Here is a 144,179-nt window from a genome sequence, read left to right on the forward strand (position 1 = left end):
AAAATAAACAATGAGTAAAATAAGTATTTTCCTATTTTTAACCTTTTTCTGGTAAAATAGAAAAATACAATTGTAATTTCACTCATTTTCTTATTTTGCTATATTTTAACCTAACCTTAAAAGTACATTGTGTAATAGTTGACCACTAGATGGCACTGTATTGTCTAATCTGAAACCAAAAACAGTGGCAAATGAGCGTAGCAGCAAATTGCCAGACAAACATGGTGGCAACAACTAGGTATGGATTCCGCTATCTCAAAGCAGTATTCAATACTCGACTTATGACTATTTCTAAACGTTGGTATGATCATTCAAGTAGTTTTGACTCTTGTTCAAATCAATGTTTTTAAATAAATAAATGTTTTTTTTTTGTACCACTAGGAGGCACTTGATATTACACACTGTACCTTTACATACTACTATAAAAAAATTATGAAAATAAAGAATTCATAATATATTTATTTTACTTATTTTTTTAGCTCATTCAACTAGTACAAATTAATATAGTTATATATAGTAATAAATATATTTAGAAAATATATTTTTCTCCATTTTGTTATATTTTTTTTTTATTCGTCTGGAAAAATAAGAAAAACAATAATGAGTATAATTAACATGGGTACCTTATTTTAAGAACATTAAAACATTTGATTTGAAACCATCAAATGAAAAATAATAAATCATATAATATTCTTTGATTCTCATATAAATTATTTCATTGTGCGATCTTCCAAACCCAGAAGCATCGAGCAGTCATAAACAAAACCGTGCCTTTTTTTTTTTTTGCTTCTTGCCCATGTCCCACCCATAATGAGTCTATGACACGTTTTTAAATCCATTTGGGAATCCTTGTTTAGTGACATAGAAACATAAATAGGTGGAGGGAGCGTGAAAAATTCCCATGGAAAGAAATAGGAGGCAGTCAAGCTACGTAAATGTCCGTCAGTGACAAGATTTTCACGAGTGAAAGAGAAAACAGCTGTGAGGCTCGCTACGATAAAATCGAGTATTTTATGAGTACTTCTGAAGCTTTATGGCGGCGGGACTAAAAGTTTGGCACAACCTCGTTAAGATTTAGCACCTCTCCACATTTTGCTTTTTGAGGTCACCTGGTGGGTCAAGAACCAAAAGTGTGTCGCAGACACATTTTCAGTGGGTCGCGGGCCTTTAACTCAGCAAAGTTAGGCTAAAAAAAGGAAACTGAGGATGGTCAATTTCACACCTTAACAGTAGATGGCGATAATGCCCTGCTCAATCAGCGCATTACAGAGGGAGCACATCTCATTTTGTTGTGATTTTGTTGGTTTTATTACCCTTTTCTGACCATAATAATGGGTCCCAAGAAAGTTAGTGATCATGGGAAGAAAAAGTGGAAAACACGAGGAAGAACACGATTGCGAAATATGAAAAGGGTGTACGAGTGTCAGTTATGGAAGCGCTGCTGGAAGGTACAGTAAATGGTTTCAAAATGTGATAGTTTTAGCTTTTTACCAGGATATTTTTAGTTATAACTGGTTGGTTGGTTGCTTCGAAAGGGCAACATTTTCTATGGTGTGTCTTTGGCAAGTACAGCCTGGTGGCGCCCATTCCTCACCGGGCCAGCATATGTTTCCTACATAATTAAATGGTTATTGATGTTTAGGTACACACTTTATTAATATATGTATTAGTTTATTATTATTATTTTACATTTCTTTTAATATGGGGCTATTTTGAGGCAGTTTTAGGGGGTTGCTTCTATGCAATGTAGGCTTGAATGCGAGTCTATACGGTACTTGAAGTTGTTTTGGTTTTGCTGGTCATCTGTTTTTTGTAAAAAAAAAAGAAAAAAAAGAAGTTAATATTTTCTTCAATCTCTGCTTTCAATTGCACAATCCTTTCATTGGATAAATTTGAGAAGTGGAAATGTTTTTCTTGATTTAGTTTACAGCTTGTCTTTAGGGTGGAATGGTAGGTAACCAGTAATCCATATAACTGGTGGTCTAGTGGTTAGGATTTGGTACACTCACCACTGCAACCCAGGTTCAAATCCTGTCGCATCCAATGTTTTGGGTTTGGGGTCAGCGATATTTTCAACTGATTGATCATTGCACAAATACGGTAGTATTTTACCATAAAACCCCATATATAACGTGCACCCAAACTATGAGTTTTTTTTAGGTAAAATATGTAAGGTAATTTTTGGACTATTTCTTCAAAAGCTATGTGTAGCCTCTTAGTTTACCTAGTTGGTTATGAATTCCACGACTTGTTTTATTCCCAAACGGACAAAAACACATCATCACATGCAGTCTGGCACTCTGTTGGAAATCTGATGTAATGGTTTGTTGCACCTTGGTACTGCAGATCATCTCAGAGTGACACACAAGCGCAAATGTTTGGCGAAAGCAAGTACAGATGAGAGGGACGGCAAATCCCCAGGATATGGCATTAATTTGTTATGTGTTAGAATTTCCAAGGTAAAATCCTTGTATAGGGGAGGAAAGAGACTTATGGCGATTAGCTAATTAGTTCCAAAACCCCGGTACTCCAGGCCAAAACATTACTATTGTATATACATATTAAACAATCGAAATGAAAAGATATATAGTAAGTAATATTTATAGGTAATAATATAATTGAATAACATTATCAATGAATGTATTGTACATGTCAAAGAAGAATACAATTTTGTTTACATTTGGTGTGACGTGATTTGAGCAGTGGGGGGAGGAGACGGCAGATTTAAACGAAAAATGATTTTCTTCCACTTGCAATGCACTTTGAATATTTTGTTGCTTTAACTGTCTTCTTTTAAAAATAGTCCAGATGTTCTATTGGTTGTGTCCGTGCAATAGCATGGGTATCAATTTGTATGCCCACTTTATATTTCATAGTAACAGCAAGATTCATTTTTATGGTTATCATATTTTTGCCTCTCCCTTCAGCATCACTGCAAGTCTTGGGACCCATACCTAATAGATAAAGTACAAAGAATACAGTATTGTATCGTACTTGAGAAGTGTCCTCAGATTCTGAACTGAGCAATGAGGGAGACATTGTGGGAGGGATTTCAACCAATAACACATGTGCACTTTCAAGATGCTTTGACCCAAAATAGGGTATCCAATATACTTTATTTCATTACCCGTAAATGATTATTTTAAATTATGGTATTTTATCTTGTAAATGTTTTTGCACCATCAGGATGGCACTTTTTAATTTTGTTGTGCATTATGTTTCAAGGACATTTGATGCTATTCATTATTATTCCATTCTGTTCTAACAGACCTGCATTTCATATGACGTCGACCAATTGCAAACAGGCACCTTGGAATTTTATACGTTTTGGCGCACGCAATTCTTTTTGTTTTTGTTAATGTCGTACCGTGAGAAAAATGCCAATCATGAAGGGCCCAAAAAACTCCTTAATTCATATCGGAAGACTAAAATCATCTTAAGATTCAAATCATACGCTCTAAACTGACCAAGAGAACTTTACGTTTGTGTTGGTGAAGGACACCAATGCATTTCCGACTCGATTTCCGACTAGAACTCTAATTCCAAATCATGTATTTTCCCGTTCTCAGGTACGCTTGTGCTCTTTGAAGCTTCAACCTGCTCCAGACTCGTTAGTGCTAACCCGGGAGATGATTGGCCGGTCGCTGAAACGCAACACTAAACTGGCAAACGAAAACTCGCAGCTATTGGAGGAGAACCTAAAACTAAAAAAGGTTCATGAACGACTACTTCAAGAGTAAGTTCAAGGAGTCTGAATATTGGCTTGAAAATTGTCAACAGAGAAATGCAATTCAGTATCCCCTAGCCCTAGATATTTCCCCTTAAAAAGTATACCGTCACTTTTATTCTGTGGCATTAGTAGTAATTTAAAACAAATGTTCACTTTGATACATGAGTATGTACGCTTGCTAGCTCGAGAGCTAACGGCAATCTGTGGTTTCTCTTGTCCAGCAAATGGGGCTCAGTGAGTAAAACCCATAGATCAAAGCCAAGGTAACCTTGTTTTCAACCTACTAAGTGTCCCCTCCTTTTGACTGACGAACAGAACAATATACCAAAAGTTAAGGTTGAATACCCTAACGACAGTACTCCCTTGATTTCTGTGATTAATCAACCTGTATTAAGTGAATTTCCACCAACCAGGAACTACTGTAAATTCCGGACGACAAAATCCATCAGATTATACGCTGCATTCTTAAGTTTAAGAAACTCAATTTTGTCTTTGGAAAAGCCGCACCAGATTTTAAACTGCAGTCTTAAGCAACCATAAAAACGGTATACCTCACGTCGATTTCTTACAATTTAAGCCAAGTGCACACCTGGCAACCAACCACACAGGATATTTCTCGTTGCCCCATCTTTGGAGCACACCTGACGCCCTTTTAAGCTACGTCGTTTTTAGTTCTCCTTTGAGTTGTTTACGTCACATGTTTTCTGATCATAGGGCCGTTCAAGATGCCGATGAAAAAAACTATCCAATATTAACTACTGTGCAGGAAGAAAATGCAAATGAGGCCTGTGTGGTGGAAAATGTGAGCCCTGTTTTTCTGGCCGATAGCACCAGGGCAACCATACCGGGGAGAATAGTGCCAGATTGCAAAACAAAAGTGTCTTTTTGTGTTTTTGTCTTTGGTGTTTCTGCGATAAAGGACCAAATTGCATTTGCTTGTTATTGTCCCTCGAGGATTAAAGGAAACAAATGGACATTGACGCCGATGATACAAACAGAGAAGTGTAGTACTCTTGAAAGGTAACTTCCACTGCTGTTCAATTCAGATGTATAAATGTAAGACCTGATTTGTGGGTGAAAAAGTTAAAATATCAAGAGTACGTTGTAAATATTCAATTAAGTATTGTCAAACCTCCCGTTTTACTTGGGTTATGCATTATATGAATAACATTGGCAAAAATATGGACTAATTTCTCTGGAAGGGCTTCCTATATGTTTTCACATGTCCGTGCTCTGTTTTGGTTTTGCATGAGTTGTGTAAGAGACCATCTCATTGTTTTTCTTGGCGCTGCTACAAAAAAAAAGCCGTAGTTTTTAAAATGTTGCAAAAAAGAAACAGCTAGTAGTTCAGAATTGTTGGTGTGTGTATGTACACACACACACACATATATATATATATATATATATATAAACTTTTTGCTTGTGCGCATGACTGCGCCTGTGCAGCTTCCTTCAATTGGGATATTTCTATGCCACAAAGCACTATGGGACTTGTAGATCAGATTCAAATGATCCACGCTTACTTTCTTAAAAAACTCGATGTGTATTTGTTGATTTCTCTGGGACATTTCCGTTTTATTTTCTGCCCCAAATTTAAAATGCCACGGTTGTATCCACTCATGTAAAGTGTAAGTCCGTGCTTTTGGCAAGTCATGTTCAAGCACAACTTTAAAACGATTTTTTACCTATAGAGATGATCAGGCAACCCGACAATTTAACCATTTAATGGCGCGGGAATACTGTAAATGACCGTCAGAGTAGTTTGCTTGAGAATTTGTGTACGTTTCTGGTACTCGGTGCCAGCTCTTTTTATGCACAGCCGTCAAAAGTTGTGACATCATCACCGGTCGCCCCTATGAGTAGAGAAGGTTACACCCAGAGCTCCAAACCAGGCTTTTTAAGGATTTCATTCCAGTTTTTTTAAAATATAGTTTATAAAAAAATTTGCATTTGGTCCTTTTTTTCTAGGCTTCAACACCAAGTTGAAGATAAGGAAGCCATGACAGAGGACCTTTACAGTCGTTTTGTTCTACTGCTCAATGAAAAGAAGGCCAAGATCAGAACTCTGCAGGATACTCTAGGTCAGCTCCACCCGACTGCCAGTGCTCAGGGGAAGCCAAGGTTATTGAAAAAATTTTTTATGCTGCCCCAGTGTTTTCCATTCATAGGAAGATTCTAGCAGGACTGGCAGGACTTGTGTTAAATAATAATAATAATAATTTTAAATATATACACCTATAAGTAGCTCTGGATTATAAGTTGCACCACCCCAGAAATGCATAATTAAGAAGGAAAAAAAAAAGTCAAACCTTGTGTATAAGTCACCTTTTTGGGGGACATTTATTTGATAAAATCCACCCGCAAAACATACATGTCATCTTGAAAGGCATTTTGAACTAAAAAATAAAGAAGAGAACAACACGTTGAATAAGTGCATGGTATACTGATGTTACATGTAGGTGCATATCATGCTTAAACACGTCAGTAATGACTTAACATATTAACATTATTCAGATAAGGCGAGCATAAAGCACATGTTTACCGAACAGCTTCACTCCAAATCACTAAATCCAATGAAATATTCATCTTCTGTGTCACTTTTACCGGTAAACAACTCCTACTCAGGACGATAAGCCATTTCTTCCTTCTGCTTAAAAAAATATAATCTTTTTTCGCATTAAACTGCAGTCTTTTTGTTTTTAACCATACTTTGTGAATATGACTTGTTGACTGTGTCATTGCCTTTCTAGTGTATTTACCATTCAATAGTTTAAAAGAGAACCTACAAGAAAGAGTAAGAATCTTTTCCTCAATTATACTGTATCTGAACCGGGGATGTGATTGGTTGTTAACTGAGCCCCAAGCAACTAGCGCTTGTGGCAAATGGCCGCTGCCCCCGAAGGCCGGTAATGACCAAAGTTTACTGCTACTTAATTTAGATTGCACTAACAAAATATAAATTTACTTTTCTGAGCATGGAAACAACCAAGATGAATTGGGGGTCAGTTGTAAATTGTGTTCCCATAAAGCAAAGATCAAAGAAGTTGTATGTCGTGCGAATTTAAGTACAGTACTTTGATCAGATCTAACGGTGTCATAAATTTTCGGATGTATAACTAACTGAACGTTTCATTTAAGTAAACGATAGATATTTTTTAAAACTCGTGTATGGAGACTTGAATGTAAGTTTCATGGTTGACGAGAAGCACTCAGGCCTGTTCTTTGTAACAGTTAAATAATTGAAGGACTTTACTATTAGTCTGTTTATACATATTTTTTCACATTTGTTTTTTATATTTTTAGGCATGTTGGAATAAACAACATTTACAAATTACCCAAAAATTTAAAAAGGATGACGGGTTGAAGCCAAATGCTTATTAGGAGACCTTTGGGCAATTTTTCTATTAATCATTTTGACCCATTGATCATTATAAGAATTTTATGTTAGTCAATTTAGAAATTATCATATTGTTAAAATCTCAATATACATTTACAGGTTTTTTTACATTTCAAACCTTGATTTGGCTTCTCTTTCTGTTCTCCTTTTTCTTTTCCCTTTTCAGTCATTTCTTTTTCTTTTTACTCTTTTTTTTTTTACCTTTCCTTTACCCCTTTTTTCTCTTTGTTTCCTTTTTTTTACACAACCTTTCTTGTTTTTTCCCCGTTTTTTGTTCTGATTTCGTTTTTACTCTTTTGCCCTCTTCTTATTTTGTCTCCTTTTTGCTCTTTTTCCCTTGTTTTCATTTGTTTTTCTCTGATTTTGTATATTTCCTTCTTTTCTCATTTTACTTTTATACCATTTTCACGTTTTCCTTCTTTTTTCGCTTTTTCCTTTTCCCTTTCTCCTCTTTTTCTTTTTCTCTTTACTTTTTTTTCCAATTTTCTTTTTTTCTCAACTAAATTTTTTTCCCCGTCTTTTCTTCCTTACTCTCTTGCAACAATAAAGTCCAAAACACCTCAGACATGTAAATATATGAAATATATGAGATTAGATACCATCGTGGCTCGCTGATTTGATAGCATCAAATCAGCGAGCCACGAGGGCTTAACAAAACCCAGCCAGAGCCTGTGCCCAGCCCACCCCCACTTCCGTCACTTGCTTTTTAGCCATTACGTCAACTCTCAGGACATGTAATCCGAAATGTTCACCTTTTTTAATTGATAAAACGTCAACATAATTGCTATAGTCTTTCGTCAGCATATATAGTATTTAATCTACTTTTACACATTCAGGTATTAGTCCCACACATTTTTTTTCTCACATAATCCAAAGGATTACTTTTCCTTTTTGTTTCATCAACAGCTCTTCAGTCAAAGACGACATCCCAGACAAAAGAGTCGAGACAATTCAAGGCAGCTGGCCGTCACTGGAACCAACCATCCTGATCACAGGTTTGTTTTCTTAATATGTCCTAGCAGAGCTTCAGTCACAGCTGCCAACGAAACCCGCAAGGAAAACGTCCCGTGATTTCATTTAACCGGCCAATAAAGTTCACAGTCGAAAGTAACTTGCACCAAAATATTAACTTAAAAGCACATGCAGGAACAGAGCGTACCCTCTGGTGTTTAAATTCTGACAAACGCTTCACGTCAACTGCAAAGTTGGTTGTGATCAGTGTTGGGAACGTATTGGGAGTATCCGGCGTCACTGACGTTTCCTCATACAAACCTCGATCCACCAGCAACTCTTTCAGAAGGGTGTGCATGTTTAAAGTTTATCTACAAAGTACAACTAAATACAATTATGTTCGTGGTGTCTAGACGACAGAGTATGGGAAGGCTGAATTTGTCCTCATGGTGATATTCTCTCTACCGTATTTCTCGCATCCATGCCAAATTTTCAACTATATAATAGAATACTGAAATCAGGGGTCTGTTTATATGCGCAAATTTGGTTGTGTGTCACTAGTAACGAGTGGTATACAGCACGTGGGGGAGGGAGGTGTGGCATATACAGGAACAACTAACCAACTTTAAATCAATAAGCAAACTTAAACACAATCTGGGTATTTTTTATTTGTAAAATTATTTTTGCAACAGACCATGTCTGGAGAAAAAAAGAAAACCTTTTGGATGGTATCCAGTAATGGAAGAAGGAGTGATTAAAAGGCCAGAGACAAAATGGATATGGAGTGTCTTGGCTAAGTGTGTTTGCAGGCTCTCAACATTGTACAAGCCAAAAAGGCTTCCATGCTTCCACGGTTTGGTGTACATGGACCATCACAAGATGATGGTTTATGGCCCCTGCCCTAAAATGAAATTCATATTGTTACTGACGCCACAAGTTTGATATGGATGCTACACCTTTGCTAATTAGTAGAGCAAGGCTCAAAATTTACACGCTAATGTTTAGAGACCAATGTACGTCTGCTTCGTAATATTATTGGCTACTTCCTGGTTTAATTCAAGGTGATGAAAATTTTTCTACAAATTATCTGATTTAATCAATCATATTTTGCAATCGCGAAATTCTTCACTTGGATTGAAACCAGGGGCTTCCGGGATGTGGGAGGAGATTATCATTGCAGTTGAACTGAAGATTAAAAGACAGTGGATGCACCTTGCACGTAAGTTTGGGTGAATGTCTATCTTTGGGGCAAGTTTGACTTTTCAACTCACATATTTAGTTTCTGAAGTCATTATTATTTTCTTACAGATATAATTGAATCTTTAAAAACAATCTAATCCGTCTATTGGACCTTTTCTTGTGGAAAGACATTATGGCCCAACCTCACCCAGACTTTAACTCCAGCGTCTTCTCCGTAAATTGAGTTTGAGACCCCTGGTGCACATGTTACCTTCTCTTTTACTATGAGACTATTTTAAAGCAGTTTAGGGGGTTGGCTTTGATGCTAGTATGTACAGACGCTCCCCTATTTACGAACATTCGACTTACACAAAACGGTAATACGAACATTTGTTTTGGGATGTCAAAAAATATCCATACATTGCTGTAGATTTTGTATTGCGTGCACCTTGTGTGCACAGAGTACAGGATAGTACTGTAGGGCTTATTTCCGCCGCGTAGCCCTGTGAGAGGTCACCCAGCATTCACACCGAAGAAGAAATCAGGCTTCCTCTTCTTAGGTCGTGTGTAAACATTCTATACTGTACCTCCAGCGTGCTAAGAACCGTGACATTTGTATTGTTTAATATCTCATGCATCCATTCAATATGGTTGGTGTAAAGTGTAAAGAAGAGGCGAGCCGTTTCTTTTGAAATGAAAGTGGAATAAGAAAGATTGATGCGGTTGAGAAAATGGTCTGAACGCTTTTTTTAAATTCCTTTGAGTTTGATTCGTTTTACCAGGGAGGAGGAGGTCGCCTAACTCTTGAAGCGCATCTTCCAAAAGTATGTTAAACTTACGTTTATTTATCTTTATAGAGCATATTATTTTGTGAAATGTTAATTTTAGTGTATAAAACAATACAGGTTCCTTATACAGACCTCAAACATACAAAATATAGCACTGAAGCAATTTCCGAACAAATTCAACTTACTAACAATCGTCCGTAACTCGTTCGAAACTCGGGCAGCGTCTGCACATACTTTCAGAGTAACGTGCTAGTTTTTCTGTCAGTAATCTGTGGCGTAGTTGAGTTCTTTTTTCAGTAGAGTAACTAGTAACTAACAATTTTTCACTCACTGGTTACTTAACAAGCACCCCCCAAGACCCCCCCATGACACACTCATGGATCCCATTGTGAGGGATTACCCACCCTATTCCAAAGCCTATAAATCTAGGCTTCATGTCATTGAATATGACTCACCACTCATGTATCAATGAAATTTTCCTACTACCCACGTCATAGCACAGATGTTGTCAACATTTTGCGTATATGGGTGTGTATTTTTTATTTATGAATCTTTTTACGAGCATATACCATAGCTTCGCCAAGTTCCTGGATGTTTTTGTCATTTTGTTTATTTTAAGAATAGCCATACGCTTTGTAGTGGGACTGAGTCCTGCATCCTTTCCAGTAATCTTCCAGTTTCTTTTTGGGCGTTAATTTGCCCGTGTTTATACAATAAAAAGACTGAATGAGAGATTTTAGTACTGCGGCATTGGACATTAATAAACTGTGTGCGACAGTAGACATAAATATCTCTTATTAGGGATGCACGATAACTGTTTTTTCCTACCAATACCGGTAAGATGCTTCTAGAGTAGAGGTCAGGGAAAAAAACATATTTTCTTTTACTTTGATTTATTTATTCATTCATTTATTGTTTACAAAATAAAACTGCCTCTCTATGTCTATAAATGCAGGAAATAAGGAAGCCAGCCAGGGTTTCTCCTTAGACCACACCATGACTTTTAATGTGAAGGCACAAACAGAACCAGGAACTTCTGAAATGGAGTGAAATCACAGGTAAAAAAATCAAATAAAATTAATCATCGTATTTTCCGACCGTTCGTATGTTGCAATGAGACTATTGCTATACAGTAGACCTCTGTGATACGACATTGATCCACTCTGATGTGGGAATTGTAAAGTGAAATTGTTGTACGGAGAGGGATAGAAACCTATGGTAATCGGCTCAAAATCCCCAGTACCATCGATATAAACAATAAAAGAAGAAAATGGTAAGTACTTATGTGTAATATATACATGCATATGATTTAATAATATTCAAGTGAATTTATATTCTTGATGAGTTACGGCCACGCAATTTAGCGAGGGTAACATTTCGGGAGCCTTTTTTGTGTTTCTTGCTTATCGAGAGCTTCTTTTCCATGGTCATCATGTTTTTGCTTCTCCTTTTAGGATCACTGCAAGCCTTGGACCCATAGCGTATAAATACAGTACAAAAACACATAATTGTATTGCAGACTCACAAAGTATGTAAGTTCATAAATGAAAAGACAGAAAGGCATGGTGGGAGGTAGTTCAGCCAATAGCATATCGGTGTGACACAACCCAATAGCGGACCATCATTTTTAAGACAGGCATCTTAGAGACATAAGTTGTCATATGCATGCACACTGCAAATTTTCAATTTCACATTTTTGGCCACCCAAAATAAATTGTCGATGTTGTACCGTGGGGATAATGCTATTAAAATGCCAAAAGAGCTGGGTCGGCATGATCTGGGTCTGGGTCAGTCTTAAATAAAACGGCTTGCCAAATTTTTACAATAGGTACATGCAAATTCTCTTGCAAAATGTAGGTTTCTTTTGAGAGACATTAAATAAATATGTTGTACATTTTATGTTGACATTGTGTTCAGTTTGTATTGTCAATAAATGATTTAAATAAGGGCTGCACGTATTCATCAACGTTTGTCACTTGCAATGCTTTTGAGGTGAGATGAAGTCAGACAACATTTTATCCAGATTTTAATCAAAAGCTAGGGGGTGCGCATTTTACACAAGTGCGCTTTATACATGAATTAATTCTGTATTTCCTCCACACTCTTCTCACCTTTTTAACCTCTGACCCATTTTCATGCCCCTATAAAACACAGTGCAATATTGTGTTGAAATTAATTTCCAAAATCATCAGCGAGATGACATCAAGAAATCAAAACTGGATGTGAAGCAAGACTGTGAATAACTTCCTGTGGTGCAACGCAGTGAGCTTCGATTTGCTCTCTCTGCTTTCACACTTGAGATCCTTGAGCAAGTTTTCCAATATTAACCAAGATTGCTTTTCTCCTCATAACCAAAAACAATAAAAAAAAACAATCTAACATCTGGTTTGCGTTATCGTAATGACGTCTTAGATGTGTCACGGATCGTGCGATAAAGAGGAACTGAGCGCTGGCCTGACCTCTCCTGAGGATGGATGGCGTTGCTGCTAATTTCTCAGAAAAGACGTTCAAGACTGGACCAGGAGCGTTAGTTATTTTACAACAATTTCTTGGTTCTGGGTGAGACCAACATCTTGCTTGGGCTACACCCAGGAAATTTTTCTGAAGGATGTCAGAGCATGGATACGATCTTACGCCTGAGCCCGACCAGACTCGATATTTCGACCCGGGTCGGGCCTAAAATGTCAATCATTGCAATCGGGTTAGGCCAGGTTTCGCTCTCACTATAATATACATATATATATATATATATATATATATATATATATATATATATATATGTTTATAAAAATGTATAGTAGTCCAAAACCCCACATTTATCAAAAAAGGAAAAACAAAAAAAAACTAAAATTGTCTCTATGGTATAGATCTTGCCCCACCATACAGGGGTCTCAAACACTTAAACCCCATTTACCGAGGGGCCGCTGGAACTAGTCTAAGTGAATTCGGGCCGCATTAGGTTTTTCACAAGAAAAGCTCTGATAGAAGCATTCCAATTTTCTAAAATAATTTAATTTTCACGCAAAAAGTAAGATAAAAAAAATAATAACCTTAAAAAAAAAATCATCCAAGAAACGACTCCTAGAAACGACCCCAAAAACACCTGGACAATGACCCAAAAACAAAAAGTACCTCCCAAAAATTTGAAAAATGTACTGTACAAAAAACTATGAAAAAAAGTACAAAAGCTAGTAAAAGATGTGGAAAAAGTACTGAAACAGAACTAAAATTGTATTAAAAAAAAACTACTAAAATGCATGTGCTGAATAGTATGGAGAACAACTGAAAAGTCGTAAAAAAGTGCATATTACTCAAAAGTCACATTTCAAATCAAGTCACATTTATTTGTATAGCCCTTAATCACAAAAATGTCTCAAAGGACTGCACAGGATTACAACTACACCATCGCCTGATCTTAAACCAACATGAAAACAACATCAAAAGTATGAGAATTAACCAAAAATAGCTAAAAATCACCAAAAAATGACCCAAAGCAACTTGAAAATGCAAAAAAAAAAAAAAGACGGGGGCATAAACAACTTTGTGTTTGAGACCACTGCGTTAGATGCTTAGACTCCCCTCTTGGACGGGTCTTCCTTGTAACTAGAAATTGATCACATGGTCAATTCCCAAGACTATTCCATTTCGGCCATGTCTACCCATTTACTGTGTCTTGGTTCTTTTCTATTTACATTTGATTTCTTCTTAGTCTCTCTGCCTCTCTCGTGGTTAAAGTGGCGCACTAGATTCTTAAGGACATACTGCTGCTGTAGTTTAAAGAACAATTGCCACCCCGTCAAAGTGTTGACCAACCTTTAAATGTTCTTCTCAAGTCTTGTAAGAAATCTGTCAATGATGGAAAATTTTCCTTTAATGCAACTTCTCCAGACATATAAATATACAATATGTAAGATTTTGTTACAAAAGACAGGCTTTGAAATCACCCTCCTCCTCCAGAGTACTCACAAATAGAATATAACATTTGTGGTTTGCTTCGGGCTCAGTCCTGTATATTCAATTATTGATCTGGCTTGAGTTGAGTCAGGCATTAATACCCGCGGACCTGGTTCTAGATTTTTTTCATGCCCGATCTTGCCTCTGTCTTAAAGTTGTTCATGCATCCTACGATTTTCTGTTTGCTACCCTCAGATTAAAAGTTTTGTACGACGCCGCTCGAATTTTTTTGGTATAATGAAATGAAATGATCTGCATTTATATTGCGCTTTTCAAGTTAATGACTTCCCAAATCGTTTTACAGTGTGTTTCACATTTCTCAATAGCGGCCGTGCAGCCATGTAAGGCGTTAACCTGCTTATTGGGGGTATTAGGGGTTCAGTGTCTTTCCCAAGGACACTTCGACATGTAACACGGACAAGCTGGGATTCGAACTGGGATCCCTTGATCCCTAGAACTTACTTGTCCTGTGATTTCATCAAGCTGAGGTTTGTCAAGACGAGGTTAATGGAACTCCATTAATTCTCTACACTTAACGTCTTTCCTAACCCTCAACTCGGTGACCAACTTCAGGTCCTGAGGTCAAATTGATGCGACAATATTAAAATAAAGACTGTTTATTATGTTCCATGTTCCGATCATGCAACGGTCGATGCCTTCTTGTCTCCATTGAGTTTTACATTTCTAATTTTGATAATAATTATAGTCATTATGTTCCTTAAATGGCGGTCTAAAACTCGATGAACTTAGTGGCTATCGGATCTTTTTTCTCCACACAAAAAATTTTTCTAAAAATAAACAAAAAATGAGTAAGAAAAGAAATTAGTCAGTAGTAAATGGTGTGCATTTATATACCGCTTTTCAAGTCAATGAAGACTTCCCAAAGCACTTTACAATGTGCTTCACACTTTTCCCTTTTACACACTGACCAATAGCAGTGTCAGCCATGCAAGGCAACTACCTGCTATTGGGGGCAGTCGGCATTCAATATCTTGTCCAAGGACACTTTGACATACAACACGGAAAAGCTGGGAATCAAACCTGCGACCTCTTGATCCCAAGACGAGCGCTTTACCTCCTGAGCCAATGCAAATAGTTAAATAGAAGTCCATTTTTGACACAAATAAGGTGTAAAAAAAGAATCAATATGAAAATAAATCAATCAGGTAAAATAGCCTGCACCTAACTTAACTTCCATTTTAAGGAGTCCGCCTCAAACAAACATCCAGGGGCCGCAAGTTTGAAACCCCTGTCCTAAAATAATAAGTTCAAATATACACTTTTACTGTTCTCTATTTCTATTTTTGGGAGAGGGGGTTCATGTAAGTGTATAATACATCCCCTGGATAGGGCATTGGTCTGTATTGACGTGGTAATTGTAAGGTGAAATTGTTGTATAGCTGGGAATAGAAACCTATGAGAATTAGCTAATGCGTAAAACCATTTATACTATAACAACATTGTATTTAATAAGTACTTTTTATATGTGTATATGATTGAATAAGATTATGAATACATATGCATGTAAAGAAAAAAAGAAATTTTATTGATCTTTGTTTTGACGTGACTTGACTTGGTACAGTGGAGATAGTGGGTGGATGACGAGGATTTAGGGGACAGCAGATAAAATAAAAATTGATCTTAAAACTTGCCCTTAGAAGACTTTATTGCTTTCATCTCCTCCTTATTTTCTATAAATGTCCCGATCATCGTACAGTATATCACATGCTCCCTTTCAATGGTTATTATCTTCTTGCTTCTCTTTTAACATCACTGCTTGTGTCTTGGGACACACAGTTTGTTACATTTGATATTGGAATTAACCTAGAGAGAGGAATGAAGAATTGTGGGTGGTAGTTGAATTTGATACTTATTCGAGCATGCAAAAAATACTTGTTGTTGATATGGAGGGCCAGAAAACCTACAGTTTTCCACATCATAACGTGCAGATATTTTAAGCTCCGGACACCGTCTACTGTAATTCTGTGTTTTTTCCCATACCAGTGCCAGTTCTTGATTTTGCCAATCATTTACTCACCTGTCGTATACTCATCATCTTGGGAAATGTCAACCTTCTTCCTGCTTTCCAGCCACAGAAGACAGAGTGAGCTTTGTGTGCTTCTGGATCCAAGCTGCTGTCATTCTCATGTCTGAAACCCTTAAGCCATTGCTAAGAAACTAAGAAAAGTCCAACACTGAACATACATTTGACTCATGTGCAATGTAATTAAAGGCTTATCCTTCAGATATTTTGGTAGTATGACCTCCTGATATTGTGGATGACACTACCTTAGCTATTTAGCTAGCAAGACAGATACTTAACCTTTCTTGCTCACAAGCTAGCCGGCAAACTTGCTCACCAGCTAGCCGGATAGCCGGTGAGCATGCTCGCTCACTAGCTAGCGGGCTATCCTGCTAGCATGCTTGCTCACTAGCTAGCTGGCTAGCATGCTAGCTCACAAGCTAGCCGGCGAGCTTGCTCTTGTAACCACCGTTAAAAAGCGAGTTCAAAATAAAAAAGGAAAAAGATAACTCATTGTTTGAATGAAATGTTTACATTTCATAAGAGACACATATGAATAAATGAGCAAATAAAAGAAATTATCATAATTAGTGTACAAATAGTTTTTATTCTCTGTTTCAACAAAGTTTTGTAAAGACATAGACATGAAGACGGGTGCCCATAGCCAGTATTTCTACATTTCTCACTATTGGCAGAATATGCGGGCATGAGTAGACGACAGACACAACCTGCAATTATGATAGTAGTCGATAGCACAGCATTGCTTGAAATTAGAAAACCAAAGTTATTTTTAAGGGGTAGGTAATATAAGCATTTGCTTCTTACTACCCCTTTTCGAACATATGTAACGTTCAGTGTTCATTTTACCTCTGAAAAGTGATGGGTCCCGGGGACTCGCATGCTCAAAAATCTATGGGTCCCAACAGAGATCTATGGGTCCCCAAAATTTAGTGTGCTCCATGCCCTTACAAACTGTCGTATTTTTCCTTACAAAATACATGTTATATTGTACATGTGTTTCCTTATATCATATATATTGTTACTGAACATTTTGTTGTGAGACTGAGTTGCTCGACATGAATGAAGTTTATTATAAAAAAAAAAGTTCAAAAATAACGTCGCTTGGATGTTCACTGTAGAAGGAAAAATACATGCAAATATAATTAGGTAGAATAATACATTTTCATATTAAAATTATTAATTCATTTTCTGCATTAAATTATTGTTGGTAATATACTGATTAAAAGGGATCACCACAAACCTGTCTTTTTCATGTTCTCCTTCTTTATACAACATAATCATTCGTAATATAATGCATCAAAGCAAATGAGCCATTTGAGAGCAGGCTCTCTTTAACGAGTTGAGCCAAAAAAGCCGGTTCTCTAAAAAGAAACGGACTTTCACTACACAACTCGAACTGGAGATCAGCGTGCAGATGAAAACTCGAACCGCGAGACCAAAACAACAATGGCGGATCTGCCTCACGAAAAGCGGTAAATCTTTGTTAAAAAATAATGACAATTTCGTGTCAAAAAAGTAGCGTCCCGGGGACGCACGTTGATTTGGCACGATGCGTCCCCAGCAAAAATAATGCGTCTATGACGCAGGGACGCGGGCAAACGAGAACAGTGAACGTTATTTTGTTGTTGAGTTATTGTTTTTGTTCTGTTTTTATTTTGATGTTCGAATAAAGTTTTCATTCATTCATTCATTCTTTTTTTCTTCATTCACTCCACCAATGATGTGAGTCCCAATGGATGGAAAGCCCGAACTAGACAAATTTTTATCCCTACCGAGAAAATCCTTTGATTCCTTAGAGGATTGGAAGTCTCTGTGGTCCGAGTGGCGAGCATCCCCAGCCGAAGAATCCAGCCAGGATCTGTTTCATCATAGAGCTCTACATCAAGGTCGCGGTAGGAATTGGATTATTCCTTTGATCTGGACTGTGGATTCATGAACTTTGAGAAACCAGGAATACCCATGGATTTGGGATCTCCTGAATTGAAAAACATCGAAATTGTTTTTTTTTTTTTGCTTATTTGATGAACATTCTTGTAATTCATTCGAGTTTTCATTGAAATATGAAGTGTCATATTATGTGACTTTAAATTCTGTCAGAATAGAGATTTAGGTTGATTCAGTGTGCATAAATGTCAAGTCAAGTCATGTGTATTTGTCTAGCCCTTAATCACAAAGAGTATTAAAGGGCTGCACACACCACAGATTATTGAAAACCACAGACTATTATTACACTGTCCCCTGATCTAAAACCTACATGAGGGCAAGGAAAACTCAAAAACCTCAACATGAGGAAAATGAAAACACCTTGTAAATGTAAATTTTGCCACTGGTTGATTCTCTGTTTGGAGCAACATTTCATGTCTGCATCCTTCTCTCACCCCGATTTTTCCCTAAGAACTGCAAAATATTCATAAAAAGTACTTTAATTATTCACTTTAAGTATTAGAAATCATCAAACCCTAAATAAATTGCATTTCAAATATTTTTTTGTATTTTAGATAACTTTGGTGACACATGCTCAATTTTATTGACAGGTTTTGGCCATAAAATTATAAAATGATTTTTTTTTAAACAAAATAAGAGTTGTAATTTTTCATTAAATGTTGTCAATATGAACTCGATAGCCATGGTGACTGAGATTTTGTGACAGTTCTTGAAAAAGTTCATTGATCAGTTTGCCAATAAAATAAAATTTTGCAAGCAAAGTACATATCATGGTTACTGATGTGACTCACCTGTGCCTGCTTATTTAGCGCCAACTGCTGCGGGATCCGATTGGCTTCCTGTCACTATTGGAGCCCAGTCCTGTCTGTCCCCTGTTGTCAGTCCATCTGCGAACCTCAGTGTATACTAGGCAAGACTTTTTCGACCCTGACTCACACTTTTTCTGTTTATACACCCGTCTGTACCCGGCTACAACCCTTTTTGCTCCTGACCATGTCTGTTCTACCGTCCTGGCTTACGACCTCTTTTTGTCTCCAACTATGTCTACTATTCCGTTCTGGCCTACGACTCATTTCTGATCCCGACCACGGCTTGCTCTCCCTACCAGTCTTTCCTTTCCTGACACCGCCATCGCTCTTTACAGAAGATCCACTTCGTGTTCGGACCCCAGTCCGAATCCGAGAGCGACTTGCTTCCCACGTCCAGTGAACTCCGGATCGTGGGTGCAGACCTTCCTCTTTCTTTTACTAAAGCCTTTGGTAAACCTCACGCAATTGTTTTTGGGTGTTTCTTGTCATTTTCCGGTCATTTATTGTTTATTTCGTCTTTTGCCCCGTAGTTTTTTGTCGGTTATGGGGTTACTTTTTTCGTAGGGTTTTTTTTTGGGGGGGGGTATTATTCTTCTTAATATCCGCTCTGGTCCTGACAGTTCACTTGTGTTTATGGAAAGCATTGCTTAGATATTGGAGGTATCACAAATACAAAAAAGCACCGAATTGAAAGTTACGCTTGAAATTCATCCTTTCACATGAAGCCGTTTTTTTCAGTTTTCTTGGAAAAGAGTATTTTCTAGAAACATAGCAATGTTCAGCTGTTGTTTACTATACAATGGTAAAAGACAGAAACATATATATTTTTTCTCACGAAAGAAGTGGGTTCAGCTTTACCTTTGATGACAAAAATTGCATGGCATCAGCCCACCCAATTTTAAAATATGTCTGGCATTGAATGAGATAAACGTTTTTCAGTATGGAATAACCAGCAATAAGCAAAGTTTTGTCGCAGAATATAAATCAAACAATATTTTACCATTGGGCTGCCTAATACCAGCTTGAAGTTGGTCAATTTTTTTTTCAACGGGACTGCCCCATGACGTGGGATGCGATCTGGTTCTCGTTACGCACCCATTTCCTCGTCTTCTACTAATTTGCTTCCTCTCTGTTTGTTCTTTTGCCATTCTTTCAGTCGCAGTGATTCAGCGAGCTGGCCTTTTTCAAATGATCACCAGAAGAGCTTAAGCCTGGGCCGGGGCCTTTTGGTTAGCTGCTTGAGTCACTGGGAGACCTCATTGGGTGCAATAAGTTTGTGGTGTCCCAACTCGTTATTCATTCCCAGCAACAATCACTTTCGCAAGACATGGATTGGTAAAGGTAACTTTTTTTTTCATGGCAATTTCGGTGTCTTGATTCTATGCTACAGTATTCCCTCAATCTAGAGGTTAATCCGTTCCATACCCACCCGCATTGTGAAATATATATATATGTTGAAAAGTTTTAGGACACTCCGAATAAAGAGTGTGTATATCAATGGATTTTGAACTTGCATGGAGGACCGGAAGAGAAGCTTTCAGATAAGTAAGTCCAACCTGTTCTAAAAGCCATTCCCTGATCCCTCTCTTTGTATCAACGTACATTCGAGGTAAGATCGGGTCTAAAAAAATCCAACCCGACCCAACCCCAGCCTGCGGCCATAAAACCAGCCCGAGCCCAACCGATTAACTTGATTTGAAGGACCGAGCCCGTAGTAAACCAAGATTTTCACATTTTATTTGTGAGGGGGAAGGGTGATTTTTGGGTGTCTCGACAGAAATCTCCAAAATTCGGACTGGAATACAATATATTACTACCGAAGTATTACAACAGAAAAACTACAAAAATACCACTACAGAAATATTAAAACAGAAAAAAACTACAAAAATACAACTACAGTTTTACTACAGAAATACTACAGACAAACTACAATACCTCTATGAAATCCTGCTAAAATACTACTATGAAAATACTAAAGAAATGTGACTACAGTAATACGATTATACAAAATACCAATACAGAAATATTACGACAAAAATATTACAACAAAAATACTACAGAAATACAACTACAGTAATACTACAAAAATACTACAGGTATACTACAAAGAGTATACTATGAAATACTTCAAAACAGACTGCAAAAATACTCGAAACAATCCTGACAAATCAGAGTATAGTAATACTACAAAACTAAAATACATTTGTTTTAATTGTGAGTGTTTCAAAACCTCCATCCATCCATTATCTGCATTATCACTTATCCTCAGTAGGGTCGCGGGGGTGCTGGAGCCCATCCCAGCTATCTTCGGGCAGTGGGCAGGGGACAACCTCAACTGGTTTCCAGTCAGTCACAGGGCACTCAGAGACAAACAACTTATTTTCTCATTCACACCTAGGGCCAATTTGGACTGGCCAATTAACCTGACATGCATATTTTTGGAAAGTGGGAGGAGACCGGAGTGCCTGTAGGAAACCCATGCAAGCACGGGGAGTACATGCAAACTCTACACAGGGAGGTTCGATCTCATGACCTCAGAACTGTGCTGCACACGCGCTAACAACTGTGATGCTGTGTTGCAAATTAATCTACGTATTTAGAAAGAAATATAATGGAATATAACACGTATACGTCTGCATGTATATTTATCCATAAATTAAAAAATCAGTTTCCAAATCCGGCCCATCGGCCATCTTTTCTTTCTAACCCAATGCGACTCCAAATAGTTGCCCACCCATGATATAAAGTGTAAACCCATGTTTTCGGCTCGCTACGTAAGAACACAACAGAAAGCAGTCTGCGATCGGTTTGAGTACACTAGCGCTCTTAAATGGACACTGAAATTCTGCGATACACCCCAAAAAATCCGTAGTAGTAAAATATAGAAAAAAAAAATCTGCCATGCATCAAGGACATGGAAGTCGAACTGTCATTTAGCGAGAGAAACCTGTATTATCCTTTTTTGCCGCTGTATTCGCGTGAATTCAAGAATCTTTCTTTTTTGGATAACAAATAAAAAATTTATAGTCACATCCATGATTATTGATAATCTTCGAGAAATTGAATATAGAAAAGGCTTCACTTTTCTTCACTTATTGGCACATGTTTTGAGTTACCAACCGCTGTGGCACTGGAGCTAGACCCAGAACCTCAAAGAGTGAGAAGAACACATAATTAGCCACTTAGAAAAAATAATTATGTTCTTGCACAACAGTGACTGTCCTTTTTATTGCAGTTTTTGGGGAATGGTTTTATTTTCCTTTTTATTGCTGGATTTTACAATACTCAAATGTCACAATAAAATATAGTCTTATCACGAATCTACAAATGTAAAAAAACAAATATGGTTTTTTTTTTAGTATTATAGTGGTGAATAGAGCAAGTCATAGGTGGCTAAAACATGCCTGACTAAAAAGAAACCACTAAAAATACATACATACAATGACTGCAGGGTGCTGAAACTGCTCAAACTGTCATAACACAGTATTCAAGGGTTTAAAAAAAAAAATCTTAATTTTTAAACTAAACATCGTAATAGTTTTATCCCCAGTGGCGATGAAAGTAATGACTTTCATAAGGCTGATAGGAATCAGACCAAAAAAATCGATAATTTAGGCTTGTCCAATTGCAATAGGTAAATTGTTGTATCCAAACTTTGGTGTCATTTTGACACTGAGCTCATGGATCTTTTAACCGCAAGGGTCGTAGTGGCACTACATCCTGTGGTGTGTCTTGGGCAATTACAATGTGGTGGCGCCACTTCTCCAGGCAGTTTTCTTTTGCGAAAGGGTTTGCTCCCCTTCATGAAAGAGATAACTCATTTACATGGATTGCAGTAACAGGAGAAGCCTCCTGACTCAGAACCTTCATCATCTGTTCACCATTGTTTTTGGGGTACAGCGCCAACATTGGATTCGTTTTTTCAGCCTTGAAAATTCAATTCATTGCTATTATGTCGTGTACACCATGACAGGAAGCGGCGAGAGTTTGGCAAAATTTTGCTTTTCACGGGGATATTTCAACCTTAAACACAAACAAACCAGATCTAAATTAGTCTTGGAGTACACCATCAACAAAATTTACATTTGGCGTTCTCATATTTCATACGAAACAAAGGAGAAATTTTTCTCCAATGACAATTGGTGACCTAGAAGGATACGTATGCATCGGATGCCCCGATTGGCTGATGTTGGGAACAGGAGGCCGTTGCTCACTCACTTTCGAGTCCAGTGGAAAATTCGGTGAGATTTTTGTTTTAGGTGTTTTTAAATATTCGCTTCTCGGCTGATGTCGAGGAAATATGAATTAAGTATCATTTTTCTTCAAGGGAGCCATGCTTCGAGTTTGAAAAACATTTGTTGGTGTCCTTCCGCTCAATCCTCGGCTGTAACTAACCCGAGCTCCACCATCACAACGACAAGATGTCTTGGGGTGAGCTCGTTACCATGGCAACAATACGCAAAACTTGTTATATCTCTATGAAAGCCATGCCCACCTTAAAACCAATCAAAACCGACAAAGTATCAGTTCATTTGGCTTGTCCAGTTGACATAACTGTCTAATTTTTTTTCTCTTATCTGTTACATACATTTCACGCAGAGCACAGTACAGTTAGCCCTCTACGAAAACATTTTTGCATATGTGGGTATGGGCTTGTCTTCATGGCAACAATGCACATTTTTTATATCTCCAGTAACTATAAAAAGCCATGACCATCATAAAGACGATTGAAATCAGACAAAAAAAGTTACTTTTGGTTGTCCAGTTGCAATAATCGGCTGATTTGTCTTTTCCAAACTGTTACCCCATTTTCACACAGAGCACAGCACAGTTAGCTGTCGACCAAAACGTTTTTTTGCGTATGCGGGCATGGGTTTGTTTCCATGGCAACAATAAACAAACATTCAGTTGTCAGGTCATGCAGAGTTCACCTCTTAGAGTACAAATGTTAACTTTTGGATGCAATGTTTTTCGAAAAAAAATAGAGTTCTGCATTTGGAAATGAATATTATGTAGCAATCTAAGAAACGTGGCAAAATGTCTGTGATGTGGTTTGTTTTTATGAAAGATACTTTTTATATCAGTCTACACTCTAATTACCTTAAGATTTCTCCGGTACATAATATAAAAATAAAAACTATATTTACCTGATTTTGTGAGAGCAGTATCAAAATTAGTAGTTGTGCGCTTTCTTGGCTTTCAAAATAAAGCTCATGGGATCATTTTCTGTGGCCTGGGCTTCTATGCTTGGATCCCAAGGATCAACGTTTATCATCTCTCTGCAGGCAACTTATTGTTCCCACAGGAAAATACTTGTTTCCGTTCTAACTGGAAGTTAGAATCTGATATTTAATATTCTTATATTAAGAAGAATAATACCCCGAAAAAAAACCTCTACGAAAAAAGTAACCCCATAACCGACAAAAAACTACGGGAAAAAAGACGAAATAAACAATAAATGACCGGAAAATGACAAGAAACACCCAAAAACAAACATGAATTGACCCAAGAAATGCTTGTAAAACCCTTGAAAATCAACCGAAAAACCAACCGAAAACGACCTAAAAACAACCCTAAACCACTCTTCTACGTGGAAGTCAGAAACTGCTACTCATGCATTCTAATATTGAGATAATGGGAAGCCTGAAAAACAACTAATCCCCCTAAAAGGGGTGCCTTTACAAAAAAGCAGTGTCTGTTGTTGACTGTACAAACTCAAAACTATTTTGTATTTCCAAAAAAGGTAGGATTTAGCGATCCTAATATTTAGTTGCATGACCACAGTTTTTAAAACTGCTTCACATCTGTGTGGCATAGAGTCAACCAACTTGTGGCACCTTTCAGATGTTATGTCACTCCATGATTGCTTATAAACATTCCACAATTAATTTACATTCCTTGGTTTTGCTTCACAAGCAGCATTTTTTATATCATCCCACTGATTCTTAAATGGATTGAGATCTTGGGATTGGGCTGACCACTCCATAACATTAATTTTATTGGTTTGGAACCAAGGCTTTGCTCGTCTACTGGTGTGATTGGGGTCGTCGTCTTGTTGAAACAACAAGTTCAGGGGCATGTCCTTTTCAGCATAAAGGCAACCTCTTCAACTATCTTGACATTCACAAACTGATCTGTGATCGCTGGTATGCGATAAATGGGCCCAACACCAGAGTAGGAGAAACATGCCCAGACCACGGAACTTGCACCACCATGCTTCACTGTCTTCAATGTCTACTGAGGTTTGAATTCAAAGTTTGGGGGTCGTCTCACTCACGGTCTGCGGCCACTGGACCCAAAAAGGACAATTTTACTTTCATCAGTCCACAAAATGTTCCTTCATTTTCTTTAAGCCAGTTGATGTGTTCTTTGGAAGATCGTAACCTCTTCTGCACATTTCTTTTAACAGAGGGACTTTGCGTGGGATACTTGAAAATAAATTTGTTTACACAGAGGTTTTCTAACTGTCACAGCACTTACAGGTAACTGCTTACTGTGTTTGATCGTCCTGGAGCGGATCATTGGCTGAGCCTTTGCCATTCTGGTAATTCTCCGGTCCAATTCAACTGTTGTCTTCCGTTTTCTTCCAAGTGTCTCTGGTTTTTATACCCATTTTACAGCATTGGATATCATTTTAGCTGAATTTTAACGTTTCTTCCCTCTCCAATCAAAAACGCCGTCCTTCGGAGCAGTGTTTTGAATGACCCATTTTCCTCAAACTCGTATTCGACCTGTGCTGGCGTCATCATCCTTTAAATAAGCTCCACACAGTTTTAGTTTCACTTTTCCCCAAAATTTATGAACTCAGAGATTGGTTGCAACACTGCTATTTCTTTAACACACCCCTTTAAATTATTTGCCCAATTGCACAGCTTTCGAAGCGTCCCGATTATGAATGCTGGGTCTTGTTTGTTTTCTGAGATTCTACTGCACTACTGCTAACTTTCACACTTTTCCCTTTTACACACTAACTAACCGATAGCAGTGTTAGCCATGCAAGGAAACTAACTACCTGCTATCTGGGGCATTAAGGATTCAGTGTCTTGCCCATGGACACTTTGACATGTAACACGGAGAAACTGGGAATCAAACCTGCGTCTTCTTGATCCCAAGACGAGCGCTTTATCTCCTGAGCCAATGCAAATCGTTAAAGAAAGAAGTCAATTTTTGATTTGTCTGGCATGTAACAATAAAAAAAATTTACTAAAATCCAGGGGTATTATGGTTAGTCACATTGCACTGCTATTACTGTATTTTGAACAGCATTGTATATCATATAATTTCGATTTCTCTCATCTCTGAATTTCTTTTGAATGAGTTTTATCCATTCTGTAAAGGGAAAACACGCTGAAAAAGTCCAAGGTCGGCTTAAGTTTGAGACATTGATTTAGATGATTCCCCGGGGAAAACCTCAAAAGTTTATTCTTACTTGGGCTATGTTTTTCACAGAAATCCTTCTTATAAAAGTGTGTATGTGTGTGGAGGAGGGGAGAGCTTTCACCATTTCAAGGAGATGAATCCCTGGGGGTAAAAAAAAATGTAATTCCCCTTTAATTCTGTCTGTAGCGCCTGAGATGGAGGTCATCACGGGGCCCCGATGCCGTTCTGGCTCATTTAGGAATTGCTTGTTACAAATGTGATAAAATGCCTCTTAGATGTGTGATCGTTAATTATATTAATTATTATACATTATAATTATATATATAACCAGGATCCGGGTCAAGCTCTGTACTTAAAAGTCATCATGTCCACTTTTTTCCAACTACTATTAAGGTCTACGGTAAGGGATTTCCAGAATGACACAGCAAAAAGAATGATACCGATTTATTCCACGCATTTCTAATCAAAGTTCAAATTAAGTTGCGAAAAACATAATTACAATAGACCCTGGGAATACGACGTTAATGCATTTGTATGTTGTCTTTGAACGTTTTTATCCTTCTGCACAATTAAACCTTTTTAATTTGTTGTGCTTACACTGCAAGGAGCACCCCTCCATTTTTGTTACTAATACTTGTATAATGACAAAAAAGGCCATTCTGTTTCCTGCTTTCTGCGGTTTGGTTTTTGTTTTATGGTTCAGTTTTATTGTTGACCATCTATTTGTACCTTTGTGGATGAGTTTATGATTAGAACCCATCGTTTTTGAACATCTTGCCATGCTTCCTTTTTCTGCGTTTGGGTCCACCGCAAGATCATAACACATTCATTCATTCTGAGTTGGGGATTGCAAAGTGAAATTGCCATATAGCTGGGGATGGAAACCAATTGCGCTTATTTTCGAAACAACGGTATCCTCGGTAAAAAAAAACCATAAATAAATATACATATTGATTACATTTATTTAAATAAAAGTAAGAAACACACATTTTGCACATTTAAGACAGAAAAACTCAATTTCCCAGAATGCACGTCAAGTAGAAGTTAAAACTTGGCTTCTCTGAAATTGCTGTCTTGCAAACTTGGCCCCACTTTTTCCTGGTGTCATCGTGACAGCAGCACTCCATTAAAGAAGATGTTATGAGTATGACATAAATATAACCAAATGTCTTCATTCTGTGTACTGGCAATAGTCTGATTATGTTATCATAGGCAATGTAGTAGACAAATCAATCAGATTCACAATTATGGTCAATTTTGATACCTGTGTCCAAGTCATGGCCCGTGGGCCAAACGTGGCCCACCACATCATTTTACGTGGCCCATGAGACAATGCTGAAAGAAGCACAAGAGAAAATTAAGCTGCATTTGTCAAATATGACTTGCAGTTTTAAATATGTCCACCGGATGTCGGCAAAGCCAGGCGCCACTCGCAAAGCTCCTGCTGTTACTGTACGTGAAGACTATTAATCAACCAGAGAGCATTGAGGTAACCCATTCCAATGTTTTACACTTTAACTAAAGTCCCAGATGCGCTGTTTAAAACTGTCTGAAAAATACAAGAAGAAAAAGCACTTGCAGAAGTTTCTTTCTATTATAGAAATGGAATTCAACAGCAAACTGTCCATATTCAAGTAAACATTTTCATAACAAATGCAGATAATAAAACTACAAGAGATTACCACTTGTGAGGCCCCTTTTTCAAGGTTTCTCATTTCCCTCGTGCTGAGGTTTTGGGGTTTTCCTGTCCTGCATGCTGGTTTTAGATCAGGGGATGATGTAGTTGTAACCAGTGCAGTCCTTTGAGACATTTTGTGATTAAGGCCTATACAAATAAATGTGACTTGGGTGAAGGAAAAAAACCTTGAGGAACAAAAAAAAACCCAATCCTTTTAGAGTCAGATCTTACATCCCAATTCAATCACAATTTATGAGCTGCCGAAAAGACACTCAGCCCTCCGGCTTAGGCACTTTTTATGCCAATTAATTGACTAGTGAGAACGTTTTTTTTCTACCATGTGGCCCCTGAACTAACATGAGTTTGACATCTCTTCTTTAAGGAAATATGATGAACGTTTTCTGATGCAAAGCTGGTATATTTGCCAATCTGAGAAAGAACTTCCCCTCTGCCTCCCCGGCCGGCCCCGACGGAATGGTGTTGCTGGCAACAACACGGACTTGTGACTCAATTGGAAGCAGAGACGTGACCACCCTATTTCCATTGCGCACCGCGTAAGGCCTGACCGTCATCCCTACGCTCTTTTCTGACATTTTTGTTTGTCTTGTCACGGGTCCTGAATAACACTGCTATTGATAATCAACCATAACAGAAATTATGACTTTGTTAACAGTTCTAACTTATTATATTTTTATAACTCCCCTCCAAAGTAATAACAGACTATATATTTAAGAGTCACGCTTTATTAAAGTGGCCCTGTGTGAAATTTCATCACCAGGGGTGGTTGTCACTTAGAATGGAGCTGAATTGTGTGCAATTGAAGAAGACACACTACACACGTTCTCAGGATACAGACGCTGCCCTACTTACAAACAAGATCGTTCGTAAATTGAAAATGTTCGTAAGTTGTTTCAGTGGTATATTTTGTATGTTTAAGGTTTATATAAGTATGTTTAAGGCTTGCATAAATAACCTGTATTGTTTTGTACTAAAAAAAAAACATTTCATAAAATGATATCCTCTAATGATAAATTAAGTTAAGTTTAACTTACTTTTAGAAGATGCGCTTCAAGAGGTAGGGAGTGGATGAAAAAAAAAGCGATCCAACCATTTTCTCAACGGCATCAAGCTTTCTTATTCCACTTGAATTTCAAAACAAATGGCTTGCCTTTTCTTTACACTTTACATCAACCATATTAAATGGATGCACGAGATATTAAACAATAAAAATGTCAAAGTTGTTAGCGCGCTAGAGATACAGTACACGTAGTATGTTTACACACGAACTAGGAAGTAGAAGCCGGATTTCTTCTTTGGGGTGGCTGCTGGGTGACTTCTCACAGTGCTACCTGGCGGAAAGAAGCACTACAGTAATGTCCTGTACTCGGAAAAAGGTTCACACAATACAAAACCTAACTTACAGCAAAGACACGATATTTTGTGACATTACCGTTTTTCGTATGTCGAATGATTGTAAGTAGGGGGGCATCTGTCTAGCAAAATTCGTAAAACTCCCATATAATAGCCAAAGCTGGTGTCAATCCTCATGAGCAACAACAAAAGAATGAGCACGCTGGATACACCCAGAGCGGCTGGAAAGACTGAATTGCTGGAGTTGGTCAGAGCTGATGACATTGGCTAGTAAGAGAATCTACAAAAATCTACAAAAAACATGTTTTATTTTATTTTTTATTTTTTGACATCACAGCAACGACACAGTTTACTAAAAAGGACAGTGTGTATTATTACACCACTGGATGTCACTGTATTATGCCATTCAACTGAACACGATTTCTAAAAAGCATGAGGAAGAATACTCAAAATGCACAATTTTTCTTCTTATTTTTAACCTGTAGCAGCAGTATGGCAGTCTATCATGTCAGCTTCCTTTAGGTAAGCCGTAGCTTATGTAAAATAACATTTCCCCTACATGAGTGTTTAAAAACATTAAAATGGATGTTCATATTATAGATTGTTTATTTGGTCTTATTTTTCAAATCAATGTTATTTTCTGAAAATAAATATAATTTTTGTGACCTTGTCATGATTATCGATATGCTTCACCTGTGCCCGCTCCTTTGGCGCCAACTGCCTCGGACTCTGATTGTCTCTCTGTCCCTGTTCAAACCCATTCCTATCTTTCCCCTGTTGTCAGTATGTCTGCAAACCTCAGTTTACTCTAGGCAAGCTTTTTTCGACCCTGACTCCCACCTGTTTTTGCGCCCGTCTGTTCCCCGGCTTAGATCCGTTTGTTTTTTATCCTGACCACGTCTACTCTCCTCTCCTGGCTTTCGACTCGTTTATGATCCCGACCACGTTTTTTGCTCTCCTGTCCAGGCTACTGACCCGTTTTTTCCGTTACCAAGACTGCCTTTGCTCGCCACGGAAGTCCCACTTCCCACAACCAGCAATCACCGGATCGTGGGTGCAATCCTTTCCTCCAATAAAACTGAGGGAAACATAACGCAAGTGGGTCTTGTCTCCGTTCTGGTCTTGACATACCTCTGCGAGGTCCAAAATATGATGCAATGTCCCTTTGATATTGAGAGATGTAAAAACAATTTGAGAAGATTAGATGATGAGGGAAAAAAATTGGGATACACGTTTATTTCAAATGACCGTGATGATGTAATTTATTCTAATTGGTAGAAATAAGTTTAAAAAATTAAATATTTGTCAGGTGGAATAATCAATTTATGACTTATTTGGTGCGGAATTCACTCCACTTATTGCTTTAAATTAAAAGAGAAAGATTATGTTTTTTTCCAACTTTTATTCCTAAATTGCTACTTTTACGTAGAGAGGGAGTGACAGAAAATATCCCCTTAATTCCCCCCTCCCTTCCCTCGAAAGTGTCTCCCTCAATTTCAGACTGGGCACTTTTGTGGCCCTGCCCCCAAGCAAAGCACCAAGGAAATAGCCTGCTTTAAACGCAAATCAAGCGCCTCACTGCCGGCATTTCAAGCCTCTCGTGGCCGAGTCCATAACCCAAAATCTCGGACCGGCTCCACATCTGCCGCGCGCTTTTACGCACGCGCTTTGCGCATCGGATTTGACCGGATTTACGCATTTTATGGGATAAAAACGCTTCAGAGTAAGTAGTTTGAGTTTGTTTCTTTAAGCATTTCAGGTTACTTCATATGTAATCGTTTCTTCCCCCCTGAAACGATATATTTCGTGATTATATTTCGTCCTTGCTAAAGACAAGAAAGGATGCTGAGTTGTCCTCAAACAACCTCCAAACAGCTGTCTTGCATGTACAGTAGTGCGCACAAGGGTTCCATGTGCTATTTGGTGATTACGATTTTGCTTTAATCTCATTCATATCACTCTAAGATTACATTTAGAGGGGGTGTTCTATCTAAGTGGATTATAAACATGGTTTAACCCACAAAATACAAATGTTACCATTTGTTTTTAAAGAGAAAACCTTCCACGAATTATATAAAAGGCTCCAAATCCAACATAAACACTTTATATCAGGGGTCATCAACCTTTTTGAATTTGAGACCTACTTTTTTTGTATTTCTTTTATTTTTTTTACAGTTTTATATGAGTTTTTTTTAGTATTCCTGTAGTATTTTACACTTTTCAAAATAAAACCCAAATATATATTTTAGGTCCCTGTTTTAAGTACATTTTATATTTAGTTATGTAGTATTACTGGAGATGTATTTTTGCAAGATTTATTTACTATTTTTGTTCTATATCCGTAATTGTATTTTTGTAGTATATCTGTAGTATGATTTCTGTATTATAATGTTACTGTAATAGTATTTTCTTAGTTTTACTGTAAATGTATTTCTGTAGGTATATTTTAGTAGTACTTTTTAATATATATGTAGTAGTATTTTTGTAGGAGTATTCCTTCATTAGAGTATTACTGTATTACTATTTTTTGTAGTATTCCTTTAGTAGTTGGGTTCAAGTAGCCAACAACTATAACATCATGCCGGTTAGGAATCAAATTTCCTAGAAAATCACAGTGACCCATCACTGGTGAGTTATTCAGAACTGGACCTGAGGCTACTCAGGTGATCTCAGGGGCTACCTGGTGCTCACAGGAACCACTTTGGTGAGCTCTGGTTTATATTATTAACAAATCATTTTGGTATTTAATTTATAGAAAGTATATATATACATATATATATATATATATATATATATATATATATATATATATATATATATATATATATATATATATATATATATATATAATTTCATATATTGAAATTTACCTTATCCAGTAAATACTGCACAAATATAAATCAAGTTTTCGACTTTGTAACCAATAGTTCAAATGCCAAATATTGTGACATGGAAATCAGGATATACAGTAGGTTTTGTCCACAAATAGAGGAAAATAATATCATTATTGAATAACAGAATCAAACAACATAAAAATGTAAAACATTTTCTCTGGTACAGCTTAATGAGGTTTGTCACAACAGTATATTCTAACAATCAACACAATTTGGAATAATATATCATTAGATAGGGGCAGCACGGCGGGGCAGTGGTTAGCGCTTGTGCGGCACAGTTCATGTCATGGGAACCTGTCGTGGGTTCAAATCCAGCTCCAGACTTCCTGTGCGGAGTTTGTATGTTCTCCCCGTGCTTGCGTGGGTTTTCTCCGGGCACTCCGGTTTCCTCCCACGTTCCAAAAACATGCATTTCAGGTGAATTGGCTGGTCCAAATTGTCCCTAGGTGTGAATGAGCGAATGAGTTGTCTGTCCCTGTGTGCCCTGCAATTGGCTGGCAACCAGTTCAGGGTGTCCCCTGCCCACTGCCCGGAGATGGCTGGGATGGGCTGGAAATAGTGGGCCAGAAATGCCCCTTGTGCCTTAGGTCTGACTCTCATCTTTAAATCCAGTAAGATACTTGGCAGGTTTACTGAAATATATTTTAAGTGACAAAAAACAGAAACAGAAACATACATTTGATAAAATATTTTCTCAATTGGACCACACACAGTGAAATGGTGGCCCAGAAATTGCCCCTCTGCCTTTGGTTTGACTCTAATCTTGGAATATAACAAATATAACATTGCTTTTAGCTGGTAACTTATTTGCTTGGGCGGTGTACTGATCTTAAAAACAATAAATAAGGCAAAGTTAGGTGAAGGCAAATAGATAAATGAATGCTCTTGCTTCTACCTTTATCATTCTCGGTTCTACCTCATAACATTTAAACGATTGAGAGTGCTATTTTTTCCCTTCCTACTTATTTTTTAAACAGAACAAAATGATTGTTTGTGAATGAACATCTCTTTATTTCTGTCAACAGATGCCCCTAAATTTAAAGCAGGTCCTTGGCTTTTATCTTCTCTGTCAAGCAGCATCTGCAAGCGGTAAGCTCTGATCCAGCCACGCCCCTATTCACTCGAAACTCATTCATTTTCTTCTCCTCTATAGTAAATACAAAATGCAAGTTGATTAAGCCTCAATTTCCTTTGTCCAGCTCACTTGACACCAAATTGAGCAAAACAATAGACCCCCGGGATACAACATGTGAGTTGGGGATCACAAAATGAAATTGCCGTATAGAGAGGGGATGGAACCAATAGCAATTACCTACAAGACCCTAGATAAAAACATGCAAATGACATAAAAAGTATATTGTATACAGTACTAATGTGTAAAATATGTGTTAATGATTAAATGACATAAATTATATACGTCTAAAGGAAAATGCGATTTGATTAACTATTGGTGTTTTGTGATTTGAGCTGGTAGAATGTAGTTTTGGGTGGATGGTTTTAGAATACTTTGTTGCTTTTATTACCCCTTATCTTCAATAGTTATCATGATCATTGATTAAATATGGCCAGCTTCCATAGCAAGAGTACGATAAATAATGATAAATATATATGCATATGATTAAATAAGTATAGAAATAATACACATGTTAAAGGAAAATGACTACATTTTATTTACCTATGGTGTGACTTGACTAGAGCAGTTAGAGTAGAGTAGGAGTGGATACCTTTAGAAGACTTTGTTGAATAAACCGCCTCCTTATTCTTCATGCTTGTCATGACCGTTGATTGGATACAGCCCCCCCTTTAGGGTCTTTTTGTCCCCACCTTAAGGTTTGTCTACCTGGGCCACCTTTCAATTATAACAAGTTCCCAGTCTCGAAGCAACAGCTGCTTTCAGCTCTCATCCTTAACAGGACGTCTGTTAAAGTCTTATGCCTGAGGGCAGTCCCACCACTCTTTTCCACAGCATTCCCTACATTATTTCCCTCCAATGCACCCCCACTAACCCCCACTAGCCCCCACCCCAGTGCCCCCTAAAAAAAAAAAAATCTTCATCATCCACATGAGTCAGCGTGATTCAGCCTGTTGCCATGTTGTGTTTGGTTTGGGTCTGATGCCTCGGAAGTGGAGATACATAGTAACCGTATATTGTATCAGTTCTCTCCCTTTCGCATACCAGCATGGCATTAAAAGCGCATGGTAGAGGTTGTCACCTCAATACTTTCAATTAATCCCCTCTGGCCTAAAGTGAGGCTGTGCACCAGGATTGAGTGAGAAATAGACTCACTAAACCACACCACCAGAAGGATCTACAATAATTTTTTTAGCAATAACATAAGGATGTTAAGTGTGGCCGGATGCTCGCAAGATGATCTAGGGGACCAACCTTCCTTGACATTCAAGGCACCTACAAGTACCTGGAACTACCACTGTCACGGTTGCCATGGCGACCAATTGGCCCGTTCGTGTGGCGCCAGCTGCGACACGTTGACAGATTGGCTTTCCTTCTATTTCAGTTCAGTGTTCTCACTCTCCATTTGTCAGTCCGTCAACAAACCTCTGCCCCGCAAGACGTGGGTTTTGACTCAGTCCTGTTTCCTGTTGGCATTTCCTGTCCGGTATTGTTCCCATTTATTTTTGTCCTGTTTAATATCGGTTTCCAGTTTTGTTCCCGTCTATTTTTGTCCCGTTCATTATTCTCTCCAGTTTTCATTCTTGTCCTGTTTATTTTTGATATCCTGTTTCATTATCTATCCTGTCTGTCCCATCCTGTCCTGTATCGACCCTGTTTGTCCAATATCTGCTCGGGCAATTGGTGTCGATCTCGTCGGTCTCTGGCCTCCTATCTTTCCACGCCAGATCGCTGCCTAACATACATGCCTCCCAATTTCCCGTAAAATAAAAGCTTGTGTGACAAGGTCACGCATTTGGGTCCTGATCCTGTTCCGGTTGTTGACAGCCACAGGCCAATGGGAATCATGTAGAGCAGGGGGCAGGAACCTTTTTGACCCATAAGAGCCATAAAAGCAAAAATTGTTTTAAAAATAAATTGAGAGAGCCACATCATATATTTTCAGACAAAATTGAAAAAACTGCCAAACACGCTCTCTAGACAAAAGCTAATTCTTCAGCACATTTTTTTCACTGTGTGTCATTTGATGATTTAATCAAATGTATGAAATGCTAATAATGCCAAATCCTGTGTCCCAAATCAATGTAAATATGCCATTTACAATTTGTCTTCCACTTTCAGTTAAGAGTGTTGAGGCAATTTTTTTTCCATGAAATTTGTCCTTAATAACGGTTTTTAAAACAATGTGCATGCAAAGTTCTTTTGTAAAAATATCACGAATTACTGCAAACGATAAGCATATCGTCATATTTACTTTCGGTGTTGACTGAACTGAGCGAGAGAGAGAGAAGGAAGTGCCTTGCGCTATGTGCAGGGATCCGCCCACCTGCACTGCTCACCCAATCAAAGTTGTTTGCCAGCATTTTTATTTATCAGTTTGAATGTTTTCTAATCGAACTTCTGCATTAAGTTGCATCAGCTTTGTATGGACCAAAATCTGAATGAAATCACTTGACTTCGGAACGCCACAGAGAGTTGTGCAATAGTTACATTTTATTTCAGCCATATATACTCATGAAAAGAGCCATATATGGCCCCCGAGCCATGGGTTCCCTACTCCTGATGTAGAGAACACAAGGAGGTCAACCACAGCCAAAAATCTCAAGAGTGTAAGGCAGGTGCTGAAAAGTCAGCTGAAGATCATATCCATCAAGATGTACGCACCGCCAGTCGTCAGATACCACGCTGGGATCATAAGCCGACTAAAAGAGGAGATAGAAGCCGCTGACATCAAGACAAAAAAATCCTTACCATGTGGTGAACTTTAAAAGCGTTAAATTGGGCGTCTAGCTCCCTGAGGCTGTACGCAAAGTGGAAGGAGGGAGGCCGAGGGCTAGTGAGCATCAATGGTCCAGAATGAAAGCTTGATAATCCAAGAGTACATCGAACAAGAGACTACAAAAGATGGCCTGCTGAGTGAATGCCTCAGGCAGCAAAACATTGATGAAACTGTAGAGGAGGAGTAGCAGACGTTCTGGAAGGAAATATACCACCGTTAGAAGGAGGTGGCTGACATCTTAGCAGTGGCTGGAAAATGCAGGACCAACCGACAGCACCGAAGCTATGATTACTGTAGCAATAGGACAGGCCATGAGCACACAAGCCACTGAGGCCAGGATCTAGCAGAGTAGTTCAGAACCGATATGCAGACTGTACAAAGACGCCCCTAAAACCGTCCAGCACATCAACAAGGTGTAAGATGCTAACTGGATGAGCCAACATAGAGAGGCACAACCAAGTAGCTGGGATAGTATACATCTGTCACGGTTGCCATGGCGCCCATTTGGCCCTGCCCGTGTGGCGCCAGCTGCGGGTCATTAACAGATTGGCTGTCCGTCTTTTTAAGCTCAGTGCGCTCTCTCTGAGTTTGTCTGTCCGTCAACGAACTTCTGCCCAGCAAGACGTAGGTTTCGACACTGTCCTGTTCGTGTTGGCATTTCCTGTCCGGTATTGTTCCCGTTTATTTTGTCCTGTTTCATTTCAGTTTCCAGTTTTGTTTCCGTCTATTTTTGTCCTGTTCTTTATTTTCTCCTGTTATCGTTCCGGTCTAGTTTCTCCTGTTTATTTTTGATATCCTGATTCGTTATCTATCCTGTCCCGTCCTGTCCTGTCCTGTATCGACCCCATATGTCCGATATCAACTCGGGCATTTGGAATCGATCTCGGCGGTCTCTGGCTTCCTGTCTTTCCACGCCAGACCGATTGCCTAACGTGCATAACTCCCCATTTCCCGTAAAATAGAAGGCTTGTGTGAGGACGTCACGCGATTGGGTCCTGATCCGGTTCTGGTTCTTGACAACATCTTATATATATATATATATATATATATATATATATATATATATATATATATATATATATATATATATATATATCATCTCATCTCATTAGCCGTACCACTTATCCTCAATAGGGTCGCGGGGGTGCTAGAGCCCATCCCAGCCATCTCCGGGCAGTGGGCAGGGGACACCCTGAACCGGTTGCCAGCCAATCGCAGGGCACACAGAGACAGACAACTCACTCGCTCATTCACACCTAGGGACAATTTGGACCGGCCAATTTACCTGAAATGCATGTCTTTGGAATGTGGGAGGAAACCGGAGTGCCCGTAGGAAACCCACGCAAGCACGGGGAGAACATACAAACTCCGCACAGGAAGTCTGGAGCTGGATTTGAACCCACGCAGGTGCCGCACAAGCGCTAACCACTGCGCCGCCGGGCTGCCCTATATATATATATATATATATATATATATATATATATATATATATATATATATATATATATATATATATATATATATATATATATATATATATATATATATATATATATATATAGTTTAGTACTCACATTTTTTACCGGTAATTCAAATCAAACAAAACCGTCGAATTCCTCGTGTGCGTTTTTTTGACCAAAACAGCTCTGGTACGTTTCCATTTAAAAGTTAACATTCTTCACTTTCAGAGTCACTCTCCTTGCCGAGCGGCTCCCCAGAAATGATGCCAGCTTATGTGAAAGTTTAAACAACATTCCCGGCAGACACGTTAGGCCAAGTGTTGACAATCCATTCAAGTATTCGAGCCATCGTAGTCCTTGTCCCTGCTGAAAAAAGACACAGTTTCATGAAACAAAAGCACCGAGACTATCACAATAACTTTCAAATTGCTAGATATGCTACAGCGGTAGCATCCATGAGTACTTCCGCAAAGAACGGACGCATTGCGTGTGACGTCACTTGTCCTCTTCTGCGCAAGCGGGACATGTTGGAGTTCACAAAGGAGGCACGTAGAAGTCACAGGAAATCACATATAAGTAGCATTTAGTTGAAAATTTGAACAATGTTACAAAAACATCGGATTTCACCCTTAAATGTTGTAAGTCTATCACTCGGGCAAGGCTCGGAGCTGTGACCTCCCTGTCTTCGGGGCGGGCGCACCGCAAGATAGGGTGCGCCGCACAATTTAAAGAAAATCTAAGACTTTCATGTCCGCCTTATGGCCGTGAAAATACACATACATTGAGAGAAAGCTGAAAAATAATGCTTCAAAGGAGCACATACGAAAGCTAGTTGCAGAAGCCAACACCCTTGCTCAGTTACGTCAATATGTGGTGAACACGTTAAATTGGGCACAATGTAAACAATGAGGTGTGACTTTCCATCATCATTTTCGAACTCATAATTTTTGGGTGGTTCTCCTATAAAATGTCAAAGCAAAGTTAGCATTCCAACTGGAAATATTGTACATTCCTTTTACAGTATAACCCAGGGGTAGGGAACCTATGGCTCGGGAGCCATATATGGCTCTTTTCATGAGTACGTATGGCTCTGAAATAGAAGATAAATATTGCGCATCTCTCTGTGGCGTTCCAAAGTCAAGTGTTTCATCCCGATTTTGGTCCATTTAAAGCCGAAGTAACTTAATGCAGAAGTTTGATAAGAAACCATATAAACTGATAAATAAAAACGCTGGCAAACGACTTTAATGGGGGAGGGCAGTACAGGTGGGCGGATCCCTGCACACAGCGCAAGGCACTTCCTTCTCTCTCTCTCTCGCTCAGTGCAGTCTACTCCGAAAGTGAATATGACGATATACTTATCGTTTGCAGTAATTTGTGACATTTTTACAAAAGAACTTTGCATGCACATTGTTTTGAAACCGTTATTAATGACAAATTTCATGGAAAAAAATGCCTCAACACTCTTAACTGAAGGTGGAAGACAAATTGTATATGGCATATTTACATTGATTTGGGACACAGGATTTGGCATTATGATTAAATCATCAAATGACACACAGTGAAATGAAATGTGCTGAAGAATTAGCTTTTGTCCAGACAGCGTGTTTGGCAGTTTTTTCAATTTTGTCTGAAAATATATGATGTGGCTCTCTCAATTTCTTTTAAAAACATTTTTTGGGGTCAAAAAGGTTCCTGACCCCTGGTATAACCCATTCCCTCTTGTTTTGTCTCCCTCCAGTCGCCAACACATTATCAATCGTCAAACCAGTAACCGGCTCCCTATCGGGGAAGGTAATCCTCCCCTGTTTCTTCTCCACCATTCCGACCTCATCGCCGGCTACCCGCAACGGCAGCGTCCTTTATTCCAAAGACTATTTACGCATCAAATGGAGCAAAATGGAAGGAAACGTGGTGTCCACCGTGCTGGTGGCGCAAAACGGGATGATCAAGATAGACTCGGCCTACGTCAACCGGGTTTCTGTGCCTAGTCACCCCGAAGATGTAGGGGACGCCTCCTTGACTATGGTTAAACTGCTAGCTAGCGATGCTGGCACGTACCGTTGCGAGGTGGTCTACGGTATCGAGGACAGCAGCGATACGGTCAACCTCAATGTTAATGGTAAGACGATTGCGCTACAACCACGGGATACGGCCTGAATCCTTTCTGGATCGGGTATCGTAGAGTTAAATTGCCCGATATGTTTAGGAGCAGGTTTTCCATATGGTAACAATTTCATTTTGTCGCCTAGGTGTGGTCTTTCACTACCGAGATAAAAGGAGCAGGTACACCTTGGACTACGAAAATGCCGTGAATGCTTGCGAGGAAATTGGGGCTACCATTGCCACTTACGACCAACTGAAGGCGGCGTACCGGGACGGCTTTGACCAGTGCGACGCCGGCTGGATCGCTGACCAGACCGTCAGGTCAAATTCGAAATACTTGGCGCACGCCCGGGGTTGTCAAACTCAATTGAGCGCGGGTCCCACTTGGTAGAAATGAACACTCTCAGGGGGTTCGGACTAGTAGATTCTACAAAGAAAAAGAGGAAGAAAAAGGAGACAGAGGGAAGGAAAGAGAGAGAGGGAGGGAAAGAGAAAGAGAGGGATAAAGAGAAAGAAAGTGGAAAGGTGAAAGGAGACAGAGAGATAGGGGCAGGGGGGGAAAGAAAGAAATAAAGAAATACAGAAAAAAAGAAAGAGAGAAATAAATAAATAAGAAAGAAAGAAAGAAAGAAAGAAAGAAAGACAGACACACAGACAGAAAAAAGAAAGAGAGAAAGAAAGAAATAGGGAAAGAAATAAAGAAAGAAAGAAAGAAAGAAAAAGACAGATGGACAGAAAAGAGAAAGAAAGAAACAAAGAAAGAAAAAAAGAAAGAAAGAAAGAAAGAAAGAAAGAAAGAAAGAAATAGGTAAAGAAATAACAAAGAAAGAAAAAAAAAGAAATTGAGAAAGAAAGAAAGGAATTGAGAAAGGAGGAAAGAAATCGAGAAAGGAAGAAAGAAATCCAGAAATCCAGAAAAAAGAAAGAAATCTAGAAATAGAGTGAGAGAAAGAAATACAGAAGTGGAAAAAGGTGACCCAAAGAGCAAAGAGAACAAGTAAAAACACAAAGAGAGAGAAAGAGAAAATAAGAAGGGAGAAAGATTGAGACAGAAAGAAAAAGAGAAATGTACAAAAGAGAAACAGAAAGAGAGAAGATAACTAAATAAGGAGAAAGGGACAAAGAGACAGAAAAAGAAAAAGACAAAATAAGGAGAGAGACATATGGTGAGAGAAAGAGAGGAGTACAATAAGACAGACAGAAAAAGAGAAAAGAAATATAATGATAGAAAGGGACAAAGAGAGAGAAAATATAAAGTGAGAAAAAGGGAAAGAAAGATGGTGAGAGAAAGAAATAAAAAGAGAAAAGAGAGAGAGAGAAAAGTAGAGAGAAATAAATCAAATAGAGTGAGTTTGGCATCCCTGGCCTACACAAAAGAGATAATCAATTAAAATGTTGTCGTTTGTGTCTCTAGATACCCAATTCTACATCCCAGAAGGGGGTGCTATGGAGACCTAGGTTCTAAACCTGGAGTGCGGTCATACGGAACCAGGAAACCCACGGAGATGTATGATGTATACTGCTACGTGGACAAACTTTACGGTAAGATCAAAACAGACTTTTTACAGGGCCTAGTGAAAGTATGGTCCCCCAAAACCTTTTGCCAAAATGCCACATTTAAGGCTTCAAACTTAAAGCTAAAAAAATCTAAAAATATTTTCGAAGAATAAACAACACGTGAGACACAATTGTGAAGTGGAACCATATTATTTATCATTTTATTTTATATTTAAAAAAAAAACTAAAAAGGCCCAATGTTCTCTCAGCTTAGCCAAATACTCAAGCCCCTGATGACTTCTGAATGATCCAATATCGACCTAAATGACTAACAATGACAGTGTATTCGTTCTAAGTTCATATGCACATGCTCTCTGATGGGCTCAGAAGTCTGTGAAAGCAGACACTGGAGAACAGACCATGTTATGAAGACCAAAGAACACACCAGGCAAGTCCAGAATAAAGTTGTGGACAATTTCAATGCAGGAAGATGTGAGCAATCATTTCAAAAGTTAGAGAGCATAAAACCACTGCAAACGTACCAGTACCTGGCGGTACCTTTCAACTTTCAGCCCAAACAAGCAGAAAACAAATCAGAGAAGCAACCAAAATGCCCATCATCACATTGGATGTCCTGCAAGCATACACAGCTGAATTGCATAAGACTACTATTTGTAGTACTCTGAATAAATCTGCCCTTTATAGGAGAATGGAAAAGGAAAAATAATGTTTTTGAAAGAATACCATAAAAAGGCCCATTTAGCATTTGCAGGAAGCCACATGGGAGACACAATACGTGGAAAAGGGTGCTCTGGTCAGATGAGACCAAAATCTAATGTTTTGAGCTTACTTCAAAGTGTTACGTTCGGCATAGGAGTTACAATGCACATCACCATCCTCACTGTCAAACATGGTGGTGGAAGCATCATTCTTTGGGGTTGCTCTTTTTCAGCAGGAGCTGGAAATATCATTACAATTGATGGGAAGATGGGTGGAGCCAAATACAGGGCAATTCTGGCAGAAAATCTTTTGAAGTCTGCAAGAGACCTGATAATGTGGCACAGGTTTACCCTCCAACAGGACAACTGCCCTTAACAATAGAATGGTTTAAAACTAACAATAAAAAGGTGTTAGAATGGCCAAGCCAAAGTCCAGACCTCAACTCTATTGACCAGGGGTTGGGAACCTTTTTTGACCCAAAGAGCCACAATAGCAAAATATTTAGATTTTCTTTTTCAAGACACATTTCGGAAAAAACGCCAAACCCGTTGGCCTAGACGAGTTGTACATCCGTCAGATTAGATAATTTCTGCGACTGACACAAAAAGCGATTCGCAAGGACGTTTTGCAACAACGGTGTCGGCCAGAGAACATAACCCAACCCAACTGTTGGCTAGTAATCGCTGTTGTCACATTATATGGTTTGCAGCTTTTCTTTTATCTGTTTGGTGAAAAGAAAAAAAACACAAGGCCGACAAATTGACGTAATTTACTGATTGTCCTTGTGAACGGGTGAACAACTCGAAACTAGTGTTCTTACTCAAGAGTTGATAAAGACGAGTGACTTTCTTTGACTGGATGCCAATTTAAATGTAAAAGAGTAAACTCCCGGACCTAATGATTAAATACTACAAAATTCTACTAGTGTAATACTACAGAAATACTATAAATATATCACTGAAATAATAGAAAAAATACAACTATGGCAAGACTACAAAATGCTGTACTTCAAAATGCAACTACAGAAATACGACAAACATGCTACTACAGCAATAAATACTACAAATATGTAACCACATTAATATTACAAAAATCCTCATTAGGGTCGCGGGGGGCTGGAGCCCATCCCAGCCATCTCCAGGCAGTGGGCAGGGAACACCCTGAACTGGTTGCCAGCCAATCGTAGGGCACACAGGGACAGACAACTCATTCGCTCATTCACACCAAGGGACAATTTGGACCGGCCAATTCACCTGAAATGCATGTTTTTGGAATGTGAGAGGAAACCGGAGTGCCCGGAGGAAACCCACGCAAGCACGGGGTGAACATACAAACTCCGCACAGGAAGTCTGGAGCTGGATTTGAACCCACGACAGGTTCCCATGACATGAACTGTGCCGCACAAGCGCCAACCACTGCGCTGCCGTGCTGCCCCTACTAAAAACATATCACTGAAATAATAAAAAATATAACTATGGCATTACTACAAAAATACTACAAGAACACTACAGAAATACATCAAAATTACTACTACAGAAATACTACAAAAACAAATACAGTAACACGATAAACATGCTACTACAGCAGTACATACTACAAATAGGTAACCACATTAATATTACAAAAATACTTCCGAAAAATGTATAGAAAATACTACAAACATACTATAAAATACAACTAGTGCAATACTACAGAAATACTATCAACATATTACTGAAATAATACAAAAATACAACTATGGCATTATTACAAAATGCTATAGGAATACTACAAAATGCAACTACAGTAATACTACAGAAATACTACAAGAACACTACAGAAATACATCAAAATTATACTACAGAAATACTACAAAAAAACAAATACAGTAATACGACAAACATGCTACTACAGCAATAAATACTACAAATTAGAAACCACATTAATATTACAAAAATACTTCCGAAAAATGTATAGAAAATACTACAAACATGCTACAAAATACAACTAGTGCAATACTGCAGAAATACTATCAACATATTACTGAAATAATACAAAAATACAACTATGGCATTTATACAAAATGCTACAGGAATACTACAAAATGCAACTACAGTAATACTACAGAAATACTACAAGAACACTACAGAAATACATCAAAATTACTACTATAGAAATACTACAAAAAACAAATACAGTAATACGACAAACATGCTACTGCAGCAATAAATACTACAAATAAGAAACCACATTGATATTACAAAAATACTTCCGAAAAAATTATAGAAAATACTACAATCATGCTACAAAATACAAGTAGTGCAATACTACAGAAATACTATCAACATATTACTGAAATAATACAAAAATACAACTATGGCATTATTACAAAATGCTACAGGAATACTACAAAATGCAACTACAGTAATACTACAAAAATACTACAAGAACACTACAAAATTACATCAAAATTAGTACTACAGAAATAATACAAAAAACCAATGCAGTAATACGACAAACATGCTACGACAGCAATAAATACTACAAAAAGTAACCACATTAATATTACAAAAATACTTCTGAAAACTGTATAGAAAATACTACAAACATACTACAAAATCCAACTAGTGTAATACGACAGAAATACTATAAACATATTACTGAAATAATACAAAAATACAACTATGGCATTACTACAAATTCCTACAGGAATACTACAAAATGCAACTACAGTAATACTACAAAAATACTGCAAGAACACTACAGAAATACATCAAAATGATTACTACAGAAATATAAAAAAAAGTAATGCAGGGCAGTATACACGATCCGTAGATCGTTGATCGTGGGGAGCAGGTTACTCAGACGCGGAAATGGTATTTCCGTTGCGGGCAAAGGCAGCGTCGAGAGCAGGAAAAAACAGAACGATGGCTGGGACGGGGGAGCAAAAACTTAGTCAAGTTCAAAAGAGGGGTCGGAGCCGGGAATCAAACAGGAATCAGGACAGGAGAGAGTCAGGGTCGAAAGGCTTGCCTAGCGTGAGCTGAGGTTCGAAGACGGACTGACAACGGCTGTCAGGAAGAAGGCGGTTTAAAAAGAGACAAGCAGCCAATCAGTGTCCGAGGCAGTTGGCGCCAAATGAGCAGGCTCAGGTGCCTCGCATCAGTAATTATGACAAATACTACAAAAAAAAAACAAATACAGTAATACGACAAGCATAATACTAATTATTGTAAGCAAGGGATGTAGTAATCCAGGGTCTGCTGTATAGTTTTTTTCATTGTATGCTATTCATTACGGTCCTCCCAGGTGATGTTTTTTACACTCCCGCATCCCAAAGAATGACATTTGAGGAAGCCAAAGAAGAATGTAAGAAGCGAAAGAGCGAGCTAGCCAGTCCCGGCCAGCTTCACGCCGCCTGGAGACGAGGTCTGGACCAGTGCGACTACGGCTGGCTTTCCGACGGCAGCGCCCGCCATCCTGTTGCCGTACCCAAAATGCAATGCGGTGGAGGCCGGATTGGCGTCAGGACCATGTACCGTTACAGGAATCAGACCGGGTTCCCGGACCCTTCCACCCGGCTCGGCGCTTACTGCTTTAAAGGTAGGGCAGCAACTAAGCATTATTTTAATTTGTTATTGTCACTGATAATAGCGTCAGCCAAGCAAGGAGACTATAGGAGGCATTAGGGGTTCAGTGGCTTGCCCAAGGGCATATCGACTTTTAACTGGGATGAGCCGGGAATCGAAGCTGTGACCACTCGGTCCCAAGATGAGCGCTCTAGATTAAGATCTTACCTTTGGGCTGAAAGTGGCAAACAAAACATTTTTTCACTTGGGAAAAGGCTTGCTCAATTCGGAGTTGTCTTCCCTTTCATTAATAAATCATTGTCCTGGTTGGTTTCTTCAAGTGAATGGCTGTTGGCGGGACCGATTATGTGGATTACCGCCCTCTAGCCAATTACAGTTCGGGAAACTGGTGACATTTCTCAATGCCCTGTAGCTGGCGTTCAAACGCATGCATGACTCTCAGCAAAGATTTAAAAAAAAACGTACATATATATATATATATATATATATATAGATAGATAGATAGATAGATAGATAGATAGATAGATACTTTATTCATCCCCGAAGGGAAATTCAGATATGTATATATATATATATATACATATAAAAAGAGCGTCTATTTTTCAGACCTATTGAAAGGTGAGTCAGTGGTGTTGACGGAGGAACACGGAGTTACCTGCTGACAACGTAATGAGTTCTCGGGACTGAAGGCGCAGACGTTTTTTGCAGAACAGTCCAGACGATGATCTCATTTTGTATTCAGTCCACACCCTTTCACTTTTTTCCCTATACGTTCCAATTTAGGTACAAAACAACACAGTTTCATCCGTTTTGTCAGTTTGTGATACATGACTTTTAATAAGGCGTGACCTTTTTCATTTTTTACAATGTATTTATTTACTTTAACGATGTAACCTTTTTGGTAAATAGTGTTGAGTTGCCTCACTGTGTCAATAGCCCCCACTTCCCGCCTTCCTACCCATGCACGTTTCTGCCGTTACAAAAATGAACCGAGGGGTAATGGTGACAAACTGTTTACCTAAAAATATGTTCTCAAACCAGCCGTTATTATAACTGGAAGATTAACGGGCAGCATGTTTCCCAAAAGGCCTACAATTTCCTTCTCTGTACTGTAGACCCTGTGAACTTGACATGAGTCAGCTATGAGGTGGGGATCGCAAAGTAAAATGACCTTATGGCGGGTGAGAGAAACCTATGATCATGTTAAGCAAATAAGTTCCCAACCTCCAGATAACCCAGATAAAAAAAATAAAGTAACAAAATAGTATATACTTATGTACTACCTATGTGTAATATCTGTTATGAAATTGGATAACCTTCAAAATAAATACACATGTAAAGGACATTTTATTTGGAGTGACGTAACTTGAGCTGGTTGAGTGGAGTAGCGGTTGGATGCAGATGGAGGGAGTAAACAGAGCCTGGGGACTAAAAATGAATCTGATTTTTAAACTTCCTCTTGCAAGGATGGGTATTTCTGAGCCCTATTTTCAGTAATACTATCAATCAACGGCCAGGAAATTGGCAATATGTGTGACTTCTTCGTATTTCTTAATGATCACAAGTGGTACTTTTGTGTGGATCCAAATAAAGGGATACATGACCAGAGGCTGGGGTGTCAAAAAAGGATGGTGTTCAATAACAAAATTAAGAAACAAAGTAACAAACAATGATCAAAACAACAAACCTGTCTAAACTAGAATCTAAAATCAAACCTAGGAAACCAGGATGGAATTGGAAAACAGTGAGGTAGTGATATTGATGTGGATAATCACGCGACCCAGTATACTGTCCAACCAGTCCTTGTAAAGGGTCAAGGTAATCCCACTCAGGTGTGAAGAGATTAGGCACAGGTGTGTCTTGCTCCACAACTGGTTGCGCCTTCTGGTGGAAGGTGGCGTTCTAGACCTTGACTACAAGTTTCATTTCTATGGTTATCATATTTTTGCTTCTCCCTTAGCAACAATTCAAGTCTTCGGACCTATAGTGAATACTTACAACATTGTATTGCCAACTTGCTAAGTTTTAACAATGCACACAAAACTGAATTCGACAAAGAGGCTGAAGCAGAGCATTGTGGGAAGTATTTCAACCAAATATTTCAGGGGTCTAATGTCTCGATGTCAAAAACCTTTCATCAAAGTTTTTGAGTATGCAAAATATGTTATTGATGTTGTATAGGGGATAAACTGGTGTAAAGAGAAGCTGAATTTCTTTTATCTGATTCAACACAGTATAGTGAAAACGTCGTAACGGGGGTATGCCATATTCCTGGGGTTCACTCTACAGATGGCCAAAACCTTCAAATTAGGTTTTTCGTTCGCAAAACAATTTTGTTGTTTATGTCCTATATAGATGTTACTTGCGAACGAGATGGTTACGATCGTTCATAAGTTGAATTTGTTCGCAAGTTGCTTCAGTGCTATATTTTGTATGGAATGTATGTTTAAGATATGTATGTATGTTTAAGGGTTGTATGAGTAAGATATATTGTTTTGTACTAAAACATAAACATTTCATAAAATAAAAAGCTCTATAAAGATAAATAAAGTCGAGTTTAACTTACTTTTGGAAGATGGGCTTCAAGAGGTCCTCCTTTGTGGTAGAAGTAGGCCGAAAAAAAGCGATCCAACCATTTTCTCAACCGCATCTAGCTTTCTTATTAAAAAATGTTCGTATCTACCGTTTTATGTAAGTCAAATGGTCGGGGAGCGTCTGTAGTGGTGAAAAAGCTATAATGAAGGGCCGAAAAACTTTTTTTTTCACACTGTAAAGTGTCCTCATGCAAGGTTGGCGTATCACAGTGGTCTACTGTACCGATATCCACGCAAAATTGTTTGTGGTTTATGTTTTATATTGGGAAATTGCTGTATAGGCGGGCTGTACTTTAACGTAAAACCGCTTGCCAAATTTCTGTTACAGATGTTCTAATGACCTATTCAAACTCCGCTAAAGCATATCTTTGCCTATCTTCTGTGGTCTGACGAGACGCAATCTGTTCAACTGAGACGCATCTATGTTTTTCAGGGCCTGTCTTGTTGAAAAGACTCAAGTATGCGTGTAAATAAGGTCACCGTGCCTCGGGAAATGAAGCCACTCCCACAATACGTCTCGACGGGAGAGTTGTTTCGCGGTTCACTGGAAGTTAGCAGACTGGGGCAATTCGTAACTACCGTATTTTCCGCACTATAAGGCGCACCGGGTAATCAGGCTCAACCCCCCAAAAATAGTCTTTTGTTTTGTATTTTTTCATATATATAAGGCGCAGTGGACTATACAAGGCGCATGGAATTAACACTATGGCTACGGTATTTATTCGTGTATAAACGCTGCGAATTTCATACACTAATGGTATTTATTAGTGCAATGGTTGATCAGTCAATGTGTGTTGCTGACTAAAATCGCATAACATTGTATGACCCGGGAATCAAACCCAGGTCATGACGGTGAAAATTCCAAAACATAACAACTAGGCCACATATACCAGAAAAAAAGGCTTTTGATTTTATGTCATTATCACACTATTTGTACTCATTGCCAGAAATGGAATGAGAAAACAGAAATCATCCTGAAAGATATAAATAAATGCAAAAAAGAACAACGAGGATGAATCAAACTTTTTGTTTAAGAAATTTCAGGTTTTGTTTCATTCTTTAATATTCGTTTTCGAAAGCGTGAGTGAAAATAATGTGATAATGAGATCAAATTTATTGTATTTTTGTGTATCATCTGAATCACTGGTGGTCTCGTGCAGTGTTCTCAACTGGTGGGTCGGGACCCAAAAGTAAACCGCGGACTTTTGCCTTGCTAAGAGAAGAAGACAAAAAAAACGGACAGTCAATTACACTCTTTAAAAGTAGATGGCGATAATGCCCTGCTTGTTGTCTTCTACCTGTTTAGTGAATCGGTGCATTTGAGAGGGACCACATCTAATTTTATTGTGGTTTTGTTGAGTTTATTTCGTTTTTCTACCAAATATGGGTCCCAAGAAAGTTAATGATAATAAGAATGAGACATGGAAAACAGTACAACAACGATTGAGTCGAAAAATATGTTTGTGAAATACAAAAGGTGTGTACGAGTGTCAGCCATTGAAGTATTGCTGAAAGGTACAGTAAATGGTTTAAAAATGTTACATTTATATCTTTTTACAAGCATATTGATCTTTTTTAACTACATAATTAAATAATTATGGATGTTTAGGTACATGCTTTACTAGTATTTTGAATTTCTTTCAGTAGGCCTATTTGACTATTTCAAAGCAGTTTTAAGGGGTCGCCTATATGCGATATAGGCTTATATGCGAGTCTGTACGTAAATTGAAGTCGTTTTGGTTTTGTAGGGACAAAAAGGTGAATTTAATCTACTAGCTTTGCTATAAACTGCACAATCTTTTAATTGGACAAATGTTCTGAAGTAAGACCAATTGAAAGATTCTTACTTTGCTGTCCACACGGTTGCCAGCAAAAAATAAAATGGAAACTAAGAAATGTTTGGCATTTTGTGAATCCCAAGACTTTAGCCATCCGAATGATATTTGGAACGATGCATTTGAGTGATTGGTGACATCGTACAGACACTGTTTCCGTACAAGTCCGAGACACGTATTTGCTTCTTTGCAAGCTTTCGGAATGTTAAGGGGGTAATAAGTTTGACTGAACTATCTGACTGTTTTGTCGACATTCCCATTGTAGCGCCTTATAATCCGTTGCGCCTTATGTATGGAAAATATAGGACCAAAAACAATTTTTGGGGGGTGCGCCCTATAACCCGGTGTGCCTCATAGTGCGGAAAATACGGTATAATAAGCAATGTTTTACGATTGATCAATTACAAATATGGTCGTATACTGTCAAACCTTGTACAGTAACACACAAATATAAATACTGTATCCAATATTATCTACTTGATTTTACCAAATATAAGGCGCCCCGGGTAATAGGTAGCAATTTTTAAATTTATGTCCATTTTGGGGTTTTCTAGGTGCCCCTGATAGTCCATAAAATCCGGTGATCAGACAAAGCAAACAAGCGATGATAGGTTCCTTTTACGGGAGCAGCAGAATCCCTCACCTGTCAGACCTCTTAGGCCAGCTATCTCAATCCCCTTTTGCCTTTCTCCTTTCGTTTCCGCTGTCAGAGGTTTTTCTCCCCCGTCATTCTCACTCGCACTTATCAGAGCAGACGTTGGGATAATGGACAAAGGCGACCGCTCGGACTTCTAAATTCAGTCATCCTCGGCGACCCCTGACCCGGCCTTTCCATCTTTACAAACGAGAGCTCGGGACAGATAAGCCGTCCCCTGCCGGGCAATAGTTCCCCTGAGGAAGCTCCGCTCTCGCAGTGATAAGTCCCCTACGAGTTCAGAGGGCACACAAACAAGCTGACCCCTTCTTCCAGCTGTGCCTCAAATGTGGCCATTCTCGCCCCCGTCAGAGTGCTTTTGGAGGGACACGCTGCATCACTTCCTGCTTTACCGTTTGCAGCCATATGTCACCCGTACTAATTGTTATGTCAACAAAAACATATAAAGAGTGCTGAAGAAAAACAACCTGGGACAGAAGCTGCTGGTGTGCTTCTAGAGAGCCACAGTGGAGAGCATACATGCGGCATCACGGTGCGGTATGCTGTTAGGCAACACAACTGAGAAAATCATAGGCTGCTCTCTGCCCAGTCTAGAGCAGTATCTTCCAAACTCTGTAACCACTCGTCGTATTGTGCCGTGGGAAATTATGTGTGCCAATGGGGTCTAGTGAAAACTAGCTTTTACTTTGATTTACTTTTTACCAAATACACAACGGCACCGACTAGCAGTGGCCTGCGGGATTTTCTCTGAAAAAGATGTGCCCTGGGTCAAAAAAAGAGGTCCAGAGTACAAACCAGAACCAGGTTTATCTTGGAAAACACCAACTAGTGGCATACAGCATCATGGTTTGCTATCCTGGGAGCGTGGCAGTAGACAGGAGAACATGATGTAGCCCCAGAAAATCATGGGCTGCTCTTTACTCACTCCACAAGACTAACCAGAACCTGATTCCCTCTTGAAAACCATTACACGTGGCATACAGCATCACGATTTGGTATGCTGGGAGCACGGCAGCAGACAAGCGAAACTTTCGGAGGGTCATAAATATAGCCTAGAAAATCTTTGGCTGCACTCTGCCTAGTCTGGAAGACATTGTTGGCAACATGATGAAGGACTCCACTGACACCACCTCTTTGACCTGCTACAGGACCCTTAAAACAAGCACTAACAGCCTCTGGCACGGTTTATTCCCCAGGGCCACCACTACCCTAAACAAGCACACATGTATGAAGAAAAAATGCGTATTAATATTTCTTGACTTTTATTTTATAAATCTTTCATTTCACTATTGCAATGATGCACTTACTGCTAAGAGCAGTACTGAAGCTTGTTAATATTTACCTATCCTGAAATGTTTTTATTTTTATTTTATTTTACTTTTCCCTTTTAAGTCTTAATCTATTGTTTATCCTGGAAAGCCACATATAATCTCATTGTAAACAAAGTTCACTGTGTTGTTTTCAATAACAATAAAGACAATTCTAACGGACAAGCTTTAAAATACCTCTCCCGCAAATGATAAAAACTTCTCTTGGCTTGGCAACAAAAGTACATGAAGTGAGGCAGAAAATAGAGGAAGGGGTTTAATTACCATCTTATTGGTTCTCGGATTGCGTTGCACAAAACAAAGACGTCAGTAACGACAACGCTCGCAATGTTTGGGTGAGATAATGCTCCCGCTTTGAAAGCTGCCTTTGTTTTCCTGTGTGGAAAATTTGAGTCTTGTACCTCATTTGGGCGATAGTTGGAGAAAGTGGACGTGTTTGTTGGTTTACACAAGTTATGTGTCACGGAGGAAAGCGCTGTACGGACATTACCCGATTTTTCGTGCACAGGTTTGTTAGAAAAATTACCATACACATTCGGTTAGTTACTCTAAAGAAGTGGTATGATCAACAAATCGAACTTATCTTGTTGTATCTTATGACCAATGTTCCCTCTAATTTTCCACGGGTCTGAGCGTTCACACAAAGTCGGTGAGCAGCGCTTGAAACAACAGTGAGCAACCATAATCCCAAGTTTGGCAAGATAATTAAATATCAAACATATCCAAAACTTGACATCAAGTTACATTTTGCTGAATTTCCGGCAATGCAAAATTATTTTTCTCTTTTGAATGAATTGACTCATGTACTATTGCAAAGGTTGTACGGCCTACAAACGTCGTTTGTTCTTACAATTCTTACACAAAATATCCATTTCTTTTTATTTCCTAAAATATTTTGTCGCATAATATTAACATTTTGGGGGGCTTGAGTCGGTTGTAATATACAGAACTGTACTTAATCATATTTTTTAGTGGAAGTACAATGTTGGCAACAAGATTCACTTGATATAATTGGAAATTATTTGAATGCAACACAAAATTTTTGTTTTTTTTTCTACTTTTTTTTTTAATTCCTTTAAAAAAATCTCATTGTGTTTATTTTTTCCGATCTGTTACTTTTTTCTTTTTGTTCTCTATTTACTTTTTTCCTACATTTCTTTCTTTTCTTTTTTTCTGGCTTTTTTCTAAATTTTTCCTTCTTTTTTCTCCTCCTTTTGTTTCTTTTTTCTCTCAGCTTTTCACTACTTTTTCATGTTGGTATTTTATTCTTTTGCGTTCTATTCCTCCCTTCATTTAAGTCATTTTGTGCATAATTTTACATAATATTTGGTCATGGTGGGATTAAAGAAGCAAAAACAACCCGAAGAGCCGTCTAGGACCCAAAAGAGCCGATTCCTTTTAGTGAGCCGAGCCAAAGAAGCCGGTTCCCCGACAAACTCTACTAACTTTACTCAACTTCGTTCTCCTTCGACTCGACTTCAAAATACCGCATTTAGGACACAACGTCAGGAGAACCCGTGTATTTTTACCTTCATGCACTGTAACTTTGACTTGAGTCGCTTCTTAATTAGTAATTTTGAGCCTTCATTTTTGTGCTCTGGCTAGATTTTCTTGTGCGCTGATAATGTGCGAGCAGTGCGCAATTGCGCACGCGCGCAGCATAGAGGGAACACTGCTTATGACATAAATCAATTTTGAGGTGGGGATCACAATGTGAAATTGCTGTATAGTGGGGGAAAACCCGATTATAATGCATTCCAAACACCCTTGGTACCCCAGATAAAAACATAAAAAAAGAGTAAGTAAGAACTACTTATATGAATTACATGTGGACTTGAGATAGTCGAGTGGAGCAACGGGTGGATGCGGTGGGACGGTTTCAACGGTGTATTCAAATTGAAACTGGTCTCAAAACTTCCAGATGTCCTTGCTTTAATTACTTCCTCGTTTTTATAATACAGACGCTGCCCTACTTACGATCATAAGTTGGGCAGCATCTTGGACAATAGTTCTTAAGTTGAATTTGTTCGTAAGTTTCAGTGCTATGTTTTGTATGTTTAAGGTCTATAAAAGTATGTTTATGGCTTGTATAAGTAACCTGTAATGTTTTGTACTATAAAATGCACATTTCATAAAATATTATGCTCTATGAAGATAAATAAAGTTGAGTTTAACCTACTTTTGGAAGATACACTTCAACAGGTCCTCCTCTGTGGTAAAAAGTGGCCACAAAAAACACGTTCTGACCATTTTCTCAACCACATCAAGCTTCCATATTCCACTTTCATTTAAAAAAAAACGACTTGCCTCTTCTTTACACTTTGCACAAACATATTGAATGGATGCACGATATATTAAACAATAAAAATGTAGAAGGCCTTAGCACGCTGGAGATACAGTATAGTATGTTTACACACAAACTAGGAAGTAGAAGCCAGATTTCTTCTTCGGGGTGGATGCTGGGTGACCTCTCACAGCGCCACACGGCGAAAAGAAGCACTACAGTACTGTCCTCTACTCTGAAAAAGGAGCACACAATACAAAATGTAACTGACAGCAATGTCCGGATATTTTTCGAAATCCTGAAAAAAAATGTTCGTATCTAACGTTTTTCGTAAGTCGAATAGGTTTAAGTGGGGAGCGTCTGTAATACTAATGTCGATTGTTTACGGCCAAGGGACTTGCCGAGGGTAGCAAATCGTCTGCCTTCTCAGTATTTCTTGATAATCGCAAATTTCATCATTAAGGTTATCACGTTTTGCTTCTCCCTTAAGAATAACTGCTAATTTTGGTACCCATAGCAATACAAGCACTAAAAAAAAAATCCTTATTGCATTACTGACACGTAAAGTCTCTATGAGGAACACGAGATTTGAAACTGAATAAGGAAAAAGGCATAGTGAGAGGTATTTCAGACAATTGCATTTTCATGATGCCATGACACTGACCAATAGCAGATCAGCATTTCATATGGCGTTGACCAATGGCAGAAAGGCATCTTAGAGATCTAACTCTGCAGACACAAGGACACTGCGAAGTTTTTTCAGTTTTGAACCGCACAAAATAATTTGTCTTTGCTGTCATATAGTTGGGAAAATGCCGTAAAACCCCTGTCGGCATATCCTGGGTGTTACTGTACTTGTACGTAAAACAGCTTGCCAAATTAACGTTACGTATGTGCAAATAATTTTGCTAAATTAAATTTTTTCTCCAGTCCATAATAATTATTGAATATAAAATAAAAAAATTCACCTAACGGTTTTTGCGTTTCACAGGTTTATTTTAAAATGTAACTCCCGCAATGTCCTCCAGACTGGCCATAGAGCAGCCTATATTTTTCTGGCCCGTGTTGATGATCCTCTGTAAGGTTATTCTGTGTGCAACTGTGTTACCATAGCTTGAAGGTTCTCTATTGTTTCAGGTTTGAATTTTTTAATGATTCAATGTCTAATACCACATTGTATAAATTTCTAGGAAGGAAACCGATGGTCAACCAAACTTCTTTTGTGGACGTATCCATCATCAACGACACAAGCACCAGTTCCTCCACCGTTCCTTTCCTCGAGAGCAGTGCAGTCCCTCAAACCCAAACACCTGAAATTGTTTCAGAGCCTGAAATGGACCCAGTTTTTATAGAACCTCCTTCCATGTTTTCAACCAGTATGGTTCCACTGAGGCCCACTGCAGCTGGTGAGGAACAGATTTTTTTTACTACCACGGCACCGAACATACTGGATGACCAGGAAGACATTGACGATTTAAAACCAGTAGACCCAGACTTTGACGTTCATGATTTCATAGATGAGAACGTAACATCTGTTGAATTTGTTTCCCATCGTGGTGACACATTACCAGGAAATACTGAACCGACAGAAACAGAAGAGCCGGATGACCATTCAATAATTGAGATCAGCACCATAAAAACTGATGCCATACTACACAATGCCTCTCCTAGCACAGAGCCCATGTTTGCTGAAGGAGAAACCGAGGAAACCGTTCTAAATTCCAATCTCACCGACATGGCAACAGAAAATGAAAAGTCTTTGAGCTCCCTCAAAACACCAACTGACTCAACAGCACCGTTTCCATTCTATGATGGCGACACTGATGGGATTGAGACGGATTTACTGGTTGAGGCTCTACCACCCTCTATCCCTGAACAGTCACAGGACCAGTTGCTCACCACTGTCGTTCCGACCACAATTATATTGAACGCTAATCCCGCTAACACTGCGGTGGAAATCACTCCATTGCCACTGGTGAAAATAACAAACAACACAGTTGAAACACCAGAAGAGTTGACAACAAGGGCAGTCACACCCATTTTCACAGAAGGCGTGACACCAGAATATGCTGCAATAGGGGTCTTGCACCAGTCTGTCGATAATGTCGTAGAGGAAAATTCGGAAACCTTTACACCAGTTGACATAGAGTTATTTACAAACACTGCAGTAATTGCAACTGAAAAGAACAGCGAAGAAATAACGATCATGACTGAATCGCCCATCAAAGAGGCCACAGAAAACCAGGATGCTTCAGGTAAGACTTCTCGATAGAACGTATGGCACAGGAGTTTCTAGGTACCACCTCTAATGCTAGACCCAGTTAGTGCAGAATATTTGCTTTGAACATTGAGTTATTTAAAATTATATAAATGAAGGCAACATTGTTTAAGGGGCAAGGTTATCCTAACTCTTAAACCGCTGGGATACGACCTTAATCTGTTCTGAGGTGGGGATTGCAAAGTGAAATTGCTGTGTAGCCTGTGGTAAGGCATTGCTACTGCATTCCAAACTCCACGTACAAATGTAAAAACAACATAATAGCTTACAATAGGTACTACTTATATGTAATATACATGTATAAGATTAAATACAACGATTACTAAAACTACATGTAAAGAAAAAAAATACGTTTTATTTAGTTTTGGTGTGACGTGGCTTGAGCTGGTAGAGTGGAGTTAGTGGGTGGATGCATAGGCGGGAGTAGATGACAGAAAAAAATTGAACCTTAAAACTTTCATTTGTAAGGATTGTCATGCCCTTAGAAGATTTCTATGCTTCACTTGGCTTCTTTTTTGTATTAATAGTCCCGATTGTCCGTTGGTTTAAGCTGTGTAATTTAGCTATGGTAACAAATCAATTTTTGTGCCGCCTTCATATTTCTTAATGATTGCAAGCTTCGTTTCATCTTTTGCCTCTTCCTTTAGAATCACTACAAGCCTTAGGACAGATAGCGGATAGATGCACTTCATATACAGTGTTACTGTATTGTCGATTTGCACAGTCTTTAAGAAGCACACAGGATTTTGAACTGAGTGAAGACACAGAAAGGCATTGTGGGAGGTAGTTCTTCTAAAAGTAGTTTGGCATTTTAATGTTACCGTGACGTAAACCAATAGCATATCCAGCATTTGACATAACATCGACTAACAGCTATCTTAGAAATACGCAAGAACACCGCAAAGTGTTGAATGTCTTGGGCACTCAAAATAATTTGATGTCGGCGTTGTATAGTGGGGGGATCGCTGTCAAGAGGGTTTAAAAAGGCGGGGTCACCGTATTCCGACAGTTTACTGTACAATTACGTAAATACGTTTGGTAAGTACAAGTTATTTTGCAGGTTCGAGTTTCTAAAAAAAAAAAAACGTATTCTACACTGTGAAGGGAAAAAGTCGTAAGGTGGGGATTCTGTACCCCAGGGGTCTACTGTAATTGCAATATGACCTCCTACCCACTCCTTCTTTATTTAGATAACTTCCAGATGAAAAGCACATTGCGTCAAAAGCTCAGTTGCAAGGAGCATTTGCATCATTTCTCCACACTGTCATTCAGGACCCACTTTAGAAATTAACATGACTTCAGCAATGACACAATGGATTTCCTTAGTTATAAAAATGAGTTCTTAGAAATCTTTTCTTATTCGGTTGCTTTGGAAACTGAATTCTAGGTTCTTCCCGCTTGTATCCATAATGGAAAAATGGCAGGCCAATTTCCAGTTACTATTTGTACAGCATCTCTATGTGCACAGACTGGCTAGTGTATGACTGCTTGTCGATTTTGACATGCGCTAGGTACAGTAACTATAGAACTGTTTGTCATGTTGCCACATTTCGGGATTCAAACTTAAAGCTGAAAAAATGAAAATATTTTCGAAAAATCAGAAAAATCAGCAACACGCGAGACACAATCATGTGGCACCAAACGATTTCAACATTCTATATCAAAATTACAACAAAAAAACTGTAAAGTAGGTGTTGCAAAAATATTGTTCTCTAAGCACAGCCAACAAACTCCAGAAGTTTCCTTATGACTTGAATGATCCAATGTCGACCTAAATGTCGATTAATGACAAACTGCAACTATTTCATTGAGTCACAGTTTAAATACACCTGAACAGCATTATAAAGCATTATGACAGCAATATGAAGACTAGAGAACACACCAGGCAGGTCCAGGACAAACTTGTTGAAAAGTTAAAAGTAGGAATGGGATACAATGAAGATTTCGCTACATCTACACATTTCCTGGACCACTGTGGGAGCAATAATGTCAAAATAGAGAGAGCATAAAACCACTGCAAACCTACCCAGACCTGGCCGACCCTCTAATCTTTCAGCCCAAACAAGGAAAAATCTAATCAGGGAAGCAACTAAGAGCCCCATGGTTACATTGGATGACCTGCAGGCATACAACGTTAAGAAGACACAATATGTGCATAAGACAACTATTAGTCATACATTGAATAAATCTGCCCTTTATGGAAGAGTGACAAGAAAGAGACCTGAGTATTGGGTGCAAGTTTACCTTCCAACAGGACAACAGCCCTAAACATAAAGCAAAATCTTCAATTGAATGGTTTAAAATGATCAATATAACGGTGTTAGAACGGCATTGCTAGACCCGAGACCTCAATCCTACAAAGAATTTGGAAGATCTGATTTTTTTTTTTAAATTGAGCTGTTTTATAAGGAAGAATGGGCAAGTATTTCTGTTTCAACATATGCAAAACTTATAAAAACATACTTAAAACCTGTTTCCGGCTGTGATGGCAGCAAAAGGAAGTTGTTAACTCAAACAGAGACAAGATTCTTGCAACTGCTTCTTTTCAAATGTTTGTTTGTTAGCACAATACAAATATGACAATATGTCGAAAAGTTCTTTTGGGGCCAATCCTTTTGCAAGGCACTGTATATGTACAGTATCTCTATGTGCACAGTCTGGCTAGTGTATGACTGCTCCTCGATTTTCTTTCCTTGACTCCCGAGCGACAGGACAAATAGACAGCGCATGACATGCTAGGTACATGTTGCTCACAAGTAAGCTTCTGTAGCTCACTTGAGATCAAGGGCTGATGTCATCGCTAACACAGTCTTTGCTAGCTGCCAGGACAGCTGGAAGCCGCATGAGCAAAATGGGCGATTACGGCTACTTTTATTTCAACATCTTGTCACGTGGCTCATATGAGACACACTTTTTTGCTCTCTGGGATTTGGGGGAAACTTCTTGGAAAATTGGCATAATAGGAGACCTGTCTTGTCATGTTGCATAGTAACAGAGTAAAATAAGGTGCGTCTTGTTTTTAGGTGTGATTTGTTTGTGGATAATGGTGTAGAATCAACATTATTTTAAACAAAATTTATTTTGGAAAAACTCTAATTTAGAGTGTCAAACAGGTTTGAACCAAGTTATAACTACTACACGTACGAAACATCAGCATCGATTTGGTTTATTTTAGAATAATTTTATTGATTCAGGAGGTTTTTTTGGATTTCCGTGTAAGTCGGAATTTACTGTTGCATTAAAATCCTTCTTCAAAAAACAAACAAACAAATACATTTAACAAATAAGATGATCTCCTGAAGTTTTAGCTGTAAAAGATAAAATACAACCCCGGAATACAACGTTCGGAGGTGGGGGATTGTAAAACCGAAATTGGAATATAGTGGGGCATACAAACATATGCGGATTAGCTAAAACCCTGGTACCCTAGCTAAAAAATTAAAATAATAAAATAGTATAACTAAGTACTACTTATGTGTAATATACGTTTATATGATTGCATACAAGTAAATGAAAAACAATATTTTATTTACATCTGGTGTGTCGTGACTTGAGCTTGTTGAATGGCGTAGCGGGTTGATGCCCTCTTTGCATTTCTTGATAATGGCAAGCTTCATTTCTATGGTTATATTTTAGTACACTGAGAGCCTTGGACCCATAACAAATAAATACAGTACAAAAATACAGTATTGTATCGCTGATGAGCTAGGTCTTTATGTAGTACATGAGATTCAAAACAAATGAAAATTGAGGCATCGTGGGAGGGAGTTCACCCAATAACATATCAACATTTTGATGATGCCGTGACGCAACCCATTAACAGGCCAGCCTTTTAATTTGATGTTGACCAATAGCAGACAAACACACGCATGAACACCACACCACAGTTTGAGTTGTATGTTTTACGGCCTGCAAATTAATTTGTTGTCGATATCATATACTGGGGAAAATTTCTTAAAAGGGTCCGTGACAACATACCTCTTATAAGGCGTGGTCACCGTTTGGCGGACCGTATTACTATAAATTTCTGAGCTATGATAACAAGCAACATTTTAAACATCTAAGTATGCATTTTTTTCCCACATGCACACCCAATATATGCATTGTTTTCTGTAATTTTTTTATCAAAAAAGATAAATGGTTTGGAATTCTATTTTTATCCAAAACATGCAAGCGTAGAATCCGGTGTACAATTGACAAACACTGTACTGAAAAATATAAAATCTTAGCCAATTGTCAAGGGACAAAAAAGGTAATTTTAAGTATGTATTTTTTCTTGTTTTAAGATATTATAGAGTTGGGTAAACTATTTTTTGGATGTGAGTGGAAAATATTTTCTAAAATCAGGAAAATTATCTTTTTTGAAGAAAATGTTAGTTATTTTATTCATATTTTTTTATTTTAGTTGCAAAACAAGAAAATATATCGTAATACAAGGAGAATTGTACTTAAAATAATCCGAATTCTTTGCAAAGTAAGGCTTTTTCTTATTGTTCAAAAATTGATCTTTTTTTTGTTTTGTTCCAGTTGACCGCATTCATCAGTCACAGATCTCAGAGTCACCTGATCAATTAAAGGCAGATGGAGAGCACGTACTCCAGAGTGAACACCCGGACTTGTCTTCTGCCGCTGTAACTACCACTCCACTGTTTGACTTAATCCATGGGAAATACGAGGCAAAACCCACCCAGTTAGTGACAAATGCACAAGGTATATGGGGAAAAGAAGAAACCACTATGGCTTTGGGTTATGGGTGGGCTGACCTTTCCGCAGATACGTCCACTGTGTTGACAGAGGAACTCTCAAGCACAGAAAAACTGAACCCGGATGACCTTGTCTCCGATAGTACCCCAACTGTCGGAACAAGACACCCTAAAAAAGAAAAGGGCTCCGCACTTAAAGACATAATTTCTAGTCTGACTGGAACTGTGGATAACAGCAATTTAGTTAAAACCACACAAAAAGCTAGTGCCGAAACCACAGTCTGGATGTTAACCACATCAACTTCTGCTCACGTTTTTCTTGAAAATGAAGAGGGCTCCACACAGAGGGACAAAACCTCTGTTCCGATTTCAACTGTGGGTAACACCGCTTCATTTAAAACCACACAAAAAGCTAGCGCTGGAACCACAGACTGGATGCTAACGGCATCTACTTCTGCTCACGTTTTCCGTGAAAATGAAGAAGGCTCCACACAAAAAGACAAAACTTCTGTTCTGACACCAACTTCTGGTGACACAACATTATTTAAAACCACACAAAATGTTATACCCGAAACCACAGACTGGATCCTAACCACAATTTCATCTGCTGTTGTTTTCCCTGAAAATGAAGAGGGCTCCACACAGGAGGACAAAACTTCTGTCTCGACACCAACTTCTGGTGACACAACATCATTCAAAACCACACAACTAGCTAGCTCCCAAACCACAAACTGGATGCCAACAACATCTACTTCTGCTCACGTGTTGATAGAAAATGAAGAGGGCTCCACACAGGAAGACAAGACTTCTGTTCCAACACCAATTTCTGGTGACACCGCTTCGTTTAAAACCACAAAAAAAGCTTACTCTGAAAACACAGACAGGTTGTTAACATTTACTTCAGCTCACCTTTTCCCGACTGTAATACCATCTGGGGCACATACGATGGAAATGTCAGAAGACGGCCCAATAAAATTTACAGATATGTTGACCTCTGTTGTCATCACCACATCTTCACCAGAGGGAGACAAGCCAACGCGTGCTCCCACACCTATAAAGAGTGACTCACAAGTGACTCAGACGGACAAGCCAGAGGATCCATCCCTTTTTAAAACAGATCTTCACACAGACAGAACCGTGGTAGCTGAGGTAACAGTTGAAACTGTAACAGATCAGACGAAAAAACAATTCCAGACTCCCGTTTATGAGAAGATAGAGGGGAGTTCCCTTCTTGACGAGGGCTCAGGGGAAGAAACATCTGAAATGATTCTCACAACCTCTTCTGATTCAGCTTACCGATTGGACACGGAAATACCGAATCCAACAGAAAGTTATTTGACAGATCACATACATGACTCAACAAAGCCGCTTAACAATGGTCCAGATGTATTTGTGCCAATATTTGCAAGTTTATCCTCGACTGCCGTTGACATTGATAATACAATTGCAAGCAGTGGGACTTCGAAGGTTTTGTCTCTTTCCCCATTGAACCCCACTGCACCAGATTCAATGTTCACCACCAAAGAAGCAGAGAGGTCAAAGAATAACAAAGGGTCAGTCATGGAAACTACTATTTCTTCAAAGTTTAGTACATCAACTCCCGCAATGACAGCCTCACTTGGAAGTAGAACAAACAAAAAACAATCTCTACATACGGCTAATAGTGAAGGGGTCGAAGAAGGTTCAGGTGACCAAACTCCAGATATGATAAGTCTTCCAGCTTCTGTGACTGATGCATTAGCTCTTAATGACACAGAAGAATCTCCTGCCAAATCTTCACTTTTGACATTGACTGCCCAAGTTGAAATTTTAAGCAGTGCATCCAGTTTGTCTATCAGTGAGTCTAGTTTGACACCTGAAGCAGAAGGTAAATCTATCTGGACTATTCCTTCCTTTAATAAACCAACTGTCCAACCAGAAATTACATCAATTTCCTCTTCCTTTAACACAAGAAAATATGAAAACCTGAGGGAGGCTTCAACACAAACAGGTTCACCTAGTACTCGGATGGCAATAGTAACTACATCAGCTCCAAAGTCTCCTAAAAATCAAACACCAGATGAACTGACTACACAGTCTTTCATTTCCGTAACTATTTCATCTTCATTGGTTACCACTGACACACCAGCAGTGACATCATCACAAGAAACAAGCCATCTTACAGAAAAAGAGGAAGAAAACTCAGGAGAATCAATGTCTGAAGAGTCTCCCAAATTCCAGGTAACTCCATACAGTTCCTCATTTAATATAGAAAAAACTACGGGAATATCTCTTGAAGGTAAACGAACAACAGTTTCCCCTTTAACGAGTAACTCCCAATATTCAATGTCAAAGGAATCACTAGAACCTGATGTAACACATCCAGTGTCAACAATCGGTGGACCAACGAGGGGTAAAATGTTACCTCTATATCCGACTCCCTACACAGAAATTTCTGGAGATGGAAGTTATGTTTCTGACGGCAGTAATGTGGATCCAGAAATGCAAACGACATCCGGTTCAGGTAGAAGTGAAGCAGTGGAAACTCAAACCTCTGTACCCGGTGAAGACCCTCAAGATATGTTCCATCCAACATATTCTCCCTCCAGCCACTATACTCTCAAGGTAACTGCTGAATCTCCCATGAGCGTGTCAGGGACTCAATCCGAAGTTGGTAGAACACAACCCATTTCATCGTCCAATGTAACCAAAGAATTTACAGATATGGATGATGGTGTTACAGCAAGTGAGCTAGTTGAGTCATTGCCTTCCTTAGAAGGATCGACGGTGATGCCTGGAACAGCAACTGAATTTGAAAGTTCTGGAGATACCATCACTGAATTTACCGGACCGTCAAAAATCAAGACCTCGCCCGTCTCGTCAATGTTTAGCACAAAGACACCAGCTTTACAAAATGATGTTACACATGATGTTCTAAAAAGCTCAGGTACAGTAGCATTATTCTCGTATAGTAGTCCAAAACCAACTCCATTATTTTCTCACATTACAACATCTGTTCTGACACCATTGAATGAAGATGGGTCGGGTGACCTAACCAATGAAATTTTAATCCAAGCTTCCACCATCCCTACCGCTACTTTTTTGACCATTAAGGCACAAGAAGAATCTTCCTCCAGTTCCTTTACAGTCACAAATTCAAAAGATGAGGACATGCGCACTGAAATTAGTTCCTCACATAGTGACTCAAGTTTAACGCCTGTAAACGAGTCCAAATCATCAATTGAAGGTTCTGGAAAGACTGTTGGAGTTACTGAAGTGGAATTTATTTCAGCAACTTCTTTCCCGTCAGTAAATAGAAATGACACCTCAGCATCAACATCACATGGACCCTATTCTGACCCTTCTGACCATGCAAGTCAGACCAAGGTCTCATCAGTCACCCCAAGAAACAGTTTGAAGGTGTCAAAGGGAGGCACTACCGAGAGGTCCAGTGATGTCACCACAGCTCCAGAAGCTACTTCCTTATTTTATAAAGAGACACTTACAGGGTCCCAGGGAGCAAAAACTACCGATTCAAGGTTTCAGACAAATACAACAGCAGCAACAGAATCAATTGAAGGTAATAGTTTCTCAAAGACTACTTTTGGTGGATCGTCACTTCCTAGTACTGAAGGAACCACAGCAGAACCTTTGACGTCATCGACACCTGTATTTGAATCAAGTATGACCCCTGAAACAAGAGCATCATCCAGTCACGTTGATGGTTCAGGAGCCTTTGATGATGTATTTGAAGAATCGTTCATTTCAGCAACAACGTTGTCCTCTTCGGTGTACAGCACTGATTCCACTTCATTTACGATTTCACATGAAACATCTTTGCCAGATATGGAGGAAGATGGTTCAGGTGAGCAAATTAATGAAATAACCCTAAAAGTCCCCTTACAGAACGAAACAGAAACCTTCACTGAAAGCAGTCCTTCATACAGTTCTCATCCCCTGAATTTAGTGTCAACAACAGAAACTTATGAAGCAACTTATTCATTAGTTACCACAACAGACTTTGAAAGTTCCGGAGACAACAGTGAAGAGCCAACTATGTTGACTCCTCAATTTCCTTCTATGTTAGGAACTGAGGCATTTATTTCAACCAGTGTTTTTATGAAAACATCTGTTCCTACTGCATCCTCCTTCAGTACAGAGAAACCAACTACACCTGTACCGTTTGTGAATGCTAACAATGAAACTGGAGATGATGAAGATTTAAGCAGTGGTACAATAACGGTTGAGTCTGGGCCTTCGACTATAAAACTTGGAATCTTACCATATGTTACCATGACAGATTTCGAGAGTTCTGGGGACAGTGGAGATGGATTTCTCAAGGAGAAAACAACTGGTTCATCCTTGTTCAGTACCGAGACACCACCAATGACAGCAGAAGGTCAAGACATTCCTGTCCAGACAACTGATACACCTACTTCACTATCTCCCAACACACAGACCTATATAACCACACCTATGAATAATGGAATGCGGTTCTCAACCGGGACCATTGAAAGTTTTGAAGGGTCGGGTCATCAAACCCTAGACGTATTTGCAAAGACAACTTCCGTCTCACACGCCGAGTTGACTGAAGGACCTGAACAAACAACCAAACCCGTGATATTTCCTGTCTCAAAACCACAACCCACCTCTCCCAATTTTTCTGTTGCAAGTTCAACTACCAGATCCTTAGACTCTGTTTCGAAATCTACTATTGCAGACATTGGAGAAGAACACAGCAGCCAAATAGTTAATGTCAGAGTTATTCCATCCATCAGTGGAACAACCATAAAATATGAAACATCTAAGGATTTAGATGCCTCTGGCGATCACACTTCAGAGTTTTTTAAGTACCAGTCAAGTGAAACGTCCCCGGCCTCACTAATGACCGGCACTGCAGGATCCATTGAGAAATTCATGACTACACCTGAAGAAAAAATTGTAGTATCAACCACCCATGAAAAGAACCAAACCGATGTAGCCCTCACAGAGAGTAATACAATTGTAATCTCTGCTTCTTCCCCGAGCCATGATAAACAAATAGAGTTCTTCACTTCTGATCATGTGGAAAGTTTTCCTGAGGTTACACCAAACTATGATCTTTTCACACAATCTGCATTGTCAGGAATCACTACTACAACACACGCCCAATCCGCAAATGGATTTGATGCAGGTTCTCCGATTTTTCTTCCGGAAGAAGACGTACAGACAATGGAAATTTTAACAGAAGGATCATCTAGATTTTCTTTCTTGCCAACTACGGACAATAGATTGGAACATAGCAGTGAATCGGTTGTTGTGATTGGAAGCTCTCAGAAGACATCTACTGAATCTCCAACCTCCTTAAAGCCAACCATTCAGATCATTGATGACGCAGAACTAATTGATCAAACTGTGTTTTCTAGAAAGGACACAGTGAGAATAACTGCAACAATTTCTTCAATGTTTAGTACTAAAAAACCCACAGTACAAACACCATCACATTCAATTAAAGGAAATGACAAAAGTTATGCTCACTATAGCACCAGGACACCAATTCCCTCTGTTACAGGGATCTTGTCCACTGCTGATAGTACTTTCACTGAGGACCCTATATCTCAACCTGCCACTTATATTTCCTCAACACCTCCACATAAAACAAGTTCCGATAAAGAAATGATCAACAATTTTGAAGGCTCCGGGGACCAAATTTCTAATTTTACACCTATCAATACAGAGTTCCCAGCCACATCAAAAAAGGGCTTCAGCACAAAAATTAACTCACTCGAGTCCAGTTCGAGAAAAGCTATTGCTTCTACTACCGACTCTGATTTCGTAAACTCATCACTGTTAATCACAAATGATGAAAGTTCAGATAATGTCACAGCAGATCCAATTCCACCAGTTTCCAGAACAAATAATCCACTTGCAGAGAAAACCGAAGTACATATTGAAGGGTCAGCGATCGAAGAACTCCCCGAATCTTTTAATTCTTTCACAAAGAAGCTATTAACATCATCACCTGTAATCCAAACAGTATTATACCCTGAAGTATCTTCATTGTCTTCTCTGTTCAGTACTACAAAAATGGCACCAATGACTCCCACTGAAACTCAAAGCCCAATATTTACAACTAAACAAAGCATCATGGAGAATTTTGGGAACGTAAGAAATGCCCCAACTGAATTTCCCACGGTGACTCCAGAGAAACCATCTGTAGATTCGACAACCCTCACCAAGACCACCATAAGACCATTAGAGACTTTTGAGGAAGGTTCAGGCTTTACTATCTTTACTGTTTCATCAAGTTCAAATACATTTGAAGGGACCCAACCCATGACGATTCCTAGTCGCTCTGTAATTCTACCAAAAGGAACTAATACGTATGTCGACATGGAAATCTCTGGTCTTTCTGCTGAAGAGGATGATTTAGAGATGAGTTCAGATGGATCGGGTGGAGATATATCCCTGTATACAACAGATGAGACGGAAATTGAAAAGAAAACATTTGACTCATCAACTGAGTTGAGCAGACAGTCCACACAATCATCTGTAGTAACAACTCTAGCCCCGGGTAGTAATCATATTTTTGTGACTGAGCAAGGAAGTGGTGCTGGCACCGATGATTTATCGCCTGATGATGGGCGATCCGGTACTGACTTTTTTGATACATCAACAGCATCAACTTCCTCTCTGCTTGACACCACTTCAGTTGCCAAACATCAAATTACTCCTTCTCCCATTGCTATTTCATTTTCTGAGGGTACCTCTACCCACAAAGAGTTTTCAGACAAAGCCGTGACACTGAACCCTCAGAGAACTTCAGATACTTCCCTGCATGGCAGTGAGAGACAAACAGTGTCTCCACCTGCTGTTACTGAGTTATCTTCTTTTCTCAGTCTACAAAAGTCTACTTTAACTGCAGCCCCCGCTCTCCTCAGCACAGGTAAACCAAATTCCGAAACACCAAATGTGATTCCGTCTTCCCAATCAGTGCCTATACATGTTAAATCAACACCGGATTTGATTCCAACTGAAGCTGAAGGTTCTGGTGAGCAAAGCAGACAGATGTTCACATCTAATCCTTCTCAGACATTCGCAGAAGTAACAGGTGAAAGTGAATCGTTTGTTTCAGTAACTTCATCCACAGAAATGATTATTTCGTCACAGGAATCGATTGAGGAGACAAAAAATGCGGAGACTACACATTCACCCATTTCCCCGACTCGGGCAAATAATGGTTTGAAAGAATCGACACCTGCCAATGCGCTTCATGTCTCTAAACTATCGACCGAGAAAATGATCATATTTACGGAAGATGCACAGGATGAAGACGAACTGTTTTCCCGAGTTACGCAAGACATACGAGAGGAAAACCCACCTCGGGTGCAAACCCCCAGCACTGATATTATTATTGATGCTGATGCTATTTCTATGATCCCATCTTCTTCATTTCACCCCACCATTCAGACAGAAGAAGCAGGAGGTCTCACACCCTTTACAATGATGCCACAAATTGAGGTAACAAAGGACATAGAAGCGTCAGGGACAGATGCATCAGCACCCTTTTCCGAATATTCTACGCCTATTTACACAGACTTTTCTGTGGAAAATTTTTCAACCACAAAAGCAGCAACAACTGAATCATCCTTTGGAAGGACGGAATCTGATATAGTAACATCACCCGCGTCTTCAAAGCACAGCACTAAGAAAGCTGAAATTATGAGTATTTGGTCATCTTTATCCAGTACTGTAACACCGACGCCCAACGTTTTATCTGATGTCACCGGCACCTCAATTACCAGAAGGTTTACTTTTTCATCAGTAAAGCCAACTTTACAATTGGATGAGTTGTCTGAGGATGGTAGCGGGGAAACTGAAATAGTCCTATCAAGTGTCACTTCAAAACCTTACAGCACTGAGGGCCCAACTGACACCTTCTTCTTAGATACATCTACAGTTTCCACTCTTTTAAGCACAGATGATGTTAGTAGGTTCCAAGAGCATGAAACAAATGATAGATCCACAATACTTACTCAGACTACAATAGAGGATAAGACATTGGAGCCTTCGGTAGACAACATCTTAATAACCCTGAACCCTAAAATGCTTGATTCTAAATCAACAACATCTGCCGAATATGTTGAATTTCAAACAATTGCACAATCTACTCAGTCTTCAAATCCAAAACAAGAAACTACACAGATGGAATTGAATTCAATTTCATTTGAAGACTCTGAAATTGGAAATGGACAGAGTCCACAATTAACAACCAAGTCCTTTGCATTTCAATCCGAAACTACACCATCTTCACTGTTAAACCCCTTAACTTCAACAAATACAAATCTAGATGTTACTCAAAACATAACCTCTGATGAAACTTTGATTTTACTCACCGGGGCTCCAGATACGCCAGGTGAAACTTCAAGTTACTCTGGGGACAGGGCGGAGGATGAAGAATCAGGGCTCACCATACCAAGTGTCTACAATGAAGAAGAGTCGTCAAACCCAACATCAATTCAAACCAGGTCATATTTAAATGAAGAAACATCTGGTTCTAGGTCAATCACCACCCCCTTTGCTGATGTTTACTTACCCCAGTTCCCTAGCACATCCAGAATTTGGATTCCATCAGTATCAACAGATAGTGAGAATATCGAGACATCAAGCACTGATTCAACAAGCACAATAGAGCCCTCACACACTGGAGCAACTTCTACTGACACTCAAGTTGTGTCCTCAACAAAACTAGTGGAACCCAATTCAGATGTCCCCTTTACATTTACACCTTCACAGGAAAATATGTTGGTACATGTTTTCCCTACCATTCGTCCCCAACAAAACCCCAAACCTCCGCAAGAACCATTGGAGCCAGCCCAGTCAGAGATTGCTTCCACCCTTCGCCCTGATACTGATTACTCCTCTGAACCTGTATCAGCAATCAGTCTTGGGTCCGGAAAACAGTTTCAGGAAATAACAACCACTGGGTCTATTTCTACCTCAGAGGGTCTTTACCTTACGAATGATCCACCTTCAAGTAGAGAACATATTGAATCAACTCCAGAACCTGGGGTTTGGGTCACACTGCCTCAAACTGACAGTGTTTATGATGATCTAAGTGGCAACTATGATGATTTAAATCCCAATCTAGTAGAGAGCATTCCAGTTAACAATCAAAGTATGGAACCAACAGAAATAACAAAGTACACAACTAGCCAAGTTACGGAAGTTGACCCTTTTGGTGTTCCTGTCCCAAAACCTTTGCCGACTTCTGAAATGGCTACAGAAGGCACCAGCAGTCCAAGCATGGATAGCATTCACGAGGCAACAAACTCGACCATATTTACAACTCAAAAACCCCTCAGCTCTGCGGTGATGTCGGAATCGTTAGTCACCACAAATCCACGATCGGATGAAATCCAGACCATTTTTAAGACGGGTACTTCCACTGCTGCGTCAGTCTTTGCACAAGACAAAACGACAATGACACTGTCAGAAACTGAAACCTCGAACATTCGATCGGTGCCCCCGAGCCTACCTTTCTCTGGCAGTGATGATCAACTGGATGGTAAATCAACCGTTTCTCACACTGGAGGAGATCCACATAGCACAGAAGAGGGCACAACTTCAGTTCCAGATCGTGACGCAGGGCACACCATTGTTGGAGAAACTGTCGGTAGGTTATTTCCATTTTTTTGACTGAGTTAGTTTACTTGCGGGCAATCATTTGATTGAAAACAGAATATTACCAGTATTCCATGTAAAAACCATGTAAATGCGCATAGAAATCGAATGAATCCGACTGCAAGTTTTCTGATTGTAATGGTTTGTCGTTTAATTTTCTGATTCCTCTACACATTTGGGTAATTCAATAGTGTGCACATGCTGTTTCTCTTATCCAAGATTTTGTGCTGCAAAGAATTGTGGGACTGTGTAGTACATAGACAATTGATGTTAAACAAAACACATGTGTATTATTTGATTCTCTGGAACATTTCCATTTTATTGTCTGACTAAAACGCCGTAAGTACATCAATCTATACACTCCAATCCGTCACTACTTTGAGCGTCGTACTTTACGCCCTAAGTGCATCGCTGGTTGAACAATATACATTTAAAAAACTGCACTTGTTTGGCTGCGATCCATTATCCCTGATTGTATATTGATGAGAGCGGGAACCTACAAAGCGCACTTTTTTTTTAGTTCGAACAACAATGGCGCTTCCTAAAATGAACAGCATTGTTTTGGCTGTGATCTATTATCTTCAGTCAACTGTTGCTGGCTGAGAAAGCACATTTATGTCCTGCATGGGAGCTCTTTTTCCGTTTTCTTCCAACTAAAATAAGCAGCACCCATGCAGCCGCGATCCATTATCCTCTAAAGAATATTGCTACAAGTGGGGGCTGGCATAACACTTGTTAAGAAATGGGGGTCGCCTTTGCAGATTTTCACATATCGCAGGGATTTCCAATATTCACTAACCGAGATAAATAAGTAATTACATTATAGTGGCTGTGACAGTTTTATCCATTCATATATAGTCTAAGTCTGCTTCTAGCAAGCCACGCAAGCACAACATGTAAACACACTAGACGCAACAATGAGTTCATTCTCGGATCAAACAAGCACGATACTTGGTTGATTTTGTTGAGTTATATGAATTAAATCGTCTCTTATTTAAGGTCAAAAGGTAAATGTGGAAAAATGTCAATATGCGTAATGAAGTAGCTCCTGTTTCACTCCTGTATTCAGTAAACCTAAAACCGCCATGTTTGTCTCTATTCATGTCATTCGAAATGCTTCCGAAATCAATATTCTTTTTCCAATTGCATTATCGCCTGAGGATTGTTAAACCCCACCTATTATTTATTCATTTTTATCAGGGATTGACTCATGTACTGAGAACACTTGCCTGAATGGAGGATCGTGCATCATGAGTGGCAACATCCCAGTATGTAGCTGTGCACCGGGTTACAGCGGTGATCACTGTGAAACCGGTAGGAACCTTGGTAGAAATTGATAGAAATATGCCTTAATATATATATGCTATCATTTTGATGATTTCCAAATCTGTTTGCCCAGACATTGATGAATGCCAGTCCAATCCTTGCCGCAACGGAGGCACGTGCGTAGATGGAGTGGCTTGCTTCACATGCCTTTGCCTTGCTAGCTACTCTGGACTACTTTGTGAAAAAGGTATGTTTTAGGTGATCGACTCATTTTTTTTGAATAAATTAAAAAGGAACTACATACCAGGATGTTGAGTTTTGAAGTATTATTTAAAGATAAAAAAGCTTCATACATTAAGTGAAGTTAAAGAGATACAGTGGACCCCCGGGTTACAGCGTCCCGAGCTTAAGACGCTTTCATGTTACAGCATTTTCCTCACCATAAGACATCAACAGCACATTATTTTGCATAACTAAAAACATACAAAATTCAAACTTTGCAGCGTTTGTGCGTATGGCGGTTTACATCTCTTTGATGCGTTTTGGTCGATGTCATATAAGATGATGGTCTGCTTTTGGGTTGTATCAAGGTGTCTCGAAGATGCCGATTTGCTATTGGCTCAACTACCTACCACAATGCTTTACTCTCGCTTTGTTAAGTTTAGAATCTTGTGTGCTTTGTAAAGCACTGTATCCTTCTGTATGGTATTTATTAGCCATGGGTCCCAGGACTTGCAGTGGAAACTAGGCTTACGATTATCAAGAAATATAAAAGAGGCACACGCTTTGTACCCTTGCTGAGAAATATGGCCGTAACCAATCAACAATTGGGGAAAGGGTTAAGAGAGAATGAAGTAATTTAAGCAACAAAGTCTTCTAAGGGCAAGGCAATCCTTGCAAGCAGAAGTTTTCACTTGTTTTAAACTGGAATTTCCCATCTCCCCCCCCTATCTCCATCCACCCTCTACTCCACTCAACCAGTTTAAGTCAGATCACACCAATAAAAGGGTCAATAATTTTTTTTTAATTTACATGTATTCATGTTATTAATTTATATAGTCATATATTGAATATAAGTAGTTCTTACTATATGCTGTTTTTTTACCAATGTTTTATCTGTATACATTCAACCTTCGCTATACTGTATGTACGTAAAACAAATATTTGTTACATACGTGCAAATTCTCTTGCAAATTTCCCTAAAGCCCATAATGTTGACAACACGTTATTCACTGATAAAAGTATTTAATTGTAGAAGAGAATAAAGTGGGCTTGGTTGTTATTACAATACAGTAATTGAAAAAAAAAATGAATGAAGGTTTTTACTTAACAATTTTGCCTCTCACAGGTTATTTTTGAAACATAACTCCTGCGATAAATGAGTGTTCCCTATATGCAAATGTAATGTTTTTATCTAGGGTACCAGGGTTTTGGAACACATTAGCTAATTATCTTATGTTTTTATTCCTCACTATATAATTCACCTTACGATTTTAACCCTCAAAATTGATTCAATGACGTATCCCACGGGTCTACTGTACCATACAAACACTATGAACTGAGTCAAGTAACTCAACATGTGAATTACCGAGAATTCAGGAACATAGAGCGCATCTGATTAAAAGCCCATACGCAAATTTAAGGAAGAAACTCACCTTTGAGGTTCAGTGTTCTCGTTTGCCCGCGTCCCTGCGTCCTAGATGCATCATTTTTGCTGGGGACGCATAGTTTCAAATCAACGTGCGTCCCCGGGACGCAACTTTTTTGACACAAAATTGTCATAATTACCCGATTACTTTTTTTTTTAATAAAGATTTACCGCACTCCAAACTTTTCATCAGGCTGATCCGTTATTGTTGTTTTGGTCTCGCGGTTCGAGTTTTCGTCTGCACGCTGATTTCGGCAAACGAGATCTCGTTGCTTCGAGATTACGTCAGTGTTGTGGTGGTTGTTGTCGGGTGAAAGAGAAGTATGCCTCAGAAAAAAAAATAGTATTAGGTGCAAATCAACACAAAATTGGTAATTTCTTCAGTGTATGTAATCATTCGAAACATAATGCAGAAAGTGATAACAACGGCAATAATTCCGGCACAAAAAAAAAATGGCAGAGTAATTCTTCGGAAGATCGCAGAGGCAAGGAAAACACGTGTGTTGAAGCGAACAATTCACCGAAAGAAAATAAACAAAAGAATACCCCTAGCAAGAAAAGGACTTTTCTGCCAAAATGGACTAAATTATATTCTGGTTACGCTATGAGGAGGATGCTAATGGAGGTTACATGCTCTTTTGGATAATGTACAATATTTTTGTGAACTGAAAAATCTGAAGTGATAACTGCTTTGTATTACCAATTAACTGTGATGATTAAAACTGAATGACAATATAGATTAATATTTCAGCAATATTATTTTGTATACTGTACAATATTGTGAACAGAAAAACCTGAAGTGATAACTGCTTTGTATTACCATTAACTGTGATGATTAAAACTGAATAAATATGTAGGATAATATTTCAGCAATATTATTTTGTATAATGTACAATATTGTTGTGAACTGAAAAATCTTGAAGTGATCACTGATTTGTATTACCATAAACTGTGATGATTAAAACCGAATAAATATATAGATTTATCTTATATATTTGTTGCTGACTTACAATTTCAACCTCGATAACACTAAATTTTGGGGACCCATAGATCTCTGTTGGGACCCATAGATTTTTGAGCATGCAAGTCCCTGGGACCCATCATTTTCAGAGGTAAAATGAACACTGGAGGTTTGTTTGAAGAAGCCTTTTTGTCGCACTCCTTTTGTTTATATTAATGTAATTTAAATTTATATCGGTTGCTGTGCTAGTTGATTAAGATTGACAGTCAAACAAGTGTCTCAATCGTGGCAAAAAAAAGAAAAGAAAAAAAAACACACAAATACACATCCTTTTCTAAGCTAAAGTGTTTAAAATAGAGGGGGAAAAAAGCAGTCTGCATTACGGAATTTACAGTGTTTTCTATGGCATATTGCAGATACACAAGTGTGCGGATACGGCTGGCACAAGTTCCAAGGCCAGTGCTACAAATATTTCCCCAGCCGAAAAAACTGGGATACCGCAGAGAGAGACTGTCGCACCCAAGGCGCTCACCTGACGAGCATCCTTTCCTACGAAGAGCAACAGTTTGTCAACCGTAAGCACTTTGAAAGCACAATGGACATCCCAACAATGGCGGGCCGTGCATTTCACACCTTCAGGAGTGCTACGTCTGAATCAATAGTCAAGTCAAGTCATGTTTATTTTTATAGCCCTTAACCACAAATAGTCTCAAAGGGCTGCACAGACCAGATTATTGCAAACCACAGACTAGTATTGCACCATCCCCTGATCTAAAACCTTCACGAGGCCAAGGAAAAACTCAAAAACCTCAACATGAGGAAAAACATTTACTGCAGCTACCGATGTGACACATGTAGTAAAGCATCAATAATAACCTTATAAAATGGCACTATTATTTGGGGATAGATCCACATTTTACTCACAAGGCTTGTATGGGTGCTTGAAATCCTTCAATCATTGAAAATGCTTTAATTCTGTTTTCAAGATATGAAGTACTTGGATTTTGGGTGAATTGTTTGTAAATGTTTGAAATTGTTGCCATTTTTTTGGCAGTCTGACTTGACAGACAACATATTAGAAATAGAAAAATAGAATATGAGTTTTAGATTGTGATTAAATTTGACATATTACTTGGTAAGGCGGGCAGAACGGTGGGGCAGTGGTTAGCGCGTGTGCGGCACATTTCTGAGGTCGTGAGATCAAACCTCCTGTCTGGAGTTTGCATGTTCTCCCTGTGCTTGTGTGGGTTTCCTCCCACATTCCAAAAAACATGCATATCAGGTTAATTGGCCGGTTCAAATTGTCCCTAGGTGTGAGTGAGCGAGCGAATTGTCTGTCCCTGTGTGCCCTGCGATTGGCTGGCAACCGATTCAGGGTGTCCCCTTCCCACTGCCTGAAGATAGCTGGGATGGGCTCCAGCACCCCCGCGGCCCTACTGAGGATAAGCGGTGCAGATAATGGATGGATACTTGGTAAGGCTTAACGCTATTGGCTCACCTGTTTTCCAGCTAAGATGCCCATGCTACACTCTTTTGCAGGCATTTGATTGCAAGAATAAAAAACAATTTCTGTGTATTCCAAATGGGACTGCTCAGTAGCACTTGCAGGGATTTTTTTTAGTTTGGAACATAACTTCAGATCTTTACCTTTCAAAAGAGACCAAAACCATACTCTTCAAACGGTTCAAGAATAGTGTTCCATTTACTTTGGGTATGTCTTGGATTGGGATTAGGGGTTGAATATGAAATCACACATCTGGAAGAAGCGCAACCAGGGGAAAAGCAATGAAAGGAAGCTCACAGACAATTTGGAATTATATGAAAATTATTCATGGACAAAATATATAGCACATTACATGATTTAGATATATTTAGTCTAGCATAGAAGGCCTTGCAGGCCTTGACGGTCCACAACTGCATCCCAATATCAACACAGTTGACTTAGAAACACTCCAAATATGGGCAAAGATCAATCTGTTGTTTCCCGTATTCCGCAGGTCTGGGCCAGGATTACCAGTGGATCGGCCTGAACGATAAAATGTTTGATAGCGACTTTCGTTGGACCGATGGGAGCCCCACGGTAAGCTAGCTCGCTTTTTCGCACTCCCCCGCTTTAACAAACACGGCAGAGCAACAGTCTAAATATTTGGACGTCACGTCAATGACAGATGCACTCGTGTTGAGGCGAGCACCCTTTATTAGAGGGCACTGTTGATTTTCTCATGAAGTTGTGTTGAAAGTGGTCCTAACACTACATGAAGAAGGCATTCGGACAGCGTTAAGCGTACCAGTGGAAACCATTAAGTTGTAATCAAATGGGCATTGTTTATGTTTTGGCCAAATTTTTCCTATTTCAACATACCTTATTTTTCCAATAAGACAGGGTTCGTACGGGTGCTTGAAATCCTTGTGAATGCTAGAATTTTAATAGTGTGTTTTTAACAATAGAAAAGTGCATCCATCCATCCATTATCTGCACTGCTTGGCCTCAGTAGGGTCACGGGGGTGCTGGAGCCCATCACAGCCATCCTCGGGCAGTGGGCAGGGGACACCCTGAACTAAGTGCCAGCCAGTCGCAGGGCACACAGGGACAGACAACTCACTCACTCATTCACATCTAGGGACAATTTGGACCGGCCAAATAACCTAACATGCATGTTTTTGAAATGTGGGAGGAAACCGGAGTGCCCGGAGGAAACCCACGGGGAGAGCATGCAAACTCCACACAGTAAGGTTCGATCTCATGACCTCAGAACTGTGCCGCACACGCGCTAACCACTGCGCCGCCGTGCTGCCCAAGTGCATACATTTCAGGTGAAATAATTGTCAATGCTAGAAATGGTTGCCATGTTTCACAACAAGTCTGCTTGAAATGAAACAGAATCTTCTTTCTGGTGGGTTCGCTCTGCCGTTGAACTTCATCCTTCCTGGTTAACGGCAGCTGGCATTTGTTTGTACTGCATTGTTCATTGAAGTGGCATCGCTCCCTGCGGGTGGCGCCCAAGTGGAAAGGAGCATGCTACGCCTAAACAGAGATTAACGAGATGTGTATTAGTGCAAGGATTACGTTTCAATTATCGACATTTATTATTGTCATTGCAAAAAATTAAGGTAGCGTTTCCAGTGGTAATTGTAATGGGTAGAACTTCCTGCAACTGAAAATGTAAGCTACAGGTTACAGTCATTTTACCCAAAATCTAGATGGGGAGAGATTTGTCTCAAAAAAGATCCACAAATATATTTGCAATTTACTCAAGATCTAAAAAACATATGGTTTGATAATTGCAAGCTCAAGATTAAACATTAAATATGTAATTTGCTGATATATAGTATTGGTGGATCTGTAAAATATGTGATTTACACCAGATTTCTTCTTTCAATGATACTGGAAAAATTTAAATATTAGCTATGAAAGTGCTTAAATTTGGCCATAAAAAGTGAACAAACCCTGAAAGAACATATTTTAGTAAACAAGAATTCTTAAATTGAGCCTAGCAAACGATCCAGTAGATAGGGCTTTTTTAGCACTTAATTTACTTTTGACAACTTTTTTCCCCCCTGTTTCCTTCTCTGGCCACTTGGTTGCTGGTTGTGGCCAGCCGCTATTGTGATTGTTGACTGCTTCCGCTTACTCCTTCAGTGTCACTCTCTTTCCACTGCTTAGTTCCTTGATTTGGGCATCTTCAACTTTCTTCCCACTGTTTCCTTCTCTAGTTACTTGGCTGCTGGCTATGGCTCACCACTATTTTTATTGATAGTACTCCTCCTTCGTCTTTCAGTCGACAGCCGGTCATGCAAGCAAACACAGCTGGGTACCATGACTCGGGCACTCTCAACTTTTTTATCTAGCTTCCTTCTCTAGTCACTCGTGTTTGCCATTCGGCTGCAGGTTATAGCTTGCCACTATTGTTATTGTTATCTGCTCCTGCTTTGTCCTTCATTATCATTCAACTTTCACTAGCTAGTGAACGTTGCTGAGTCCCGTGACATAGGCCACTCTGACTTTCTTGTCACTGTTTCCTTCTCCAGCCACTCATATGCTGTGTTTTGAGATTCAGGGTATTGATGTTTGACAAATTCTGCTCTGCCCTTGCAACCTTTACTGGCCTTTTATCTGCTTCCCCTCCTTAGCCCCTAAACTCAGCCACTTTGGCCAGCTCTGATCTACTCCAACTTTTGGCTCTTTTCAGCCGCTTCTGGTCTATCCAGCTCGTCTTTTTTGGCATCGGAGGAGACTATCAACAGTTTTCTTGTCCTGTCACTGACTACAATTCATCATAGGTTACCCAAGAAAATATGGAAGTAGGCTTCCAAATTCTGACAAGGGGTATATTTCAGGCTTACGTAGTTTATTTTCATCATATCTTCTTCATTTCAGCTCCATTTAAGCTGTATTGAATTACTACACACTTTAAGGGGGGCACGGCAGTTGAGTGGTTAGCGCATCCGGGTCACAGTTCTGAGGTCATGAGTTCAAATCCAGCTACCAGTCCTCCTGTGAGAAGTTTGCATATTCTCCCTGTGCTTGCATGGATTTCCTCCGAGCACTTCAGTTTCCTCCCACATTCCAAAAACATGCATTTCAGGTTAATTGGCTGGTCTAAATTGTCCCTAGGTGTGAATGAGTGAGCAATTTGTCTGACCCTTTGTGCTTATGGCTGGGGATGGGCTCTAAGATAGCTGGGGATGGGCTCCAGCACCCCCGCGACCCTACTGAGGATAAGCGGTGCAGATAATGGAAGGATGGATGTCACTTTAAGACCATTTCATTACATTATCATTGACTTACCTTAGTTTAATAGAGAAAACAGATGACATACTCACGTACATTTTTCTGTTATCTCTCCCAGGTTTATAAGCTGTTTCAATTCTATTGACAGTAAACACAGTATTTTAGTAGCATTGCTTAATTTGTTGAGCAAAGGAAAGGCGCAAATTGCCATCTTGGTACACAATGAGGTGCGCACGTCAACAGATCGGCTTTAAAGATAATGACTAGCCACCTTGTGAGACCCCTTCTCATCTGTGGCTTGACGAGTGACACTCTTAAGGAGATGGAAGAAGCAGTCAGGCAGGCGAGGACAGGTATGCTTTAGTGGCCCCACTGGCCCCCACCCGAACGGTGGAAGGGCCACCAGGCAGGGAGACAACACAGATGGACAGCACCTGTGCCAGCCTGCAGAAAGACACAGGAGTGGACTCCTGCATGGGTGGTCACGCTCTCACATGGGAATTGCATTGGCTAAAAATACACCAACATTGAAAAATATTATTCCAGCGGGCTCAAGGGCTCATTCCTTTTATTTTGAAGGGAGTCAGTCACAGGCATATAACATGAACACGTTTTGAGCTGGGGATCACAGTGAAACTGCCGTATAGTGGGATATATATATTTATATATTTATATATATATTATATATATATGTGTGTGTGTGTGTGTGTGTGATTAAATAAACACGGCAGCTGATACGCAGCACAGTTCTGAGGTCATGGGTTCAAATCCAGCTACCAGACTTCCTGTGCAGAGTTTGCATGTTCTCCCCGTGCTTGCGTGTGTTTCCTCCGGGCACTCCGGTTTCCTCTCACGTTCCAAAAACATGCATATCAGGTTATTTGGCCAGTTCAAATTGTCCCTCGGTGTGAATAAGCGAGAGAGTTGTCTGTCTCTGTGTGCCCTGCAACTGGCTGGCAAGCAGTTCGGGGTGTACCCTGCCCACTGCCGAAGATAGCTGGAATGGGCTCCAGCACCCCTGCTACCCTACCGAGGATAAGCTGTGCAGATGATGGATGGGTGATTAAATGGCAATACAAATAAATATACATTTGAAGGAAAAATGACATTTTATTGACCTGACATGACTTGAGCTGGTTAAGAGGAGTAACAGGTGGATGCAGAGAAGGGGAGGAGATTGTTAATGCAGATTCAAAATAAAACATCCACTTGTTAGGGTTGTCATGCCTTTAAAAGATTACAGTTTTTTTACATTCGTATTTTTAATAATAGTCCCGATTATTGATTGTTCAACAAAGGTAGTGATTTATGTGACTCTTCACATTTCTTGATAATCACATTCTTCTTTTCCATGGTTATCAAGTTTTTGCTTTGCCCTTTAGCATCACTGCAAACCTTGGGACCCATAGCGAATAAATACTAAATATAGATAAAACAAATGATGCAAAACATTATTAAAAAGAGCAATCGCTTTATACAAATGGTAGCACGAGTTCATCAACACTAGGAGTCTCAAACAATGTACTTGGGGACCACCGAAGCTAGCATTTCGTAGAGGTGCGACAAATAGGGTTTTCCACAAAAAAAAAAGCTTTCACTGGTCTAACGGATACATAATAATACTAATAATATCAATAATAATTTGAAACATAAATAAACAAATAATTAACTAACTAAATACATAAATAATAAAAACAAAAATCAATTTCAAAACATTAAGATTTACTATGCGATTGGCTGGCAACCAGTTCAGTGTGTCCCCTGCCCACTGCCCGATGATTGCTGGGATGGGCTCCAGCACCCCCGCGACCCTATTGAGGATAAGCGGTGCAGCTAATAAGATGAGATGAGATGAAAATAATTAAATCAATTAATCAGTAATAAATGACCCACATTATTATACAAATTGTGGAATCCAGGTATCTCAAACTTAAGTGTTAGAAGGCCCAAATTAATATGATATTGTAAGATTCAGGCTTTTGGGACTTTTTTTCCATTGTTTTACTCTCTAGTCGCTCATGTTAGCCATTTAGCTGTTGACTATGGCTTGTCGCCAGCTGATCATATAATTGTTAGCTTCTACATGTAAATAAACCTTGCTTCACTCACCTTAATCTTCATAATTCAGAAAAAAGCTGGGTCACACTCTGCTGAAAAAAAAAATAAAGCTAACATTAGCAGCTAGCGGTGGATGCTAATATAAAGGCTAGCGCGGGACTGCAAGAGCCAAAGCTGGAAGCCCGAATCCCTAAACTTTGCTTACATGACAAGCTTTGGAAGGCGGGTGAAGAATGAAGCAAGCTTTATTTACATGTAGAAGCTAACAATTACATTAGCCGCTAGCGACAGGCCATAACCTTCAGCTAAATGGCTAACATGAGTGACTAGAGATTAAAACAATGTAAAAAAAAGTCTCAGATGCCTGAATCTTACATTAACACTTCATATTGCGTTGGGGACTCTTACACTTAATTTTGAGACACCGGAACTACACAATGTATATAATATATTGTATTTTATACTTCCCAGTGAAGCATTTTGTTTCAACTGTATTATTCATCAACGTATTTTCTCCCTTTAAAACAAGAGGAATTTCAGAGTGTGCTCAACACTATAATTTTTAAAAGAAAGAGAATGCACTACCCAAAAATAAAATCGTATCCCATTGGCAGAAAACTTTATTCTATTCAAGTATTTTCCGTGTTTTTTTAAGATATTTTATCTTCAAAATAAGAATAAACATAGTTAAATAAGAAAAATTGTCTTATCCAACAAATCATTTTGCTGCAGTATTTTCTACCATAATTTGATAATATATTTAAAACAAGCAAAACTACCTTCCTACAGTAAATGAGATAATTTTGCCTTTTTATTTTACTGTAAAAAGTTATAGTAGTTCAAACCACTTGAAATAAGCGAGGTTTTCTAGCAATGAGGTAGGACTTATTTTTGTGTGGTGCAATAAAGTTGTGTGTTTTGATGATTCGGAGGCCTGCTGTGCCCAGTTGTGCAGCCGATGACATTTGTTGCCTCCGTTTGTAAAACCTAATGACGGGGCAGCACGGCCCCGGGGACATGACTCGGGCCCCCGGGGGCCCCCAGCGGTCGGGCTGTCCAAGTTGGGGTGGTCTCATCTTTGAAGAACCCGTTTGAACACACGATGGGTCGAAAGGTCGAAGGTTGCATCAATTGCTTCAGCTGTGTTGCAAAAATGTGTAAATGAGCGGCGGAATAATAATTGTCATGTAAACGGCATTGATTGTGTGATATTATGTTATGTCAAAAATTGGGCAGGGGGGTCATTTGACATTTGGGCTTGACTACAATGTCAAACTCATATGAGCTTTGGGGCCACATGGTAGAAAAGTGCCAGTAGTGTCTCTCTCTCTTATTTTTTCCTGCTCTCCTTTTCCTTTCTCTTTCTCTCTCTTGCTCTGTATTTCTTCTCCCTCTCTCTCTCACTCCCACGTTCTCTTTCTCTCTCACTCTCCTTTTCCTTTCTCTTTCACTTTCTACCTCTCTTTTCTCTCTTACTCTCTCTTGCGCTCTATTTCTTCTCTCTCTCTCTCCCGCCCACTCTGTCTTTCTCTCTCTCTCTCCTGTTTCTTCTTTCTCTTTTTCTCTATCCCTCTCTTTTTTCTCTGTTTCTCTTTCTCTCTCTTTTATCTCTTTTCTCTGTCTTTTTCTCTTCTGTCTCTTTCTCTTCTGTCTCTTTTTCTCCCTCATTGTCTCTCTGTCTTTCTCTCTCTCTCTGTTCTCTTTTTCTTTCTCCATCTCTTTCTCTCTCTTTTTATTGCTCTGTATTTCTCTGTCTGTTTCTCCTTTTTGCTTCCTTTTTTCTCTTTCTCTTTCTCTTCATCTTTACATCTCTCTTTCTCTCTCTCACCCTCTCTCTCTTTCTGTTGCTTCTTTCTTGTCTTTGCCTTTAATTCTCTCTGTATCGCTCTGTATTCTCTCTCGGTTTTTCTCTTTCTATCTCCATTTCTTTCTCTCCTTTACTCACTCTCTCTCTTTCTGCCTTTACTTTCCCTTTCTTTCTTTCTTGGTTATGGATTAGGGTTAGAATTATGCGTTAGGGCTATATGTTAGGATTAGGGGTTAGGGTTCAAGTTAGGATAAAGTGTTATGGATAGAGGTTAGGGATGACAGTTGGGGTTAAGCATTTTAGGTTGCCATTGATGATGCTATTTCTTGCTGAGTCATGTAGCCACTGTCTTTCCCTCTTAAATACATATTTTTCATCATATTGAATAACATTGCTGTTAAGATGTTTAACAAAAGCTAAAACGTAAGAAATAAATACAAGGGGGAAAAATCCCAAATATTGAATTTCTTCAGGCTGTCTTTGCATGCAGTAGCGACATCTTGCGGGTATTAGGGTGAATTACAGTGTTCCTTCTGCATGACGTCATGGCTAACGTGCTTGTTGAATGGCAGCAATACGAGCACTGGAGGCCGAGCCAGCCTGACAGTTTCTTCAGCGCCGGCGAGGACTGCGTGGTGATGATCTGGCATGAAGACGGACAGTGGAATGATGTTCCCTGCAACTACCACCTCACCTTTACCTGCAAGAAGGGAACAGGTAAATCCGGTGAAGAGCAAACCTTTCCAAATGCTTGGGGTGAAAAATAAACTTTACAATTCTGTATAGAAGAGCCGCTAGGATACAGAGACCCCACAAAGTTTTAATTGTATTTATTTTTTACTCTGTAGAGTCTAAATCACGAATCTTTTTGAAGCTACACCTACTTTCTTGTCACAGATTAGCTCAACGTGCTACCAGTTTTATATGCATTTTCAAAATTATATATATTGTGCTTTTACTATGTTGGGTTGAATTAGGGCAGCAGATCAATTGGTGACTCCAAATTGTCCCTAGAAATGAGGAAATAGTGGTCTGTCTCTGTGTGCCTGGCGACCAGTTCAGGATGCGCCCTACCCACTTCCTGACAATAGCTGTTATGGGCTCCAGCCCCCCCGTGACCCTACTGTAGATAAGCGCTAGTCAAGTCATGTTTATTTGTATAGCCCTTGATCACAAGGAGTCTCAAAGGGCTACACAGACCACAGTTGATTGCAGTCTATGGACTAGTATTACACCATCCCCTGATCTAAAACCTACATAAGGGCAAGGAAAAACTCAAAAACTAACTAAGTACATGCAATTTTTGCATTTTCACTTGCTACAAACAGTAAGCAAATGTTGAATTTTGTTTGAGTTTGACTGTCAAAAGTTTTGTGTAGCAGTCGTGTAGCAATATGTCACAATACATAATCATCCAAACTATGATATCGATCTGCGGCCCTTCGACTCTGTTTGAGTGGCCTGAAATATATTAAGAAAATATAATGCTTCGAAAAGAAGAAGACCCCACTTATTTTTCCATCCCAGGAGGCAATTTTACTATTGATAATTTGTAGAAGTTTTTTTTAACAATGATTTTTGCCTTATTCTAAACCAGGAGTCACGAACATTTTTGAAGTTGAAAGATACATTTTTGCTACTTATTACAAAGAAGTGCTACCAGTTTGATATGCAGTTCTAGAATGAGTTATCATGTTATTACTATATTATTACTATGTTATTACTATGCTGTTTTAAATAGAGTTAAACTACCCTCAATGAACCACTCGGACATTTGCCTTGTATAACTGACTAATTTACATTTACAAGTTAAGGGCTATTTTTAGAAATCATTTTGGAAGGGTTAATTTTGTACAGGGTGTTCAAATAGTATTTGGCACATTTTGAGATTGGATATCTTAGAAACTATTAAGGATAAGGGTTAGGGTTAGGTTTTTGAAACAATATTGCTTTCCCAAGGTCCCCCAAAAAAAATTTTCTGGGGGTCCTTGGGAAACCAATTTTTTAGCACTCGCCATACAGGAAAATATAGCGTTTTTTTTGTGTGTCTTACCTGCGTTCGTTTAGTCCATTAGGGTTAGGGGGTAGGGGGTAGGGGTTAGAGGGTTAGGGTTAGAGGGTTAGGGTTAGAGGGTTAGGGTTAGAGGTTAACCCTAACCCTAACCCTAACCCTAACCCTAACACATTTAATAAATTCAGAAAGCTTGCAATCTCAATTTTGACATGCATTGTTCAAAAAGGTTTAATGTGAGCACCTTTGGTCACAGGACACACATCAAGCCAATGGTCAAATTCTTGACAAACGCGTCCCAGCATTGCATTTTCAACGGTTGCACAGCTTTTGCTATTCGTGCCTTCAACTAATACACGTCTCTTATAATAGAAACCTAATCCTTTCACAAATCCCCACAAAAATAAATGGAATGGTGTCAAATCTGAAGATCTGGGTGGCCAGGACATGAGACGATGATCATTCTGCCCGGATAGTCCAATCTATCCGTCTAGCAGTGTTGTGTTCAGAAACTGTCTAACCCTTAAGCTCAAGTGTGGTGGGGACCAATCCTGTTGAAAAATGAAGTCACCAGACTCTTTCTCACTCAATTTGTCCATTACCCAGTTTTCCAGCATGTGGACGTTTGTCTCACCACTGACTGTTGCTTTTTTTAAAAAGAATGGTCTGTAGACAGTTTTTTCTACACAGCTTTGGGGGATCTCACTGATGCACGAGAAGTTCACGTGGGTTCTCGGAAGCCAAAATGCAAATAGTGTGCTTGTAAACTTTGTCATTTATGTGGAAAGTCTCCTCACCACTAAAAACAAGCTGGGTGTTAAGTCCGCTTCAATACAAAAGTATTGAAGAGCTGGTTAGTCAGTGTCTTTAAACTGTTGGGCTAACTGTAGCTTGGAAGGCGTCAGGTTCAGTCGTCTTCTTATTAAACACCAAACAGTTGCTTTAGGACCCTGAAGTTCCCTACTGGCTCTTCCAGTTGTGAAGTAGTCCAAACTTGTTCAATCACATCTTCTGAATTTCAAGGGTGTCATGTTTTTCTATCTGTTATGAATTCACAGCTCGGTGGCCTTGGGGTATGGCGCCCGCCCCGAGACTGGGAGGTTGTGGTTCAAGCCTCGGCCGAGTCATACCTAAGACTTAAACAATGGTACCCATTGCCTTCCTGCTCGGCGTTCAGCATTAGGGGTTGGAACTGTTGGAACTGGGGGTTTTGGTCACCTAATGACTCCCAACACCTCAGTTGGGTTGAGCGAGGGGGCTGGGAATCCCCTCCTCTGTATCAATCTCCCAAAAAGAGCCAGAAATGACTCTAGCCACCTCCCACTAGGGGGATATGGCTGTGGTATATGGTATATATGAATTTACACACCATTACACTATGGTCCATTACACCATGGACCATCTCTCTGGTGGCCCCTTTCCAAATGTTCTGTGAAATTCATGTTAAACAACTGTCCATGATTCAGTTTTTGCAAATTCAAACACACCAAACGCTCTTTCCGGTTGAGTGAATGGGTCGAAAAATACTTTAAAAGATGAAAGTAAATTAGCTTTACAATTTCAAAACTTTGATTTTACTACTGTTCATAGTTGAGACATGGGGACCTCAAAGGCATCCTAGACTTTTGGAACACGCTGTATTTAAAGACATTGATGGAGTCAATGATTTCTGATGTGCCTATTTCTCCCCAGTGTCATGCGACCAGCCTCCCTCTGTGGAAAACGCCCGTCCCTTTGGTCGGAAACGCCAACGCTACGAGGTCAACTCGCTGGTCCGGTACCAATGTGGTACCGGCTACATCCAGAGGCATCTTCCCACCATCCGTTGCCGCGGTGACGGCCACTGGGACATCCCCAAAATTGCCTGCATGAACCGTAAGCGACACCAGCATCCTCAGACAGAAATCCAGTTTTTCATTATCCTAGCCAGGTTACTGAAAAACAGTCACACCTAGCGATAGCCCGACTTGTCAAGACTTCTTCGGGGTTATTCCTTTCCATAAATTCCAAAACTTTGTGGAATTTTGCTAAGATTTCTTTAATTTGGGCGGATTGAATAATGGCTGCGTCCCCCTCACCCCTAACTTGCCGAAACTCCTCCTCGTCTCTAAATTTTGATGGTGACACGAAGAGCATGCTGGGAGCACGCATGCACCCTAGGTTGCCAGGCAGATTTTAAGCTATGGCCAGTTTGTTTATGTTCGAGAAACTCTGGGACTGGCGCATACTGTATTGTTGACTTAGTATCCTTAAACGCCTTGGTAACTACAGACAATATTTTCCTGTTCAGGTACTTCGTAACCTGAAACTTTTATGTGTAGAGACATTCGTACGTAGAGGTACCACTGTATTGTGATATATTACCGAACAACCTTGTGTTTTACCCGCTGCCAAGCTTTAAGTTCGTTTTTAGATGAAAACGAAAAAAATCTGCGTTATTCACAATTTGGTATATACAGTAGGGAGAATATCTCCATTTGGAGAAATTCATTGTCTTTTTACTCCCTGCTTAAGACAACGCCACTATAACTGCATTCAGTCATACTTTTTAAGTAAATTTAAACCTGCCCACCCTTTAAATCAAGTTGCTGGCAGAATGAGGGTTATATGTGAAAATGTAAATGAAGCAAAAGGACATAAAATTAACGATCAGCATTTAATGAGTTGGAGATTAACACTGAAACCCAACATGTGTAATGACAGTAGAGTTACACCGTTTTCAGTTTGTCCCTCAGTGCTAAAACATCTTTCTTTTTTTTTTTTATTAAAAAAAAAACGATTCTAAAGGTTTTGTTGCTGCTAATCGATAAGTATCAAACCTCTGGGAATTATTTCAGTATCTCATCTCATTAGCCGTACCGCTTATCCTCATTAGGGTCGCGGGGGGGGCTGGAGCCCATCCCAGCCATCTTCGGGCAGTGGGCAGGGGACACCCTGAACTGGTTGCCAGCCAATCGTAGGGCACACAGGGACAGACAACTCATTCGCTCATTCACACCTAGGGACAATTTGGACCGGCCAATTCACCTGAAATGCATGTTTTTGGAATGTGGGAGAAAACCGGAGTGCCCGGAGGAAACCCACGCAAGCACGGGGAGAACATACAAACTCCGCATAGAAAGTCTGGAGCTGGATTTGAACCCACGACAGGTTCCCATGACATGAACTGTGCCGCACAAGCGTTAACCACTGCGCCGCCGTGCTGCCCTATTTCAGTATGATACTGCAAATTACTTTTAGATGGCAGGTGTGGCTTTGAACAGATCTTTGTCCACACATCAAGGAAACCCAACACCCTATATCCAGCAAATGAGCGTGTATAGGCGCCCCTATTTGCAGAGTAGATGTAGTAAAGCAGTGTAGTGAGAGTTGCAAGATATGGATAAATATTAATAGGAAGTTCAGTCAAGTCAAATCCTATTTATTTTTATCGCCCTTATCACAAAATGTCTCAACGAACTGCACGTGTTACAATAACACCATCCCCTGATCTTAAACTAACACGGGGGCAAGAAAAACTCAAAAACCTCAGCATGAGGAAAATAAAAAACCTTGATAAGTGGTAATCCCCCTTGGAGGATTACAAAAGTGCAATAGATTTTATTATTGGGTAACAATACACAAAATATAATGAACATCAATAAAAAAAAAAAACATAGGTAATATGTAGAAATGTGTCCCAAAAGTCCATGAGAGCAACGAAGCGGCTTCCCATCTCTGCCGGCTGGTCGATGCAGGCATTGACATGCTTCTCCTCAACAGAGATGAGTCCTATCAAAAAAAGATGACAAACTCCCATCGTCATCGTCTGGTCAGGGAGGGATGACGTCTCGTGCATGTCCTCAGGAACACGATTGTCATGGTTACCTTAATTGTGTGATCACTTCACCGAAAACATCAGGCGCTGAAAAGCTCATGCATCAGTTTAGGGTTCTTGCGATAAGATTTTACTCTTCCAGAAAAGTGCCCGTGTGTTTATGGAAACATTGCTTAGATCAGGGGTGTCAAACTCATTTTAATTCGGGGGCCACACGATAGAATAAACATTCTCTCGGGGGCCGGACTAGTAGATTAGAGGGAAAGAAAAAAAGAAAGGAATAAGAGAAAGAGAGGGAGAGACAAATAGAGAGTGTGGGACAATGAGAGAGAGAAAGGGAAAAAGTAAGAGAAAGAAAAAAAGAGAGTGTGCTTCTTCATATTCCTTTTCGGACATGTTACATTTACATTGTATGTTTTTTGACTGTTTTATTTCTGTTTCAACATGTTCGAAATACATTTTTATTCGTTCATTCATTCAACATAAGAGATAAAAAGAGAAATAGTGAGAGAGAGGGAAGGAAAGAGAAATAAAGAAAATCCACCAGACCACTAAAGAAATCCAAAGAAAAATAGAAAGAGAGAAGAAGAGAAAGAGAGAAGGGGGAGAAAGAATGAGACATCAAGAGAGAGAGAAAGAGAAAAGAGAGAGAAAAGGAAAAATGGAAGAGAGAGCAAAACAAGGTTAAAAGACACACAGAGAGAAAGAGACAAAGGGGAACAAAGAAAGAGAAAAAGAGTGACAGAGAGTGAAAGAGCAAGAGATAGAGAGTAAGGGAAAAATGGAGAGAGAGAGAGAGAAAGAAATACAACTAAATCCTCTTTGTCAGAGCCATCTGGCTTTGGCAACATCAAGTGGACAGATTTCAACCTGCAGCTCATTTTTCTCTTGCACTTCTCTGAGCATTGTCTCGCGGGCCGGATTTAATCCTTTAGCGAGCCTGATCCGGCCCGCAGGCTGCCTGTTTGACACCCCTGGTTTAGATAGTGGAAGTATTCAAATGCAAAGTGAAAATTCTGATTAAAATGCATCCTTTCACAATAAGTTAGAAGTTTTCTTAGAAACAAGTATTTTCATTCCTTTCTTTCTTTTGATGCTCTTTATTACAAAATTTTCTGTAGGCCTCCAAAAAAATGACCGACATCAGCTCTCCTCATTTGAAAGAAACGTCTGGCATTGAATGAGTTAATATCTTATTATAGTACCCATTTCCGAGGAAAGTAATCGCGTTCCCTTGTAAAGTGTTCCCCCACCGACATTATTCTTAGCTAACTTTCTTGTTTTTTATATTTGCTTTTTAGCGTCTGACTACCAGCGGAACTACTTCCGAAAACATCAGCACACGCGTGTGCTTAGTGTGGCCAATTTTGACGTTTTCCATCTGCATCATCAGCGTTACAGAGGACGGAGAGACACGCCGCAACGCCTACGGAAAAGGATGCAATGAACCCCAAAGATTTTTGAGCGCCAAACATCAGGAACAAGCACAAACAAATACCGTGGAAAAAAAGAAACAGGACCCGATTTTTCAGGGGGATAAGTGAATCTCAAGAAGTGCCTTTTCAAAGACTTTTCCCGGCTACAGGAAGTGCAAAAAAGGACGCTTTTCTTTCTCTCTTTTTTTAGGCAACAACCACGGAAGCTCAAGAGTGTCAAAAATGAAATAAATAAAAACCTTTTTTTTAAGTTATTTAACATTATTAAATAGTATAATTCTTAAATGATACTATTATCATTATTAAAACTATCATTACATATGATTAATAATATTTCTTTTGATTATTATTTGGCTCTTCAATTTTCATATGAAATATGTCCTTAAATATTTCACATTTTTAATGATCAGTTATTATATTTCTTTTTTTTAAGACCATCAAATGGATTTCCGTGTTTTTTAGAGACTATGGCAACCCACAAGTACAAAAATGCAATAAATACAATTATTTATTTAGGTAAATGACAGGTTACAGGACAGACATGTCCAGGAAAGTGAATCAAAAGCAGGGACACAACCCATCCATGTTACTTTTTAATGCAGAGATGTCAAACATGTGGCCTCCCAAGGGTTGACTCCGACCCGTCAGAAAATGTTGAGAGAAGCACAAGAGAAAAATGACTTGCCGTTTGAAATAGGTGCCCGCGGGTGTTGCCATACCTCGGCGCCACTCACAAAGCAACCAAAGATCTATTACTCTCTTTCTTTCTTTCTTTCTTTCTTTCTTTCTTTCTTTCTTTCTTTCTTTCTTTCTTTCTTTCCCCTCTCTCTCTCTCTCTCTCTCTCTCTCTCTCTCTCTCTCTCTCTCTCTCTCTCTCTCTCTCTCTCTCTCTCTCTCTCTCTCTCTCTCTCTCTCTCTCTCTATATATATATATATATATATATATATATATATATATATATATATATATATATATATACATACATATATCCCTCTTCTCTCACTTGTCTGTTTACTTCTCTCTCCATTTTCTCTGTTTGTCTCTCATTCTCTATTCCCGCTCTGTTTTTTCTTCTCTTTCTCTGTTCTGTCCTCCTTTTTTCTTTCTCTCCCTCTCTCTCTCCCCTCCTCTCTCCCACTCTCTCTCTCTCTTACATTCCATCTATGTTTCTTTGTCTTTTGTTGACTTTCTCTTTCACTCTTTATATCCCTCCTTCTTTCCCCCTCTATGTCATCTCTTTCGTTTCTCTTCTTTTTTTTCCCCTCTCGTTTTTCTCTCCATCATTCTCTCTCTATCTTTGTCTCGCGCTCTCCTTTTCCTCCTTTTTTTTCTTAGTCCCCCTTTCTTCCTATTACTTTCCCTTATTCTCTTTCTCTTTAATCCACTAGCTTGGCACCTGTGAGTGTTTTATCCCACCATGTGGCCCACATACTCAAATGGTAAATGGTCTGCATTTATATAGCGCTTTTCAAGTCAATGAAGACCTCCCAAAGCGAGTGTAACACCTCTGTTTTAATGTATAGATTTGGACAGAAGTGTCTACACATTTTACAATAATGATGTAAAAATGACGGTGTAAAAATGACTATGTGTTTACGTTACATATATGATCGCATTCTTAAAACCTATAAGGTTTTCATTTAATCCTATTTTGGCACTCTTGGCTTTCCGTAAACGACGACATGACATTATGCAATCCCATGTTGAGAAGTTTGAGCGCTTATGTTACGTTAGTTGTTTTAATTATTCACAATTGTATTATTTTACAATGGTTTTGGCGACAAATACTAGAAAAAAATACGTTGCTGCTAGTGTAAAAACTTGGAAGCTAATCATTTTTAAGATATTCTTTCCACGAGGCAGCTTCAAAAGGTCAAAACTAAAAGAAACATCTTCCAAAATAATAGACGTGGCGATGTTCGCGCTTCTTTGCACGATTTGTCGCTAAATGTTTACCAAGAAACACGAAGGCCGATTAAAAAGCTCAAAATAGTTTGTTGCTGACAGAATGTATTTTGTGAAACACTTGAACTCAAGGAAAACGTACAATGTATTTCTTGACGAATCAACCAAAGACCAAAGATTATTCACAAGTTGTTGTATTTTCTTTTTAAATAGAAACAAGACTTTTCGTCTGTGAATGTCTTCGCTAGCCTTAATATGCACATGATAGCATTTTATATTTATATTGTTTTGTTTCTCGCGTCACACTGTGAATGTATGGATGTTTTAATAATAAAAGACAATTTAACGACGAACAAATTGCATTTTTTTTCATTCGACAGCAGAGGACGTTGTTGCTCAATATTTGATTTTTCCACACATCAGCGAAATATTCTTATATCCCCGAAAGAAGCGGGCATAAATCTCCAAATTTCCCTTTAAACCGGGCAACAAATCCCCTTAAAGTGTCTTTTAATGTCATATTATTGTTGAAGTTGTGGAAGTGGAAAAGAATACCGCAGACATGCTTGACAAGCCGCTGAGGGGATTATCTTTCCATTCTGGATAGCACATCATAGAAATAATGTCAAACATGTGGAGGAAAAGTAGCATTTAGACCTTATAAAATTTATGAAAAGTATAACCAACTTAAACAAATAAAATTACAATACTTTTTGTGTTCAAACTGGGCTGCTCGAAGTTAAATTTGGTGCTAATGTTTTCGTTTGGGCTACTGTATAAGTACATACTCATCCATTTGTTTGTTTATTTTATTTGTTTGTTTGTTTAATTTATTTATTTGTTTGTTTGTTTTTGTGTCTCACGACCCGAGAAAAGTGACAAAGAGTTTAGATATGCCCACCACTTTTCACAGGCAGTCAGGTAGGTAACTCTTGATGTGAAAATTGCCGAAAGCTGAATCAACACTCATTATTTTTTCCCCGTAAAGACATTCCACTTTCCTAGCTGTGGAATTGAAAAAAAAATCACACTCAGCACTATAGGTTTGGCTGATTTTCCAGACATGAACACAATTCAGTTTCAACACAATGTCTTCGAGACAGTTAGGGGCCGGTCACACAGCCGTTTGCGGCTGAATCACGGCTAAAATTTTGCATTTTTTTTTTGCCCGTGGTTGCCCGGGATGGAAAATGCGCAAAATTGGCCAATCCGCTGTTCATCGGTGGTATGCCCGCAAAACAGACGCCGGCGACTGTTCCGCTTCCTCATCGCGTCATTTTCTCGTGTGGACCACGGGTATAAAAGCTCCCGAGCCGGTGTTATTGGTCAATCTTCTTTATTCATTATCCATTATCGATCAGTTCATAATACGCTACAAAGCTTAGGAGCCGGGACTCTTACTCTCAGCCAAAAGGCCAAGCTGAGGTCCTGGCATTAAAGCCTTGCTGCGACCATTGCGAATGCACCGAAAGATTTATTCGAAATGAAGAGAAACTACGCTCACGGGGATCCATGTTCACCCCCTTGACGTCACGAGCACAACTGACGTGTGCTCGGCATTCGCGCTGTTTATACGCGGAGAAAGGCGTTTGACTGTCACACGCGTAACACGCTAATTTCACGTAATAACACCGCGATACAGGCGCAGAACATGCTATTACCATGCTCCACCCACGATTACCCGCTGAAATTTCCCGTCCTACCCATGTGTAACCACGCCCTGGCCGCGGCCAGAGCACGTTGTTCCACGTCATTTCCGCGTCATTACCTCGTGTTGACCACGTGTGCGGCACGCGGTTTAACACGTGCTCAAACTTTTGAGCAGCTCAAAAGTATTGAGCGCGGCCAACCACGTGAAAATTTCCGACCGCGAGTAAAGCACTGCTCTATCTCGTCTATGAAATTTCTGGCCGTGGTTCAGCCTCAATACGTGAAAGGCTGCGTACCCGCGCTCTGAAGAATTGAGCAGCGCAAACCTTTTTCGCGCTGCCACCCGCGCGCGTATTTCCGACCTTGTGTTAAGCACCGCTGTATCTCGTCTTAATGGCGAACTCAATGCGTCCAATAGCGTCCGCCTCAAAGGCAGAAATTTCTGGCCGTGATTCAGCCGCAAATGTCTGTGTGACCGGCCCCTTAGAAGGGTTGACCTATAAGTAAAAAAAACAAAAACAAAAGGACGACTCAAGACTTTTGTTTTTGATGACTCAGCATTTTTTTCCAAGAGGGCATTCCACTTTCCTAGACCAGTATGACATTGAACATCTACACCATATTTTACAAGCAATCAGGTAGGTTACCCCAGATGTGAAAACTACCTTAAAAAATGACTCTGCTTGTTTGATTTTGCTGTCACAGCAGCGTACCCAGAAAGAGATTCTACTCCCTCGAGCTGGAACACATTTGGCCAGCATCACAATGTTTTGCAAGAAATCAGGTAGGTCACTTGAGAGGTTACTTAGGAAAAACGACTTCGGACCAAAATCTTAGCTGGGAGACCCTTTTTGGGCTAAAAACTATGTTTGAAACCTTAGCTGAAAACTCAAGACAAGCTTTGAAACCCTAGTTTAAAAAAGAAACCCTTGTTTGAAACCATAAAACTGCTTGAAACCCCTAACTGAAACCCCTTGAAATTTTTTGTAACCATAAATTGGTCCTGAAACCCTACTGAGAAACAATAGCTGAAACCCTATAAAAGCTTTACACCCCAAGTTTGTATCTTAAACCCTAAACATTCTTTAAAACTAGTGGGGGTCCAAAACAAACTTAGAAACAATAGCTGGAAATCTTAAAGCTGATTTAAAGTCTTAGTTTGAGGGCAAAACTTAAAACACTCTAAAACTAGTTTGGAGATGAAATTCTAGAAAAACCCTAGCTGGACAACCTAGAAACATTTTAAAAACCTAGTTTAAGGCCAAGACCCTAATTCGAAACCCTAAAAAGGCTTTACAACCCTAGTTTGTGATTGAAACCCTAGTTTGAAACCCTAGCTAGAAGTCGAAAGAGTGCTTTAGAACCCTAGTTTGAGGCCAAATCCGAGTTAAAAACCATAATCTGAGGCCCAAACCAAAGTTCGAAAGACTAAAGAGGCGGAAGTTGGGGTCCCTTTGGCCTCAATTGTGGCCCAGTTATGGACTAAATCGTTTATTTTAAGTATCTTTTCCATAAAATAGTTCTGCACTTCACCTTATGAAAGATAAAATCAACGAAGACAAAAAACAACAACTCCAAGTCTCAGCTGTTTTTAAATGTTTATTTAAAAATGTTTTGTAGGAAAATGCAAGAAAATAAATGTAAACAGAAACGTTTAGAAAAATCCATGAACCATTCGGGGGATCAAAAGATAATATCTGCTTATCGGAAATTTAAAGAAATCTAAAACTATTTTATTCATAACAACAACAAATTGGATTGATGTGCCAGGCCATTCTATTTTATGACAACATTATATTTAATCTTATATACGACCATTCAGAGAAATTATAAAACATTGTTTTTAGATTTTCCAAAAGGTCTTTTTGAACATTTTTTAGGAACAGACCAGTTTTTTTTTTTTAAATGGCACCGCAGATTGGACCCAAGAGACATATTTACAAATGCTGTCAGAGTTGCTGTCAGTATTTGTAAATATGGTGAAGAAATCACAGTCAAAGTTGTTTACATTCATTTTAGCTGCGAAATGGTGACTTTTTTGTAAAACTTACAAAGTAAAAGTCAAATCTAATTTTTTGTGACTTTTGCTGAGTGTATTACCGAGTTGTATACTGTTTGACTGAGACACCAATTATGGCTTCTTATGTTTTTTTTCTAAATTCATCTGTGGAGAGGAAAACAACGAATCAACTCCTTGTCAGTGATGTTTATATGCAACTAGTGATGCATTCGAGGAACTTAGGAAGTTGGAGTTTTGGGTGACACAATTTAATTGGGGAATATTGCGCTAACTAGAGTAAGTCATGGGAATCAGTCATCAATGTTGTTTAGGTTTGCCTTGTCAGAGAACCCGGCATATTCTAACTAAAATCTTCAAACCCACACGGTAACCATACCCTTACTCTAGAACCAACCCTATCCCTAACCCAAGTTCCAACACTTACCCTAGCTCCAACCCTAACGCCAGTTGTAACCTGAGCTATGACCATAACCCCAATTCCATCCCTAAACCTATCTCCAACCCAAATCCTAGTTTCAAACCTAGCCTTAGCTCCAACCCTATCCCTACCTCCAACTCTAAACCTACCCCTAGTTCTAAACCTAGCCCAAACCTTCCCCAAATTGTAAACCTTATCCGAAACCCACCCCCACCCTAACCATAACAGCCCTAAAACCTCACCCTAGCATTACCCGAGGCCTAACCCTACCTGTATAAACAAACCTTTTGACCCCTAATTTGAATCCTAACCCTACCCTTATCTCTAACCCTATCCCCAAACCATAAACATATAATCCTAACGCTCAAACCCCTTCCCTAACCCTAACCCTAATCCTACCAGTTTAACGATACCTTCCCATAACCATCTTACACAAATCCTAACCCTACCCCTACCCCTATTCCTAACCCTACCTCAAACCCTAAACCTCTAACCCGAACTCTTTAACCCATTTAACGCTCACACAAGCTTAAATCTTTGTTTTGTTGAAATCAACCCAAGCTAGAGGTAATTTTAACCCAATGAGAATCATATTGAGTGCGGTTCCTGTCTTGATCTCTAACAGTTAAAAAACAAACTAAATGCTCACCTTTAATGGGCCTAATAAGCAACCCAAATGTCCAATTTCCCACCTGCCTCGAACGCAGCATTAAAGGTAGACCCTTTTCTAATTTTTATATCCGTCAAACCTCAGTACATTTTTTTCTTTTCCGTTTTTTGGGTGTCCCTCAGGGTTCGGGCCTAAAGCAATATACGCCGTAGAGCTTTTCTTGCTTGTCGGGGAAGCCCACGAAGCGCACGGCGGCCTCAGTGGGGCTGCAGTTCTTGCGGGGTCTAGAAATCGGGTAGCGGACGCTACCGTCGGCTAGCCATCCGGCATCGCAGCGGTCATAGCCTTCCAGTTTCCAGGCCGAGAACATTTGGGCCACTTGCGCTATCTCGGCCCCGTCGTCCACGCAGGCCCGAACCGCCTCGTGGTAGTTGAGTTTCTCAGGTTGCGTCAGCCAATAGAAATTTCCTGCAGGGAGCAAAGAGGGGATTTTGAGTAGGGACAATCTCGCTATAAATTGGAGTTTATGTCGGAACTGATGTGTTACAAATTACTCAGACAATAAAAACAGCACTTCAGTGTACTCTGCACGGCAATAAATTATGGATCGTGTGGGCTAAATGTGCTGGCCAGATGTATCTCTCACGGCTTTCTCCAGTTTTTTTCCCCTCTCATTTGTTTACAGTGACCCCTCTTTATGATGCTTTCACTTTATGGTGTGGAATAGAATGTTATTTGACCCCTTTTTAAAGCATTTTCCCCACTATATGACATCAACAAGATAAAAACTTACAGTGATTGCGTAGAATTATGTCATTAAGAGGCTTCTCTGCTATTGGTCGACATTATATATAATGCTGGTCTGCTATTGTTGTTTGTTACAACATAGTGATAAGGCTATTGGTTGAACTCTTCACAATGCCTTTTTGTCTTCATACAGTTCATTATCTTGTGTTTTTTGTAAAGAATTTGCGAGTTAATGAGATACAATACCATATTTTTTGCACAGTATTTTGTCCCATGACTGTGATGCTAAAAGGAGAAGCAAAACCATGATCAACCTAACCCTACTCCTCACCTGAACCCTCTACCACAGACCCCTTAACCCTTACACTACCCTAACCATACTTACCCTAACCTTCTAACACTAACCCTCTTAGCACAACCCGAACTGTCTAACACTCTACCACAAACCCCTTAACCCTTACACTACCCTAATCATGCTTACCCTAACCTTCTAAGACGAACCCTCTTACCACAACCCTGACTGTCTAACCCTAGAACCCCACACCTAATCATAACCTTGACTTACCTATCGTAACCCTCTAACTCAAACCCCAACCTTCTAACTTAGAGGTGGGCGACTCTGTCTTTGAAGGCCCCATATCTTTTACGTTTTCTTCAACCCAGGTGATACAAATTATCAGCATGTTAGCTAGCTGGCAGGAGCTCTTTTAGCTCTTTCAGCCGCTCTGCCCCCAAGCTCTGGAACTCATTGCCGCCGACTTCCGGAATTCCGCCACCTTGCCCACTTTCAATTCAGGACTCAAAACCCACCTCTTCAGACTTGCCTTTTCATGAACATCTGCCTCACATACCAACTGTTTTAACTAAACTGTGTTTGTATTTGCTCTTTAATACTTGCTTCTTTTATTCTCTTTTTACTCTTGCTTTATTGCTGTTTGGTACACCGTGTACAGCAAATTTGGGTGTCCTGAAAGGCGCTTTGAAGTAGAATGTATTATTATCCTTATTATTATTATTATTATTATTATATTAATAATACTGGTGAGTGTACTCAACAGAGTTAAAGAAAATAAACTTCCAAAAACATGCAGGATATGGGCCCTTGAGGACTGGGTTTCCCACCTCAGCTCTCACTCTACCCCTAACCCTCTAACATCAAACCCCTTAACCTAACTCTACCCTAACTGTACTTACTCTAACCTTCTAACCCTAACCCTCGGACACAGAAAGCGGGACGGATTCGGGAAGCTGAAAACCTGCGAGGGCCAACGTTTCAGCCTGTCATTCTTTGAACAGTCTTTAATAAATTCTCCCTCGTAAATGGTTCACAGTGCTTGGCGATCAGCATCGCAACCTCATAGCTCGCCTTTGTAGCATTTTCATTTGACATGCAAGGTCTTGGAAAAAAGCACTGCTGTGCCGTTAAAAACCCCTCATGTTGCTTCACTTTTTCACAGCGTTCTTTTCCAGTTTGCTTTTTGTAGTCAGCATGTTTTGTCTGGCAGTGTCTCTTGATATTAAATTCTTTGAAAACAGTCGCATTCTCTTCGCAAATTGGGCAAACACAGTTGTTTTGGATTTCAGTGAAAAATACTCAAATTTCCACTTGTCCTGGAAGCAGCAGCCCTCACGATCAATTATCCTTTTTTTTCCCTACAGTATCCATGTCGGAAATAGGGTGGGCTAAACCTTTCACAGATAGCTAAGGGCAAGGCGGCCAAAGACTAACTGCCAGATTTATTTATTTGTTTGGTACAAATTTATTTTGTGTTGCAGTCAACATTACGTATTAAAAATTTCATGACAGAGGTCGTGGGGGCCGGACTTTGGACATGCTCTAACTCAAACCTTCTAAACATACCCCTAACACTCTAACCATACATTTTCCCTAAACCAACCTTTTCCAACCCCTAAACTAATTCCCCTAACCCTAATACTACCCTAACCTACCGCTTTAATGTCAACCCTCCAAATCTACCTCTAACACATATCTCCAAACCCTACCTCTACCCTTACCCAAACCTTATAACCCTACCCCTCTTACCCTAGCCTTCTAAAATCCACTCCTAACCTTCTTTTCCGAACCCTAACCCTCTAACCCTTTTAAATTTGGAAGAAAAGTAAATTACTCTTTAATCGCTTTGATGTTTAAGGTTCCAAATCGACCCTCAATAATTCATTAAGTAGGAGTCCATTTTACCCAATATTTTATATTTTTCCTGTCTCAACCTTAAACAAAGAGAACAAAACCCCAAACTATTTACCTTTTAATGGGCCAGCGAAGCAAAACACGTCAAAACGGCTCATGAACTTGTCTCGCCTGCCGTAACTCCGAAGTCCGGGCCCGTCGGCCACGCCGCCACAGGGTTCCCTGGGCTTGGTGATAGGATACTGCACCGTGCCGTCTTCTAGCCAGCCGGCATTGCACCAGTCCAGGCCGGCCTGCCAGGCTTGGAATAGTTGCTCGAAGGTGGCCACCGTGGCATCCTGATTCAAACATGCCTGTACCGCCTCGTCGAATGTGTAGCTGTAGCGGCCCATGGGCGCAAAGTAGGGGAACACCACTCCTAGGCCGAAAACACCATCGGGAATTAGGGTATACAGAACGAGAAATAAAATCCAGAAAATTCCATCAAATGCTCGCTGTGTTTGTACTATAAGTCTATTTTGGTTTAATTTGACCATAGGATATTTTCCTAGTCTTCTTCTGAATAATTTGGTTACTTTCTGGTAAGCTTTGAAAGGGTACTGGTACTGGTTTAAGAAATGGGAATTTACCATAGGACATTCTCCCAGTACTCTTATGGAGCAAGTGTAATGGTACTGGTGTAAGCAGCACTGCAGGATTGATATCTGAACATTCACCCAGTCTTATTCTAAGTTGAACTGTTTTCAAGGAACTTCAGGGCCTGTACTGTAAGCAGGGGGACACATCATGCACTACAGGATTGACCATAGGACGTTCTTCCGGTCGTTCTGGATCATCCAAGTCCTTTTTCGCAAAGCCTGTAAGGGTACTGGTACTGGTTAAAACAAGGGGACAGATCCTTCAGTGCAGGAATGATCATAGGACATTTTCACTGTCATCTAATGGGTAAAGTACTCTCTAGCAAACTTCAGGGCCTGGACGTGGACTGGTCCAAGCAGGGGACACATCATGCAGTGCATGATTGATTATAGGGCATTCCACCAGTCCTCCTCTGGATCATACAAGTGCTCTGTACTTAACTTCGGAAGGGTAAAGTTACAGGTTTAAGAAGCGGGACACGTCTGGCATTGCAGGATTGATCATAGGACATTTTCCCAGTCTGGATAAAGTGCTCTCTAGCAAACTTTAAGGCCTGGACATATACTGGTTTAAGCAGGGGAACAGGACTATAACTGAAGGATTTGAGTCCTTGTAGGTGTAGTGTGTTACCGAAAAGAATTATTCACTGATTTTGTGTTTTCTTTTGGAGAAATTCGGAAATATATTTACAATCTATTTACCATCGTTTTGGCTGTTTTGCACCTCCAAGTTAATATCCTGTATGGTGTCCACCATCCCATTGATGATCTCGCAGCGGTACACCCCGGCATCCTCCGCGGATATGTCAGTAATCACCAAGGACGCGTCATCATAGTCCAGTTCCCGCAGGTAGACCCGATCCTCGAAACTCCCATAGGTTTTTTTGTGGAAGCCCATAGAGAGGAGCACGTCCTCATCCAGGTCCTCGTTTTCCCCCAGTTTGGTCCACTTGACTCTGATGCCCACGCCAAAGAAGCTGCTGGTCTCGTGGGGGAGGAGGCACTGCAAGGTCGCATTGCCGCCCAGTTCGGCCGACACCTTGACTGAAAACAAAAACGGAAGTGAGACAGGTTCGCACCAGCTCTGTCAGATCTCAGCGCTCTGATGAGTAGTTTAGAATTAGCTAAGCGGCCCCTGGCCTTCTCTTGGCAATAATAGGCCCCATATGGACCAGTGTACACAACCCCTTGACCCTGGCGGCGCCACAGGTACGGCACTCGAAACGGATGAGTAATTGGAGTCTGGAACTGCCGCAGTGTGTTTTTAAAGGAAATGACTGAGCTGCCACGTTTTGCTCTGTTTTGGACCATAGTTAGAAGTTATCTAGCTAGCCTTTGCTACACCCTCATTCTAAGTATCTTATTCATGATCAAATACTAGCTGATGGTAGTTAATTAACTTCATTTCAAGGACTAGTTCTTCCAAATTAAGAATATATACTTGTGTGCAATATGCAATAGAAAACATTTTTCTTTCATTATGGATATGTTTTTTTTATTATACTATAAGGAAACAGGTAAACATTGTAATATGAGACAAAATACACCTTAAATAAGCAATATTCAGTACACAGGTGGTAAGAATAGTCCAATTTGTTTGTGTTGAAAGCTCCAACTTTGAATTTACTCTTGCTTTAACATTGAGTTCAAAACAGTTAACCTGAGTTAAAGCTTTAACTCAAATAAAACAGCTAGATACGGGAATTATTTTCAAAGGGAAATTAATACAATCTAAGTGTGTTAAAAGTTAAATATTTGAAGTTTTAACTCTGACGTCTTTAACCCATGAGCTAACCGGGAATTTAAAGTTCTGAACCGGAGTTAAAGCTTTAACTGAAGTAAAAGAAACCTTGACACGTTAGCTGTAAATTAGTTTCAAACCTAGATTTACAAAATGTAAGTACTGTTAAAGTTAAATATTTGGAGCTTTTACTCTGAAGGAGAGAGTTAACGCAGGGCAATGTTTCAACTCAGGAGGAAAGTGTTGTTTGTTGAAGTAGTTTAAAGCTTTAAACCTGAGTTTACAGCGATAACCCTGAGTTTAAGGTTTATTTCAATTAAAAACAACTTGACACCAGAACTTTTTTAAACTCTTTATTTGGAATAACATTCCACTGAAACAATGGAATACACTGTATAAAAAAGACAATGCACACTTAAAACAAGTAATATTCCCTGCCAATGAGGTAAAACTATGTATTTTTTTAAAGCTTTAACCCTGAGTTTAAAGCTTTCACCACAAGTTTAAGCTTTAACTCAAATAAAAACAGCTTGGCACCGGAGCTTTAAATAAGCTTCAAAGCTAATTTAACTAAACTTTACTCCTGTATATATTTGTTTTACTTCAATCGTTTAAATTTGGCACTATTTTCTGTGCCCTGTCAAACTTACACGACATTTATTTTCTTTTTACCGGCACTTGAAATGATGGACAGTACAAAAGCAATCGGAAAAGCCGTCTGCACTTTACCACTTAGTCCTCACATCTGGACTCTCTCTTCAACGGGCACACCAAAAAATAATAACCGGAGACAGATTGAATCAATTTACAAATAATCTGCTCCCACGCCCCTTTACACTTAAATGATTAAGGCTGGAAAAACATGAAAAGTCTACGTTCATGCACTACTGTTCAACACAGACAGTTTTGCTTTTCCAATGTAATAAATAACCATTTTATTTATCAAATGAGTTGTCCTATGTCTGGTGGGTTCTTTTGCCATTAGGTATCTTTTCCTTTTCTTGGACAGTCTTAGATATGGCTTCTTTTTTGCCACTCTGCCTTGAAGGCCAGCATTTCAGAGTCCCTTCTTCACTGTAGATGTTGACATTGTGTTCTATTTAACCAAGCTACAAGTTGAGGATCCGTAAAGATTGTATTTCTCAAACTAAAAACTCAAATGTACTTGTCCTCTTGCTTGGTGGTGCATCCAACTTATCTTTCTACGCTGGTTAGAGCCTGCCTGTGCCTGTTTCACATGAGAAAAAAAAAATGTACGGTTTCATGCAGAAGTTCTCTTTTTCTGTTAATTCTGAAAGTGTAAAGACACCCACAAATATGATGCTCCAGATACTTGACCAGCTCAAGAGAAGGTTAGTTTTATAGCTTCGCTAACCAGCTAAACTGTTTTCAGATTTGCTAAAATCATTGCACAAGATCCTTGTAACGCAGTTAGCAAGCACAATGGACTATTAGAAGAACGAGTGCTACCTGCTGGAAATGGGCCCCTACACGCCTATGTAGATATTGCATTAAAATAGACATTTGCTGCTAAAATCGTCATTTACCACAATAAAAATGTATAAGGGGTAAATTTCTGACTAGTTTGATGTTATCTTCATTGAAAAAAGAGTGAGTTTATTTATAAAATAAGGACAATTCCAAGCGACCCAAAACTTTTGAACGGTAGTGTACATCAGGACTTTGTTACTTTGTTATTACACTGTTACTACTAGGCAGAATGCACGGTGAAATCTACGTAAAAAAATCCTGACAAAGGATCACTGTTTTCCATACCAATTCCAACCATGTTTTAAAGTTTTCTTTCCTTTCTCGGGAGGTGGGGCGGGGGGTTGCTGAAGCGCGACAAGAATGACTGAAAGGCTTTCCCAAGGCCTCATAAATACTCGACATGAGTTAGCGTTTGATGAGGTGTGCTCAAAACTGAAGCCGTTTTTAAAAAAATAAATTCATGGAACGGTTGACGGTGACGTCAAGGTTTTTTTTGCACCTGAGGACATTTAAAAATAATGGATTGGTTTAAAAAAAACATTTACAGCTGGGAATAAAAGGTTGTCCTTTAAACAGTGCCTCGTTGATGCACAGGCAACGTTACAGACTTTAAACGTATCACAAAATGTGTTCCAAATTTATATACACCATAAGTTTGTCGAGAAAATTAATACAGTAATGACCATATCATTGATGCAAAGACTATGTACTACTGATAAAGTTTCCCATTGCCTAATTTCTGTATTTCTGCATATTTATCTTTCACAAAGGTTTCAGATCATCAAACCAATATTACTATCACACCGAGACAACCTAAAGAAACACTAAATGAAGTTTTGAAAGGTTAATTCCTTTTATTAAGGCACAAACACATCAAAACCGATATAAAAGCAGTTGCCCCCTGAACTTAATTGCGACTTGGGCCACCTTTGGCAGTGATAACAGAAATCAAACGTATACGATCATTGGCATTGAGTCTTTCACAACGCTGTCGGGAATTTTTGGTCCACTTTTCTCAGCAAAACTGTTTCAAATCTGACATATTGAGGGTTTTCTAGCATGAATTTCCCATATAAGATCATACCACAGCATCTCAATTAGATTTAAATCCAGACTTTGACTTGGCCCCTCTGGAACATTTTGTTTTTGTTTTTTAGGCCATCTCAAGGTGGATTTGTTGGTGTATTTGGATTGTAGTTCTGTTGCAAGATCCAAAAGCGCTTGGGTTTGAGGGCACAAAGTGAAAACCAGACGTTCTCTTTAAGGGTCTTCTGGTAAACACCACAATTCATTATTCTTTCAACTACAGAAAGTTGTTCCGGTCCTGAAGCAGCAAAGCAGCCCCAGAACATCACACTGCCACCACCTCCACCCACTACTCCATTGGATTACCTCAAATCACGTCACACCAAAGGTAGATAAAATGTATTTTTTCCTCCTTAAATATTCATCTGTAATGTAATTTAACAATATGAGCGTATATTACACATGAGTAGGACTTACTTTTTAGTATTTTTCAACTTTAATGTTCTCATCTGGGATACTGGGGTCCAGAACTAAATAGGTTTCTATCCCACGCTATACGGCAATTTAACTTTGTAATCCCCACCTCAGAACTGAATATCCCGGGGGTCTACTTTAGCTTAAAATAAAATCGGTATTGGGATTCCTGGCTAACCTAGCTTCAAGTGTATGGCTGTGGGTTCATGGGCGTGTTGATAGTCAGGCTCCACCCATTTCCCCCAATATGACTAAACCCTCCAACCGTTTCGCCACTGGCCTGTTTATGTCAATACGACAGAATAATTAACAGCAAGCTCGCCTAGCAAATGTGGCACGAACCCACTTCGCTAATTATGATTCCGAGCACGCCGTGTTGTGAATAATGAGCACAAATATAGAAAGCCGGTACGAGTCTGTGACACAAGTGCGCCCTTAACAGGATTAAAAGCAGCCGTCACTTCATAATTCATTAGCAGGGAAAGCGAGACAGCGTCTGATCCAGTTACCTCGACGCTACGAATTTGGAACGAGAGCTTTTCCTGAACGAGACGTCGGCTGCTGTTCAGTATGCGGTGAGACTTGTTCGTCCGCCACTCGTTTATCTTAACTTGCAGCCTGTCAGGATGTCCGTTAGCAAGGCCGGCTAGTCAGGAGGCTATTGTTAACGCTCAGGATGGACAGCTCCTAAGATGAAGCATTTGCATTTGATACAGAATTTTCCTTGGAAAGAATTATTGATAGTATCTTTTTTTTAAAAAATTGGCTGAGAGGTAAGATCGGGCCCGCAAAATCCAGCCTGATCCAACGTCACTATTCTTTCTGCGTTCAACGAGGTGGGAGTAAGCGGACAAATCAACAACCACGGCGAACAAAAACACAAAGTGTCATGGATTCACACATTCATGGAAGATTATTTTGTAACGTACGGGCGAGCCAACATCACATCATTCATAACATGTTGCTCGACTTCACTGCTGTAAACAATAAGTGAAGTTCATTCTTAAAACAATAGTTACCTCTAGTGGTAGTTAACAATATTTAGATTCAGATAACATCACACAAAAAGCATTCAATGGTTGGAAAGTGAGGTTTTGGATTCGATTCATATTTTGGGCTGTTAACATCCATGAGTACTATCGCAAACACTAAGCACATATTTGGACATTTAGATGTTGAAAGGATGTCAAACAGATGTTTCTCTTGGTTGACAAGCTAAATTTGAAAAAAACGTACTTTTACGGATGTTGAAAAGATTACTTTTTGGAGACTATGTTCTGACCAGGTAAAGACAACAAAGACTATTTTTTGACTAAATTTGGTCCACTTTTGATGAGCTTAGAAACAACCCAATTTGGCCGCCGCTCATTAATCATAACTCGCCACCTTTCATGATGCCTGTTAGTGAGGCCGGCTTGTCAAAATTCTATTGCTAACGTGCGAGATTGACAGCCCGTAAGTCAAGGCACTGGTACAGGCCTTAAAATTACCATATTTGTTCATGTATAACATCTTTTTTACTTAAAGAAATATATCAAAGTGTCAATCGGAAAACGTTGGATGCAAAGGGAATCAAATCTGGGTCACGGCGGTGAGAGCGCTGAAACCTGACCACGAGACCACTCGTGATATGGATGACGTATGAAAATGCATTTTATTTAATCTCCTTATCACACAGTTTTTACTCAGAGTGCCAACAACAAACATTTAGGAATCGAGAAAACGAAAGACATGAATAAATGAAAAGAAAAGTACGATGAGGGATTGATCAGTTGAAAAATATTGCTAAACACAATCAGAAAAACCTTGGCTGCAACAGGAATCGAATCCGGGTCACGGAGGTGAGAGAGCTGAAATCTAAGCCCTTAAACCATACAATTATGAGATGAAAAGCCATTTGATTTTATCTTTTGGTCACACTTTTTTTTTACTCAGGGTGCCAGAAATGAATGTTAGTGAATAGAGAAAACAACATAAATAAAATCAAAAAAGCACGACGAGTGGAAACAACTCTTTGGTGTACCTGATTATGAATCGGATTTTAGGTTTATTTGTGTCTCTCGAGACGAAATTTATGTTACTCATAGTTTTTAGGTATTCATCCATTCCATTATCTGCACGACTTATCGACAGTACGGCGTCGGGCGTGCTGAAGAACATCTCAGTTAACTTCAGGCAGTGGGCAGGGGACAGATTATTTTAGGTAAAATCAGGAACAAAATGTTTTGGTTGGTTTTAACTTGTTTACTGGGATAGCATGTATTTTTGAATTAATGTCTAGTTATTTAGTAACTTCAAACAAATGTTACCTGGGGTAAAATATTTATTTACAAAACACTCGAAATTAGCATAGTTTTTTACGTATCATATAGAAATATTTTAAAATTGAAAAAAGATCAGCCATCACTGATAATTCACGCCTTTTACATGTATTAATTTTATTTTATTGTACTGAAAAAAAAAGGAAACTGAGTTGTTTAGTTACTTTTAATGACTGCTATTCTTTCCTAACAATGATTTTGATAATTTTATGTAGTATTTTTTTTGTATTATATTTTGTATTCTAGTATAAAAAAGTATTTTTTTTTGTAAACAAATCTTTGAATAAATTGTGCTTAATTCTAGCATAAATTTGCTTGTTTTACCCATTTGGGCCCCAGGCGCTGCTCAATGCTCTTGCTGAGATTTGATCTGCAACCTCAGTGGAAATGTTTAAAACTAAGCTTAAAACACACTTTTATGCTATAGTTTATGAATTATGTTGATGTCAGGAAGCTGTCAACCGGACATTCTCATATATTCTTACTTGTATTTCATGTTGATAATGTCTGTGTAATAGTAGTCTGTACAGCCCTTTGAGACGTCTTGTCTTTAAGGGCTATACAAATAAACAGGACTAGACAGCATTAAATTGAAAAAAAAAACCTTTACATCAGTAAAAGTGTCTGCCAATGTGGAAGCATTTTTTATTGTGGGGGAGTGTAACAAAAGATGTAAGTCATATGAGTCAGTCGAATTTCTTTTTCTTTCCCGGGTCAGTTGTCTCAGTCTCAGCTGTGCAAATTATTTCAATTTGAGCGCCCCTCCCCCTATGTACACAAATACTCGCCCCCTTCACTGATCACTGTGGGAACAATTCCCGAATTGGAACAAAAAAAGCTTCGGAACACCCAATGTTTACACTCCCACTGACAATTCAGACTAGTGCAACATTACTATAATAACCCTATCTGAGTCAGCAGTGGGTGCTGAAAGTGCGAAGAAACGCTGTTTCTCATGTTTCTATTTTGCTTGTATATTTAATTCTTAGGAACTTCTCTTTCAAACATATTTACTGTAGAATTTACAAGGCCAAAAATGATTCATTACGCAAAAAAAAAAACAAAGCAAGGTTGCACTTGTTGCAATATTTTATGTGCATGGAGAAGGGAAAAACAATGTTATTTTTTGTAGGACAAAGCAATGCTAGTTTACAGGTTAGAAGAAGAAACTAGTTTTTGATGTAATACAAGGTAAGACCTTTTTTTCTCTTAGAAAAAAGAGCTCTAGTATTTGGGTAAGCCAGTTTTAGAAAGAGAAGACAATGACGTTAATTTAAAAAGAACAAAGCGCTGCTAGTTTCCAGGGATAGAAGAACAAAGTAGTGATTGTAGAAGATAATGCTCATTTTTGTCTCAAACAGAGCTAGTTTCCAGGAAATAGCAAGACAAAGGCAGGAATTTTTGCGGAACTAAACCATACTACAGGCCAGGATACAAGAAAAAACTACAAGAAGATGGCGTTATATTCCAAGTTAGGTAGTGTTAAACGAAAAAAAAAAAAAAAACTAAGCTCTTTTTGTAGAATAAGCAACGCTAGTTTCAGGATAGAACAATAAATTAGTTGATTAGAACAAAACTCAAATTTTGCCAAGGTGGAGCTATTTTCCAGGAAAAATGAAGAAGATGGTTTTAGTTTTTCGTTGAACAAGTATATGCTAGCTTACGAAATAAAGACTAAATTTGTTTGGCCTGAAAATAAGCTAACAAAACACCACCCCAAAAACATGCTAGTTTTTGGGCACAGTTCTGAGGTCATGGGATCAATTACAGCTACCAGCGGAGTTTGCATGTTCTCCCCGCGCTTGCGTGTGTTTCCTCCGGGCACTCCGTTTTCCTCCCACATTCCAAAAACATGCATGTCAGGTTAATTGGCCGGTCCAAATTGTCCCTAGGTGTGACGGAGCAAGTGAAAAGTCCGTCTCTGTTTGCCTGTGACTGGCTGGCAACCAGTTCAGGGTGACCACTGCCCGTTGCCGGAAGATAGCTGGGATGGGCTCCAGCACCCCCGCGACCCTACTGAGGATAAGCGGTGCAGATAATGGATGGATTAATATTAAATCTACAATAGCTGGGCTTAACACAACCACATTAGTTCTCCCTTAACCACTAGGGTGGTAGGGGTGCAATTTCCTGCGGTGTGTCTTGGACTAGTACAGCCTGGTGGCGCCAATCCCTCTCATGGTCAAACATATTTCGCATTCTATGGAATTTTCTAACCACTGCACTAAACACAACCACATTATAAACATCTATTTTTGATTTAAATCATGCCTAAAATGGGCCAAAACCACAATTAGTTCAAAACTTAGGGGACCATCCTATTAGACATTTCCTGAGATTTTTTGAGAGTCTGACATTGACATTGAAACCATGTTAAAAAGATATCTCTCTTGGTTGACAAACTAAACTTGAAAAAAAAAAAATATATACAGTATATATATTTTTAAGACGTTGAAAAGACAACCTTTTGGGGGCTACTTTTTTTTATAACTTTTGGGCTAAATTTGGTGTACTTTGGATAAGCTGGACACTATCCACTATTTTTGGTCTATAAGTGTCTAAAACAGAACAGACCAGATTTAATTTATTATAGACGAAATTTATGTTACTCATAGTTTCTCCAACATTCTAAAGCCCTCGCAGACTCAGACTCGTTTTTAACATGAATTTAAGAGTTTTATATGAAAAAAATGCACTAAAATAGCTATTTCTGTTTGAAATAACGACAAGATAAGTTATTTTCACATGACAGCGAAAATGCCTGTAAAGAATAACCAACAAGAGAACAAACCAACCAAAGAGAATTAGTTGAAAAGCACCCTTACTTGGTTTTAAAGTTGAAAATAAACCCTGTCTTTTTGGGGATTACATTTAGATGAGGTAAACGGAACTATTACTATTTTTGACTAAATTCTGCCTATATTGGATATGCTTGATACAACATGATTTAAGACCCAATTTAATGAAGTCTAACAACGATCAGGAAGAATTTAGCTCAGAATCCAGTGTCCAAAACACGCCTTTAAATCATTGAAGACTACTTTTTCTGTCTTGTCTGTCTGTCTGTCTGTCTGTCTGTCTGTCTGTCTGTCTGTCTGTCTGTCTGTCTGTCTGTCTGTCTGTCTGTCTGTCTGTCTGTCTGTCTGTCTGTCTGTCTATCTATCTATCTATCTATCTATCTATCTATCTATCTATCTATCTATCTATCTATCTATCTATCTATCTATCTATCTATCTATCTATCTATCTATCTATCTATCTATCTATCTATCTATCTATCTATCTATCTATCTAAGCCATATATCTAGACTATGTGCTAAATTTTGACAAAGTTATCACCACGACTATTTTTGACTAAATTTGCTCCACGTCGGATGGGCTGAACGCAACCCAATTTTAGATGTCTATTTTTGGTCTAAATTGTGTCCAAAACAGACAAAAGGGGATCCAAAGCTCCTGCAGACTCTCGGGGCCTCTCCTGTTCCACATTGCCTCCCTGATTTTTTTCTCCGGGAGTCCGTTGGCAAAGCGTCAACGAGCTGCCATGTATGTGTTACATATCCCCCGGAAACCCCTGCCTCGGTGACCCTCTGTTCTTGGCTAATTAAATAACTTACTATCACTATTTCAAATAAGAGATACGTTTTTTCCTTTGTTTTTTTTTTTTACAAGAAAAAAGTGTCAATCCTACCTTTATAAGAGTTCTGAGTCATCTGACCCAAGATGCTGGAGAACAAGGAGAACACAAAGATGCACAGCAGACTCGTCATTTTGTCTCACAAAAGGCCCCTCTTTACTGGTTTTAGGGATTAAAATAAAATGAAAAGCAATGTTATTTCCTTTTTCCTGTTTTTTTTTTTTATTATTATTTTGTTTTCGTTTTAAATAATAGGTAGCCTCTTCCAGACGCCCCAGGAAAGTTCAGGCTCCTCGGAGGTTGCAGACAAGTGGCTTTTATTGAATCCTTGTACGGTGGAGACCACTCCCCCCTCGCCCATCTACATGCATGGTTCTATTGGGGCTCTTCTTTGGCACACACTTAGGAGCCCAAAACGGCCCCCACCTCCTTAATTCTGGCTGAATGGGAGACTGGGCTTGGCTGTTTCTCAACAGCCTGCAGCCACACAATAAATGCGCTTGTGTGGACGCGACAATGATGTGGAGATGTTGAAAGAAAGGCGTGTTTATTGGATTCAGTCATTAAGAAAAAATAACCACATTAGATTAGGTGTGCTGAGATAGACACACTCACATATATATATATATGACGGATAGATAGATAGATAGATAGATAGATAGATAGATAGATAGATAGATAGATAGATAGAGAGATAGATAGAGAGAGAGAGAGAGAGAGAGAGAGAGAGAGAGAGAGAGAGAGAGAGAGAGAGAGAGATGTATAGGTGTATAGGTAGATAGATAGATGGATGTAAACTGTAGATAGATAGATACTGGAGATGTATATATAGATATATAGATACATATAAAGATGTATAGATGCATAAAAGTATAGATGTATAGATAAATAGATGTTTAGATATATAGATGTATAGATGTATAGATAGATATACAAATGTATAGATGTATAGAAAGACAGATAGATTTATAGATAGATTGATAGGTGATAGATTGATAGATAGATGAATACTTTAGATACATAGATGTGGAATAGAATAGAATATAATAGAATATACCTTTATTGTCATTGTTACAAAATGGGTTAACATATTGTGACAACGAAATTGGGCATGACACTCAAGTTTCACACATTCACAGTGAGGTAAAAAGCCAAGAAGATAAAGGAACAGAGAAGATAAGGTTATAAAACAAGGAGGATAAGGCTATAGTTATAGTTTACATGATTTTTACACAAGAAATGTCGGCATGTAGAATGTTACATACAGTTGGTATCGTAATACAGTTGGTATCGTAAGGGTTGTGCAATTTTGCATTTGGTGCAAAAGTCATCATAGTGCAAAAAAATAGTCAACATATGCATTGGTGCAAACATAGTCATCATAGTGCAGAAAAAAAAAGTCAACATTGTGCAAGGTGAGCAGTAAACATAGTGCAGTCAACATGTGCAAGAACATAGACATGAGTACCATTTTACATTCATGTGAGGTAGTGTTTTTGCAGGAGTTTTTCAGTTTTTTGTGCGGTGTCTGTTTTGAGCAGTAAACAAACAGTGCAGTCAACATGTGCAAGAACATAGACATGAGTACCATTTAACATTCGTGTGAGGTAGTTTTTTGCAAGAGTTTTTCAGATAGATATAGTGTATAGATAATGTAGATGTACATTATGTATAGATGTATAGAAAGATGGATGGATTATTTTTCTAAATAGAAGTTTTATTTTATTTCTTGCGGTCAATCTATTAACCCCACTGAGGTGGCCTCGCAAAGGACCTCCATCATATTTTCCAACACAAAACTCTTTCTGGTTTTCCCCCTCGTCCTCTGGAGACTAGCGAGACGGATATACGTTAAAACGATAAACTCGTGCCAATATTTGCACGACCCCCTCGTGCAAAATATCCAATTCAACCCATGATGCAATTCTCTGCTTTTGTTACATCAGAGTCCCAAGTTGTATCCAATCGCGTTGTTATATATTTACTTAATTATAGACGGTAAATTCTGACATGTTCTTCTAATAAATCCAAGCCTTCAGAAATCAAATACGCGCCAGGTAAAAAAAAAAAATTGTAATAGGAAAACGTTCCCATGGCTATGGAGATGTATCAGTCATTCAACAGTACATGCAGATCTGGATTTTGATTTTTTTTGTGTGGTTTCGTCCAAACAATGGTATATACAATATTCCAATACAATATTGATGACCTCATATAAAATTGATGCAGCAACAACAATGATGGAGAGATATTTCTCAACAAACTGGAAATTAACATTGTATATTTTTTAAACTACTTTCGATCGTATCATAAAAAGTTTCGCAGTCATAAAGTATTCGTCTGGAATAGCCCAACATGTTATGGGAATCGTTTTTTGTTTCGGCTCGCTAAGATTTGGAAAGCAGGCCCATAATTCTCGAGAGACGACGATAAAAAAAAGAGAAATAAAGCATAAGAGCGTTTTTGGGTGATCGGAGACAAGTACGTGTCAGATGAAATATGTAGAAATAATCTGGTGGAGTCCTCTTTTGCCCTTTATCAGGTCTTTTAAGGTCTCAAGTGTTGTTTTGTTTGTATTGTTGCAGATTTTTTATTATATATATTTTTTTTACCTGTGCTTTGATAAAAACACTAGACCCAAAAATATAAATACAATTAGGATGATTAAGTACATTTAACTTATGAACAATACAATTAAAACACGAACCCTAAATAAAATTAAAAAATTCAAAGCTCGAAGCAAAACCCCAATTCTAAAATATTTATAATAATAAGAGATAAAAATAAAGTTACTGTATTGAATAACATTCTGAAAAATAAGTCCAACAGGCAAAAAGAGCTCAAAGTGAAAAGAAAACTCCAATCTCCTAAAGATAATTATTATTGTTATAGTAAAAAAAAAGTATAAATAAAATTTGAAAAAAATTGAATTAAAGTGAAAGCACCCCCAGGCCCTAAAAATTAACAATATTGTAGTAAAAAAAAAATAAAAAAAAATAACCAAATTGAAAAAAAAAACATGAATAAAACAAAAGTATAAAATAATGAAGAATACCCTGCTTACAACATGTTCCATCACAAATTCTGTCGAAGCACAATTAATTATTTAAATTTAAAAAATATTATAAATGATAAAAAATACATTTGAAAAAAAGCTTGAAGAAATAAATGAATACATAGGTAAAAAATAATAAATGTAATAGATATTAAAACAAATACAAAAATGGATCAAATGCTTGAAGCACTAAACACTAAAACACTAAAATATAGATATGAACATAAATACAAATAAAATAAAATGATAAATAATAAAGAAATAAAAAATAATACACCTGATGCTAAAATACCAATATTATTGTTATAAAAAAATAAAAATAAACAATGAATACAAGAAAAGGCAATCATTATTAATGACTAAAATACAAAAATAATAAGCTCAAAGCAAGAAAAAAAACATATAATAAATATATTTTTTAAGGAAAAAATTAACCAGGAAAAATAATATTAGCTAGTAGAAAAATAGAAATAGTAGAAAAATTGTATTTCCTTTGTTATTGTATGTGTTTGTCTTGCTGTCGGTCACCCCTCTTGAGGGATATGACCAAGGTAGATGGATAGATGGATAGAAAAATAGAACGAAAAAAAAAATGCTAATATAAAAAAAAAACGTTCACATTTAAAAATCAAAAATTTCATTTTAAATAAAAAAAAAATTAAAAGCTTGAGGCAAAACAAAAAACACCCAAAAATTTGTATGAATTTATAATTGAAACAATTAAAAATAAATAGGAAATTATGTAAAATTGAAATTATAATTTAATAAAATAATAATTAATAAAGTAAAGAAATATTTTAAATAATATGGTAAGAAAATCCCAATCCTACTTCTTTAATAATTGGGGGTGTAATTTAAAATGTGTAAAAGGTTCCCTTTCATTTTGAAAAATTCCTCCACAATAAGCATTTTTTTTAAGTATGTAAAAATCAACCTTTCTGCTTTGGTTTGCACGTCTTATAAGGACAAAATGTACCGGACGATTCGTGATGAATTGCGGATGTCTCGGGTCGAGATCTCCACCCAAAGCGTCTTCACATGTCCAATTCTCCAAGCCGTGAGTGTATTCGCAGCTGGCTAGCTTGTAAACTTGCTAACAACGAGCGGATCTGGGCCAAAACTGCAAACAGGGACCTTCGGGTCCCGCCGGATTCGCTTACGTCAAAACTTCCCAGCCAGCCTCCACACGGAGAAGGTGGACCACTGAGTTATGAAGCTCTCGGCCGGCGCCAGGCATGTGTTTCTCGTTATTTTCATCTGCTCTCCTGAAGACCACGAAGTAGTCTTAGCTGCTAGCAAGGAAAAGCTAGCAAAAGCTATCAGCCCCCCCCACATATTGCTGTATATATTTATACATAAATGTGTGTGTGTGTGTGTGTGTGTGTATATTTCAGGCTTCAAACTTGTGGATAAAAAAACTCAAACTGTGTTCTAAAAATTATGTGAGAAACAATCGTGAAGTGGAACCAGATTGTTTAAACATTTCATATTGTGCTAACATGTTGTGAAGTCTTTTTGGGTATATCAGAAATATGTGCCCATTCTTCCTTACGTAACAGTTACTTTGATCGTTTGTGAAGAGCATTTTTTTCAGGTATTTTCACAAATTCTTTGTAAGATTGAGACCTGAACTTTGGCTTGCCCATTTTAACACCTTTTTATTGTACGTTTTAAACAGTTCTATTGTTTAGGGTAGTTGTCCTGTTGGAGGGTAAACCTGTGCCACATTATCAGGTCTCTTGCAGACTCCAACAGATTTTCTGCCAGGGTTGCCCTGTGTTTGGCTCTGGCCATCTTCAAATACACTTCCTAGTCCCTGCTAAAGAAAAGCAACCCCAGAACATGATGCTGCCACCACAATGTTTGACAGTGGGGGTGGTGTTTTCAAGGTGATATGCAGTGTTACTCTTACGGTAAATTTCACACTTTACATTTAGCCCGAAAAATACAATTTGGGTCTCAACTGACCAGAGCAGCTTGTTCCACATGTTATTTTTGACTCCAATGTGGCTCCTTGTAAATGCCAAAGTGGATTTTTTTTTTTATGGTATTTTTTTTTGTAAGGGGCTTTTCTTCTTTCCACTCTTCCATGAAGGGCAGATTTATGATTTATGAGTTCAACTCATAGTTTTCTTATGCACTGATTGTCCCACCTCGGCGGTGTATGCCTGCAGGTCAGCCAATGTGATCATGGGCCTTTTGGTTACTTCTCTGATTAGTTTTCTCCCTGTTTGGGCCGAAAGTTTAGAGGGACGTCCAGCTCTCGGTTGGTTTGCAGTGGTTTTATGCTCTCCCCATTTTGACCCTACTGCTTGCACAGTGCTCCAGGAGATGTGTAAATGTTGTGAAATCTTCTTGTATTCCATTCCTGATTTGGACTTTTCCAGGAATTTACCTCGGACCTGCCTGGTGCGTTCTTTGGACTTTAAAAGTTCTTCTTTGAACCCATCACAGATCAGGTGCATTTAAACTGAGACACAGTTGCACTCTGTTTATCATTGTTAGTCATTTGGGTCGACATTGGATCATTCAGAAGTAATCAGGGAACTTCTAGAATATGTTAGCTGAGCTGAGGGGTACAGTTCTTGTTTACGTAACATTAACAGTCTATCGCATACCTGTCAACCTCAGCTGATTGCTTTCCTAATTAATGGTTGTAATTCCCCTTATTAAGTGATACTAAACCTGACCAGACAGACTGTGCAGAATACCATGGCAATATTAGCGATCTACGTTGACGTTGTCGTCTGCTACCAGTGACCGAGACGATTATAGGTGAAATGGGTTAAACAAGATCGAGCTTACGATAAATGAGTTTTCTCTTTTATATTTCCTGCACAAAAATTGTCATACGACATACACAATTTGAAATGATCAAAACAAGTTATAAAATGCAGAGGAAAATGACTCAATCGGCAGGTATGTGATCTCCATTACTACTATGATTTTTATATGATTTAGAGGACTATTTTTTGTGTAAATCATGTCTAAAACAAGCCGGAATTTGGTTTAGTCCATGGAGTCCTTCTCATCAGACATTTCCTTTGTGAATTTGCTGGTTAAAGGTGTGTGAAATATGTCTTCTTTGGTTGAAAAGCTAGACTACAAAAAACAAACAGCAAAAAAAACATCAGACAACTTCTGGGTGGCCAAGTTTTGACGAGGTAAAGTAACAATGACTATTTTGGGACTAAATTCAGTCCATTTTGGATGAGCTGGACTCAACCCAATTTTAGATATCTAGTTTTGGTCTAAATCATGTCTAAAACGATCCCAAATTTGATTTCGTTCATCAAACATTTCCTTTGTGACTTAGCTGCTTGAAAAGATTTAAAAAGATGTCTTCTTTGGTTGACAAGCTAATCACAGCCATATTTTATATGTCTACTTTTGGTCTATATCACGGTTTAAATGGAACAGAACCAGAATTAGCTAAAAAAATATAGCTTTTGGAGCACTTCCCATCAGACATTCATACAAACAGCTGGTCTACATTTCGATTTGAAGGTGAAGAACTCCTAAGGAGAAGTAGGGTTTTTATTACGGTCCTTAAAGATGACTCATTACACACTGGTAGCCTGATTGAGTCATCCATTTTCATTATTCCTCTTAAATTTCAAAAGTGTATGGATTGAGCGGTAGCACGAATGATGAAATCAACTATCCGTCCAATTTCTCTACGATTTATTAGAGTCACGGGTGAACTAGTCGACCCTTGGACAAGGTTGAGCTAAGACGCAGTCTTAAAGTATGTCGGAAGAATAAAAATGACTGTGGTTTTGAAATTTTGTAGTGCGGCACCACGCCACTAAGTGGCACCTATTATGGGATTGTGCCACTTCTTTCCTTTTTTAGCGAGGTACCTAATTGGTTAGGCCTAGCAATGTTCTTTGTTGTATGTATCGAGGGATAGAAACCTATGGTAATTAGCTAATGAGGTTTGAACCACGGATGGGTACCTTAGGTAAACATATTTAAATTCTATTTACATATTAAACATTAGAGACATGTCTTCAACCCACTCCCCTTTAGTGCTATTTTTTAATTACCTTCTTTTATATGATTTTGTTTTCTTCTACTTTTTAATAACTCAAAATACATATTTCAATTGAACTGAACTTTAGACACAAAATACTATATAGCAATAACTACCAGTATTGATAATAATTGCCCCACTCGTCTGTTGATTACGGCCATATTCCTAAACAAAGGTAGCGATTCCTGTGCCTTCTTTCCATTTCTTGATAACCATAAGTTTCCTTTCCATGGTCATCATGTTTTTGCTTTTTCCCTTACCATCACTTTAAGCTGTGGGTATAGTAAATAAATACAGTAAGAAAATGCAGTATTTTATTGCAGATTCACAATTTTTTTATGAACCACACAGGATTTTGAACTGAATGAAGAGAGAATGCATTGTGGGAGGGAGTTCAGCAAAAAGTATATCGGCATTTTTATGATAGCTTGACGCAAACCAATAGCACACTAGCATTTTATATGATGTCAACCAATAGCAGACAAGCATCTTAGAGACATAACATGTAATACAACACAAAGTTTGAATTTGTTGTCTTTGGGGGCACAAAATAATCAATTTCTGATGTCGTGTGGTGGGAAAATGCTAAGATGGGGCCCAAAGAAAACTCTTATTCCACAATCTAGGGCAGGGACGCTGTATCCAGGGGTCTTTTTAAATGTGGAAAATAAGTAAGTGGAGAAAAATGACATTTTTTGGTAAGATCTCCAAAGGCAATTTAAGGCACTGTTAATATATGTTATACTCTGTTAATAATAAATTATACACAAATACATGTTTTAAATATATTAATTTAATATACCTATATACGTTATAAACTTCGCAGCTATTTGTTAACCACAATTCCTCAAAACGACTTAATCCAAGTCCGAGCGAAAAACGCTAGTTTCCGCCAAAAACCCAGCACTTATGGTGTTACATTATCCATCCCTATCAGGACTTTTGGGGATTTTCTTTTTCACGATCAAAATGCGAAAACATACAGTAAAGAGATAACTGTACGTCTTTTGGCGTTAACGTCTGAATATTTTCCAGAGTACATCACTTAAAGTTGTATTAGACCCTGGCGAAAATATATCGTGCACGTTTTGTCATGGGAAAATAATATATCCCTATATTTTTATTTTTACGTCAGAGGCAGACATTTTTTGGGTCAAGACCAAGTGGGCGTGTCTGCAACAGCTGCAAAGAAATGTGGGAGAATCTGAACTCAAGTCCTCCGATGGCATTTTAGGCCAATTCCGAATTACCGTCAGCTGTCCTCTCTCAAGGAAGCATTATTTTACAGTTCTTGCAAAAGAATGAGTTTTGCACTTCTGAAATATTTGCCCATTTTTCCTTAAAAACAGGTCTCTTCCTTTCCTCAAGGTTTGATAGTTATCATTAGTGCATAGCATTTTTGAGTTTTTTTCACAAATAATCTACTCAAGACTTTGGCTTGGCCATTCTAACACCATTGTACTGTTAGTTTTAAACCATTTCATCGTCGATTTTGCTTTATGTTAATGCTGGTTGTCTTGCCGTTGGGTGAATCTGAAACTAATTCTCAGGTCTCTTGCAGACTACAACCGATTTTCCAGAATTGCCCTGTAACCTCAGAGAATGATACTCCACCACCATGTTTGACAGTGGGGATTGTGTTTTCAGGTTGTTATGCAATGTTACTCTTACGCCAGAAGTCACTCTTTGTATTCAGCCCCAAAAGTTCAATTTTGTTCCCATCAGACCAGACCACCACTTTCCATGTTATTTGTGTCTCCCATGTGGCCATTTGCAAACGCCAAACGGGCCTTTTTATTGTATTCTTTTAGAAAGAGTTTTTCTCTTGCCACTCTTTCATAAAGGGCAGATTTATGCTAAATACAACAAATAGTTGTCCTGTGCAGTTTGCCCCACCTCAGCTGTGTATGCTTGCAAGTCCAATGTGATACTGGGGCTCTTGGTTTCTTCTCTAAATAGTTTTCAGCCGGTTTGGGCCAACAGTTTAGAGGGATGGCTAGGTCTTGGTAGGTTTGCAGGGTTTTATGCTCTCTCCATTTCAATGTTATATCTTGCACAGTGCTCCGGGAGTAAATGTTGTGAAATCTTCTTGTAACCCATTCCTGATTTGAGCTTTTCCAGAACTCCATCACGTGCTTGGTTGGTGTGTTCTTTGTTCTTAATAACACTGTAATAATGCTTCATATTGGTGTCTGGTCAGGTGCATTTAAACTGAAACTTAATTACATACTGGTGCACTCTGTTTGTCATTTTTAGTAATTTAGCTTGACATTTGAGCAATTAAAAGTCATCAGGAAATTTCTGGAGTCACTTAGCTGAGCTGAGATTGTTGATTCTTTAAAGATATTTTCAGCTTTTTAGCTTTACATTTGAAGCCTGAACTGTGGCAAGATGAAAAAGTTGTCGGGGGTTCCAATACTTTCGCTAGGCACTGTATCTTGGAATTCGATTCAGTACGGTTAATAGTCGTAAATTATACTGGCAACACCGATTTATTATTTCACGGATGGGATGATGAGATTTAACGCTAAGTAGACAGATTTATCTAAGGACGGAACACAAACTTTGGACCAAAATGATGGTGTCTATATAACCATGACTCAGAACACCACAAGTAAATTTGAGTCATGCAAAAAAAACAACAAGAGGTCTTTAGTCCAAAAGTATATTGATATATAACTCACTGATTGATCGAAGCTGGTGTGGGTCGCCATAGCAATGACTCATGCGTGGATATAACCACAGAACATACATACAGGTCATTATTCTTATACGGGAAATACAGCTGTTTTCCTCTGTGATACACAGCATGAGTAGCGTTTTCCACCACGGTTGTGGGTGTGATAGCGCTTTGCCAAGTTATACGATGCGGCCGGAATTTAGCGAATGTTGGTTTGGTTGTCATGGTAACAACGACTGGAAGGGGTAAACATTTCTATGGTTTGACGCCGTTTCATATATGTGACGCATGGGGTTAGAATTGACACGACTGTTCCTTGTACGTATTGCAGATGAACTAGAAATAGCAATAAGTTTAGCATAGATTCGCAGATGTTCAATAACCGAAATCAGTTTGAATTAATGGATTCGTTGAAAGGTATCAATGTGAAGTCTGAAGGTTCGATTGAATTTTGATTATCCCATCCGATACCAGTCGTCTAAAGTGAACGAACCTGATCAGATTTAACCAAAAATCAAACATCCTAAAGGGAAAAATCTACAACCTACAACCATCCATCACAGATCACATATAAACAATGATGTCGAGTAGAAGGTTTTGTTTAGCCCATCTTAAGCGGGAAAGACTTAAAAAATACATTTATTTTGTGGAGGACTATTGTCTGCATGTAATATTTTATTGTGAAGACCAAAAGGAAGTAGAAGTGATGCGAATACATGAACTGGGAATGGCGCTGAGGTGAATTAAACATGTATTGAGTCGCTACACATCGTGTCGCATGAATCTTTAAACCCAACAACACATCAATTTTAAATTTCACTTTTAAAGTAAATAAATACGTCCTTTGGACATAACCTTTGCATCTTTTAACGTTTTCTTCGCATCTTCTTAACCAGTTTTTGCTGGGTTGGAACATCTTCATTTAAGTATTAGCAAGAAAAATGCTAGCAGGTTTTTAGTTTGGCTTCATTATGTCCAGCAGCAACAGCAGTCACTTTTCAGAAATTAGCCTAGACTCAATCTGTGATTCAATCTGATTAAGTTATAAAAAAATAAAATTAAATCTGGATTTTGTTGATATGTTGATAATACATGAGTACAAAAACTGACACATAAAAAAAAAAACTGCAAAAGAGTGTAAGGGTTGTCAAAAATATGTAAAACAGTCTTTATCTGGTTGAAAAGCGAAAGCTGAAATAATCTTGTTAAAAAGACACATTTTTTGCTCCACATTGGGGAAACACATCCTCATTCTTGACAAGTATCTTTCTACTCGTTTATGTCCAAAACAGACCAAAAGAGTGTTATTTGGATTCCTTAATTTTAGTACAACCTTAAGAACTTCCCATGAGCACACAATCAGCTGAAAACTTATCCTAGAACATTTTTTGCAAGAATCAACGTCCAAAAAATATATCCACAGTAACAGATGAGTTTTTTATTGTCCATCTTCGAAATCTACACTGACTACTTCAAATAAAATTGATATTGTGGAAAACCGTCAAATTAAAGCCTCGGTTGACAATTAAAACACAACCCAATTTTAGACGTCAATGTGTGGACAAAATGAGGCCTTAAACAGATCAGATTTGTCTTCAAATTCAACGTCCAAATCCACAGCACTAGTTTAGTTCTTTTGAAATTTACGTCTACTACTTCAAATGAAATCTATACTGTGGGAAAAACGTCAAATCAAAGCCTGATTTCCAAATAAAAATCACGTTGAACTCATACTACGAGCCTTTTGGTTTTATTGCCGTGAAGTCATTATCACCCAGTTTATGGAATACATAAAGAGTCTTTCAGTTTAAAGTTACAGCATCGAAAATCACGTACGATCCGGAGGTGTCGAGCGCCATGACACGTTCTTGGGCGGATTACACACTGGTTTACCGCAAAATTTGAGATCCTTAACATGTGCTTTTTATTCGAGGCTGATTCGCGTACGTAGTCAAGAAAATCCGCCAAGGACATGGGTGGGGTCGTCCGTTTGAAATAAGGAACAAAAGAGACGTCAAAGTTCCCGTTGAGATGTTTACTCGTTATTAGAAAACAAAGCAAACAGAATGATCACGGCCGTGAATGAAGCTTTTGTTGCCGGGTAGCGCTTCCAAACCTGAAACAAAGAACGCTCTTAACCCAGCTGATTGCTAACAGACGGCGATGGCGGCGGAATAAGAACAAAAACATACTTTTTCATGATGAAATGTGACGGAATGAATCATCTGAAAATCAAAAAGTTTGGAAAGAAAGCATTGATATTAAACAAATACTTAATCAGCAAGGTACACGTAATCAGATTTTTTTTCAGGATATGAAGATTATATCGAGGCTATTGAATTTTGAAATCAAATAGTGTGTCTAAATTGGATGCAATTTTTTTTTCAACCACCAATTCAATTACCAATAAAATCTAAAAAAAAAAAAAAAATCGTCTTTGTTTTTTTAAAGGGACAGTGTGCGATATTTGACCACTAGATGTCGCTGTATGGTGTTGTGCAACCAAAAACAAGTGCTAATTGCACAGGGAAGTATACAAACTACGGACACACAAAGTGACCAAAGCATATTATTTTCCCTCACTTTTTCCTGAGCTACTCACAAAGAATGAACAAAAGGAAAAGAAAAGAAAGATTAGAAAGCGGAAGAGAGAGAAAAACTGAAAGAAATGTGATCAAAAAAAAGAAAGGAAGAAGAAAAAAGGGAAAAGAGAAAGAAAAACATGAAAACAATCAAAGGGGGAAAAAAACAAAAAAGTGAAAGAAAGAAAAAATCTAAGTAAGAAAAAGAAGTAAACGTGAAAAAGCTGAGAAAAATAAAAAAATATAATCAATTTTTAGAATGAAAACTGCCCAAAAACCTGACTTGGCATCATTGGTTTTGCTGACTTAGCAAAAAAGAGAAATGCCACCCGTAAATGGTTTCACTTTTCATTGCGGGTGATGTGGAGTGCTCCGGTGGCGCAGGGACATTCTAGTTTGAATTCTATTTAATCTTTATAGGTCTGAAGGCTTTCAGCGTTCTCAAAGGGTGAATCAAGAACATGAATACTATGGAAACGAAGCTTGGGACTATCAAGAAATACAAAAACAGGTTCACGAATTGTTACCCTCGCTTAGTTGCATGGTCTTAAGTAATCGACAACGGGACTGTTATGAGAATTAAGGAAGCAATCGAAGCAAGGGCATATTCCAAGGACGTGACATTCCTTGAAGAAGAGGGTTTAAAATCAGTTTCATTTTCAATTTGCAGACTCTTCCCACCTCTGCATCCATACGCAACCCAACTGTACCAGCTCAAGTCACGTCACACGAAAGATTAATTAAATCTCAATTTTACTTTACATGAATATTTATTTTATTCAATCATGTGCATGTAAATTGCATATAAGTAGTACTTACTGTATTCTATTTTGTTATTTCAATGTTATTATCCACGGTTCCAGGGGTTTAGAACTAATTGCCATAGGCTATTTGTCTATTTCATTTGGCAATCCCCACCTCAGAGAAGGATTCATGTCGTATCCCAGGGGTAACTGTAGCAAAAATGTTCTGTACGCATTAAAATGAGCAATGTTTTTGAGTCTGCTTTCAATAATTGACCGGAGAATCCCCTAGCACAGCATGACACGAAGATAAAAAAAAAAAAACGATCGCATCGCTTAACAGCGGTGCCGTTCGTGCCGATACTAACAGAATCGCTTGAATGTCCGTTTCGTGGCACAGATGGATTCGATTTATTTCCGTGACGTGGGTCCCTTTCAACACCTCTGGAGCGATCGGCAGATGCATGGAATCAACCTGGATATCTTAGACGGGCCTCCAGAGTTGTAAGAACAGATAAGAGACTCCAAAGCAATACATTAGACACAGATTGGATCTGCAAGAAAATTCACTGAATCTTAGTTTAATCGGTTAAACCAGGAGTAGTACATTTCTCACCATTCGATTTTACTTATGAAATGACCAAGTCAAAATGATCTACAAGCAATAATTCACATGTAAAATAACTTCAACCCTATTTTCTTAATAACCGAACTATATTTCAATGAGTAACTTGCACTAAAGGGGCTACCTCCAGTTTGTACATAAACACTTTAATTTTTTGTGCTTGCATCCGGTTTTCGATCGGGGTTTCTTACCAGCGTACATTGACTTCAGAAAGGCGCTTGCCTCAGTTGGTAGGGTTGCTCTGTGGAGGGTCTCACAGCTCCACGGGATCCCCCTGCAGCTCCTCCGACTCATCTCCGCCCTGTATTCGGGTACAGAGAGTGATGTGAGGGTTGTGGTTACGCTTTCCTCTTACTTCCCGGTTGACCCCGGGTGAGACAGGGCATGGACCAAATTATGAGGGCGGTGGTGGGGCGGGGGTACTGCGGAGTGTTATTTGGTGGCGAACGGATCACAGATCTCGACTTTGCTAATAACGTAGTGATCTTTGCGGAAACCCAGGCGGCACTCCTGATGCTGAGTGAGGAAAGGGGATTGTGTGTCTCCTGGATAAAGACTTAAGTCCAGGTCTTTGGGGATTTGTTGGTCACTGCTGTTGATTCTTTGTCCATGGTGGGTGAGAGAGTGGAGATCATGGAAAAATTCACCTACCTTGGCAGCGTAGTTCACCGTTCCACTTCGTGCAGGCAGAGGACGCCCGTCGACTTGGCATCGCACACGGAGCGAGGAACTCACTGAACAAGACCACGTGGAGTTCCCGTTAACTGAGCACGGGGACGAAAGTCTGCGTGTTCAGGTCCTTGGTGTTATCCACCTTGTTTTACTCTTATGACGCCTGGTTGCTCACTGAGGGCCTGAGGCGTAGACTGGACTCCTTTGTGACAAGGTCTCTTTGTCAAATCTACGGGTACAGATGGATGACTACGTGTCAAACCAACAGGTGCTGGACAGGGCGCAGATAGGACTAGTTCCATGCCATATTCGGGAGTGCCAGCTACGTATCTACGGACATGTGGCGGGTTCTCGCCGGAGGACCGAGCTCATCAAATCCTTTTTGTCAGGGATCCGGGAGGCTGGACCCGCCGAATGGGTAACCTGGGTGTATCGTGGCTCTTGCATCTGGGAGGATAGATGAGGGCTGGGCGATGGCCTGGAGAAGGCTTGCAGAGTGGAGGGGTAGGGTGAGCTCGGCGAAGTGCCTTTGCGGCGCGTGCTCCCATACCTGACCTGACCTGATCGGTTTGGTGTAGTTTAACATGAGATAACCTAAAATTGCAAGACAGCAGAAAGTTCACTACGGAACTTTGACAAGCTCTACATTTGTTTGGATATATAGAGAGTAATCAAACCAGCTCAAAAGATCATCGGCTGCTCTCTGCCCAGTCTGGAGGACATTGCCGGCTTGTGATACTCTAGCCGAGCAATTAACTTTATAAAAGAGACTTCCCACCCCTGATACCACCTCTTTTACCTCTTTGACCCGAGGCGCTAAAGGCCCTTCAAAACAAGGACAAACAGGTGTTAAGACGGCTTATTCCCCAGGGGCATCACCCCCCTAAACGAGCGCACAAAACGTGCTACTTTTTCTTTCTCTTTATTTTTTTGCCTGCCAGATACTATTACACTTCTTTTCATTGCTCTATTGTTACATTGCTCTGTTATTATAACTCAGGCCAGTCTCCTACCACTTTGTTGTAAATATCATATTAGTATTTTCTCTGACAACAGGGGATTGACAGGACAGAGTTCAAAATCCATCCATCCAACCATTTTCACCCGACATACATGTTATTGGAATTTTTCTCATTAAAATCTTTATAAAATGTTTACCCAGGAGTGACATGTCCAATCTTGTTGCAGTACAATGTTTCACAATGTTGATATCAATGACAATAAAGACCATTTATTTCAATTGATTTGTTTATATTGTTATATTTTGTCTCAGTCTGTGTGGTTTAGGTTTTAAAATGTAAACAACATTTCTTAATTTTTTTACAATGTGCACTTGTTTAAACGCTCATGCTGACTAGCTTAATGCTGTTGTTTGCGCATGAATGGTGATCTTAAGGTCAAAAATCCGTGTTCATCTGATTGGTCCCTCTGTAAGCCAATCGGCAATCCCATTCCTTGATTGGCTGACACCATAAGATCATTGTTTGTTGCACTAAAATGTCAAAATCAGTTGTCATCTTACTGGCTGCCTTGTATATCAATCAAGTGACTGGATGAAAAGGATAGGCTTATATGTTTTAATGTCACACAGTTATCCATCAGTAATCAAATGGTAGATCACGATCTACCTAACGAGCACTCCTGTATTAAATTGTACAAACGTCCCCATGAAACGTGATCAGATGAACAGAAATCTTGTGCTGCCCTTTTAAGTGGTCGAGGAAGCATATGGGAGCCCTCAGGAATAAGTGGAACCAAATGTTTACGCAACAATGGGTCAGTGTGCTGCCAATGAGCTACAGTGAAGGTAGGCAGAAATCTTGCCTCAAATGGCCTCTGATTTTTTTGCCTAAACTGGGTGCTCACAACAAATGAAGAAAAATGTGAAGTAAATCCCCTTAAAGTAAAATTGCCGTACAGCGGGAGATAGAAACCTACGTAAATAGCTATACATGTAAAGAAAAAATTATTTTGTATATGCCTTTGGTGCGATGTGACTGAAGCTGGTACGATGGAGCAAAGGGTGGATGCAAGGGAGGGATGAAAAGGCAGATTAAAATAAAAACTGATTAGAAACTTCTGGTTGTGAACATTGACATCACTTTAATCGTCTTTTCATTTTTAAAAGTTTGATAGTTGTGTTCATTCATTTATTCAGTAGTTTCCAATGTCGATTGGCTATAGCCATGCAAATTATTTGGAGTATTAACTTTCATGCCTCCTAGGTAAACATATTTCTGCTTCTCCCTTTAGCATCACTGAAAGCCGTGGGACCCACAGTGAATAAAAACAGTACACACAATACACTATTGTTGATGAGTAAATTCTGTTTTTAATATTGGACACCTGCAAAGGAGATTGCATATGGTTCAAGTTCTTGTTTTGACTGTTATTTTACGGTTGTTCATTATTTTGAATATTTCTATCATTGCCATTTTTGGCCAATAATATCCTCTCCTGTCTGTCTGTCTGTCTCTATCCATCTATCTATCCACCTACCCACCTTCCTACCTACCGAAGAAATATCCCTCTAGTGGGAAGTGGCAAAATTCACCAAATGTTCATTCCCCTTCGCTCTTCCCAAGCTGACCCTGAACATTAAGCCCACAGCACAGCAAAGGGTGAGATGTTGTGCCATGCAACCCTTATCAGCTGAAAATCCCGACAGCATACTCTGGTTTACCCCCTCTGCATCTTATGCGTTTATGACTCATCCTTAAATATCCTCTGCTCTTCGCCTCTATCCCTACCCCACACTCTTGCATTCATTAAATTAACCAAAATCACTTCCACTTTCCACCCCCATCCTTCCAACCATATTTAGGCCTTCATTCTGTTCTTACACGTTCAAAATCCATTGATGTCTTGTTTCTTTTTTTTGAGTGTCTATGATTTATAAATGTATCAATTGAATAGAATAGAATAGAATAGAATAGAATAGAATAGAATAGAACAGAATATACCTTAATTGTCATTGTTACAAAATGGGTTAACATATTGTGACAACGAAATTGGGCATGGCACTCCAGTTCACATATTCGCAGTGAGGATAAAAGAAACAAAGAAGATAAAGGAAAAGACACCTGTATCTGCTGTTTTAGATGATTTTTCCTGAGCACTCTTAGGAAATGTAGTCGCTGCTGGGCCTTCCCTACCACCGCTCTGGTGTTAGCAGACCAGGAGAGGTCGTCGGAGATGTGCACACCCAGGAATTTGGAAGAGTGGACTCTCTCTACACAGTCTCTTTTTATGATAATAAGTCCAGTATTAGTTCTTTTGTTTTTGTGGTGTTGTAATGCTGAATGAAGGAAAATGCATCGTAGTAGGAAGTTCACCCAATAGGATGTCTGCATTTTCATGGCCTAACAGCAGACCAGCATGTTTTTGCATGAACCAATAGCAGACAGGCATCTTAGATATACACCGTAAAATTTGAATATGCCCTGCCATTGGCTGGCAACCAGTTCAGGGTGTCCTCTGCCCACTGCCTGATGATTGCTGGGATGGGCTCCAGCACCCCCGCGACCCTACTGAGGATAAGCGGTGCAGCTAATGAGATGAGAGATGAGGTTTTTGGGTAAGTAAATCTATTTTTTGTAGATATCTGTTATGGGGAAATGCTGTAAAAAGGGGCCGAAAACAACTTATTGTACACCAAGAATTGAAAAGACTGGTTTGCCGTATCCCAGGGGTCTAATTTCTTAATAGGAGTGTACTGTTAGTCCTAGATCTGTTTGAGTATGTCCCTTGCAGAGTATGACGGGATACCAAAACTCCTCATATGGGCTCTTTGGTTCCTGTAAGGTCAGTGAGTTTTGTCCTCATCAGCAAATTTATATTTGAACTCCCTTGCCTCTGATTCCATTCAATCACTTTATGGATTGAACTTCTCAGAGTAGCAAAACCACTGAGGGGGTCTAGATTTGTGGCCAAAGAATTAGGACTTGCTTCTGGCAGATGTATGACCTCCTGTGAACAATTTCAGTGTTCCTGGATAAGAAGACGCATTGGAAGGGTTTTGAAGGTAAGAAGGGGCAATGTGGTGTTTGTCATCGTCTTGGATCAATGAAACTGTTCGAGGTTATGTCCCTCATCTCGGATCAATCAGAGCCTTTTGGGACAGGTGTTGTGGACTTCCTTTCATGTTTTTTGTTAGAGCAAGCTAGTTTTTCAACCTATTCTGCATTTCCTTTCTTTCACTTTTTTTTAAATTTCAATCCGGTAGTGTGTCTGGATTATACATTAATGTTTTGTCGTCATGGCACTCTTGTTATTGTTCTGTGTGTTAGAATATTTCTTTTGGCATGTTCTTTCATGTTTTTTTTCTGTTTTAGCTAGATAGTTACAATGTATCCTGAATTTCTTTCCTTTCATGTTTTTTGTTCAGTTAGATCTAGTTAGTGTGCCTGCATTGTAATTTGTTATCTTATTGTCATAGCACTCTTGTTGTTATGATCATTAGTCAGAATGTTTCTTGTGTTCTAATCTTTCATGTTTTGTTCTGTTAGAGCTACTTAGTGTTTCAATGTATCATACATTTCCCTCTTTCATGTTTTTTGTTTAGTTAGATCTAGTTATAATGTCTGAATGATACATCTAATGTCTTGTTGTGTTGGCACACTTTTTCTGTTCATGTGTCGGAATTTTTTTTCGTGTCGTTTTACTTTCATGTTATTCCTGTTGGAGCTAGAGTTCAAAATGTATCCTGCATTTATTTCATTTCATGTTTTTATTAATATAAAAGTAGTTAGTGGGCCTGAATTGTATGTTATGCCTCGTCGTCATGGCAATCTTGTACTGTGAGTCAGAATGTTTCTCGTCGTGTTTTTTTCATGTTTTTTTCTGTTCGAGCTAGTTCATGTTCCAATGTATCCTATATTTCCATGCTTTCATGTTTTTTGTTCGCTTACATCTAGTTAGTGTGCCAGGATTATACTTCAATATCTTGTTGTCTTGGTATTCTTGTGTTTATCTGTTTCTTGTGTCATCTTCCTTTCATTTTTTTTTTGTTAAAGTGAGTTAGTTTTGGAATGTAGCCTAGTTAGTGTTTCTTCGATATATTTTTGGGTTTCGTTTATGTGGCTCTGTCGTTGTTCTGTCCATCTTTTCATATTTATTTTCTATAAAAGCCAGTTAGTGTTACAATGCATCCTGTATTTCCTTCTTTCATGTTATTTTTTTCAGTAAGATATAGTTAATGTGCCTACATTATATTGCTGTCACCATCATGGCACTCTCCTTCTGTACACAGTGTTTTTTTGTGTCACCCTACTTTCATGTTTTTTTCTGTTAGAGCTAGTAAGTGTTCCAATGTTTCTTTTATTTCCTTACTTTCTTGTTTTTTGTGCAGTTAAATGTAGTTAGTGTAACTGGATTATACCATAATGTATCATGCTCCCTTTGTGTTTTTTTTCTGATAGAGCAAGTGTTCCAATGTAGCGTGCATTTCATCTTTTACATGTTTTTTGTTCAGTTGGATCTAGTTAGTGGGCAGCAGGGCGGCTGGGTGGTTAGCGTGCAGCCCCACGGTGCAGAGGTTCAGAGTTCAAGTCCAGCTACCGCAGCCTCCCCGTGTGGAGTTTGCATGTTCTCCCCGTGCCTGCGCAGGTTTCCTTCGGGCACTCCGGTTTCCTCCCACATTCGAAAAACATGCAGGTCAGGTTAATTGGCTGGTCCAAATTGTCCCTAGGTGTGAATGAGCGAGCGAGTTGTCTGTCTCTGTGTGCTCTGCAACTGGCTGGCAACCAGTCCAGGGTGTCCCCTGCCCACTGCCCGAAGATGACTGGGATGGGCTCCAGCACCCCCGCGACCCTGCTGAGGATAAGCGGTGCAGACAATGGATCGATGGCTCTAGTTAGTGTGTCTGGATCATACTTCAATATGTAGTTTTCCTTTCATGTGTTTCATGTGAAGGTAATTGAAATGTTTGCTTTCTGAACATATAACTGAAATTTGCTTCATAATGCCATGAAATTGCAGCTATTTCAATTGAGCAGAAAGGCAATACTGTCTGCAGTTCCTTACTTGTTTTGTTTTTTTACATTCAGGATCAGCCAAATGTGTAGAAGCATATGAGTGTCACACATGTGCATGTGCAAACGCTCTGTTTTGATAGCACAAAACACAAACGTTTTTTTCGGAGGTCAGGTTTACTTTCGCCGCGTTCGTATTAACAATCTTTCATTGGCCTTGTGCAGGAAACCACATGTCTGCAGCTCAAGGCAGCAAAGCAAACCGTGCTTCGCGGCGACTACAGGATGGAGTTACCTCATGGAATTCTCACACATATCCCTGTTGCGCTATACGCTAGCTTTGAAGCGATGGTCTGACCACATGATCCTTTAAGACTTAGGAGTCGATTTAAAAAAAATTATAAAGAGTTTGCGAGTCAGCAATACAATACTGCATTGTTTTCCTACAGTACTTTTTTGATATAGGGGAGAAGCAAAAACATGATAACCATGGAAAAGAAGCTTACGGCAATGCAAATAATAAGGACAAGGCACCAAATCGCTACCCTCAGTAAGTTGCATGGGCATAACCAAACCCACGATTGGGACAATTATTGAAAAAAAGGAGACGATTAAACCAAGGAAATCATCTAAGGGCATGCCAATCCTTGCAAAGGTAAGGTTTGATCAGTTTAATTTTGTTTTCACTTTTTCCTCCCCCTGTCTGCATCCACCTGCGAAGTCAGTCTACCAGCTCAAGTCCCGTCATACCAACAGTCGATACAATTTAACTTTTCCTTTACTTATACAATATATGGATATATATATATATATATGTGTATATATGTATATATATATATATATATATATATATATATATATATATATAAATATATATATATTGTTGTTTAATGTTTTCATCTGGAGTACCAGGGGTACAGAATGCACTACAATAGTTTTTTTTTACCCTGCTATACAGCAATTTTCTCAGTCTGTTGTAATCTTCTCCCCCTTTCTGCATCCACCCACAAACTTCAATGTACCAGCTCAAGTCACATCACACCAAAGGAAAATCAAATGCAATTTTTACTTTACACATACTCATTTATGTTATTTAATCCTTTACATGCACATTACACGTAAGCAGTACACACTATGCACTATTCTGTTATTCTAATGTTTTTATCAGATGTATGGGATGTTTGCGAGGAATTACAGTAGCTGATTACGATAAGTTTCTTTCATCCACCATACGGGAATTTCACTTTGCGATCCCCACCTTAAGATTAGATTCATATCGTGTTGTTGTTTACGGGAGCGTCCTTCCTTTTCTGTTTCGTGTGTGAGTGCGTGTTTGCGCTTCGCTGAGTAGAGCTCCGTGTTTTTACGCAGCCAACGAAACACACGCGCGATAAATGAACGAATCATGACGACTCTTCGAGCGAAAACATCTCGTTCTTTCCAGCCAGGGTGTACAGAGGAATGAGGCTTTTTGCAAAAAATGCTGTTTTGTGCATTATGCCTCGAGAGCGATGTACCCTGAGCAATATGATTGGGTGATGGTAGGGGTGGGTGTAGCTATGCACGCAGTGCACTTCTCTAAGCCCAGCGCTCTCTGCTTGCACTGAAGCGAAATAGAAAAGTATCCTTGTTTGCCGTATGTTGTGACATTTTTACAAAGGAACTCTGCTTGCACCTTGTTTTAAAACCATTGTTTATGAAAGAGAAAATGACGGTCCAACAACAATCTTCAACAATCTTAAGTAATTGCGGGAGGGAGAAAAGTTTAAATGGGTATATTTGTTGACATGGAACACATTATTCTTTTTTTTTCATACATTTTATCAAATCATCTAATGTCACATGTGAAATAAAATGTGCAGAAAATGTTGATGTTAGGGAGCGGGTTTTGCAGTTGTGCTAAAATTTGTTTTGAAATAAATGGTATTGCTCTCTCTTTTCGAGCCCTCTTTAAAACATTTTCCCCACTATACGACATCAACAAAAAAATATTTTGCGTGCTCCAAAACATTCAAAATTGTAAATGCTAATATGCTTTTGGATGAACTACATTCCACAATGCCTTCACTCTCTAAATGTAATTCAGAATCTCATGTGCTTCGTAAAGACTTTCCGAGTCGGTGCTACAATACTGTATTTTTTGCACTGTATTTTTTGCACTGTATTTATATGCCACGGTTCCAAGGCTTGCAAGGATGCTAAAGGAAGAAGTAAAACGTGATAACATGCATGCCAAATCTTTTTGATATTCAAAAGTGGTAGATCTTATTACTCACTCTATTTTCATGCACAGAACACAACCCATCTCCGGAATATAAAACAAACAAACACAAATAAAACAAACACAAAAAGTGTCAGTGGCTAATTTTTACCAAAATGGAAATCAAATGCAATTGTTGGAGCATTTTTGTCATGCACAAACACTTCGTCTTACTTCAAAATAAAGCAGCCACAGGCTAAAATACTAGTCTCATGTCAAAATGTTTTTGTTGATGTTTAATTTTGAAAACTGGTAGTCTAAGTATCGTGATGGTAGGTATGTGACAACCATGGAAACAAAACTTGTGATTATTGTTTTTTGTTTTATTCAAAAACGGTATTAATATCTTCAAATAATATGAATCTTGCTTAAAATTGGGAAGATTTTCAAGCTTATGACAAAATGCATTTCTCTTTATTCCATCCAGAATCTTGTGTACTTTGTTAAGACTTACCGAGATGGCAAAAACATAGTGTATTTTCTGTACTGTATCTATTCACTCTTTGTCCAAACTGTGCAAAATAACCATGGAAATTAAGTTGTTCTGTATCTAATTAGCAATTACTATTAGTGTTAGCAAATCTTCCAAGAGCATGACAATTCTCACTTATGAAAAGTTTAAAATGTTTTTGTTTTTTAATCCGCCTTCACCGTCTGCATCCACCCACTAACTTCAATATACCAGCTTAAGTGAAATGAATGAAATGATCTGCATTTATATAGCGCTTTTCAAGTCAATGACTTCCCAAAGCGCTTTACATTGTGCTTCACATTTCCCAATAGCGGCTGTGATGTGTGCAGCCATGTAAGGCTGCTAACCTGCTTATTGGGGGTAATTGGGGGTTCAATGTCTTACCCAAGGACATTTCGACATGTAACACGGACAAGCCGGGATTTGAACTGGGATCCCTTAATCCTAAAACGATCGCTCTACCTCCTGAGCTACTGCCGCCCCAAGTCACATGGCACTTAAAAATATTCAAAAATAGTCAAAAGTATCAAATAGTTTATTTGACCTGTGCGTCAACTATTTTATTTAAACTTATCTGTATGCCTCTCATTAGTAATATTTACTATGTACTATTTTGTTATTTTAATGTTTTTATCAGGGCTATCAGGGATTCAGAAAAAAAAATTGCCATTTACCATGTGTTTCTATCCCCGCTATATGTCAATTTCACTTTGGGATCCCTACCTCATAAAAAATTTTAAGTCGTCTCCCCGGGTCTACATTACTGTCCCCCTCCCTCATATCCCCCTGAATTCTTCTCAGCAGGGGTGTCTAAACTTTACAGAAAGCGGGCCAGATTTGATAAGCTGAAATGTGTGAGGGCCGACTATTCAGCATGGCATTCTTTGAAAAGTTTTAAATAAATTCACCCTCCGTGAAAGGTTTGTAGTGCTTGGCGATTACCGTTGTGACCATTCATTTGATGTTAAAACAGCTTCCAGTTGCTTCACCTTTTCACAGCGTCGGTTTCCAGTTAGCTTTTCGTAGTCAGCATGTTTTTTCCGACAGTGTCTGTTGGCACATTAGGCAGTTGTTTTGGATTTCTATGAAAAATGACTCCTATATCCACTTGTCCTGGTTCTTAGTCAACATCCTTTCTTATTCACAGTCGTCATGTCGGAAATGGGGTAAGCTAAAATTCTTAAAGAAAGCTAAGGGCAAGGTGGCCAAAGAGCTACTGCCATCTTCTGGTCAAATTGTGAATTTTGTACAAATGTATTTTAAACTGCAGTCAACTTTACTGGTGGGCCACAAATTATTCATTTTATGACAGAGGCGGCAGGATTTTCAGGCTGGCACCTGGTCTCCTCTCACAGAGGATCTTTTGTGTAAAACTCCTCAGCGTGGAACAGAGAGAAAACGAGAGTGGAATGGATTAGCTCTCACCTTTTCTTCCCTCCAATCGCGCCATGTTCAGCAAGAAATAATCAAATGAAGTCATGGTTGTAAAGCACTCCAACGTCCATTCATTTAGGGGAGGGGGCTCGGTGGGAATAAAAATAATAAGGCTTTTATTGTTTCGAGCAAGGTGTGTCAACACTTGGATCAGACGAGTCGTAAATAGACTCATATACTGTTGATTGGTAACTCGAGAATAATTATATAAAGAAACTTAATTGAAGCATTAGCTAATTTTGTGAGTATGAGTAGGTCTTACTCATATTTAAACTCAAGTGGTGAAAACCTTATTAGATACAGCTGACACCGGTTCCCCACCGCTTCACTTTATAACCACAATAATAATCAACCTTGTTGAACCAAGAACTCCGACGGTGTCGAATTGAATACAGTGCCTAACAAAAGTATTGGCCCCCCCACATTTCAGGCTTTAAACTAAAAAAGACTGAAAATATTTTTGAAGAATCAACAATTCATGAGACACAATCGTAAAGTAGAACAAAATTATTTCCAAATTTTATATTATATTTACAAAAAAGAAAACCTGAAAAGTAGGTGTCGCAAAAATATTTGTCCCTTCATCCTAAGTACAGCCAACTGAGTCCAGAAGCTCCCCGATGAGTCCTGAATGACCCAATGTCGACCTAAATGAGTAACAATGACAAGCGGGGTGCACGTATCTCTTATTAAGTCCTAGAATAAATTCACCTGCTCTGTGAGAACACACAGCATTATGAAGACAAAGAACACACCAGGTAGGTCTGGGATAAAGTTGTGGAAAAGTTCAAAGCAGGGATGGGATACCAGAAGATTTTGCAGCATTTACACATCTACTAGAGCACTGTGCGATCAATGATATAAAAATAGGAAGACCATAAAACCCTGCAAACCTACCAAGACCTGGCCACTCTCCAAAATTTCAGCTCAAACAAGGGGAAAACAAATCAGAGAAGCAATCAAAAAGCTCATAATTATAGCTCAGAGAGGACAATCTTTGCACAAGACAATTATTAGTCTTACTCAGTATAAGTCTGCTCTTTATAGAAGAGTGGCAAGGAGATAGAACACCAAAAAAGGCCGGTTTGGCATTTGCAAGAGGCCACAAAAAACATGTGGAACAAGATGCTCTTGTCAGATGAGACAAAAAATTAACTTTTCGAGCTAAATGCAAAGCGTTATGTTCTGCATAAGAGTAACACTGCACATCACCCTGAAAACAAAAGCCCCAGCGTCAAACATGGTAGTGGCAGCATCATGCTCTGGGTTTGCCCTTCTTCAGCAGGGACTGGAAAGATCGTCAGAGTTGATGGGAGGAGGAATGGAACTAAATATAGGGCGAGAATGGGGCGCAGGTTAATTTTTCAACAGGACAACCACCCTAACATATAGCAAAATCTACAACGGAATGGTTTAAAACTAACACTATAAAGGCGTTGGAATGGCTAAGCCAAAGTCTTGAGCTCAATCCTATAGAACATTTGTGGAAAGATCTGAAAAAAGCTGTCCACAAACAATCACTATAAAACCTTAAAGAACTTGAGTTGTTTTGTAGGATAAAATGGGCAAATATTTATTTCAAGATGTGCAAGACATATTGCGACAAATCCCAAAAGACTTGAGGCTGTGTTTGCAGCAAAAGGAGGTTGTACAAACTATTTACTTAAAGTGGGCAACATTTTTGCAACGCCTATTTTTCAATTTTGTATTTGTAAGGACTTTATAAAATTATGAATACATTTGGTTTCACGATTGTGTCTTGTATGTTGTTGATTCTTAGAAACCTTTTTCATTTTTTTTTGTATAATTTTGAAGCCTGAAATATTGCAATATGTCCAAGAGTTATTAGGAGGCCAATACCTTTTTTAAGGCACTGTACAGTATACGTAGCTTTGGAACGTAATAAAGCTCTTGTGTTTGATCTCCCCCTGGCAAAACAAAAATAATGGTTCAATCCTATATGGTAAATCATACAAAATCTAGTTTCTAATGGCATAAATATTTTTATATGCTTGGAATAAAAAAGGCCACCCACCCACATCAACGTCCACTTCCAAGACGTGATTAATCTCCCTCTGGATGGCTTTCATCTTATATACACAAATGCAAATAAAGTGCCTCAGGGGGTAACATTTTAGGACCACCCGACGATTCTCATACACGAGGAGGAAGTCCACCCACAGTTCTCAAACAACTTGACAGTGCTTTGGTACAACGGCCAGCTGTTGCTGTTTTTTTAGTCTGCTAGGAAACCATGTTTGAATGTCTTTCTGTATGAAGCGTCGACATACACTTTAAGCTTTAAGAGATGAGTGGTTAAAATCCAGACCTTCAATTGCTAATACAGCAGCCAAGCCAACGAATCGTATTTTATACAAGTCCACTGTGTAATGTTATCCCTCATGCAAGTTCACTTAGATTCCTTCCTGTCCAAACTCTCTCTCTCGCTCATCGTAAAAGTCTCGTTTTTTGCCAGGCACGTAAATATTATTAAGTAAACCGTGGAGGAACCTGTTTGGATCATGCTGTGTTATGTGGAGAGTTCTTTTCAAACCATGATGTATCAGAGAGTCATCAAAACAGCCTAGGAAATCATTGTGGTGCTCTCTGCCCAGTCTGGAAGACATTGCTGGCTTATGCTACCACAACAGAGCCAACAACGTTATCAATGACTACAAAAACAATCCTATTTCTAATACTATCTGGTCTTCCTGACAGGGTCAGTTCCAAGGTTCAATTCAATTACAGAAAACCGCCAATACCCTGCTATACAGCAATTTTCTCAGTCTGTTGTAATCTTCTCCCCCTTTCTGCATCCACCCACAAACTTCAATGTACCAGCTCAAGTCACATCACACCAAAGGAATATCAAATGTAATTTTTACTTTACACATACTCATTTATGTTATTTAATCCTTTACATGTACATTACACATAAGCAGTACACACTATGCACTATTTTGTTATTCTAATGTTTTTATCAGGTGTATGGGATGTTTGCGAGGAATTACAGTAGCTGATTACAATAAGTTTCTTTCATCCACCGTGCGTCATTTTCACTTCCCCACCTTAAGATTAGATTCATATCGTATTGTTGTTTACGGGAGCGCCCTTCCTTTTCTGTTTCGTGTGTGAGTGCGTTTGAGCTCCGTGTTTTAACGCAGCCAACGAAACACATGCGCAATAAATGAACGAATCATGACGACTCATCGAGCGAAAACATCTCGTTCTTTCCAGCCAGGGTGTACAGAGGAATGAGGCTTGGTGCAAAAAATGACCAAAAAAATGCTGTTTTGTGCATTATGCCCCGAGAGCGATGTACCCTGCACAGCAAGTGTTAAACCTCATTACGAGACGAAACATGACTATGAATTCAAGGATGTGTCTAACATGGCGGAGACATTAAAACGCATAGTGTCCAGGTATGGCAAACGAACACAGACGCTGAAGACCTTTGTCACTGCTAAAAACACCAACACTGAGGCAATCTATCACATTGCAAAGCACAGACCACGATTTACTGATGGCGAATATTTTAAAGAAGCGTGCGTGTGTGTGTGTGTGTGTGTGTGCGTGGATGCGTGTGTGGGTGTATATGTGTGTATGCGTGTGTGCATTGCTGCTGTTATTTCAAGTTTTGATATTTTCTGCAATAAGATTTCATTGATGAATGGTGTGGTGGATTCAGATTCAGATATACTTTATTGTCATTCTAGTACACGTGTATACTGAACGAAATGTCAATACATCTGACCCGCACAGTTTCCTTGAATGTACAGATATAAATAAAATGTTGTATTGAGTTGGAGTATTGAAGTACTAATAAAATACGAAATAATTATGGTTATGTAGTATTATACAATAGTGCAAAGAGTGCAAGAGTAGCAGCTAACCAGATGTGCAAAATGGGCTGTCCATAGCGCTTGATTTTTGATTGTAGTTCATTGTTAATGAACAATAGTTGATTGTGGTTAATTCTTGTGGCAAAAAGTTGACGTCATGGATGGCTACAGGCCTTTCCACTTGTTATTTACAATCATTTTTTTGGTGATTGATGAACAAGAATAGTGGAAGATAAATTAGTCAGTTATACCAGTGTTTTTCAACCGTGTGCCAGGGCACACTAGTGTGCCGTGAGACCTTGTCTAGTGTGCTGCTGGAATTTGCCCAATTTTATCTTTCCAAAAAATCAGGCCATTATTCAGTATTCTTGCAATCTTCAGACAAGGAACTGTAAGTCATCCATATCAGTCGGTGGCAGTAGATTTTTATATACTTTTTATGTACTTTTTATCTGCTCTTGAGGTAGCACAGTACATTTAATAACTTAATTTGGTTAACAAAGAGGTTTAAGATTGCACTGTCAAAAATAAAAACATAAAGCACATCATTCTTTTTTATTTTAAGAATTATTTTCTTTTTTATATCCTAATTATGAGGTAGTACAGTGAAATATTTGACATAACTTCATTTTCAAACATTTTCGACGGACGGTGTGCCTCGGAACTTTTTTATAAAAGTGTACCTTAGTTCAAAAAGGGTTGAAAAACACTGAGTTATACGATTAAAATGTATATCCATGTTGTATATTTGGACTGGTGTAAAATGACAGCTCTGTTGGATATTAAAAATGTTGTGCAAGTCATTAATCTTGATTTATAAGGACATTTGCAAGTGGCACTCCACACCAAAAAGGTTGCTGACCCCTGCCGTAGACTGTATTAGGGGGTTTGCTCTTTGAATCGTTTGTACTTGTTGTGCTACGTCGGCTATGCGGATGGTTGCCTCGACCCGATTCTGCGCTTATCAGAATTGGAACGTTATAGATGAGATTTGCACGAGCACCATTTTGTCTCCGAGCCATAAGTTCTCATGAAAAGTCCCATATTTGGCTCGCAAGCCACAGGCTCCTGACCCCTGCTTTATGAGGTAGAAAAAGAACGGCCAAGGCTTTCCTTTCCTACGGCATGAAGTGATTTTTAACTGGCACATTTTAGTTACAGATAGTGACAGGTCCTTGCAACAAAGTTCAATAAGCTCATTGGACTGGCTGCCCTTTTCATTCCGGGACACTGGCACCGCTATAAGCTCATTTTCGATTTCAGCCCGGCAGCCAGGTAGAAAGGAGAAGGCAATTCAATCTAACGGACACAATCTCAAAAAAAGCCGTTACACTTGAGCCTCTTTCAAAAGTTTCCAGATGAAAACGGATCCTTTCATTCTGTTCCTCCATCATGTGCCAGGTTAAAGGTCTGCTGATTTTTAAATCAAAACCAGTTATTTTTGTACCGGTCCGTTTGTTTGTCTGGTGATTCTAATCATTAGTTTAACTTTGATTGAAGCCCAATCGCTGCTAATAAAACGACTATTTCTCATTCCTGAATCTGCAGAGTCGGAAATGAGGAGATCATTTTCGTATCTAAATGAATGGGATGGTCTTTGAAAGGAGCCGCCATTAATAAGATATTCAAATTACTTTACTTGGTAGAACTTTTCCTACTTCAGAGTAGATGAGATTATTCGAAAATTATTGTTCTTTTTTATCTTTTCAAACCTCTGCTATAATTGACTATTGTTATTATCATTGTTTTTATCAAGATGCACAGTAATACTTGATACTTATAGAGTTATCAAATTAAATATGATGTCATAAATTATGACCTAAAACAAAATGAGACCTATTATTAGTCAAAAAGATATTATTTGTACTGTATTTGTTCGGAGGAGCAAAAATGTTGTAACCATGGAAAAAAGCTTGCGATTATCAAGGAATACGAAGAAGGCACACACATCAAAACCCTTTCTAAAAATATGGCCTTAACCAATTAATGTCAATTATAAAGAATAAGACAGTAATTACACTATTTACTATTTCAAAAAGAGATTTTTTTTAATTTATTGGGTGTTTTTTTTTATTTATCTTATTTTTTTATTTTCCACTTTAAAATGTATTGAGAGTAATGAGTATTTTAAGTATAGCAGCAACCGTACGCAATTATGAATAAAGAAACACGTGGACATATACATTTTTTAATATAATTTTTCTTTTTCTATAAACAGAATATATATATATATGTATATAACAAGTTCTAGTTTTATTTATTTTATTAATCTCTGTGCTGAACGGAGAAGAAAAAATATGATAACCCTGGAAATAAAGATTGCGTTTATCAAGAGATATGAAAAAAATTGTCATGGCCATAAACAATTGATTATCGGGACTATTATTGAAAATAAAAAGACTGTTTAAGCGAGGAAATGACATTCCTTGCAAATTGAATTTGATTAAAATCCATTTGAACCTTAATCCCGTGTGTCATTTCCACCCTCCTATGTAAAGTACATCCACCTGGTACTCCACTGTACCAGCTCATGTCACGGCACACCAAAGGTAAATAGAATGTTGTTTTTCTTTTACATTTTTGTCATAATGTAAACATATGTACATATATTCTACATAAGTAGAGCTTACTATTTAGTATTTTGTTATTTTAATCCTTTTTTTTCGAGGTAATGTGAGTTCGGAATGCATTAACTACGTATTGACAAGGATTTTTATCCCCCTGCTGTATGGCAATTTCAATTTTTGATCTCCATCTCAGATCAGATTTATCTCACACCCAGGGGGTCTACTGTGTTAAAACGCAGGAAAATACATCACATCAAAAACCAGTGTCAATATTTCTTTATCCGACGCCGTTCACGTTTTAGAGTAACCAAGTGAAAAGGAAACACTGCAGAAGGTTACAAGGTTGTTCCTCAAAATGACAATGAAAAAGCGCATGAATCGAAAATGTTCAGCGAGGACTGAACGAGGAAAAAAAATGGTGGTGACTTTTGACAAATGAGGGACATTGAGTGGAATCCAGGTGACATTCTGTGGCTGGCTGCTTCTATTCTTTTCTCCCCGGGGTGCAATTTCACACTCTTGAGAGGCTCCTTCACGCATTTTTCAAAAGAAAAGACGGAGGACTGCGCCGGAAAAGGTGAACGCATTTGATTTCCCGTGCGTGCGCCCGTTTGTAAAAAGTTTTGGCGAATTGTAAAACTCAGTCGCTTTGTGAAAAGGTGAATAGGAGGGAACATCTCCTGAATTGGAGGAAAAACACATCACCTTGTTGTGTTTCTTGCATTTCCGTCCTCCTGAGGGGACCAGAGATGGGACGCGCACCGGATGCTAGCCACCAAGCTCTAAAAACAACAACAACAACAAGAGAACGCAATATTCCTTAAAATTGTATTATTTATTTAGTAAATTGATTTTATAGGTAGGTGTATATGTAGAAAAATTTTAATCCAGATTAATTTGCATTGACTCCAGAGTTGGAGTGGCATTAATCTCAATTAACTCAAGAATTGGTGTGAGATAAAGCTAACAATTTGGTAGCCTAATTTCCAGGTCTCCAGTAAAGTGTGGTTCAGGCAGTGCAGCACAATTTGGAGAATTGGGTATTAGTGTGCATCCTTTACTATAATAATGAGTCCTGGGTATGGATTAAAATGATTAGATATCCTCCAGAACAAGAGATTAATCCAGAAAAAATAAAGACAAGATTAAGAACTAGATCATAAAACTGCTGCTAATCATCTACCATTTTCCATTTATCCATTATCTGTACCGCTTATCTTCAATCGGGTCGCGGGGTGCTGGAGCCAATCCCAGCTGTCTTTGGGCAGTGGGCGGGGGACACCCTGAACTGGATGCCAGTCAGTCAAAGGGCCATCTTCCATTTCAATCTGTTTAAATGATAGGATACCTTCCAGAACTACATTAGCAGAATTTCCATATTGCATTTCAAACTATTAACATCTGAAGATTAACTCCAGAATTAGATATTAATCCACATTATTTTTCACTTCGATTGTAACCAATTTGAGCATCTAGCTGAACTTTTGGGGTACATATAAGATATTCCAAAGATTAAAATGAGTTGAGTGAATATTTTGCAGCATTTTTAATCTCATATTATTTTGATATACTAATATAGCAAATGATTAAATTAGCTCTAGATGTAGGGATTAAACTAGTTGTTTTATTTTACTTCGGATATCAGCGTTTTAATCAACTGTAATTTAAAAAAATATTTAAATGATAAGATTAAGAATTAGTGATTAATCTAGATAAACTTTAATCTAATTGTGGAGCTATATAACATATCCACAAATTAAAATGCTAGATTTTAGCAACATTTTAATCATATCATATCTTAATATATTAAAAGGTTTTAGATCAATATAGAATAATTCTACTCTAATTTATTCAAATATTATTCAGTCATAAGTGTGTGTATAGTCCACAGAAGTAGTACACTAGTAATTACTTGTGATTTTTTGATATATGGTTTTATCTAGGTAAAAGGAATTAGCTATTTTGCCAAAACAA

General features: G+C 38.9%; 3 protein-coding genes across 9 annotated transcripts in view; 2 read left to right on the forward strand and 1 right to left on the reverse strand.

Annotated features, from left to right (window-relative positions):
- The window catches only part of LOC148365893 (DNA repair protein XRCC4-like), a 38,416-nt gene extending 18,272 nt beyond the window's left edge, over positions 1-20,144 (forward strand). For 2 of the 7 annotated variants that reach the window (XM_088336356.1, XM_088336360.1), the window contains 5 exons: positions 3,570-3,736; positions 5,699-5,851; positions 8,034-8,122; positions 11,001-11,103; positions 11,500-11,993. In XM_088336356.1, coding sequence (XP_088192482.1) covers positions 3,570-3,736; positions 5,699-5,851; positions 8,034-8,122; positions 11,001-11,095 — 504 coding nt within the window. In that variant the 3' untranslated portion in view covers positions 11,096-11,103; positions 11,500-11,993. Of the gene's footprint in view, positions 1-3,569; positions 3,737-5,698; positions 5,852-8,033; positions 8,123-11,000; positions 11,104-11,178; positions 11,404-11,499; positions 11,994-17,839; positions 17,884-19,952 lie in introns of those variants that run through there. The other 5 variants (XR_015850523.1, XR_015850522.1, XM_088336357.1 and 2 more) reach the window with 5 other exon arrangements.
- A 13,000-nt stretch (positions 20,145-33,144) lies between these two features.
- On the forward strand, positions 33,145-91,310 carry LOC148365894 (uncharacterized). The gene is made up of 14 exons (XM_088334988.1): positions 33,145-33,208; positions 39,232-39,612; positions 39,743-39,917; positions 41,011-41,138; positions 45,102-45,395; positions 55,269-56,333; positions 60,884-70,693; positions 71,902-72,015; positions 72,101-72,214; positions 74,993-75,151; positions 76,574-76,656; positions 83,746-83,890; positions 86,877-87,059; positions 90,303-91,310. Exons 1-14 carry the CDS (start codon positions 33,145-33,147, stop codon positions 90,446-90,448), a joined length of 12,861 nt encoding a protein of 4,286 aa, XP_088191114.1. The 3' UTR covers positions 90,449-91,310.
- Positions 91,311-96,842: 5,532 nt separating this feature from the next.
- LOC148365895 (hyaluronan and proteoglycan link protein 1-like) lies at positions 96,843-111,570 on the reverse strand. The gene is made up of 4 exons (XM_088335127.1): positions 111,320-111,570; positions 101,278-101,619; positions 100,053-100,355; positions 96,843-97,509 (listed from the first exon to the last, which is right to left on the reverse strand). The coding sequence occupies exons 1-4, from the start codon at positions 111,396-111,398 to the stop codon at positions 97,220-97,222; spliced, it is 1,014 nt and encodes a 337-aa protein (XP_088191253.1). The 5' UTR covers positions 111,399-111,570; the 3' UTR covers positions 96,843-97,219.
- Between the last annotated feature and the right edge of the window lie 32,609 nt (positions 111,571-144,179).

The sequence above is a fragment of the Urocampus carinirostris genome, chromosome 5, assembly GCF_059441175.1.
Source record: "Urocampus carinirostris isolate Australia breed hairy pipefish chromosome 5, RoL_Ucar_1.0, whole genome shotgun sequence".
NCBI lineage: Eukaryota > Metazoa > Chordata > Actinopteri > Syngnathiformes > Syngnathidae > Urocampus > Urocampus carinirostris.

Bases quoted from the DNA above. Each gene is read 5' to 3' on its own strand.
- LOC148365895 (XM_088335127.1), bottom strand. From the start codon at position 111,398: ATGACGAGTCTGCTGTGCATCTTTGTGTTCTCCTTGTTCTCCAGCATC. The intron at 101,620-111,319 runs GTAGGATTGACA...TTTTGTTTTCAG, and splicing joins GACTCAGAACTCTTATAAAG to TCAAGGTGTCGGCCGAACTG. The intron at 100,356-101,277 runs GTAAATAGATTG...TTTTCGGCCTAG, and splicing joins GCAAAACAGCCAAAACGATG to GAGTGGTGTTCCCCTACTTT.
- LOC148365894 (XM_088334988.1), top strand. From the start codon at position 33,145: ATGCCCCTAAATTTAAAGCAGGTCCTTGGCTTTTATCTTCTCTGTCAA. The intron at 41,139-45,101 runs GTAAGATCAAAA...CGGTCCTCCCAG, and splicing joins CTACGTGGACAAACTTTACG to GTGATGTTTTTTACACTCCC. The intron at 70,694-71,901 runs GTAGGTTATTTC...CATTTTTATCAG, and splicing joins CATTGTTGGAGAAACTGTCG to GGATTGACTCATGTACTGAG.